Source organism: Spodoptera frugiperda, chromosome 14, assembly GCF_023101765.2.
Source record: "Spodoptera frugiperda isolate SF20-4 chromosome 14, AGI-APGP_CSIRO_Sfru_2.0, whole genome shotgun sequence".
NCBI lineage: Eukaryota > Metazoa > Arthropoda > Insecta > Lepidoptera > Noctuidae > Spodoptera > Spodoptera frugiperda.
Genome location: NC_064225.1, coordinates 6,620,239 through 6,742,134, shown reverse-complemented (window position 1 = coordinate 6,742,134; position 121,896 = coordinate 6,620,239). Strand labels below are relative to the sequence as shown.

At 35.9% G+C, this 121,896-nt stretch overlaps 4 protein-coding genes across 8 annotated transcripts; 2 read left to right on the top strand and 2 right to left on the bottom strand.

Moving 5' to 3' along the window:
- Positions 1-4,310: 4,310 nt before the first annotated feature.
- Positions 4,311-24,923, bottom strand: LOC118279188 (uncharacterized). Its single transcript, XM_035598746.2, has 13 exons — positions 24,739-24,923; positions 22,717-22,853; positions 20,270-20,413; positions 14,323-14,415; positions 13,777-13,885; positions 11,797-11,910; positions 11,165-11,341; positions 10,174-10,269; positions 9,316-9,447; positions 8,630-8,708; positions 8,119-8,306; positions 6,968-7,104; positions 4,311-6,450 (listed from the first exon to the last, which is right to left on the bottom strand). The coding sequence occupies exons 2-13, from the start codon at positions 22,851-22,853 to the stop codon at positions 6,435-6,437; spliced, it is 1,422 nt and encodes a 473-aa protein (XP_035454639.2). The 5' UTR covers positions 24,739-24,923; the 3' UTR covers positions 4,311-6,434.
- Positions 24,924-25,406: 483 nt separating this feature from the next.
- Positions 25,407-68,466, top strand: LOC118279255 (anoctamin-8-like). Its single transcript, XM_050698476.1, is given in 24 exon segments — positions 25,407-25,833; positions 27,663-27,791; positions 35,313-35,442; positions 37,733-37,838; positions 46,025-46,163; positions 47,311-47,427; positions 54,205-54,311; positions 54,739-54,842; positions 55,036-55,114; positions 55,534-55,689; positions 56,155-56,272; positions 57,748-57,803; positions 58,694-58,768; positions 59,293-59,425; positions 59,944-60,125; positions 60,547-60,744; positions 61,506-61,637; positions 62,621-62,752; positions 63,273-63,427; positions 65,873-65,978; positions 66,480-66,608; positions 67,246-67,369; positions 67,733-67,860; positions 68,247-68,466. Coding segments are annotated over 24 exon segments (2,949 nt in total). The 5' UTR covers positions 25,407-25,712; the 3' UTR covers positions 68,340-68,466.
- Positions 68,467-78,994: 10,528 nt separating this feature from the next.
- Positions 78,995-84,970, bottom strand: LOC118279217 (uncharacterized). Its single transcript, XM_050698359.1, has 2 exons — positions 84,764-84,970; positions 78,995-83,188 (listed from the first exon to the last, which is right to left on the bottom strand). The coding sequence occupies exon 2, from the start codon at positions 83,166-83,168 to the stop codon at positions 79,608-79,610; it is 3,561 nt and encodes a 1,186-aa protein (XP_050554316.1). The 5' UTR covers positions 83,169-83,188; positions 84,764-84,970; the 3' UTR covers positions 78,995-79,607.
- A 410-nt stretch (positions 84,971-85,380) lies between these two features.
- On the top strand, positions 85,381-98,271 carry LOC118279210 (regulation of nuclear pre-mRNA domain-containing protein 2). Of its 5 annotated transcripts, none has more exons than XM_050698382.1 (15): positions 85,381-86,054; positions 87,352-87,496; positions 88,309-88,438; positions 88,964-89,139; positions 90,324-90,501; positions 91,355-91,492; positions 91,986-92,105; positions 92,759-92,881; positions 94,575-94,639; positions 95,195-95,299; positions 95,866-95,941; positions 96,484-96,576; positions 96,976-97,058; positions 97,271-97,352; positions 97,676-98,271. In XM_050698382.1, the coding sequence occupies exons 1-15, from the start codon at positions 85,768-85,770 to the stop codon at positions 98,218-98,220; spliced, it is 2,346 nt and encodes a 781-aa protein (XP_050554339.1). In that variant the 5' UTR covers positions 85,381-85,767; the 3' UTR covers positions 98,221-98,271. The 5 variants fall into 5 exon arrangements, with proteins under 5 accessions (XP_050554339.1, XP_050554338.1, XP_050554341.1 ...); XM_050698381.1 differs by having other exon boundaries at positions 85,382-86,054; positions 97,673-98,271; XM_050698384.1 differs by lacking the exon at positions 91,986-92,105 and having other exon boundaries at positions 85,382-86,054.
- The last annotated feature ends 23,625 nt before the right edge of the window (positions 98,272-121,896 follow it).

Here is a 121,896-nt window from a genome sequence, read left to right as displayed (position 1 = left end):
ATTTCTTAAACGTTAGTTCTTAAGTCATTGAAGAAATCGCACTACGCTCTTTACACGAAAAGTCACAAATTCTGATTCGAATAGAACATTTTTAAGAGACGATTTAGCTTATATTTTTTAAGAAAAATTATACCCGCTGTTTTAAAAATGGCGTTATTATTTTTTTAAGCAAGTTTCATCAGAATTTCTAACTTTCCACATAGATAATTATGTTACAATGTTATTCCCTACTATATAAATTGATATTTGTTCATCATAAGATGCCAAACCGACTTCAGTTGTTTCACAGCCTTTTTGAGTCTTGGTGGTATAAAAATTGCTATTTGAACTCTGTCCTATTAAAAATACTGTAATTATTTATTATTATTTGTAAATACATTTTGCTACCATTTCGTTAGGAAGGTTATTTTTTTTATAAAGGGGATTTAAAATCCATCACAATTCACTACATATTCGTTTGCTAGTATGTATATTTTGTACTGCATACCATAAGATACTCTGCTTTCAAAATTGCAGCATTATTTTGTTCAGTACCCTTAGTATGAGTTTGCTTTACGTTTAAAGTAATCGAAACGAGAGCGCGTTCAGCGTTCTGATTGGCCGGCTCGAATAAACTAACCAATCAGAGTGCTAAACGCTTTCTCGTTTATACATAAAACAAACTCATACTAGATACAGATCGGTATCAGTAACTCGTAGAAAAATTGTTTAGTAACTTTAGAGGTATTTTTTAAAGTGTCGTGTAAGGCAAATCGTATGGATTATTCCATTATTTGTATGCATCAAACCTTCCATTATGATTCAAGATCACAAGTCACAGGACAGAGTTAAATAATAATGATATTAATAAACTAAGAGGCGGGAATGAATAAGATTCTCGTTTTGTTTTCTCAGTACCACAAGTGAAGATATTATCACAATTATAAAATAAAAACACTCGTATTGTGTTGTTTATTAGTTCTTATTATCTGTATGTAGGGACAAGAGTTACTATTTGGTAAAATATATTCGTTGTTTCACAACGCCATTTTATGTTCACACAACCGAAATGAGTCTTTTCCTTTGGTTAATTTTAATACTGAATCACTAGTCGCTGACACTGGATATTGAGTCATAGTACAATGGGATTAAAGTTTAAAATATTAAGTAGTTTTTCAACCCGTTGAGCATATAGGAGTATCCATTGGTTATTAAGTAAATAGAATAGGAGACCAAGGAAAAGACATGACGCCCGCAGCTCAATACTGAACAACCAATACAATATCTCTTGCCCATACGAACAGATATCTTAATATTATTTTGTTTTTAATATTTATAACGTTGTTATAATGATCTTAGCCTCTTCTATGCATGTCTCAGTCTCAGGGAATGTATGTTGGTAAGTCTCTTCGTTGCCTTACAAAATATATGTTCACACATTCGAACTTTTTTTTATAAATGTCATAAAAATATTTGAAGGAAATTATTTAAACACGTTTCATTTCGTTTTAAATATACATATACATATATAGTTTTATCGTGCTCTAAGTTAAAGAGTACTTAGTACTACATACTATTTGAAGCAATAATTTTATTGGCCTCTTACGTTGGCCTATGGTCTTGTCTCATTGGGATACCGTAGGAAAATGCGCTTTATTTCCTTTGATTTTAGATATCAAATCGCAAAATCAGTTTAGAGAGCTTTTGGAGTAAATCAGTACCAATATTTGCAGATATGAACAATATCCCAATCAAACAAGATTGCACCCTATGCTAACAATATATAATCTAAAATTGAAAACATTTTGGAATTTCGAATGTTATAAAGTTGTATCGTGTTATTCTATAAAGGCATATTATGTGAGTTTGTCTTTTTGTTCGTCGTTATATCACGAAGATTGTGCGTGACTATCGTATATATTCTGTCAATAGTTTTTATTAATCATGATGAGACTTAAGATGATACTTGTTTATACCTTTTCTGAAAGCCTGACTATAAAGTGAAATATTTATTAGAACTAATATATAATTTAAACTAGGTGAGAAGTAATCAGGCTAGCAGAAGGGCGTAGTACAATATAAACACTAAATTAAACGTTTTTTTTAATACGGCAGCTGTTAGTAGAATAGGATAATTTCGATTAGTTGCAATCCTTTGCGTATGGATCAAGTTGTTCAGTCTATATATTCAAAATGCATGTATTGGGGACGGACTATCGTGTTCATTCGTGGTTTCTGTAAACCTGGGCTCCTTAATCCCCAAGAAATAAAGTCTATTTTCGTTTGTTACATCTGGCAAGTCGAAAGCATTACTTATATCATCGAATGTTCATTCGTTCGTCGAATCGTTCCTCTTAATTGTAAAACAGTTTTCATCAAAGCGATTTCCGTCAAAGTTTTAAATATTTGTATTAAACTAAACTAGCTGGATTGTCCATAGTCTGCCTACATTTCCTAACAAAATACATCCTATATTCGTTTGTCTTTCTTGTTTACATTTCACAGTAGCAGTGGCACTTGTTATTTATAAAAATTCACTGTATTTGATACAGTATCGCGATCGTTCGCTTAAAGCTTTAAGTTGATATAAATGATGTATTTGTAATACTTCGTTATATTTTGTGCAATGTTCGTGAACCCGACAGTATAACTGGTACTATATTTACAATCGCTACGGGTCCCATGACTAGATAGATGTTTAAACATTTCTTATTTTTCATTCTATGTTTTTAATTCACACCAAAAGTAACGTTTGACTTGATCTATGTTACTCTACGTCGCTTGATGTTACTTTGTGCGATGTTACTCGGCGACTTTTCTTCTGGCGTGTAGCCATGATGTAATAAAACCTGCTCGTTAATAATACTTATAGTTTCATCAGTATTGTCTCTTTAACTCGTTAAATAATAACATGAGCGCGCAAAATTGCAATACGTTGCAACAATAACTAGGAATGTCAATTAAATATTATATAAAAATCTTTCTAACAATATAAATGTGAGTAAGCAGGTTTGATTACATCAAGGGGGTTGTTATAATAAAAAACTTTTTCTTCTAACATTGCAATTATTACAACTACATGATAAATTCGCGATATTGAGAGATGTTGCCAGTAAACATATCATTCGGCCTTTCTCTATGTTCCTATATAATAACAGTTCTATATACTAAGATAACAAATTAAAGCAAGTATTTATCGAATCATTTGATTAGTTATATTGTTTTGTTTTAGGCAAGGTGGGGGTGCTAGTTATCGTGTTTCATACAAGACGTTTTGCCGTAGACTAGATCTGAATTGACTCATATTATATTGAATGTAAGGTTCATATTTATTAATCTGAAAGTTATTCTTTACCGGTTTAGCTGTTTGCTGGCCCTATTATGTTTAAGTAGATTTGCGTTCAAGTTTTTGGTTAAAAAAGATTTTATTTGATTTCTATTAATTTAAGTGAATGTGAATTTGATGTTCAAAAGTGCTTCCTCGGTATATTTGAAATAAGTAATTTTTACTTTGACTTTGAAGACATATTATTTATTCAAAGATATGTTGTTTTGAACTGCAACAGCATAGCTATTGCTCTTGCTGTGGAGCCTATTGTTAAACAGTACCCTTAGTACGAGTTTGCTTTACGTTTAAAGTAATTGAAACGAAAGCGTGTTCGGCGCCCTGATTGGCCGGCTCGAATAAACCAACCAATCAGAGCGCCGAACGCGAAAGCAAAGTCATACTAAGGGAAATCTAACCAATACAAATTTTATGAGCGTGCTTCTTATTTAACGAACATGCTTTTTTGACCCAGATGCAGCTACTAATGGGAGCTACCGTTTTCTTATTCACCAGATAGTCCAAATGCAGCAAGAGGTATTTTTGTCCAATCACAGAAGCTGTCAAATATTGATCGTACAATGGTGTGACATTAGCTAATTGCTCTATTGAAAACAGAACGAGAGGTTCACACTACCGCGATCTGGTGAGCAAAAATATGGTAAGCCCAATTAGACTGCGCGAAGTGGGTTGTGACGTACCCTGTTTATAGTTATGAGCCCCTGTTGCAGTTCGAAACTAGTCGAGTAATACAATACACTTTTTTACGCCCGCAAACATACTATTATAAGGTGTAAGTTTTTAACCGACAAATAAGTAAGTTCTCAGTTTGACCTGTATGTATGTCTGTATGTTTGTGCGCGATAATCTCGCGTTTGGCTGAACCGTTTTTGATGTGGTTTTAAGGATGATACTTTTCAGATTTAAAAGTAGGTTTTAAGTATATTACCGACTTAAAAAAATTAGATTCACACATAAACTATTGAAGGCGGTACCCTTTTTTAGAAATAGTTTTATTTCTTGTCTGTCCGTCATTAGCCGTAATAAAATTAAGCACGTTGATACCGGCAAAACGTCTTGAATAAAACACTATAACAAAGGAAAGAAAAGTCTTAAAAATATGATTACGATATCTGATTAGAAATTTGGTATAAACTTTGTCTGTTCATTTTATCCTTACACGATCATAGAAATTGTTTCATTTTTTTATTTACTTAGTAATGATTAATATATTTTTATTTTAAATAATGTGAGCGTATACAACCTGTGTATATATGAATACTTCTTTATATTTTTCTCTTTTTGGGCAGTTATAGTTAAGTATTTGGGTTGAAAAAATTGTCTAGGAAAATTGAAAAGAATTAATTTATACAATACTAGTTGTACCTGAGTGTAATTATAAAGGAGATGTGTACCCTTAGTACGAGTTTTCTTTACACTAAACGAAAATGTAAAGGAGAGCACGTTTGGCGCGCTAAGTTTGAAGTAATGGATACAAAAGCGCGTTCGGCTCTCTAATTGGTTGGTTTATTCGAGACGGCCAATCAGAGCGCCGATACGTAATACAAACTCGTACTAAGGGTACCTACTGTTCTAGAATAAAATCCTGTATGTCACAAAATATGAAAATTAAAAAATAAGGTTTTATACACAGGTTGTATAAGTCCACAATTCAAAGAGAAATATTGTTTTCATTTAATACTTATTAAAGAGGAATCTACGCTTAGCGTTTATATACAGCGTGTCCTATTAACGAAACACGTCTAAATACACCCTCGTGGTTTTGAAAAATTGATTTAAATATCACCATGTATATTAAGTAGGTTTTGTTTTGATAAAAAAATTGTATCAGGAACTTTCACAGTTACATATTTTATACTGTTTTTTTTAATAATTTTTTGTTTGTATGTATGTATTTTTAAAAATATTTTAATTCTGATATCAGTACTTTTGTTTTTGTATTGGTCTTTATTAGATTATGTTTCTAGAGAGCATTTTGATGAGCTGAATAAACGTGACACAGTAAAGTACACCTTAATAAAATTCCTTTAAGGTTGAATTTGTCATTTGGAATGTTACCACTGATTTTTCTACGCCCTAGCAGATAGATAATACGAAAATGAGCTCTATAGTTGCTAATCAGAGAGCACATTTTAGCTTGAATTCAACATTTACCCAAATATTTTGAAAAGTACTGATAGCAGTGTCAATCAGATCGCTTGCATTTTGGTAACAGATATTACGCGATCAATATAATAATATTAATATTTTAATAAAACATTTAATAATTAATAACACCTACAAAATAATATCGACATTTAGTCAAACACAGATAATTATTATAATATATTTCGAATTATTTTAGGCCATCCATTTCTGATTCTCGGCTCCAAATTTGAATTAAAATTTCCACATTTATTTATTTATTTAATAATAATCATTATACTTAATAGAGCAGAAAAAACATTTTTTTTATACTTTTTATATTTTACCTAACACTACGGGTATATTATTTAAAGATATAAGAAACGATTAGATAGAGCTACAATATCATTATTTAACATGTACTCTCTATTATTTACTAAGTCTGTGGCACGATTTGAAAGGTAAAGAAAAAGAGTTATTGAGTGTTTAAATTAAGAGTATTATGTTAAATAATGTATATTGAGCTTGATTTGAAACATCGCCCATACCAATTTAATCTAAATATCATTCGCTGTTTTCAATACTAAGAACATAGTGTAGAATGTACTAGAACATATGTTATTTTGTCGTCTAGTCCTATGTAGGTAGTATTGAAAACAACCCTTTATAGAGGTTGTATATTTTCCTATCAAACATTTAAGGATTCATCTAAATTGGATTAGTTTTCGAGTCATTTAAAAATATATATATTTATAATGAGAACACATAATTAGTCACAATAGGTACGTAAGGAAATGCTCGGAATATCAGTCATAAATTAAAAACTAAAGGTTTTCCTGTTAAGGTAATCCAACTTAGACTAATCCAATACCCTCGGTTCACCGTAATTTCGACTTTACTCCGTTTATCACAAGGTGTTGTATCGAAATTTTAATACTTAGCTGCAATGAGTCTTCCGTTGTTGCTAGTGCAGTTCTTTCTTCGTTCAGTTTGTATACGTTCTGGAATATTAAAAAAAAAATATTAATCAAATGCTTTATGTATGTACGAATGTATTTATTTCACACTATGTCCGATTTTGCAATGGTTTCTAGCATAGTATTATTCAAACTTAGAGAACGTTTTAGTCTCTTAATAATAGAAGTTAAAAATAGAGGTTCATGCATTAACTTTTGAGAGTGGTTCCCCTGTTTATAAAAACAATTTATAACTTTCAAAAGTCGCACGTTCTGAATAATACATTTGTTATGCTCGACAAGTTTCAAAACACGACCGGAGCTCATGATTTCTCTCTAAATATGACCGTCGAACATTTACTTGAGTAGGGAACAGTGATCTTGTAATACATACATTGAATTATCTACGACTTACACGTCACGCGTAGGCAGAAGTGCACATGACGGCGCGTAATACCACTATACAATGTACATCCACTTTTAACCATTTGTGTTACAAGTCCCATGTAATACGACTTACACAGTTATCCTAACAAACAAATGATATTAAAAAGGTACGAACTGCACTCCGCAGGGCACGCGTGCCTCGCTGACGACGTAGTCGATGCGTTGTTGCATGGTGGCGCGGGCGCGGAGCCCCGGGTGCAGGGACGACCACGGGGTCGGGCGCCATTTGAAGTCCGTGTACTCGTTCACCTCCTGCAGATAAAATTAATTATTTTTATAATAACTAATTATTTTTAAAATCAGTGTTTATTCACGTCAATTTATGGAGAAAAGCTCTAGTAGTTTTGAGTCACAGAGGGACTGTTCATCATGAGCAGCGTCCGTAGTCGCAGGACGCGCAGCCTACTGAGACTCGAAACTAGTAAACGCTATCCCCTATAACTCCATACAAATTACCATTCCAGTATTCACGGTTTCTGTATTCGCGGCATACTTACGTGAACGCATACGTCAGAAAGAATACTTTTCTTAGTGGCAAGGTAGGTATCGAATATTCGATGTTTCAACCAATTTATATGATTAACATCACAACAGATTGAAATTTTAGGGAACAGAGAGTAAAGTTCCCTAAGAAAAAGGATCCTCCGACCAGACGAGGTGATCATGCCTGGCGGACTGTTGTTCGTTAGGATTTTCTATCCTTATTAATTCGTATGTAAACTTCACATGTGCGATGCAGGATATTTATGATGTCATCCGTTGATTTGCTCGTCGATAGTTCATGTGCGACTTCTGTCATCTGTCAACGCGCTAGAGGTTATGTATTACTTAGATACAAGCAATTCTGTGTATCGCATTATAAGTGAACTTATGTACTGTTCTTATGAGATTAAAATTCATTAAACCTTATTGGGGCCTTTTTATAATCACATCAGATTATTGCATCAACAGGTCGTGACAGACTACCGAGCCCGTCTACCTAAGTGGAAATTTATCAAAGAATGCCGCTGTCTAGGTCTCTGTCTAATGTGTAGTCTTTTAGTAACTTCCCCTCACTTCACTCGTGTAAAGAATATGTGTACAATATGTACACTACCATCACCACAAATCAAAAAGTAAAAGTAATAAATCGCGAATTACATGTCCACATGTCCAGTTTCCTTTACTTGAAAGTTCATCGTATATTTACCTTATTCGGTTCTATTGAGCAAAATCCCAATCAAAGACGTTTACATAAAAGTACCAATGAATTCAACAGAAACTAACCTGTACATACTCCGGGTCGACAGGCGGCGGTTGGTCCCCGCACAGGACTCGAATAGCGCCCTCCTCGCTCAACTGTAGCATGTTGTGGAACCGGTCCTGCTTGTGGTATATGGCCGATATCTCCAACTGCATCAACCCTTTGCGTAGGCGCACGAAACCGAGCAAGTCGTATTGCCATACCCAGTAACCTATTGAAACCAGAAAATTTAATAATATTAGAAAATAATTTCATATGGAACACTCGTGTCATTACGAATACTTTCGAGCCTAAGCGGAACTCTTAATTATAAATAAATTGCTTAGTGCTTAGCAAAAGGCACGTTTATACAAAATTGGATTCAGCATTCTTAAAAATGTATTAGGCACAATAATGTTTTCTTTTACGAAGAATTCTTCTCATTCTTTTCATTATTTCCATTTTATTCATTTATTATCAATTGACGTTAGATAGACTTATCGTATTATCACTCCAAAACTCTACAGTTTAAAAATTAATCTACCGTATAATTACCATGTATAGCGAGGCGCTGTAGATGCATGCACTGCCAACACAGGAGTACGAACGGGTTCACGTGCGCGTACGTGTCCGGCTGGGGAATATATTGATTGATATTCAGTATTGATTTCTAAGCGATTTCTAAGATAGTAAGTATCAGTAACAACTTCATTTTATAACACAATGTCACGCTTTTTAAACCTCGAACCACCATCATTTATAATATCAACCACTGTTTTAACAGTTTATGTTGCATGTAATAAGAAGTGAATGGCATCTTTTCTTGTTGCGGGATCTAAGAACATGGTACATGTCCCTGAGACGCGTAAGACTTCAATGTTTTGGTTTTTTCATTGTTGTATTTAGATCGAGTTGCAGCGGTTTTATCGAGGTTTCTTTTTTCCTCTTTATTTATTTAAAGGGGCCTTTACGCATAGCGTATGTCAAGCTTTTGCCTTACGCATAGCGTATGTCAAGCTTTTGCCTTACGCATAGCGTATGTAAAGCTTTTGCCTTGTCACCATTCGGTTGGGACAAAATGTTGTGGAACATACCTTCATCAGTTTATGGAGGTTCTGGCGGGCTTATCATAAGTCTTTGACTGCCAATAGAAAACTGTTGAAGGCAAATCCTCCGCTAACGTCGTTTACCGGAGAACACCACGGCGTTTAATGTGTTAAAAATATTTTTGGTAGATATACCTGTGCCTGTCGCATTGGCCTGACGACGCGATGGTACGGGTCTGACGAGTCGTAGGGACAGTCTGCCCAGATGACTTCCTGCAGCGTGCTCTGGTACAGGCGCGATATGTGCGACAGTAGGGGCGTGTACAGCTGGAACACATTGTATACTTTGTTTATTTACTTGTCAATAATAATCTATATATTAATACGTGATGCAAAAACTTTGGACCGCTTTTTACGAAAATTGCGCGGACGTAGGAGCATAAAATTTGGTACACTTATAGTTTATGTGTAGGAGAAGTACAGAACGCTAATATTTTTAAAAAATAATGCTTATAAAGTACATTAAATCAATAAATAAAACATTACACACACATGCATAGTATCTGATCGTATTTGACAAAACGTCAAAATCGATAGACATTGCGATGGTATTCTCACGTCTCATTTGAAAAGAGTTTTATAAAAGAGTTTGTTTGAGTTTGAGTTAAATAAAAATTATCCTTGAACGTATGTTAAGTGGTATTGTAAATTAAATCGTATATGGTTGAATTTCGACCACTAGGCGACCACTAGTATCTATTATTATACATATTATATTTTTACTCCTAGTACGTCCTAAAATTGGGACCAGCTGCCGAAGGATGGACAGCATTCTCTGAAATACATCGGTGACTTAACTGGGAATACCAAGCCGCCTGCCAAGCGTGGGGATTATAGTAACTCTCCGCCCCTTCAAGGGGAGGCCCTTGTTCAGAAGTGAACGTCTTACGGCTGATGATGAAGACTAATATTTTAGTATTTTTATGGAATAAGTCTCTATTAAGTTAAATAGTTATCGAAATATGTATGAAATGTATGTAGGAAGGTACTCACAGACTTGCAGAACATGACTTTGAGCGATATAAGGCGGAGACCCTCGACTAGGACATTCTGCATGATGTCTTCGAACCTCCTGTATGGCACGGCGATCTGAAACAATACCATATAACATACATTATTTTATCTACAACCATTTTGTCATATAAAAGTAACTGTTTCAATCATTTAAAATTTAGAAGAGTCCTGTTTCGATACGAATGGGTTGACGTGACCAAAGTGATACCTCGGCCTCGCAGGAAATCCGTGAAACTGTACTTGTTTAGTGTTTCCTCATTCGGAACGAGTGAGCTTGATTGCATACTATCAGAGGACTTATGAGTGAATACAATTCCGATCGATCTACATTGACATTGCAACTATATGATGTTCCATACTCTTGAGTCGCAACACAAGCTCCACGTTGCTTTCGTATAAGGTATAACTAAAAAACGAATATTGAATGAACTAAATGATATATCATGTTTGGCTTTATAATCTGTAATCTGTAGCCTTAGTACGAGCATACTTTACGTTTAAAGTAATCGAAACAAGAGTGTATTCGGCGCTCTGATTGGCCAGCTCGAATAAACCAACCAATACTGTAGGTTATTTTGACAGCTATGAACTTACTTATAGACTGTTTAGAGTCTAAACAGTCTATAAGTAAGCTCGTAGCTAGAGTATAGTACAGCTATATCACTTACAATATTAACGGTGACTCGCAGCGCGTACTTGTAGAAGTCGTGCATGGTCTCCCAGTCGATGCGCTGCAGCGCCGGCTTCTTGTTCGTGATGTTCAGCGTCAGGTAGCGGAAGATAGGTAACAATAGATAGTAGTAGTACTATATAACTTACAATATTAACGGTGACGCGGAGCGCGTACTTGTAGAAGTCGTGCATGGTCTCCCAGTCGATGCGCTGCAGCGCCGGCTTCTTGTTCGTGATGTTCAGCGTCAGGTAGCGGAAGATAGGTAACAATAGATAGTAGTAGTACTATATAACTTACAATATTAACGGTGACGCGGAGCGCGTACTTGTAGAAGTCGTGCATGGTCTCCCAGTCGATGCGCTGCAGCGCCGGCTTCTTGTTCGTGATGTTCAGCGTCAGGTAGCGGAAGCTCTTCAGCTGGGACAATGTGACCAGGGACGACGTGCTCAGTTGCTCGTAATCCACTATTATGTGCTGTAATAAAGTAAGTAGAGAGGTATAAATAAATTGTTTTAACTTTCCAAGACACACCATTATTTGACTTTAATCCTAAGAACGACGCTACTATCTCATCCTAAAATCTTTGGATTAAGATTATTGTCATTGCCTCGTTGGTCGTGTGGTCGCAAGTGCGACTGCCCGAGCAAGGCTGTTTCGGGTTTGATTCCCGGGTCGAGCAAAGTATTGCTGGGCTTTTTTCAGTTTTTCAAGAATTTCTCAGTAATAGCACGGAGTTAATTGCACTACTATTTTGTCGTTGCTTGTATGGAGGATTTTAGATTATGGTCCGTAATTACATGGTCTAACTTCACAAACTTTACACTTCATTCAAATTAGCACAGTTGCGTCTGACACTACTTCACGCCTCACCTGAGTTGGAAGAAGTCACTTGACGAGTTTGCCCTTAAAAAATGCTTGGTTATACTCACAGTGATAGTAGAGTACCGCATCAGATGTTGGTTGGTGCTGCTGAGGATGGTGTCTGCCATGGCGAGCACAGTGTTGAACTTCAGCGGCCGGGAGTAGTACTCCACTTGCTTGTTCTAGAAGAATAATACAATTACATTAATTCAAATATACGGGACACGTCAACTTTTGAAGGAAGGTTCTATTAGTTTCAAGTTACACCGGGACTCGTATTCATTAACGTTAAAAAACCTAATTATTGACTCCACGTTTGGTGCAACATGTAGCGGTTTCGATTCACACAGCACAGAGCAACTCTTTGTGTGATCGACAAATTGTTGCTTCGAGTCTGGATATTATGTGCATGTAAAGTTGTATATTTGTAAACGCAACCACGATACAGGAGAAAATCTTATAGTGGGACAACGTTTGCATGCTCCACACTAGAGGAACTAGCATACTTTAAAGAACTTATAATTAACTCAGAAGTTCCTTTTTAAAAATCCGTTATAGTGATAATGAAAGAGAAGATAACAAAGCAACGATGGACAGATTATGTTTGGAATAACATAATAAGAACTAGCGTATGACGTCATAACGTGTGATAGGAGAACAAAGGTATAAAAGAGATATTACACCTACCACCTACATTAGGTAACTTGATATTAAGTCAGCTAGGATAAAAGGTTATTTTCAAGACCTTTCAGTGTTCTGTAGTATGTAGAGGTTGCTATTGGAGCTATTGTTTCGTTACTCATGGTTATTTCTAGAACTAAGGGCTAATGGGGGTGTCTTTTAACGTCCGGCGAGGTGGGGTAACTGTACATATTAAATACTATGCCTCTATTGATCAGATTACAAGACATCGCTGATGTCTGAATTAATTTTCAAATATCCAATAATATTTTGCATGACTTAGGGTGCTTTTCCACCTGAAATGTGCTATCCTACGTTGCTATGGATGCGTTTGGCTTCCAGAAATAATTGTCATTGATACACATTACACATAGCTTAAAATTGGTGGAAACGAACTCAACAAAGCTATGTTTCTTATATCAATTACATCTGGTGGCAAAGCGCCCCTAAGATTTGGTAATAAGACCCCATCACTCATAGTCCAATTACCAGGACAAATGGGCGTTAAGAATTCTTTTAATAATCCTCGAAATCCTACCAGCTAATTCTTAAGTCTACTAAATGTCTAAGTGGTTACTTAGGAACACATTTAGGATGAATGCAGTGAAAGGTTAACCTTAATACCTGGTACTAACAGAACAAGTTTGTGTGGCATTGATCGCAAAGGTTCAACCTTTAAATGGCAGCCGTCTGACGCAAAAGGAAGAAAGCGCTTCCTTAACGCACCTGACCTTTGATTTTGCACCTTGTTACTAATGAGAAAGGTTGCATTTTGAACGTCATTTGTTATTGTATTGGTATACTACGAATAATGGCCTAATTTTATTAAATATCAATTAATTTTCGTCTTAAAATTAATAATCTTTCGCCGTATATTTAAATAATAGGTTAGTACTCATTTCTGTAGCAAAGCTAATTCAATTCAATAGGGTTATAAACTGCTTGCTACGTTACTGTTCGACAAGAATACTTAATAAGTTTCAAGCCACGCCAGGGCCAAAAATCTTCAGCTGAAACTAATCGAGTAACTTCCTCAAATATTTATGAGAGCAAATCGCGAATAATGGTTTATCTCTATGAATACAAAGGTACTTTAACACGTTAAACGCCATGGGGGACACCAGGTGACCGACATTAGCGGAGGATTTGCCTTCAACAGTTTTCTATTGGCAGTCAAAGACTTAAATACATGCTATATAGTCAGAAAGCTTTCTAAGCCAAACAGATAATGTTTCGCCCACCCACACCCAAAATTGTCACATCCACATGAGTTAGCACTTGGCTTTGGTCCGTACTGACTCTCGAAACCAGCCCAGAAGCCGAGCCGAGAATAAGGAAAAGAAAAATAGTAATATAATAATACATACGCAGTATCTCTCGTTTTCATTCTTCATCGCAGCCATCCCGCATCCCATGAAGCCCAGCTTCTTCAGGGTCTGAATGTTCTTGTACACCAGGCTCTCGATTGGTACCCGGCTGGTGGAATTTAAATAGAAAATAAGTTAATTTGCAACAAACAAGCAATCAGTATAATATAAGGAAATCTATTTATAAATGGCAAATGTAATAAAAAAAATATAGTCAAGAGAAGGGCGAATAGAAAGCTAAAATTTATCGTAAATTTATTTTGGCTTCCCTTTTTACTTGGTCAAAATCAAAGCACTTATTTCAATTAATCCTTAGTTAGGCACTTTGGAAATACAAAATTGAATTGTATATCAGTCTGACTGTCAGTGAATCTAGGTCGTTTCAAAGTGTACCCAAAAACCATTAACTTTTCAAAATCAGATCCGGAATCGGCCAATAAACTAGCAATTTACTCAACCGATGCCTAATATTGGGAATATTGGAATTAATAACACTAGGTACACAATCAGTAGCAAGGGCAATGAAATTAAAAATAAATCGCTTACCCCTTCAGCTTAATAAATGGCACATGGTTACTCAGTTGCATGTAGCTTGGTCCAATGAATAATATCTCCTCGAGATTCAGTGTGTCGAAAAATCTGGAACAAAATACATAAATATTTATAGTATTAACACTACAACAACTTTGGGAGGAAGGAAAAATATAAAGTAGTTTATCGACGATATATTGACAGTTTGGTCCTAAGAGTCGCGTAGTAGGTAATCAAGTCACTGTATTACTGCCTTTGGATAATCAATATTACGTTAAAATTACGTGATTAGCAAATCTATTAAACCTCTTTAGTTAGCAAAATAGTGTTTACTAATTCTTGGTCCTAAGAGTCACAGAGGTAAAATAAAATTACTATAAGGACCACTATAAGAAAAATCAAAAAATAAATAAAGAGAATTGTAACCAAGCGAGCTAGTGCCTATTGAGTATAAAATAAGTACTAACAAAACGTAGACAGCTAGTACAACAGCTAACAAAGTAACACATAACATTACATACATGTACAATTGTACATTCACTTAAAACAACAAGTTCTGAAGTAAATAATAATATTAGTTACGGTTTGTTGATTGAAAGTACTGCGCACTGAATGGTAAACGTAAACGGCATTCTTTATCTTTAATTCATAGTTTTATAACATGCTATTTGCATATTTCATAACTATACACAACATTGTATAACGTTTATAGCGAGCTGGCTGTACTCGTGGGTTTGCCTGGGTGAAATTTTCCATTAAGTGCCTTGTATCCTATCTATATGTGTGTCCAATTTTTAAACCTAATCCTCAAAAACCTAAAATATCAGCAACACATTTTTAACACGTTTTGTAACATTTTTAACAGTTGTAAGTGTCCATGGGTAGCACCGATTGCCCACCATCAGGTGATCTGTCTTCTCCATCGCCGCGTTATCCCATAAAAAACGCAAGATATCAAGAAAATTGGTAGAGTACAAATTTCTTTTCGCATCAATAATAAGGGTATAGCGAATACATTCACGTTTCAATGATAGGAGCATTTTATATGGGCACTAATATCTTATATCCTGTCTCGCAAACCGGGTTGCAATTGCATCTAAATAGGATGATGCTTAATCTGTTTCAATTACGGCTTTGAATATCGAGAAAGTGCCATCCGTTTATCTTGTTAAGTGCTCGTTCCTTATCTCGATTAGATTGACAGAACATGTAACGGACCCTAAGTATCATCGGGAAAAATTCTAGTTGGTAAAATGGTACATTTGGAACATGCAATTTACTTTACTATGTAAAGTAATGCATTGCGTCGAAGGGTTGGCCTGGTGATCTGTAATACAGTTTTCATCTACAACAGACACCAGTCTCAAGATTATTGTATCCTAATTGTTTGCTGTTCATTGCTAAATGATAATGAGATAATTAACTGAATATTATTATTTGAAAAAAATATCCAAGGTTAGATCATCAAAAGAAAATTGTACTGTATTAGAAACCTACAATTCCAGTAAAAACAGTATTACAAAACACTAATTCGCTGCGAAAAATAATAAGAAACCGCTTCCTCGGCACGCCTTTAACTTGCGTGAAGTTTGACTACTTATATTTCAATACATCCTTGCCAACCATTTTGTTCCACTTACGGCCAGTCTCCTTAACCAATCTCTTTGTAAAATTTCCTGCCAATAAATTTGTATGTCAAATTCTATCTCTACTAGCTATAACCTTCTTGGATCTTTAGATTGGTCTAAAGTTTTTAGCCGAAACTCCTAACAACTAGATGTAGAAAATCGATCATAACCTAGCTTTTGGATTGAGACCAATAAATAGGTTACCGATATTGACTCAGTTGCTCTTGGATATTTGCCGTTTAAAAGAACTTCCAAATAACAGTTTGATGCGACTTAAACATTATGTATGTATGCAGACCCAGAGCAGAGTTTTGGAAAGTTTACTTATGACGCTGTATCGTTAAGTAGGCACCGATTACGTTTGTCTCTGATACATTTTAATGTCTACTTAAAAGGGAAACGCTTGTGGAGACGACCTACATTTTCGAAGGACTTTCAATGATAAAATTTGGGTTTTTGCGTCGTTATAGTGGCGCTAGTGTAGCTTAGGATCTCTTAAGGCTAAACTTTACTTAATTATTTGTTACCGGCAGTATTATTCACAATTAAATGTCGCACTCAGAGTCATTTAATTATTACTTAAACTATTATTAGATTGAACAATTTAAAGTACAATGTTGTATCGAAAACAATTGCTAAGGACTAGGTTAAGTAACCATTAAATGACTCTGATAACGGCAGTAAGTGTATAAAGTACAAATACATTAGACGTAGCATAGTTTAGTAACAGCTGCATGATTTGAGTCTAAGTACAGCTTCACTTTCTGTCCATTAAAATTTTAACGCAATTACAATTATATTACAAAAAAGTAATGCAGAGTCTTTCCCTTCTCATTGCGTAATTAAATTATACATCCATTCCATTCCATTATTTTCAGGTTGCCTTTTTACAACAAAGATAGCTTAATACTTTTAATCCTAGTATTATTAATCTCTACTGCAACTACAACGCAGAAGGACACTAAAGTAGGTATTTTCTTGTTACGAATCGGAGCGCAAAATCCAAGAGGCGTAACCTTTGTGAACCCAACACCTTTATCCCTCATTATACGACTGTGCTACAGTAAATTAGAACAGAGCAACTCTTCAGACAGTACAAGCATTACGATAAATAATAAATTTCTCATTAACGCGAGGAGCTTCGCAAATCCCGGGCACAATATCGAACGGCGCGACGCTTAAACTCCTGGTACATTTATTTCGACCCTGGGCCGACCTTCCAAGCGAAGTATTGTTGTATTATTAAACAACAATAAAGCATGGATCCTGTGTTCAATGTGAAAGGTCTACTTATTATTCGTAAGCAAAGTTTGTTTGCGTTAAAATGTCATGGTTGATAAAAGCATAACAGTTTTTTAAACCCATTACCTAAGTATACATAGAGAAAACAAAAACATATTCTTTAGGAGTGGAACGAAGCAATCACATTTACAAATGCAAAAAGATAATGTCTATTTGCAGAATTAAAAGATTAAAACAAAACAAATACATTTTGCGATTAACTATACAAATAAGAGAAGGTACAGACTGTCACTTCATATTATCAAAGACAGAGTACACAAAGACCAAAAACCACTTTCGGAATTGGTCCTTCAGTCGACGTAATTGGTCCTACGATCCGCTTCCGTGCGACAGATCACACGAGAAAGTGAACTGAATAAATGGAACAGGTTTATTTATTTTCAATCAACATTACGAGATGGTTTCGTAAACATTATATTGTGCTATGCATTACGAGATGGTTTCGTAAACATTATATTGTGCTATGCGTACCGATGTCATTGTTACATCACTTGGACGTCGACGGCGCTACGCGACCAACCGTATTGATTAAACACGTTCTAATATAGTCTCAATCGATGCAAGTTTAGTCTGATATCGACTGTCTTCGCTGTATGCAGACGTAACTACTAATATTGCGTTGAATAGCTGTTTCTTCAAGTCAGATAATAATATACATACATGGCATTCGCATGACTGGGCAATTTCGGTCTTTAATGTTCGATAACAAATGTTTGCTTTTATAAGGTAAACGTTTTATTTTAAACAGCTTCGGCATAGAAATACTTACTATAATTAGCGTAGACATGAATAATAATACTTAGTAAACAACCTAAAATAGCTTATATCTCCAGATAAAAACAAAATTGCCAAATTGAGTACAGATATAAGTCCATTACTGCCTACGACTTCGATATTCAATTTACCAGATATTTATATCACACCAAAAATATCCACCAGATTTTATCACTCTGAATCCATCTTGAAACTTTCAAAGCCAATCGTCTAAATCAGTCAAATGTCAACTCTATAATCCAGATTGAATTTACGTGAAAAGTTATTTAATCACCGAGAGATTACGTTATCGTTTTGAATGAACCCTTACGGAGCGTAGGTGCGCTTGTACCGAGGTCTATTTATAGGCTAGACGGGACCTAAAATCGATATTGCAAGACCGGCAGGTACCTTGTATAACTGAGAGCATTTTAAGGTCACGGGCACATTGGGAGACTCGAAAGGTTATTTCGCATTGTTTAGTATTCAATCATTTCATGACATGATTGAGATTGACTATCCCATTTTTTACAATAGGCTGTCATCTATACTCATAACGAAGTAAATTATTGGTAGGACATGTCTATGGTATAAGTATATACCTATGTGAATTATAGTACTGAGATCTATAACACGTGTATGGTACAGGAAATCAATTGTAGTCTACAAAATGAATGCGCCACTCGTACATTAGCCGATCGCTCATCCATAACGTTAACTATACCGTCGCCGTAATAGGTTCAGACTGAATTATGTACTCAAAGGACTACTGATTTTCAACAAGGACCTAAGGACCAACATTTTTTAAAGTACTAAGAATTTATAGAATAAGCCTTGAATATTGTGTCAAGTTCGATTTTATTTAAATATGAAATCATCTAGGTTCGCAACCACACTTACAAGCGTATGAAATTACTTTCTAACATTTTTTTCAGATACCTAAACGAGAGTCGTTTTATCGAAACTTTATAACATTTTGAATTCGATAAATTATAAAAGGTTAATTAAAATCTTACAAATCTTAAATTAATACAGAAGGGAAACTCATTTCCACTTCAATTGAGTAATGGTGAAAATGTTATACTTAAGCCAAAGCGTAAATGTTGTAAACACACAATGTAAAAAGGGACGCGTTTGTAAAAGCCAAAGGATGGAGTGTAAGTACCTTATTAAAAATTGTTTAAATATTTAACTAATTTACATTATATTCAATATCACACCTTTTATCCCCGATAGGGTAAACAGAGGTGCACATTATTTTCGAAAAACCGAATAAAGCTCAGTTAACCTTTGCCGACCAGGGAACTCGAAACCCCTTGTCCGGCAGTTACACTTGCGACCACTCGACCAACGAGGCAGTCTAACTAATTTATAGTTTTTATTAATGCACTAAACTTAGGAATTACTACACTGTTTGGGCAAAACGTTATAACAAATGATAGATGTTTATTAGTGTAATAAAAAAAATAACTGCTAGCCAATTTCTTATTGAATTCCTTCGCATTTAGCGAAACATTGAAAGGTAAGAAGACAGCCAAAGAAAAGATAGTCATAACAAACGATTGTACACAGATAGATTTAATTTCTGCTTTATGTGAGAGAATTTACTACGTGTTCTTTTAGTTTTCTTTATCATTACTGTGACTTTTATTATGATCAAATGATCACACAGCTAGTTATGAAAAATGTTGACATTAAATTAATTGTCACGTCCCGAACCTAATATTGCGTGAGACGGCAATTAAAAAACGTGCGAAAGTCAAGTTTGTTTTCTTTATTACTTTCGACAAAACGAGCTAAATAGGTTTAAAAGAATTTAAAGATTTTCTGTGTAAATAAAACTTGTAAGGGTCGCTGTCGGTAGCGTTGGTCAGTGTGACACAGATGATCTCCAGGGTTCCCTAACTATTTTTGTCAGCTCGGTTCGTGTAATATTTACCAGCTATAAAAAGCTAACCGTTCCTCGTAACTATGTTTGTAGATTTTTTAAAAGGATAGGACCAAACCAGCATTCGGAGCAGGATTACGATACGAACCAGCATACACATATACGAACCAGCATACACATATACATTGTAAGTTATCAGGGCCGCCTTTACAACATCAGAGGAATTCTAAGTTCGTACCTCCGACAAGGAGTTTGGTCCTTTGGTACGAATAGCCTCACTCACTGGGCGAAATTACTATAGTTACTAATGTGTATTTTAAATCATAGTATTTTGCTGGAAATTATTCACATATCAAAGTATAAAAATGAATAAAGCAGTAAATATACTCACTGTGGGAACACGAGGTTCATGAATTTGTCAATCTCTGGCTCATTGCAGTCTATGTACAGGTGCAGTTTGCGTACGTTCTTCTTGAATATGCGAGTCACGAACTTGCACCTCTCTAGTTGTTTCACTTTCAGCTTCAGTAAATCCCTGTGGGGAGCAAGTTTACATTAATATTTCCAATTAGATAATTTGCTAAGCTTAAGCCAGCAACGTCAACCGTGTATGGGATCAACAGTAGCCTGTTTTTATTTTCAAATGAGCAGACGGATGTCCTGATGGTAACCAATCGCCACGTCCATAGACACTCGTAACACCAGAAAATTTATAAGACAAGTGCATTTATCAGCCTTATAGTTTAGGCCTCTTGGAAGCAGTCTATTTATTTATTCCAGACTTGTGCTAAGTTTTATTCAGATCTGTTCAGTGGCTTTTGCGTAAAAGAATACGTAACAAACTTACATTCACACGAACACACTTTGTTTTATAAATTTACGCCTTTTATCCGCATAGTGGCAGGTAGGGGTGTAAATAATGGCACACATACATTGTACATCCCCTTTTCACTAGTGATATTACGAGTCGCGTATAATGAATACTAGGGAGTGAGTCTATTGCCATAAATAAATACCTATGCATTAGCTTCACAAACTTTCACAGTTACATACCTAACATACCTATACATAATATTGGTAAGAAGTAGAGCGATTGCTTTGTATGGCCGTCACTGCGACAGGTGAGCTCAAGGTCTTCCTGCGGTACGGTTGTCGAAGTAAAAGATTTATGTGGTGCGATCGATTTTTTTATTCAAAGAAAGACTGTATGTAACTTTAGTTGTAGTTGGTTTTATTCAACTAAGTTGTAGACGGATAATGTACAATAAAGTAACACCAACAAACTTAGTACGAATTTGCTTTACGTTTAAAGTAATCGTAATGATCTGATTGGCCGGCTCAAATAAACCAATCAGAGCACTGAACGCACTCTTGTTTATATTAAGTAGCGTATCTCGTTTATATTAAGAATTCATACTAAGGGTACGGTTTACGTCATACATTTTTTTAAAACAGAGACTACCGAGTAAGGGTTTTCAGATTCAATTTTCATGTCGAACTAAGCATTATCGTGTCCCTTTTTTTAAAGTATTTGGGTGTTGTATCACAGTCTAAAATTGTGTCCAAAGTAAGCCAATAAGCTCACCTATGCGTAGGATATTGACATTGCGACTCATAACAGAAGTGGAGAAAAGTTTGTAATTTTTTTTTAAGGGGAAAAATCATCCAATGGCTTCTCTCGTCTTGAGCGAGGCGAGAGGAAGTGTCAGACTCTTACTGACTAAAATCGCCCCGTTCCTACCCCTGCTTTTCGAGCCGGAGCCCCGGTAAACCCGCTAGATAGTCCGCAGCTCCGGATAAAAAGCTCACCGTTGCATAGGATATTGACATTGCGACTCCATAACACAACTGGGCAAAAATTGGTGCTACATTATATAAATACACCTCTGCCTACCTCTTGAGGCATTAAAGAGTGTCACACTATTATGTTAACATTTGAGATTGTGTTCTACGAATTCATAAACAGTCAATTGCTCAATCACCACAGCAATTGTCTCATTAAATATGATTGGCTTGTAGATACACAAACATAAGAGCTGTACCTACTCTTATGTGCGGTGTGGTGTTACAAATGACAATGTATGGAACAATAGTTATTTGCTAATAGTGCAAATATGTAATAGGTAATGTTAAATATAGAGGTTATTGTTAGACAGTAGCTATTTGTTGCACTTGTTGTCATGTCATCATGTGCCATATTTCTTTTTATAGGACAGCAAATATAGGGGTCACCTTATGGCTGCCGTTGCCGCCCGTCTACACCCTAAATAGCACAGGAGTTACAAGTGCGTTGCCGACCTAAAGGGGTGGGTTCGCAGGTGCGAAGGGGGGAATAAGGCCTTTAATCACCTTCAATAACCACACTGAAACAGCAAAACACAATGCAAGCGTTGTGTAGTACCACTCCGGTCGAACTAGCTCATTTATACCAAATACCAAAAGATGACTCTCCAAGATTAAAAAGAAGATTAGTCCTACAAATAACGGTAACTATTTGAGTTGCACAACTCAATACAATTGCTTATAACTAGGTGTCCATGGGCGGCGCAGATCGCTTACCATCAGGTGAACCGAGTGCTCGTTTGTCACCTATTACATATAAAAATTACTGTTATTATACAAAGATAGCTACTTCATCGCGGTTTCACCCGCTCTGCTCGGTTCCTTTTAATCGTAGCGTGATGTTTTATAGCCTATAACCTTCCTTGATAAATGCGATATCCAACCCAAACCCTTATTCAAATCAGACCAGTAGTTCTGGAGATTAGCGCGTTCAAACAAAAAAACAAACAAACTCTTCAGCTTTATAATATTAGTAAGTATAGATAATCCACTTACTTGTGCCCCTCATAGACATGTATAGCGTCCCGCCAGTGTCGACAGACTGACATCGCTGCTAACGCATCCTCCGTGCTGAGGTGTTCCAGTATGCACCTCAGAGGAAGAAGCGGTATCGTGCTCCACGTATGTGACATCTGAGGACAATGGGAAACCTTGTAATAAGGGTTGTTTTTCCAAACTACAATAATGTAGGTGCAGGTGTATGAAATCCAATTAGAAAGACATTGGAAGCAGGTCGCTTTTAAGTGGCCAATATGAAACTTATTGGGGTAGGATCTTGTGAACTATATTTAATGGTTTTAAAATCAATTACAAAGTTGCCAATAGCGTGGCCACATATTTATTTGTAATGTAATAATGTATTTATATGTAAAAATCTATTGCTATTTGTTAGTCTCGCTAAAACTCAAGAACAGCCGATGAACGATGGACCGATTTAGCAAATATTGGTCCAGGAAGGTCTAAAAGGTTAGAAAAAATTATTGAGGCAGTATGAAGTTTCCGGTTAGTTGCTGCTAGTTGTAGATAAATGATTTCCATTTCAAAGCACCTTTATGTAATTTCAAAATTCCATGTAAGTTACATGCAACAAAGTAATCATTCTTTTAATGTACCATGTTTCCATGGAAATATTACGATAAGATGTTTTAACCAGATAAGCTTTTATAACGTTTGACAAACTTAGTAACTAATACATAGTTTAGTTAGTAACATATTTTAAACTATGATATGATTTGGTTTTGAGATGCAATATGGCAATAAATTAACTTAAGTAGTTCAAATATATTTAGTTTTTTTAAACAGTGCCACACACTAGTATTTTCTCCTGTGTCATGCATTTAAAAACAGAATTTCACATACACATTATACCCAGACCCGTAACAACAATTTGTGGATCACAGAGAGCTGCTCTTTGCGGGAATCGACCTAATACATGTTGCGTGCCAACCCAGACATGGCAAGAAGCATGAACTGATGATTACTTTAAAAATATTAACCAACATAATTAGAAAAGATGTCTTGCTGGCAAAATCACACTAAAAAGACAAGTGCTCATATAATAATATTGAGTGGAAATATAATTATTTTCAGTCAGCACAAATTGGTTTGCTCATAATACTCAGTAAGTCATAGCAAAGGCATTTGAATTTTTAAGTAATGGTGCAGACTGCTGACATTTTCTTTTTTTTGCCAGCTCATAAATAAATGGCATCCTGTTTGAATCAGTTTCTATAATAGGCTAGTACTTGCAATAAGTTAAAAGGCTGTATGGAAAGATGTACTGAAAAGCTACCATATGTTTATGTAGATAGCTATAGGTATTTTTTTCTTTTTCTTATTTGAATAATAAATACTTAATTTAAATAATGTTGTTAATAATATATAAAAATATTATTATTTCTTCACCAGTAAGAATGTGTGACATAACATTTTTATAATTTTATTTTTTTAAAGAAAATTTATTTAAATTCTTATGATCCAATAAGAATCAGTTACTCAACATAATAAGAAAAAGTTAAGAATAAATATTTAAATTTAATACCCAGTAATTTTTCAATAAATAGAATAATTATAATTGTATTTTAAAATAGGTACTTACTGACTACTGGCAAGATACAAGACAGGAAAATAGTGAGAAAAATTATTGATTTTTTAAATTTACCTTCAACATAATATTAATAGAATTTAATATAAATATTAATTACTTGAATATTACTGTATTTTGTACATAATATTCAAGGAGCGATGTTTGTATTTGATGACACACAAGCTCAGCTGTTAAATATTTAGGCGTGACGACTTAACAGCTGTGTTTTTTTTGTGAAAGTGGGTTAACATAAAAACAGTAAATACAACGTCAGAAACACAAGCAAACCGTTATCTGCAGTCGAGACGACTCAATACACATCAAATTTGCAATTTCACACAAGAAAGTCAATGCAGAAATATAATTTTAGAAAACTGCGACGATTACATGAGTACAAAGAAAGGTCATTTATCAATACTGGATTTACTTACCTTGTATTTTTCACAAGTTTAGTATCAAGCTTAACACTATTTTCCCTGCTCCGTTGCGCGTATGTTGTCGTTTGTAACAGTTAAATTACAATTAAGAGAAAGTCGAGACGTTATTTTTCGTTTACACGTCCATTGTAACTTGTAATATCGCGCAAATTAACGTTTACAAATGAACTGACAGAAAATCAGAAAAGTCGAATATTTAAGACGTTCGGATTACCACAACGACGTATGAACCACAAACTAAAATGTTAGTTTTCTCATTAATTTTGAAAATGTAAACGTTGAATTTAATTTAATCAAAATATTGGAATAATGATAGATGGATAAGTTAAGAAATAAATTATTTATTCGCTTAAAATAAATGTTAAGTATTATTCCGTTTGAGAAGATCTTTGTCCGAACGGTGTATCCGAACGTTTGTTTTGACGTTTATTTGACGTTTTTGCAAAATGTTGCAAGTGCTGAAAAAAACAGTGTGATTTTAGCCATTCAAGAGAAAAAAATGGTTTCAATTCTTGAATGTTACAAAAACTATATAAGTGAACAAATATTTAAAACTATTGCAATACAATTACTGTAAAATTATTGTCTGTATATTTTACGATGCAATTAAGAATGCTGTCAACTACTCTTTTAGAAGCTAAGTTCAGAAGTTGCAACACCAACTTGAAAATGGCGGCCAAAAATCAATTTTGAATTGTGACAGCCGCGGCCGCAGTACTTTTGTCACAAAATAAATTATTTATCAAGTAAATAAAGCGCGTTCCCGGTGTTAACAACGAAAAATGTTAGTCGTCTTTGTTCGTTCTACGAGGCGTAACACTTTTCCTATATAATTAGGTGCGATAGTTTCAACATATGATCGTAGTTACTATTATAGTCGATGATGTAAGAAACTGAAGGTCTCGGGTGTCTTGTGAGTGCATAGTTTTATTGTTATTGTATCGAGGACTGTTTGAAGAGTTTTCGCCATGGAGGGTGAAGATGGGAGTGTGGGGAATCCCGATAAAGAAGACTATGAGAGCAGTACTCACTCAACCCCTCAAGAACACAGATCTTTTGCGGAGTTCGCGAAAGACAAACTGGATAGCGGTGCGTATTTTGATATTTTATCGTAAACTTGTAAACAGATGTTTTATTCTAGGTTTGTAAACGTAAGGAAAGCGATAGATTACGCGTTTATTTCGTCTTTTATTGCTTTTCTATATCTATACATATAATAAAATCGTAGAAAAGTGCTGTCTGTACATTGAAAATAAAAATAAAAAAAATAGCAGGGGTTATTGTTATGTCGATGTCGAACCCAAAAATGTAATTAACTTTTTTTTTGTCTGTTTGTCTGTTTGTCTGTTTGTCTGTTTGTCTGTTTGTCTGTTTGTCTGTTCGTCTGTGCGCGCTAATCTCAGAAACGGCTGATCCGAGTTGGATGCGGTTTTCACGAATATATTGTGGGATGCTTAAATTTACATTTAGTGTTTGTTTCATGTCAATCGGTTCATAAATAAAAAAGTTATGTCAAATTAAAGATTCACGTCGATCTTTCTATGCTTATACCATTAATCTCCGCAACTATTTGACGGATTTGGTTGAAATTTGGTACAGATATAGTTTAGAACCTTAGAAAGGACATAGATATATTTTTATTTCAAAAATCAAAAAATAAAAATAAGAAATAAATTATTTATAAATAATTCTATGTCGATCGTTACACGACTTCGGTTCATGTTATTGTTTTAATTCATCGAAAAAAGTAAATAAATAGTAAAAAGGTATGAAAAAAATAATATCAATATAATTAAACTTTTAGTACAAAGAAAATGCCCGAACGGAGTATAAATAAATAATCCAAGTTGTCTTTATCCTCGATAGATGGCGTTGGGATCGAAATAGATCGCGCTATGGTTTCGTTACATTCATTTGGTTGGGTATCGGCCGAGCGCTTCGGTACTATCGTAGAAAAAGTGTATTATCAGTCGTATGATTATTTGTCTGTAGTGGTCCTGCTGTTTCGTATATTCTAAATTGGTTTCGTTGTATTTGTCAATTAATAAGTTTATTTGTTGGGTTTTCCTGGTTTTTTGGTTAAACTATTTAACGTAGGTTTAGTTTGATATCGATTATTAGTAGTTACTGTAGTTAGTTTTTTTAATAAAATTGTAAGTCTAATTTATTTTTTAATTAGATTAGATTTAAGTCGTTTCGTTTAAATTATTTAGTTTAAGCTTGGTTATTATAGCATAGAGGATAGGTTGTAATATAGTTTCTTTTTTAATTGTTATAAATTCGTAATTCGTAGCTTTCTTTAGTTTTAAGTTAGTTTAAGTCCGTTTTTAAACTATTTTTTCAATGCCCTAAGTGAGTATACATCTATTAAATTCAAACGCAGAGCTCATTATGTTGATTTTTGAAGAGTTCCCTGGAATATCTTCCACATCTCATTTTTGAAGAGATCCCGCGAGATCGGGAACTATGTGGTTAAAACCAAAAATTTGCCGGAAGTCACTATTCCACGCGAACGAAGTCGCGGGCAAAAGCTAGTATTTAATACAAACAATATTTTGTGATTCATTTTTGTTATATTAATTATTCGCATAGCTTAGTTCAATAGTAAATAAAAACTAATTTGTTTTCGTGTTTAAACAAAATAATATGATACCATTCTTTTTAAATAATTTCTAAACAGATATTATTTTATCTCACTAATGAAAAAAAAAGTGTGTTATCAATAATTCAGCATCAGTGTTTCTAGTCACAAAACACAGTTATCTACATAATAATATTTATAATTTTGAGTAGCATTTGAGAACTGACCAACTGTTATAAATTCTTATAATTTTATTATTTTATTCTCAAGATTAAATTTTTCTATAACCCTTTGCTGCAAGTTAGCTGCAAAAATTAAAAATAATAATATTATCCAGCTGGTCGCGAGCTCCGTCGCCGCCTCCCAATGGCTGGGCAACTGGGTGCTCATCTGATGCATCCTCGCCGACTTCTCCTGCATTCCACACCGACACAGCATACTGATGTTGTCTTAATATTTCCTAAAGGTAAGATAAACTATACTTTTTAACAACACCTTTCATGTATTTTATTTAAACAAGTAATACATAATACATATCTTTATGTTAAACGGTTTTAATGTGTTTGTTAATCAGGAATAAGAGTGTGTATCAAAAATCAGATTGATCTGTTATCAGGAAGCGGGAGAAATTGCAATTCAAACAAGTCAAGCTAAATAAAACCATTTAAAAACACAAACTCATTGAATTTGGTAATAAATAAATAAATATAGGGACTTAATAAGCTCTTTACATAAATTTGACACTCCATCGGACATTCAAAGGTATTGAAAAATTCTCATTTTATTCAGTTGTAGGTTTTTCATTTCAAATGTTAGAAGACAGGTGTTTTCAATGGCTCACGAACTTGATAATTGATCCAATTGACTTCAGGTTATTTCAGGTCATGATTCTAATAAGACCTAATGTAGTATTCATTTTGAGTCCATTGAATGATAAGGATTCAAATACGATTTTTAATTAACTACTTATAAGAAAAAAATTTATTGAAGCTTTTCAATGCCAACAAAAAACTGTTTAAGGGTATTACTTCACTAGCGGTCAGCGTAGTCCGACATGGCCTCTAATGTGTTAAATAATTACTTCATGCACAAAATCGTGTACATTATAAGGTGGGCCTAATGCCATGGGAAATAAAGGCACCCTTTACTAAATCTTGTGATGCACATACAAACCAATGGTAGATGCCAGAACCAAGCACAAGCACAAAAATTAGTAAGTAATTTATTTTTAACATGCATCTCTTACAGTGCATGTTACATAGTTTCAAACAAAAAAATGTAAGGCTTTAGAAAACAATATCACAGTGTCAGTATTAACTTCAATACATATTAAACTTATTGCATTATGTACTTGGGTTTGATTGGATTGGTTGCAAAGCGTAACTGCTGATTGAATGGGAAGATTTTGTATGCAGAAGCCTGATTTTAACTCCCAGATTGGTGCAATGTATTCAGTTGTTCTACATCAGTACTTGCTATTTAAGACTTTAATACTTATGTATAAAATAATATTTACTACATAGTTTATAGGTCAGAATAAAAATACTCACTGGAATAACAAAAGTGAATAACTAATTGCCTAATTAAATACAGCTAACTTGAACTATTCGAGGATTCCTCTACTGATTTCTAGTCACACTGGAACTCTTATTCATAAGCACCTTGCACCATGATTTTCTTACTAGGTTTAATACTTCTCACGCCCCACGATAGTTGTTACACAAAAGTTGTGAAGAATATTAAAAAGCATTAAAATATACTTGTTAGGTAATTAGTGGAGCCGAGAAAAAGCAGACAGTCGCGTACAAAATATCTAGCAAAATGTTCTCGCGTTTGTATAAAATAGTGAAAAATATTTCGTCTCTAACCATCAAAAGTCCATTTGTTACTGACTGTCCGACATAACGATGCATTTTGTCGCTGCTATTGCCGCCCGGTCCATTTGTGCGATGCATCGTTCAATGTTAGATATTTGGTGTTGAATGTATAGCTTCGCATGTTATGGTGAATTTATATTCAAGTTATTTGTGAACTAAAACTTTATTTGAAGTAATACACGTTGAACTCAATAAGTGTAATAGGGATGATGACGGGGTATGAAAGTTAAAAATCTATTTAGTCCGTCAGTTAGGTAATGAAAAAATATTAGACACGTATTTTTTTATTTTGTCATATTAGATAACAATAATTAGATAAAACGAATCAAAGTTTAGGAGTGGTAGCAAATACGTCATTTCTACGTATAAAATGTACCTAGAAATGATGTCACGCGATAATTCAAATCCATTTACGTATCTTCGAAAGTATTTGTTTCCGTAAGAAAATAGTTACACCTACAATACGCGTCTAATATTTTAAAATAATCTACAAGACGGACATAAAAAATATAAATCACTCATCTACCCTTATTCATAGTAGTAGTAGCAGTATGTGTATAATAACTACACATCCATAGCTACACATTATTACACACGATACATAGCCTACACAGGAGAACATAAGTCCAGATTATACGTAACGTACTTAGATTTACGACTTCCAGAAATTGAAACCCTAGCACCAGTCGTAACCGGACAGACCACTATAAAAAATACAAATAGGTACCAATATACTAGTGAGTAATAAATGTGGAATTCGCAACTTTTTCTAACCGAAAGTGGTGCAGTGCAGTGTAAAATTATATATGGGTTCGAAGTTTGCATGTAGTATGTAATGCTTGTGTCTACCTACCTACACTACCGAAGCAACCAGTATTTTTCTCACACTAGTATAGGGAAATTTCATATCTATACTAGATTGTTTTTGCTTTTACTGGGTCTAAGTATTTGGCGCCACTATCGCTTAAAGGTGGTACGTTGATGAGAAAAGTCAAGCTAGCGACGCAAAATAATGGATTATCTCTGAATTGACTTATCTTATCGTACTACTGTCCCCAGTGACTAATTTAAACGGGACAACTTCGTTGATATTAACCTTCGAAACTTAATTGGGACATTAAAATGGGTATGGGTTAAATTCAGGTACCTACATGTGATACAAAGTTAGAAACAAATAACTAATGCAAGACAGACCCAGTTATTCCTTCAGGGAATACGAAGTATTGTATTCTGATTAAATTCCCACACACAACGTCACGCCTTTTTATCCCCGAAGGGGTAGGCAGAAGTGGACGTGATGCCACTATACAATGTACACCCACTTTTCACCATGACTGCCTCGTTGGTCGAGTGGTCGCAAGTGCGACTGCCGAACAAGGGGTCTCGGGTTCGATTCCCGGGTCGGGCAAAGTATTACTGGGCTTTTTTCGGATTTTCGAAAAATTCTCGGTAGTAGCACGGAGTCTGGAATTGTGTCCAGGATATGGCAATAGGCTCACCCCCTATTACATGAGACTTTAATACAAATGGTGAAAAGTGGGTGTACATTGTATAGCGGCATTACGTGCCGTAATTGTGCACCTCTGCCTACCCCTTTCGGGGATAAAAGGCGTGAAGTTGTGCTGTATGAGTTAAGTCCTATTGCCATATACTGGGCACAATTCCAGACTCGATTAAATTCCCAGTCTTCATAAAACCATTGCGAAGCATGAAACACATAAGACTTAAAAAAAAACACAAACCTAGCGTGTTGTTTTGATTGTATTGCAAAAACAACGTTTTCCCTGTTAATAAAATTACAGTAAAAACGCTGTGTATAATATGACCATAGAGCGAACGTTTACCCGACCCAAATGTACTACTACATGACCAGCCGACCCTTACGCACACATAGTTAGTTTGTATTGTTATTATTATTGAAATATGGACAGCATTTGTATGTAGGGAATTGGTGTGTTGCCAATACACGTATTGTGTAGAATTCGTAAGCCTAATTTCTTTACGTGTTTTGTATTGCCTTAATGCATGCAATCGAGCTTATATCCCGCTGGTTGTAAGCGGGAATTTGGTCATTAGGAGGGCGCTACGATCGATAAAGGTCCCTTTGAGCAGCTCGTCAAGATTACGATCGCTTTTGAAAAGTGCGAGCACGCTATTCGGATTTGTATATTTTCGTAATCATTGTAAATTATTATTTGTTTTATATAGAACACAACGTGTGTTAAGTTAATAAGCGTATTGATCTTTTTTATGGTATAAGCCTGTAAACGAGCAGACGGATCACCTGATGATAAGCAATCGTCGCCGCGCGTGGACATGCGAAACACCAGAAAACGAATCATACATACGTAATGCGAATTTCATTACACGAAAAAAATATACCCAAAACCAAATTCAGCGGATTAAAACGTGGGTAGGCATCACAGTGATTAAATAAATGGATTCCGTCCATCCGTTGGTCCAGCAAATTCGAAATTAATCAAGCAACTCTGACATTTATTAATGAAACCTTCTTTTGTAGTGTAACGGTCCAACTTGGGAGACCGCCGTTTCTATGAAGACGTTCGCGTTGTTTTATCTCAATATTTTAGTTACGGTCACGCTTATATTTTCCCGAGGGAATACCCAATATGAAACGCGTAGGATTTATGATGCTACACCTTCATTTCGCCTATGAAGATAACGTTCATATGTTTTTGAGAAGGTTCCCAAGTTATCTCGGAATTTTTGCTGCTGTAATTTTACCACCAGAAGGGATTGGGAAGATTGCGTTGTACATACATATTACATTCATGTCTATGAGAATGTTTTATGTGAATGACTAATATTAACCTACTTTAAGTTCAAGAGAGGTCATGTAAAGGCGTGACGTGACGACTGCTTTTTGTAAGCACCCAAATTGTACCATACTTTTAACTTAAGTACAGGTTTCCCTTTTCGTCCTAAACCTATGACTAAACGAAATGAACGAAAACGTATTTGTGAGTTACGAAAATAAATAAGTAGTTTTGCTGAGCTCATTGTTCTCCTATTATGTAACTAACTATTCGTTTCAGTGAGGAAGGTTTTCAATCATGTTACGTTCGTGTTTTCTCTCCTAATTTGTAGTAGCTATACAGCTTATCCATTCTTTATGACCCGTCTTCAAAATACGCTACCCGCTAAGATTGACCTACAAATGCGAGGTTTATATCGTACTACAATCACCTATTCATAAAGGTTGCATAATTTTCACGGATTTTGTAATAAACAAAGGAGTGTTTATTACTAAAGTTCTACTACTTTTTATAACCTGATAAAATTAATTGAATATGTGCCCGTACTATTTGACCTGAAAGTCTGCGAGAATAACCTTTCCATTGTTCGCTAAACGGTCTCTGTTCAGAATGAGAGGTCAAGCGTTCTGTCGATTTCACCACGATCGTGGAATACGATCGACTCGACAAAATTGAAGGAAGAAAGTGCTTTTGGAATTGACAGCCGCTAAGTGGGTCCCGGTTCTCCCAAAAGGACCACTTCGCCCGACGCGACGCCTCTATAGAAAGCTTCTTACTTTTCACTGCACTTAACGATTTTTCTGCTTCTTGGTTAAATATAATGCGATATCGTCCTTCTTCGTCTTAAAAATGCTTCTTTCGAGATTGAAATCCCTCTTCAATGTTCGTTCACCTGAACAAAATATGAAGTTAGGTTACAATCTTTTCCATTTTTTATTATCAGCGGTGTATATTAAAGTATCGCCCATAAATCACAGCTATTTATCTGTACAGTAGCTTAGAACGAAAAAAATGTCTGACTGCTCGGAAATATCTCATTATTCATCCAAATATTCATAAGGCAGCTGTGTTCTACTTAACTAGGCCCGTCTTAAAGATGTCGCATTTCATGGTACGCGCACGAATTATAAATCTGAGTCTTTACGGTTCGCATTAGGAAACGACATTCAATTGATTCCCCGGCTTTATATCGAACAGATACGGTAATCGGTTCGGTGGCGTACCTCCATGAATTTATTAATGTAAAGTACATGTTTAGCTTGGAAACGTATTGTGAAGGCGAATGGTAAAATGTGAACCGAATGTGTTGCGGGTTTTCATTTGCAAAAGGTCTTTGTACCGGTTGTTTGTACATGAATAAGTAATTTACTGCATGTCAGAGCTACTGTAATTAATTGTGATCATTTATGCCTTTTGGTTTTGCTATCGGATTCGAGTTACAAGCCAAATACTTACTCGCCCTTAGTTACTGAAAAAATTAATTAATTTCAGAGTTTTTAAAGAGATGTATTTTTTTTAAGTCCGAGATAAGTAATTTAACAAAAACTAGCAAGACGGTCCTTTGAGGCGACCCTAATTGTTGCCCCAAGTTTAAACAGACAAAGACATTGGGGATCTATTAGGTAATTCTAACATAGCAATATTATATTCACAAAAATGTTCAAAGAAGAATTTCATAACTGTCTCCTTTAGTTTAAAAAAGTTCGTAACTGTTTCCCATGAGCATTGTTTGCTTTGAAATGTGTCCAGAAATGGCTTCATTTCATGTTTAAAACAAATGTTAGTTTAGATACCAAGTTGGCTGGGATATTTTTACTCTAGTCGGTATAAAAGTTTTGGCGTGACTCCAGACTTGGTATTCGCAAGCCTTTACATTTTGTCTGATGTATACCATTCTATGTAGAAATGTTCGTGTTAACTGCGAGCGTAACTTGGTACATACAATTTTCACGTCAGAGCTTTAAAATGTAAGGTGGAGGTTGCCTTTATTAAAGGCTTTAATGGTTTACTTAGGCGACCTGTGTTTGCTCCGTTTACGTTAAAATATTTTAATTTTACAAAGCCGAGGGAAGAATGTTATGTGCCTTGCCCTGTTTAATGTACCTTCGTTAAAATTATCTTACATAGGATTTTACAGAAGATATTTTGGCAAAGAGTGAGTACCTAAACAACGAATTCAAAATGGTGCAAAACCTAATGATGGGCTACTGCTTTTTATATTTTTAAATGTTTTATTTTTTTCTTTTTAATTTAATATTTAAAAATGTAACAAACAAGTTTAAGAAATAAATGAATGATCGAAAATATTCGAATAATGTTTGGTCAATATTTCCTCTAAAATCTTCCTGATCATCACACTATCAGAACTCGATTAACTTAATACAACACAATTACGATAATCTTTACTCGTCACAAATGCGTTGGCTCGATGCCAAATACAGTTTACTTAAAGGAACAACCGACGTAACGGATGAACGGGCTGGTCATGAACTTGTTAATGAGAGCTCAACTCGATCCCTGATGTAAAGCGGAAACTGGCGACAAGCCAACGAATCGAATCGAGAAAAATAAAGATTCGGAACGTAGACGAATAAATCGCGTACCTAATTTCCGCCAAATTGTATCCGAACTTCCGAATTTTCGTCTGCGTGTGAGTCAGATGGTTTTTGATTGTAAACAAGATGGGGATCCCCTGTCTAGCCCAAAGTGTGTAAAGTTTCTTTAAGTTTCATGGAGGATTTCAGAGAAGAACACGGACGAAAACAATTTCATATTCAGCAAAATGTACGTTCCAATATTTCTAATGCATTTAATATTCTATCGAACTATAAACCCGAGTCATAATCTACTGTCTATTTCCGTTTCGAAGGACCATTTTCGACGGGCAGATTAAATCGTTTCGCGTGTCCTACTTGCTCATCACGACATCTTGTCGGTCTATAAACTATAATGTTTTACTTATTGCGATTGCTAGAATAGATACTACCTATATAGGGCTGTACAAATGCCAATATTGACAGATAACAAATCAACACTAATTTATATGATATCCATGCTGTCGTCGGCGGTATGTCCGAACCAATACGATCTTCAAGAAAAGAACGTATTCCTTTTTAAAAGGCCGGCAACCGCACTTTTACTCCTCTGGTGTTGCGGGTGCCCATGGGCGACGCTGATCGCTTACCATCAGGAGATCCGTATGTCCGTATGGTATACGGGATACCATAAAAACATGTTGACTGAATTATAGTTAATCCTAAGAATTTTTATCTACATCTTGTCTTTGAAACCTTTTATTTTATTCACGTAATTTATTAACGTAATCTTCAACAGGTCTCCCAGACAGTATGTTGTTATGGCTACTGCAGAAGCTGCGTGGTAGTAGACCGCGTTTGCGAGTCTGCGTGCGGCAACATGCGTCCTCTCAGTGTTCTGCGTTCTACATAACTGCTGATGATGATGTGTGAGTGATATTTTCTTTTTATTTGGTGTTTACAAACAGTACAATACACAATTAACAGATTACATGTATACCTATGTCTAATGATTCCTAAATCCATCACAGTTTCACGGCATTATTACGACCATCTGTCTAGCTGTCTATTCTATCCCAAATGACCCAAAATGTGACCAAAATAAACACAGGTCTTGGTAACAAGAAAGAATTGTTTCAAGGGCCATATTTGTCCATGTTTCTTGACAAATTGCCGATTGTAATCATCCGATGTGAATAAATTCTTTCTTAGTAGAAAAAGGCCTAAGTTAACACTGTAATAAATGTCGATTCTTATTTTCTAACGTAACAGATTGAATAGTCAGATTTGCGTGTGATAAAATAAATTGGTCCTTTATCTTCGTAGTTTTTATACTAGAATCGGAATGAAATCTCGAATTAGGTACTATTACGTAATTTAAGTACCGTTTTAATAAAAAAAAGTTTTGCTGCCGAAAATTCTAGTAAGTTTTAGATGAATGGGCGTCCGAAAATAGAGCAATTTTTTACCCAAATTGGACTGTTTTAGGATCTAAAAATTTTAAACGCTGAAATTACCATTATGGAACGCAGTAAATTAAGTATATATGGTTGGCCTGGAAAGCTAAGTCTAATCCCACCCAAAACATAAATGTGAAAGGCTGCCAAGTTCGATAATATTGGAATGCTTCGCCTATAAAAGAAGTGAGATCTGAATAAGTACCAAGTTCCATACACAGACCTCAGTTAAAAATGATATAACAAGTTGGCAAGTTTTCACACACTTTGTTATAAACCTACTAAACGCAATGAGTCAAGTATATAATTTTCTATTAAAACTTGCCAAGTTATATCATTTTTAACTGAGGTCTGTGTATGGAACTTGGTACTTATTTAGATCTCACTTCTTTTATAGGCGAAGCATTCCAATATTATCGAACTTGGCAGCCTTTCACATTTATGTTTTGGGTGGGATTTCATTTATTTTTGTAAGGTTTATTTTCTTTTTTCTTATTTTACTTTACTTTGACTAAATACAAACCTTCGTAACGAATTTTAGGTCGGTACGACCATTGGAAGATATAGATAAACTTTTTGTTTTAGTTCCTTAGGGGTATGAATTTACACCTTCATTATTTTTAAAACCGACTCACACTTGGCCATTTTCAGATTTTTTCCTTTACCTTGACCTAAAGACCTACCTCCATGCCAAATTTCAAGTCAATACGACCATTGGAAGTGGTCTAGGTTTTTGATGAGTGAGTGAGTCAGTCAGTCAGTGAGTGTATAGTAAAAATAGCGATTTTCTGACGTCAATATCTCAAGACCTACAATAGGTACATTAATGAAATTTTGTATTTTAGATAAGTAAGTAGATCTCGACAGATACTAGAAATTTCATATGTGTAGATAAAATAGATTTTGAGTTATAGGTGGGTCGAACTTGGCCCGAAATGGTTCGTGTAATATAACCCACGGCCGGTGTGTCGGTTTTTTGCTCGAACTTGGCGGACACACTGCCGTGTGTCTAGATAAATAAAATATTCTGGCAACAAACTTCTAAAATAAACAGCGGGTCTCGTTAAAAAAACGGCTCTAAATGTCTCAAGGTCACAGCGGAATGGTTTTAAAAGTTTTAACGAGTGCAAAAATTTTGTTTAATTTTCTCTACTTATTTCTTTTTATGGAGCCTTTGCAAAAGAAGTAACTAATTGTTGTTGTCTGTTATCTAATTAAAAATGTGTTGCCTAGTTTCGCATTAATACGCCGCTCTATTTGAAATATCCTCTCGTCTTTTATATTTACCAGTTAGATTTACCATCCACGAATTCCCTTTTATCTTTTAAGGCTTTTAACTGGCTATGTGGTACTACCGAAAACCAAACAGCCTACGGAAGATCAGTTTTGTCTTTATCGAGTCATTATGCGATCTACAATGATAATATTAAAGCTACTCGTGTACCAGATCATTCAATAACAGTTTAAAATGAAGTCATCGCATGATTCACCTGTTTGTGTCGGTTTTAATTATGTCACGATTATATTGTCCGTTACGTTTTTGTGATGACTGAAATTTAGTTTGGAATCGAATAACCTTTTTTCTGGGACTTGATCGAAAATCGTGTTTTTCGTGAATTTATTTGCACCAAAAGAAATCTATAATTTTTTGGACGCTGACCAATCGCAATCAAGATGATTCAAGTAAATGGAACTATATGTTTTAAATGTGAACTGACGAGGTAATATGTACTTTAAATTCGTTTTGTTTTGTCCTCCTTAGCCTTCTTCAAACCGCGGAAGAAATGCATCTCCCCAAGCAGCTGAAGCCAGAATTCGGAGGCGGTTACAAGGAGTTCACAGTGCGGGATATGCATTGTTTTCAAAAGGTAAGTTATCACTAAATGAATTCAAGGTCATACTTGTGAGAGGAATATTCTTTTAATTATTATGTTATCGGCTTACTCACGTAACTGTTTAATGAGAAACTCAACTAGTTTCAAGCCATGCTAATGGCTCACATTCATGAGCAGCATTTCGGCGATTGTCGCAATCGCCGCCACCGCGGTTTCTCGTAAAACAGTTACGTGAGTTAGCCTTGTATTATACCCGTACCCTTGAAATTATAAAATTTATAAGAAAGAGATATTATTTGTAACTTCCTGGAGACTAGACGCTTTAACATGATATCTCCACGTTACCAATGAAACAAAATGACCCTTTAATGATACCTTTTCAGGTACAAACCATTTTAAACCAAAACAACTGCCATTAAAAGCTGTAAAAATCCATATTTAAAATGATATGGGTGTGGAGAATACTCGTCGGCTCTTAATGCCCACTTCTGCATCGTAATGTGTTCCCCGGCCTATTGTCACAGCGTGCGATACTCGAAGTAATGGGTCTGCGCTCCTTAGCGAGCATTCTAATGTATCCAACAACGATGTGACGATCTTTAGGTGAAGTTTTGTGTTGCAAGCATTTCTCGTAAGAGTGTGAACTTTAGGATTTTAGCACTTAATATTTAAGAAAAGGGTGTATTCCTTTTTAAAAGGCCGGTAATGTATTAATCAAAAATCACGGTTTACTAGCGTAAACTGGAGGATATGGGACATCGCCGCGTCTGCGCAAGCTAGTTCGTGATAAAGAGTCCCTCTGTAACCCGGAAACTAGTAGAGCTTTGTCTTCAAATATTTACTTACGTAAACCGTGATTCTTAGTTATTTTAGTATGTAATCACGATAATTATTATAAACTAGCTTTTGCCCGCGACTTCGTTCGCGTGGAATAGTGACTTCCGGCAAATTTTTGGTTTTAACCACATAGTTCCCGATCTCGCGGGATCTCTTCAAAAATGAGATGTGGAAGATATTCCAGGGAACTCTTCAAAAATCAACATAATGAGCTCTGCGTTTGAATTTAATAGATGTATACTCACTTAGGGCATTGAAAAAATAGTTTAAAAACGGACTTAAACTAACTTAAAACTAAAGAAAGCTACGAATTACGAATTTATAACAATTAAAAAAGAAACTATATTACAACCTATTCTCTATGCTATAATAACCAAGCTTAAACTAAATAATTTAAAAGAAACGACTTAAATCTAATCTAATTAAAAAAAAATTAGACTTACAATTTTATTAAAAAAACTAACTACAGTAACTACTAATAATCGATATCAAACTAAACCTACGTTAAATAGTTTAACCAAAAAACCAGGAAAACCCAACAAATAAACTTATTAATTGACAAATACAACGAAACCAATTTAGAATATACGAAACAGCAGGACCACTACAGACAAATAATCATACGACTGATAATACACTTTTTCTACGATAGTACCGAAGCGCTCGGCCGATACCCAACCAAATGAATGTAACGAAACCATAGCGCGATCTATTTCGATCCCAACGCCATCTATCGAGGATAAAGACAACTTGGATTATATTTATTTATACTCCGTTCGGGCATTTTCTTTGTACTAAAAGTTTAATTATATTGATATTATTTTTTTCATACCTTTTTACTATTTATTTACTTTTTTTCGATGAATTAAAACAATAACATGAACCGAAGTCGTGTAACGATCGACATAGAATTATCTATACTCCGTTAGAGCATTTTCTTTGTACTAAATGTTTTATTATATTGATATTATTTTTTTCATACCTTTTTACTATTTATTTACTTTTTTTCGATAAATTAAAACAATAACATGAACCGAAGTCGTGTAACGATCGACATAGAATTATTTATAAATAATTTATTTCTTATTTTTATTTTTTGATTTTTGAAATAAAAATATATCTATGTGCTTTCTAAGGTTCTAAACTATATCTGTACCAAATTTCAACCAAATCCGTCAAATAGTTGCGGAGATTAATGGTATAAGCATAGAATGTTCGACGTGATTCTTTAATTTGACATAACTTTTTTATTTATGAACCGATTGACATGAAACAAACACTAAATGTAAATTTAAGCATCCCACAATATATTCGTGAAAACCGCATCCAACTCGGATCAGCCGTTTCTGAGATTAGCGCGCACAGACGAACAGACAAACAGACAAACAGACAAACAGACAAACAGACAAAAAAAAAGTTAATTACATTTTTGGGTTCGACATCGACATAACAATAACCCCTGCTATTTTTTTTATTTTTATTTTCAATGTACAGACAGCACTTTTCTACGATTTTATTATATGTATAGATAAGAGTCAATAATGTACTTGTGATCTACTGGTGTTGCGAGCGTAAATGGGCTATGGCTTACCATCAAGTGATCAGTTTGCTCCTTTCTCTCCTATTTCATAGAAAAAGAATGATGAGATGTATGAAATGGGAATGAAACCAATTTCTGATGGTACTATACTCAGATAAAGTCGTTTAGGTCCTCAGCCATATTCCGTCTTAGTGTTAGAAATAAAAATATTTTCTTTAATAAAAGCCTTCTATAAATCCTCGTCTTTGCCGCAATATCATAACAAGGCAGAGAGCAACATACGAAACCTCCCCAAGTGACGAATAGCGATCATAAAAACAAACACCAGACGACGCAGCTGAAGCTGTTTTCTTATCTGTCAGAAACTAAATGGTATGTCGAAAATTCTGGTCCTTGGGGACTTGGACCAGAAGTAACGTGATAAGTTCGTGTTTTCGTAAAAGATGAGCAATTTTAATTTTTTGTTCGTTTTTTGATCTAAAACTTGCTTGAATGAGTTCGAATGATTGGAATATTTTCATGAGAATAATGAAAGTAGTTCAATTTGAGTTATAGCCAATACTGAATTTAATTGAATTTTTTGTTGGAGTTTCTTAATTATTGGCTTTAGAATAAGAAGCGTATAACAAAATACCTAGCAATAAACGTATCTGCGATACGAAGTGACACGCTTATAAGCAGCAGGCCATTAAACTGATTGATTCACATGTTTTATCGAAAATACCGTAAAACATTGCAACACCAATACCTAAGCGAAAATGTATACGGTATGTAAATGAAAATGGGACGGTAAAACACGAACGTTGATAAAATATTTGCTAACCTCATCGAGGCTTCCCATGTGTGTGATTAATAAACGAATACCTTCATGAAAATTTACTGTGATAGCTGAAAATGTTGGACTCAAACCAAGAACCTATTGGCTATGCTTCCATTTTAATATTTACAGCTAATATGATGTCAAGCTTTATCTTCCTAGTTTGGTGGTCTCTGGAGACATTTATACAAAATTATGGACCTCATACAAAAACAGTTATTGGCAAAGCAGTATGCAAACGTGTAAAGCTATTTGAAAAGTATACACAAGACTAAAAGCGCTAGTGGCGCCACTGTTTGTTAAACTTTAGTGTTTACTTTTTATACCGTCTCCAATGTTACTTTAGAGCACGAGACTTAAATAGAGTAAACACAATAGAGGCAATGTCATTGAACTTTTCAAAGTTAATAAATGGAGTAATAGTGTCATGATTTGCATGTGGCAAGTTCGCTTTAAAGGCGGAAAGTAACTGAAGTCTTCATATTAAGCGTAAAAACAGTGATGTAAACTTTTCTTTATGGGGGAAAATCATCCATCCACTTCTCCCGCCTTGAGCGAGGCGAGAGGAGTGTCGGACTCTTACTGACTAAAAACCACCCTGTTCCTACTCCTGCATTTCGAGCCGGAGCCCCGGTAAACCCGCTAGGTAGTCCGCAGCTCAGATAGTCAGCAGCTCAATGATTTGTAAACTTAAGATCGTTATACATACATTAAGTAATGAATAGCTGTCATCCTGATAATCTTAGCTGACGTATTAATTCATTATAACATAGATAATATTTCGCAGATGATTAATTAACCGGCTAGGTTCTAATAAGATGTTGTATAAAACAATTTATCTAATGAACTTTTGTATTTCAGCAAATTATTAACGTTGACAGCTAATTTTGCGTCAAATATTTTTTCCTGTTAGCTGCGTAAAAATAGATATTCATACACGGCTTCCGCATGATTTGTGACAAGGTTTTAATTATTATATTTTGGTTGATTTAACGGACACGCAAATCCTATAGTTAGTACTATGTCAGCACATAGGCTAGTGAAAATTCATTAGTTCAGTCATTGCAAGGCTTAAGCCGAAGTAACAGGATTCCACTTCGTTTTCACTCAAGATTATAAATGTACACAGAGCCCAAGTAATTTTAGACTGACGGAAAACAGCTTGTTATTCCTCTCACACCAATTAAGTGGGCTCGTCCTTAAATTAATTACGTTATTCGATGATCGAATAAATTTCAATCTCAAAAATGTTGCTTAAGATTTTATGAAATAGGTACTGCTTTTTACGTTCCCCGATTCGTTTGGTCCAATAACCATAAAGTTTTTACGTGATTGGAAGACCCACGATGCTCCATCGATTTTCTTTTTGAGTATGGTGGAAATTGAAGTGTATTCGCTTCGTGGTTTTGTGGTCGATCAAATTGTTGAACATAAAGCCTTCAGTTTGATTGACGAGTCGACGTCGCCTTTTAACTTCAGTGAAATCATGCAGAATTTATGTTTGTGCAAATAATAATAATACTACAGTTTTACAACTGACTGCTTTGACTATTCTAAAGTGCCTGTAAATGGTAACCTACAATACAAAAATAAATCATAAACAGTTCATTTGCATCTTATATTTTTTATTTCTTTGGAAACACGCTATGGCACTTAGGAACGTTACACGCGCGGGAGAAATAAATGTCTTTATCTGACTACAATACTGGCTTTGCCTGACTACAATGTATTTGACAATGGAAGAAATAAATCTGCCTTTTTGACTTTAGATGCTACACAAGTACGCACTACGTAATTCGGAATTAGCTAAGCGACTTCATTTGTTCCTTAAAATTCAGGAGCATTACGCAAAAATAAATAGAGATTTCGTTCCTAAACAAGCGAAATCTTGTATTCAGTATTCATAGGTCGGTTCAGCACTGCAGTATCTTGTACGCGGCCAATGCCCCGTCTACAATGGCTAGGATCAGAGTGAACAGCTGTTACGTCGCTACCTTCCTAACCTGACTTCGTGACCTCCTTCTCTATAGATTTTTGGCTAAGTTATGTAACACAAATTGTTAGAGCTGTTACGGAATTTCCAGATTGCTTCCAAGTTCTATTTAAAGTTGTTTTGGTGATACGTTTATCCGATTTGCAAAGAAATATAGTGTCAGGTAGTGTAAAAGTTTCATTATCTTGATGTTAGTATCGTTGAAAGCAAGATAGCTGAGCTTGAGACCATACATGAGTTGAAAAAAAAAACTGTTATACTGTACATCTTAAAATAATTATTGTATTGCAATTAGCAACTAGTGATAAATGGCCTAGAGTTATTGCTTACTAGAGTTACGTTAAACTTATGTCCAGTTTGTCTAGGGTAGAAAATTCTAAATTTGCATTCAGTGCAATGTTTCTAAAGAAGACTATGTTTTTATACTTAACTTAAACGAAAAAGAGCTGGCCACGTCTGTTTCAAATGCAACGTTGACTTCATGATAAAGTGGATCTTGGAAAAATGTGCGCTAGAAAGATAGTGTCTTCGTGACAGATTAAAAGATTTCAGAATGAGGGTCATTCTTGCATTCCAACATTTGTCAACAAACTCAAGATGGAAGCTGAGCTTGGGAAATGGAGGGTTTATATTCCGCTGAAGTTAAAAGAAACCCAAAACCTTTGCCAAAAAGCCAAAATAAACTAAGGGACCAAAAATCAATAGACCAGTATATTTTCTTTCCTCTCGAAACTCTTTTAGATAGAAATGTAGGGCCTCAAAATATCTAGAAAAAACACGGACCGTGTTCAATAAAATGTGTGTTCTTACATTTATCTGCTAAAACGATTAGATACCGCAGTACAAGATATATTTTATGACCAGGCCAGTTCCTTTTAGCTAAATAGATGTAGCAATAAGTCTGGGAACGCTGAGGTAATATTTTCTTAAACAAGATAAAAAATATTACCGATATGTGTGTAACCTTGTACAGGATGAGAGATTACTTATCGTTACGTGGTTAGCAGGTTTTAAGGTGTATTCCTAGGTGTTGAGAAATGTTTTTGTATTTTTGTCATCTGTGTGACAGATGGTAAGCAATCGCCGCCGCCCTGGGACACCTGATACACCAGAGGTGTAACAAGTGCGTTGCTAGTCTTTTGGGGGTTAGGAATTTAATGGTTCTTGGGGAATCGGGGATTGGGAAGGTGGGTAATTGGGCCATCAATAATCTCACTCACACAACGGGACGTAATGCAAGCGTTGTTTCAAAGCGGTTTTCTGTGAGGAGACAATATTGTCTGCCTATTTTCAAGTACGTACATATTTGAATTAATGCCTAGCTAGAGGTTACTGATTCGATCGCTTAGTCGGATTGATAATTTTCAGTAATAATACGGCGTTGAAAATTGATCCCATTGTTCAGTAATAGCTTCACCTATGATAATGGAACTAAACCGAAACCATTACCAACTAATATCTGTGTTATTGTTCTTTACCAACCCTAGCGAAGCGTGCACGAATACCTACACAAAACAGATACCATAATTTGCTATTCACTGCAAAACTGCCACGTCATATCGACGCCAATCAATATTAGCAATGAAATATTTATGGTATACACAGAAAAACAGTATCTGACACGCATATTATACGGCTTCCTATCGATTGCACGCATTGTTTGTGTTTATTCGTAGGCCGTAGATACTCGTATTTTATGGATATCTACTCCTGGCTTTAATGAACTGCCTAGTACTTTCGGTATGAGCTTACGTAAGAGCAGCGGATATATTGATTCAATGAAATGTTTCCTGCAGCTATGCGGATGGAGATAAAACGGTTTTAGTGTTTTTCTATGAGCAAAAAAGTTTTTGCAAGCAAGTTCTTTGTTTATTTTTTGTCCTAACTGTGATTTCAATGACAAAAAAACAGCCGATTCGTTGTCAAATGCCACTGCGAAGTAAGAGATGCGACCTCCGAGTCCCATCGCGATCAAAGGGTAATTGAGTTTTCGGTTTCAAACGGTGAAGTCTGCAATTTTTATCAATAGGCTTGTCCAATGGGACTAAAAACATAAAAAGGACATGGTAAAATCCTTATCGGGCGCATGGATACAAGCAGTAAGCTTCGCGTTAAATAGAATCGCTTAAACAAACCTAATTAAAACAGCACAGAACTCAGCAAGCAGAAGTTGGTTCACAAAGATATGAAAACACTCAAGTTTAAAACGTCATACATAAAACTTAAAGCTTAAAGTCGAAATTTACGAGTAACTATCTCCCGCTTGTTATAACTACTGGCGAAGTTCTCGCGAATTTTAATTGCTAATTGTTTATACAAATATTCCGTCTGTTTTAACTTAGCATTTGGAGATTTTGAGGGTGAATTATGGAGATATTGAGAATGGGTTTTGTAGGTGAACAAGAGCTGAAGATTAAAATTAATGGCGTTCTATTAGAGAGGCATACAACAGGGAATAGGAACTGGCTGATAAGGATGAAGTTTGAAGAATCTTTTTACAATGATCTGGGTTTATCTTCATTAATCTAAACTCTATGAATATGCGTTAACCGAAACGAAAATCTTGGTTCGGTAAAATTGTTATTGAACTGTTGTTTAGATGATAAATATGAGACGTTTTTATAAATTGGAAAATTCTCACGTACGACTGTTCGAATTAAGTATCCCAAGTAGTGATCATAATACGATTACGTAACTTCGTTATTGTCAATTCTATTAAGATAAAGTATTCAGCTTGCCTAGGACTGAGACCTATATTTAGCAGCGGATGGCCAGAAGCTTTTTTTGAGAGGGCAAAATCATTTAATAACTTCTGCAGCCTTGGAGAGAGAGTGTCCGACTCTTACTGACGAGGGGGTGTCAGACTGTAATACTAAAAATCACCCCGTTCCTCCTCCTGCTCTGAGCTGGAGCCCTGGTAACCTGCTACGTTATTCGCAGCTCCGGATGACCATAAGCTAAAATGAAAAATTACAATTATTTGCAGCATCTTACCTGATCCCTTCTCTCAAATAGGTTGATTTATTTTCCAGGGTTCTTCAGCAGCAGAATTACTAAACTCTCAGGAGCGGGGTGCTCTAGTGAAGCATGCGTTGGAGTCAGCTCGTGCGGAGCCGGGCGACGAGCATGCACTGGAACCAGCCCTCACTTTGCGACCTGGACAGAGTATTGGTAAGCTTTTTTTATATCCTTTATCCACGAAGGGTTAGGCAGCAAGGGATAGATGTACCTACATTATGGCACGTAATGCTACTGTACAATGTACATCCACTTTTCACAATTTATGTTGTAAGTCCCATGTAATAGGTGGTGAGCCTATTGCCATATATCGGGCATATTTTAGTCTCCGTGCTACTACTTAGAAATTTTCGAAATACCGAACCTCCGGAATAATCGAACCCGAGACCCCTTGCCCGGCAGTCGCACTTGCAACCACAAATTAAGTCGAAACCACAAAGTAAGTGTTCCTACTCTTTCTTTTTGCTCTTTCCAAGGGCTCGTCTGTAACATATTTCATAAGTTCATGTGACAGAAAGGATCAGCTATACAGTATATTTTCATTACTTTTTCTGTCAAAGATTTTTTTTACAGATTCTCTTTTTCAATGTAATGGAAAAGTAATAAATAACAATTGTAAACCTTTAATAACAGTAACACGCAGATCGTAAATCTTAAACAAAAAATATGGAACTTGTAAGCCCATAAATCGTAGCGAACATTCATAATAGTCTGTGTACACAATAGAGTACGATTGAACCTCTCACCTTGAACTGGTTAGCTCAAGTCTATGAGAGAGGGAAGGTCACTCTCTCTTATACTTGGAGTGTGTGAACTTTGGAAAGGACAGGCTCGATTCTAGTAGGGTATTGTTGTTGTTTTGATTTGAATTTTATACAAAAACTTTATGAGATAGCTATTATAGAAAATTATGATGCTTACTACTTACTTGAGAATGAAAACTCGTCATCAGTTGATTTGTTCTTCGATCGTCTAAGTGCGTTTTCTGTCATTTGTCACTTTCTATGTGTCTCCATAGTATCAACTCTGAATTCTTGACAAGAAGTATATTATATAATCAAAGAATTTAAGAAACACATCAGTTGTTATATTACTGTAATTCTGTCACTCTTGCTAAGTTTTGATTTACTTTCGACATTTGCAGAATAGTCGACATCGGGACTACTTGTCATTAACAAAAATAAAATAAAATAGAATAGAATAGAACTATAAACCTTCTGAATCTTGTAAACCTGTTACACTAGGATCCACATAAGGTCAAATCTCTTCAAGAAATAAAAGATGTATTGTTTGTGTACAGTGCCAGCATGTGTAAGCAGAGGAGTGGTAGCGAGTATGTTCCCGCTTCACGAGAGGAACGCTCTGGAGAACCTTAGGAAGAAATGGGTGAAGACGCTGTTCTCGCCACAACCTATTGGTAAGTTATACTGATGAATACATACATACATACATTACCTCACGCCTGTCTCCTATGGGTGTAGGCAGAGATAATTAATAAGCAGATTTACGACAGAAATATACAAGGCGGATTTGAATGGGGCCGTCGGTAGAGGGCGCCCTAGACGGACACATAGCGACCAGATTGGTGACACATTTTATTAAGGGTAACTTTTAACGATAAAATGTGTATACGATATACTAATGATTAAACACACAATTTTACTTTAAAAGTAATGAAGTGCCAATAAGAATACTTCAAGGTAAGGATTACTTCTCTTTGCGTTGCATCTAAAGATGTATAAAAGTTACTTCTGCGACCATTCGGAAAAAGCTTAGCAACCAATTGTATGTATATAGAAACAACGTAGTGTAAAATATGGTGTGATACACAGGCCGATAGCAATCCAATTTATGTAACTGCGTGCTCAAACTTATTTGGTAGGCGCATGAAATGTCGTGTTTATGAAATGTTCGAAACCTACCATCAGCAAGTACCAATCTAATTTTAACCGAGTATAGTATGTACTTGCTAAGATTTATTTTAATTTATATAATTATTTTATAGATTGAATTTGAATTTACATATTTTTATTTATTTTAGTCTTAAATTAATTTTTATTCCTTTTTAGGGTTCCGTAGCCAAATGGCAAAAAACGGAACCCTATTTTACCGTAGTTTTAAGTTGAAATAATGTGTTAGTAATCTTGGTCTAACCGATTATTTAGACAGCACTAAAGAGGATCAAGACATTGTGAGCAGGAAAGGCTTAACTGACTTTACTTACAAGTTTGAAATCGCCAGCCCGCATTGAGCAAGCGTGGTGATTAATGCTCAAACCTCTTTGTTAGAAGAGGCCTGTGAGGTGATGATGATTTTTACATAAGTTTGCCATGCCTGCATTAAAATACTGTGTGTTGTACTTGTTAAGTTTGCAATGACACAAAATTTATTTATACAATCTATACTTTTAAAAAATATGACACAAGATCTGTATGGTATTATTGACAATAGATATTATTGATTTTCAATTTCTTTAATTTTTACCTGAACCTTAGTATTTAATTTTGAATTTAGTATTTAATATTTTTTTTATTTAAGTTAAGATTATAATACAAGACACAAAGCTCTATAGATTGACTATAAGAACAAGAAAACTACACAGTATCTCCAAAAAATTTCAACATAAATATTTTTCTATAAAAAAACACATATTTATACAGGGTGCAGATTTGAAACCTAGACAGAACTCGGGAGCATGTCACGGAAGTAAAAAATGTTCAATTTAAAATAAGGTTTCTGGCCAATAGTTAAAAACACAGCTATAATAAATTATTTAAGTTTGGCCGTCTTTCAGAATAATTTGTCACCAATATTCAGAATCGCCCAACATGTCACGCACACAGCCGTAACAAGACAGCGTCGAAGGTCAGTGGGCGGGGCCACGCGAGACGCCGCGCGAGTAGGCAGTTAGAAAGCGAAAAGAAAAATAATCTCCAACATTCATTCGTTACTGATTTGATTGTTAACACATTTTCAATAATCTTAGAGTGCAGAAACAATCAATAAAAAAAGTAGTACTCGTATCTTCAAAGAAAACGTAGGTATCAGCTGATTCATAACACTACGTACCTAATGATTTACTTATTACGTTTTATTGCAATCCTGCTGGATACTAATAATTTAAAACTTAGTTATTTAAGGTCTGAATTATGAATACACATCGCTACGAATAGGTAGGTAGGGATCTAATCGAAACGCTCAGCTGTTTGCGAGCATAATCTTAGGTACCTAGTAACCATAGAGCAACGCGGACCTCGTACCGTACAATGTCCGCGTTGCTCTATGCTACTAACTAATATCAACAAACGCATTGTAGGTAGGTAAGTTCAGCCCAAAGTTTTATTCGTGTTTTAAATCGAATGATGTAAAATTTTGTTTCCTATTTGAATAAAATCGTTTATTAACCATTTAGTAAGTGACCATAGGTACGGTACTTATCAGTTGATTCATAATAGCTGATAAATTATGATTTATTAGTAAAATTTTATAAACATCCTGCTGAATACGTAAAACAAACAATTTCAAACTTAGAATCGTAAGATCTGGATAATAAACACACATAGGTAAGTACGTAGGTAGTCCAAGCGCTCAGCTGTTTGCGGGCGTGATGTTAGATAGTTTACTAACGTATTCTGTCTACCTAGATAGTTCTTCAGTTCAAAGTTTTGGTAGATGGTATTAAAACTGTTAATATGAAATTACTTTTGGTATTAAATAGTTCATAAGTATGATCTAAATCTGAAAATGGTTTCATCCGCATAACCTACGTACTACGTACCTATCACCTACTTTATTGTTAATTTGTTATTGCCTAACTAATTTCTAACGATTAGTATACTACTTAGCTACTTATTATCCCTACACGTAGGTTCCTGCGGTACTTATCAGCTGTTTCATAGTAGGTACTAGTTAAGTAATGATTTACTTATTATTGTTAGTTTGTTATTGCCTAACTAATTTCTAACGATTAGTATACTACTTAGCTACTTATTATCACTACACGTAGGTTCCTGCGGTACTTATCAGCTGTTTCATAGTAGGTACTAGTTAAGTAATGATTTACTTATTATTGTTAATTTGTTATTGCCTAACTAATTTCTAACGATTAGTATACTACTTAGCTACTTATTATCCCTACACGTAGGTTCCTGCGGTACTTATCAGCTGTTTCATAGTAGGTACTAGTTAAGTAATGATTTACTTATTATTGTTAGTTTGTTATTGCCTAACTAATTTCTAACGATTAGTATACTACTTAGCTACTTATTATCACTACACGTAGGTTCCTGCGGTACTTATCAGCTGTTTCATAGTAGGTACTAGTTAAGTAATGATTTACTTATTATTGTTAGTTTGTTATTGCCTAACTAATTTCTAACGATTAGTATACTACTTAGCTACTTATTATCCCTACACGTAGGTTCCTGCGGTACTTATCAGCTGTTTCATAGTAGGTACTAGTTAAGTAATGATTTACTTATTATTGTTAGTTTGTTATTGCCTAACTAATTTCTAACGATTAGTATACTACTTAGCTACTTATTATCCCTACACGTAGGTTCCTGCGGTACTTATCAGCTGTTTCATAGTAGGTACTAGTTAAGTAATGATTTACTTATTATTGTTAGTTTGTTATTGCCTAACTAATTTCTAACGATTAGTATACTACTTAGCTACTTATTATCCCTACACGTAGGTTCCTGCGGTACTTATCAGCTGTTTCATAGTAGGTACTAGTTAAGTAATGATTTACTTATTATTGTTAATTTGTTATTGCCTAACTAATTTCTAACGATTAGTATACTACTTAGCTACTTATTATCCCTACACGTAGGTTCCTGCGGTACTTATCAGCTGTTTCATAGTAGGTACTAGTTAAGTAATGATTTACTTATTATTGTTAGTTTGTTATTGCCTAACTAATTTCTAACGATTAGTATACTACTTAGCTACTTATTATCCCTACACGTAGGTTCCTGCGGTACTTATCAGCTGTTTCATAGTAGGTACTAGTTAAGTAATGATTTACTTATTATTGTTAGTTTGTTATTGCCTAACTAATTTCTAACGATTAGTATACTACTTAGCTACTTATTATCCCTACACGTAGGTTCCTGCGGTACTTATCAGCTGTTTCATAGTAGGTACTAGTTAAGTAATGATTTACTTATTACGTCTTATTGCAATCCTGCTGAATATCGCTCAGCTGCTTGTTTTATTTTTGTGTGTTAGAACAATTTCTTTAAATTCATCGATGTTTTTAATGCATTCTTAATCCGATCTAAAATAAACAAGTTTCTGCTAGCGGTCTAGCTATTTAATCAGAATAGCGCAGTGGCGGGCAACAACCGATAACATAATGAGTCGCGGGTTCGATTCCAGCATGGAATAACTGTGTATAATTCACAAATTGTTGTATCGGGTCTGGGTGAGATGTAGTTATGTGAATTCAGTAGTTATGTAAAAATTGATATTTAGAGAGCCAAAACTACTAATGTAATTTGAAAGTTTGATGCATTACAGACCTTAATTTTTGCCTACATGTTCTAAAATTCGAAAACGAAAAGTTATTGACAATATTGGCATGTTTGTTAGTGTAATAACATTTCGTCAATTGTAATTTAGATTGATGTATTTAAAATTGTTATGAATGAATATTATCTAAATCAAAGCAGACTGGGTGCGTCGATTTGTTTGTAGGCAGGTGTAGATTTATTCTTACAAAGTTTTTGTTAGGTAGTAAGATTCGAAAGATAGTCTTAGAGTGGATTTATGTATTGAACTACATAAGCTCATTACATCTTACCTACTCTAATTAAGTAGGTATGTGATAGTTAGACGTATCTGTTCTTTACACATTCATAACAAAGTAGGCATTTACAACAAATAAATAAATGACGTACCTAAGTTAAGTGGAGATACTGTTCGAAGTTTCCACCTTCGCAATCTATGCAAAGTTGTGCACGACGTCGCTGGTTCTCCTTCAACTTACGCAACACTAACACATTTGTTCTCACTGTATCGAAGGCACTGATCACTTTCACGCGTAATTGGTCAACATCATCGATCTCGTCCGTGTACACCAATCTTTTGATGTCTCCCCACAAGTAAAAGTCCAGAGGTGTCAAGTCCGGCGACCGCGGAGGCCACGCCACAGGTCCACCACGGCCGATCCACTGGTTGCCAAATCTTTCTTGTAGGTACTCACGTACTTGTCGACCATAGTGTGGGGGAGCACCGTCCTGCTGATAGTACAGGTTGCGATGGAGTGCTAGAGGAATGTCATCCAACATATCCTCGACTACGTGTCGCAACAGTTCTAAATAGGTGACGCTATTAAGGTGCCCATTTATAAAATAAGGTCCAAGTACGTGGTTGCCTATTATGCCAGCCCACACATTGAGACCAAATCGTACTTGAAATGCATGCGGTTTTGTGACATGCGGGTTATGGTCGCGATGTGCCCACCAGTGTTCATTGTGAACATTGTACACCCCGACTCGAGTGAACAAACACTCGTCTGTCCACAAAATGTTGGCCTCTTGATTATCGAGCAACCAGCGGCAGAATGCAACCCGTACGGCGTTGTCACTCGCGTGTAGGTCTTGCACCTTTTGAAAATGGAAGGGATGTTGTTCTTCCCGTTTCAATAGGCGCCACACCGTAGAGTGGTGTACTCCAAACCGTCGACCTGCCTCCCGCGTACTTGCCCGTGGCTCTCGCTGGAAGAACTCCAGGATATCTTCCTGCAAGGCAACAGGCAGGCCTTGGCTGCCGCGACCTTCCGCATGCCAAGGAACGTCGAACTGCCGAAAATCCCGTAGCCTCTGGGTTGCAGCTAGCATGACGGCCGGTGTCGGGGGTTGGCGGTTCGGAAACATTTCGCGGAACATTTGGATGGCACGACGCACGTTGTTTCCACTGATGGCGTAAAGACGGACCATCTCAACTAATTCAACATTCGAAAAATTGTCTGTCATAGTGAAAACACTGATTTTAGGTACTTATTAGCAACTGAATTTCAATGTCACGCGGAACTAATTCGCAACTACACCCTCTCACGGCAGTGACAAGCACATACTGAACGGAATGCGTGTGCATTATGTGCGTGTGCGTATGCGCTATAGGGATGAAGCGCTAGGGGGCGGGGCCAGTGGCGAGTTCGCGGTTTCTTATTGGTAATTTGGAAATTGGTAATAATATCGAAATACGTGTTAGCATTTGTGTGTGTAATGCCGCGTTTTAAGCTAGTTACATAACGTTCGAAATGTGATAGGCGGAGTTCTCACTTACGGATTTCCGTATTTTACAAAAAAAATAAAAAAAAAATCTTTTCATTTTTTTTATTGATTTGGACTCAGAATCGATAGCCGAGTCACCTCCTTGAATGCGTTTCGTTTTCAGAAATACACCCTGTATATCCATTTCTTAAAAACAAACATAAAAAATTTTTACGAAAAAAAATTACACCGAGTTGTCTCATAGCTCGATAGATGGCGTTGCCCGGTTTAAATTCGCGCTCTGGTTTCGTTACCGCTCGGAGTATAGATAGCCGGCGCGCTCAGTGACTCGGTGCCATCAGGAGGGTCTTAACTGACTCGACTGAACAGCGAGTGATGATCCCGGGACATGAATCTCTGTGATTCTACTCCGCTCACTCAAATGTCAACTATCGCAGACTTTTGGGTTGAATAACTGACGCTGTTTTTGGCCACATTTTATAACCTAAAAAAAAGTCGGGTTTTCCTTCCTGACGCTGTAACTCCAGAACGCACGAACCGAGTTGCGTAGTTTTGCATTCCTTAGAAAGGCCTCGGGTTTCGTGAGGTTTATAGCAAAAAAATAAAAAAGTAAAGCCCATCTGGTGGCGAAACGGAGGTTTTTTGGCCGAGGTTTGTTAGTTCGTAGATAAATATTATTAGTTAATAACAAATTGGAATTTAGTATAATTTAGTTTGTCTGAAGTTGTAATAAATTGTAGTTTTATATAATTCTATATAGAATAAGAATTTTTATTTATATACATGGTTACATTGAATAAATTTCCATGAAATAAAAACTTAAATAAGTTATAGGTAATTTTTTTTTTTATTAAATTGTAATTAAATTACGGAGTTGTCTTTAATTTTAATTTATTACACAATACTGTAAAAAATTATGACTATTTTTAATTTTTTACGACATTAATTTTCAGATGAGATTGGCGAATATTTCGGTGTTAAGATAGCGATGTACTTCGCTTGGCTCGGTCACTACACGCGGTCGTTAACGGTACCGGCGGCTGTTGGCTTTATATTTTGGGTAAGTTTCATTATTTATTTATATTTACATTGTCATAATTATGCTTAAGTAACATATTATAACAACGGGGGTTGTTGCCATGGGCGGCGCTGATCGCTAACCATTAGACCCGTCTTCTAGTTTGCCACCTATTCCATAAAAAAAACCTTAAATCCTGTAAAGCATGCATAAGCTGATTTGGGTTAGTACCCTTAGTAGTATGAGTTTGCTTTACGTTAAACGAAATCGAAACGAGAGCGCGTTCGGCGCTCTGATTGGTTGGTTTATTCGCTATCAAAGCGCTGAACGCATTCTTGGTCCGTTTTCGTTCAACGTAATGCAAACTCGTACTAAGTATACTGTTAATCTAGTTCTTGAGAAAGGTGAAATTATTTTTTTTTGTTTGCTTATTCGTTTTTATATATTAATATTGACTTTTTGTTTCCAGATTTGGCTCGGCACAGCAAACGAAAATTGGAAGGACATAGCTTATGTATTATTTTCACTGTTCAACGTACTTTGGGCGTGTGTATACTTAGAAACTTGGAAAAGGTATGTAGAACCTCTATACTTAGGTACTAATTCTTTCATATTTATCAAAACACCACGATTGTCTGCAAGGATATGATATAAGGTTGACTGTTAGAGAATGCCAAATTGGCATTAAGTCCAACATTGTTTTACTGTACATAAAGTGTAAAATAAATATGTGAAGGTAATATTGTAAATGTGTATTGGATTTCAGGTACTCAAACGTGCTCGCATACAAATGGGGAACATTGGACCAGAGAGATGAGTTGCTGGTTGAACCTTGGCATCTATAGATGTCGGTGGCGCACAGGTTGCGCATGACATCTATTCATGCCATTGGCGTTCAAAAGGAATATTGTATAGGACATTTTTACCATACAGGCGGAATGGCTTCTTTAAGAAAATAAGCTAGATTTGATACCATGAACGATATTACTATATTTTTTCTTACATCGCAACACTTTACTACTAATATTGGGGTATATAAGGTTTCGCTCGCGTTGTTTTAAGTGATTGGAGAAAGGTTTCAGTTTTCGTGTAACGCTCAAAAGTACTCGAATAACGCTCGAAAGTCACCGACGATACCCGATTCTTTTAGAGAACGATCGATCTTTTTCGAGTCACGCTCGAAAGTGATCAAGTAATATCCGAAAGAGATCGCTTACATTCGAAACAAATCGGCGTTTTTGAGGATACATCTTCTGTTTGTCACCAGGGCGAGATGAGTACGAGCAGTGTAACAGGTCGGCCGGAGCCGGTGTACGCGGCGTGGCGCCGTCGCGTGTGGAGGCACTGCGTGTCGTTCCCGCTCATGTGTGTCTGTCTGTCCGTCGCCGCCGCCGCTACGTTCGCCTTGTTGAGGGCACAGGTATGTACGATTTAAAATAATGTTTATTTTTGTTCTTGTTCTTTGAAGAGGCTGATTAAACATGTATGTTACTTTGCACGAGTTATGTTATGTGGGTGAGGTTTGTGTTATAATAAAGCTTTTTTATGAAGTCGATCGTCAAACGAGCAAATGAATCACCTGATGGTAAGCAATCTGCGTCGCCCAGTGATAAGCCTAATACTAGTAGAGTTATTAGTGCGTTGTCGACCTTTTGGGGATTTATAGATTCAGGATTGGGGATGGAGGGGAGGTTTTAGCCTCCGGTGACCTCATCCACACGGTTAAACACAACCTTTTGGTTGTTTCACGGCGGTTTTCTACAAGGTAATGTTATCACTCCAGTCGAGCCGCTCCACTCTTGCCATAATATGATCGCTCTCCCTCGAGATATATGTTAAAATGTTCGTGTTCAAGTTATTATTTCCTCAATTCCTTCTTCCACAGGATTGGTGGGAAACAAACATAGTATATTTCACGTGGATACCTCGAGCTTTGCTCGCTATAATAATCGCGATCGAAGAGGAAGTTTACGCCAGAATAGCGAGGTGGCTCAACGACAAAGGTAATGTCCCATTCTTTGTAAAATGAACCCTAATTTGTGTGGAAGAGAGTTCAGTTTTGTTCTGTTTTTGTTTCGTTTGTGTGTCTGTCTTGGGTCAGTGGTTTAATATGTTAGCCTTTGGTCCCGTTCTCTTAATGGTTGAAGTTTCCTTGCACTCTCCTAAATACCTATGTGCAGTAGAATTAGCTGTAAAAATGTACATTTTCAGCCTAGTCACTCAATAATTTTAGTCAGCAGTAATGTATTATATGGCACTATTTTCCCTAGAACTTTTATCCTGGTGAGAGGTACATTTTAAGATTACCTGAACTTCTTTTGCATAAAAAAATAGAAATGGAACTTCTTACGTGTGTTAGTCATCCCTTATGCTACGTCTTGCGTGAGCGGTCTAGACGCAAAGGCGATGCGGGGCGGTATGACGCAAAAACAACAATCTGTCTAAATATAAGTCACCAACCGCACGTGATTGCTTGATATTGTCGCGCGAACTGGACGCGGTGCTATCACGTTTTTGTTTATAATGTTGGAAACAAAAACAAAATTAAACGATTCACATACATGTAGAACGTATCCGCTTCGCACCGCGTTCGGTTCTAGATCGCTCACGCAGGATGTTGCGTTACTGTACATAGATCCTTACCGTTACGATAGATAGTTTCTTTTCCCAGAATGAAATTGGTAAATATCTGGAAGATTATTTCTCCTTGCTTATAGTATTCTCTTCAACCACTGACCTAAGAATGTTTTACATTGTGACGTCATTGTGTGTGTATATTTTGTTTGGTTTGGATACAAATTAATATATGATCGAAATGAAGTGTGATTCTAATATCTTTCCCGTAATATAGTTAGTCGGTACCAAAGATTGTTGAATTTTGCCAAGTAAATCGATTTTATGGTACGTTTTGTCTTATTGCACATACATAAGTTATAATTCTTAATAGTATAGATTCCAAATTATTTTACTTGTACGGTTATCTCACAAAATTGTTTGACAATGTTACTTGTCTAGTTTCAAGCCATACCAGGGGCTCATAAATATGAGCCTAGACTAGTCGAGTAATCTCGTCGAACAATTACGTGTGGAAGCTGTACATGCTTAATTTATTAAAGACATCCAAGAATTTATATACTTTTATATTTCTGTGCCAAATATGTGCAATAAGACATTTTGTTAAACAAAAATCTTGCATGATATTTAGTTTTGAATATATTGAGATTTTCTTCGTATAGCGATATTTAGTACATCAATTTATTTAAATAATACTCTTAAATAGTTGATTAATCGAAATTTAAATAGACACATAGATTAGTAACAAATAATCAGTAGCATAACACAGTGTGTAGAGGATATACTATAGAGCATATTATTTTTTCTCTTTACTGCTTACCAAACGGGACTGGACACATCACTAAATAAAATAAAAAACAAAAAATATGGTAACACTGAATTGTGACGTCATTTTTTGAAACAGAAAACTATCGACTCGAGACAAAGTATGAGAATCATCTGATTGTGAAAATAGCATTGGTTTGTATTTATAAAATGCTGTAAAAAAAACTAACGCCATACTCAAAAGCTAAGCTTCCATCACGCTTTGCTTCATAGTAACGGAGCAGGTTTTAACCAAAGATCAGAAGATTGGTAAATCATAATGAATCTGGAAACACAGTGATATAGTTTGCACGCTGTTTTCTTTTTGCTTGCATGCCGATCTAATTGTGTATTAACATTTATTGTACTATCAACAAAAGAAATTTTAAAATTCATATTATATGTAATGTGCGCTAACTTTGCGCAAAATTCCATTTCCATAAGATGTGTTAGCGCAATAACTTTGTTTTCTTTGCGCAACTACCAACATTTTTGTTTTGATATCTCTTTTGTTGATATTACATATTTACAATTTTATTTTCTTAAAATACATAACAATAACATAGCACTTCTGTGCATACTAAAATTCTTGCTATGTAATAATGATTTCTCTGGGCTATATGTTCAATTACTACATACTTATCTATGTGTGGGTTAATATTCTTAACTCACACTCAACTTTATGGGGGCATGTAGAATAATTTGTTTCTTATAATGTAAATAACCTCAAGAATAATATAATTAATATTTAGTTACATAAAATGTAAATAAATAAAATGTAAAATGTAGATATTTGATTTATAATTGAAGGAAACATCAATTCCTTTCCTTTCTTACTCATGTTGAAAAGCCTTAGTAAATGTATTTATGTTTTTAGCCGTGCAAACATTGTTAACATAATTTAAATTAATATTTTAGTATAATTCATAAATAAATTCATTGTTAATGAAGTACTAGTACTGTTGTAGTCGTGAATAGTTCGCTTTTGATGTTGTTAATATTTTTTTCTAAATATAAAATTAATTTGTTTTAATATTTTCTTTCAGTTTCAATTCGTCAACTCGTTCATGAGTTTGTTCTATATCGCGTTCTATCTGCAGGATATGGATAAATTAAAAGAGGTGCGTATTTTACACTATTTTAATATTATTCTCAGTGATACTACGGAATCCGGAATCGTGCTCGGGAAGCCCGAAGTAACAGGAGAAAAGTTGGTGCTAAAAATTGCGTCTCAACATTTTTTTATGGTATAAGCTGGTAAACGAGCACCTAATGGTAAGCCATCGCCGTCACCCATGGACACTCGAAACACCAGATGCGTTACAAGCCTTTTGGGGGCCAGGAATTTAAGGGTTCTTGGGGAATTGGGGATTGGGAAGAAAGGAAGTGGGGTAATTACTCACTCACACAACGAAACATAACGCAATCGTTGTTTCACGTCAGTTTTCTGTGATCTTTCGGATTTTGGAATTTTGAATGACGAAAAACTTTATTTCTCTAAAATAAAACTTTTGGTGGCCAGATGGTAAACATACAGAAAAGCCTACGTACTTTTGCGACACCAGAGATATCTATAGGCATGTATCACTTACCAAACTTATGTATACTACGGTTCAGTCTTAACCAAATATCCCTTTGATTCCAGCAACTAGCAGTATTGTTGATTACCCGACAAGTGATCGGTAACCTGAAAGAGTCGGCGTTACCGTATCTGATTGAAAACCTGAGGCTCGCCAAGATCTGTGTCGACGTGTTCGGTGCCATTAGTCCCAGTAAAAGTAAGTTCTGGTTACATTATTTTATATAGGTTTATTGGTAACTTCACTTATTTATATTAAGATTTTTTAGATGAGGTTGTAGGTGACAGATTTATTTAAATAATGTGGTATCATAAATATAATGGTTCCTTGAGTTATTTTGTGCTATTTTAGATTTTTTATGGAATAATCCGGTAAACGAGCCGACGGCTTACCTAATAAGCGGCAAGCAATTAACCGCCCGTGGACACCCGAAATACCCTTTTGGGGGTTAGAAATTTAAGGGTTATTGGGGAATCCGGGATTGGGATGGAGAGTAATTGGGCCACCGGCCCATTTGTGCCGAAGCATGGCTCTCCCACACATACCACAGATACTATTTTAATGTTACTCCATAGAAAAAAGTCTATGTATAGTAATAATCTCACACTGTATTAAATAAAACAGAATAACTAGCGTAAAGATTATAATTATTATGACATCACTGCTTATACCCTCTTGAGACATAAAAGACATGATTTTGAATTTTTTTCTTACAGTACCAACATCAGCTCAGTTAACAGAGTTATTCGAAAAGAAGACGGACTCCTCAGGCGATCCTCCGGAGAACAGCCTCGTGAACGGAGGCACAGACAAGGAGAAGGATGATAGAAGGGACTCTGAGCCCATTGTCGGACAGAAGGTCATACATCAGGCTGAGTTGGAGTCGCAGCTGTTTAGGGTACGTATGATACGAGATACGAAGCATGGACAGAGTTTTCGTGATGAAAATACTCATTGCGCAAACTAGAGATAAGTTTGCGCAAACTTACCCTTAGTTTGCGCATTGTGTGTTTATACATTATTTCTTTCTGTAACTTACTATCTCAAATTGGTTTTGTAATTTCTTTCTTTCAAATTATTAAAATGTAATTATGGCAATAACCACCACAAAAAGTCTGGCCATGTGTCGTGCCTGTAATTATAACACTTCTTTATTAATTTTAATTTGGTCAAATAAAAATTTTATAGTGAAATTAATCACCATAAAATTCAATGGATTTTTATATATTTTACTAATTTCTAACCAATTGACACAATTATCATTGTATTTTTCTACTTTTAATAACACATTAATTATTAATCTTCCAATCTCTCCACAGTACGACGGCACATTCGCGGAATATTTAGAAATGCTGACACAGCTCGGCCACGTGGTTCTGTTTTCGTCCGCGTTCCCTTTGGCGGCCGTGTGTGCGCTGCTTAACAACGCGGCGGAGATCAGAGCGGACGCGTTCAAGCTGTGCCATGTCGCTCAGCGGCCCTTTGGGGAACGAGTCAAGAGTATTGGCAGTTGGCAGGTATGTGGATATTGGTGTATTTTGTTATTACTCATGCTATTTTCAGAAATACAATTAGGTAGTCCAGAGGATGGGCGACCAGCTGTCGCGCAACGTTTAGCAGTTCGATACCCACACAGAGCAACTAAAAAAAGTCAGATGTCAAAATTAATAAACCGGGAAGGCACTTTTGAACGTCCAAGAATTCTTTGTGTGATCCACAAATCGTTGATTCGTGTCTGGGTGTCATATGTATGTGAACATGTATGTTTGTCAGCGCACAACGGTTTTTAAAAAAGAAAATAAAGAAGAAACATCTTCAATTATTGTGACTTTGCATGACACAATAGTTGAAGTGATAGAACATGCCCAAATCGAATGAGGTCTTCGGTGAAAATGTAATTATCGACCAATTTCAATGAATCTGCAGTTTGATAGGTTTTTATTATTGAAACTAGCCGTCTGATCCGGAGCTGCGGATTACCTAGCTACCTAGTTTATTGAGGCTCCGGCTCGAAAAGCAGAAGTAGGAACGGGTTGGTTTTTCAGTCAGTAAGAGTCTGATACTCCCTCTCGCCTTGACGAGAAAAGCCATTGAATGATTTTCCCCCATTAAAAAACCGTGTAATGTGATATAACGATTAAATTTTATTGTAACTTTCGTGAGACGAACCAAATTAATTGTTATTTTATCGGCTCATTCATTAGTTGTTTAACAAGGAGAGGAAAGTTCTTCTCCTTGTTCAAACAACTCTATTAAATTGCTTACTTTAATCCCTCAGCATGCTATGGAAGCGATGGTAGCAGTGGCTGTCCTAGTGAACTGCGCGCTGATAGGTCTGTCCGGCCCCGTGCACCGCATGCTGCCTGATGCTACACCCGCGCAGACCATACTCGTCATTGTGGCGCTTGAGGTAAGGGGCAATTTGCTATGGCGAAGTATAGAACAAGTAAGAACTTCTTCACTTCGCTTCTACAAATCAAGAGATTAATTTATTTTCAAGACTGAGGATTTGTGATTTAATGGGATAAATGTTTTTGGCTTATTTTATTGTTCAGCTTTATTTTATTTGTTCAAGAAGAGCGCGCAAAATGCTAATCTCAGGTCTATATTTCTTTGAACAATGCGTAAATTAAAGGTTTATTGCGTTACTTACATTTACGCTGCATATTTAGATAATCGTCATGAAATACTAACAGTATAAATAATTGGCAAGATTGATAGAACAAATGTATTATAAGATTAGTAATTATCTCGATTTGCCTTATTTTACGAACGAAAAGATAAAAAGAATCTTAATACAATGTACAATCTTTTCAACGTAAACTTATCTAATCACACCACTTAGACATTACTGAAATAATCTATCATAACAATAAATTATCGATAATATAGGATTTATAGTTAGTTAACGATTGCATTTTACAGTTCCCTTAGTACGAGTTTGCTTTACGTTTAACGAGACCAAAATGAGAACGCGTTCGGCGCTCTGATTGGCCGGCTCATATTAACTAACCAATCCAGAGTGCCGAACGCGCTCTCATTTCGATCTTGTTAAACATACAGCAAACTCGAACTAAGAGCACAGATATCCCGGGTCTGCGCACTACCTAGCGGGCTACCAGGGCTCCGGCTTAAAAAGCAGAACTAGAGTAGTTTTTAGTTAGGAAGATTCTGACACCCCTTTCACCTCGCCCAAGGCGAGAGAAGTCATTTGATGATGTTCCCCTTCCATATAAAAATGGCACAGATCTCAACGTACTCTTTTTAATAATCGTATAACCTAATTTGAGTTTGATTTATTTGACTAAAGTATTGGATTGCGTTCGCTGTATTTCAAAATACACTATCTATAAATAACCATGAATGTTCTGTATGTATGTATGTACATTTCAGCACGTAATCCTAGTGATAGTACTGGCTCTGCGCATCGCTATACCCGAGATACCGGCGTGGTTGGCCACTGAGATGGCCAAGGTCGAGTTCCAGAGGCGAGAGGCCATTAAAAACGCGCACGCTCCGCTTATGGTGAGTTTGGTTACATGATATGTTAATACAAATACTTGAGTCTTATGCTGCCAATAAAGAAGCATACTGCAATATAAGTTTTTAAACTGACATGGTCACTAACTCTAGAATTGGAACTTAAAACGGGATATTTAACTTGCAACAGTGCCGAAATATCGGAAACTCATTAAAATTGAAAAACATGGTAAATATCCCGTTTTAAGTTCCAATTCAAGCATACTGCAGTACAGCAGCAGCAGTTTTTTAGAAAATTTTATGAGAAGATTTTCTTAAGTAATTTTATTGCAACATTATCATGAAAGCATTAGCATGGCATCTGAAATTCTGCCCGATGTATGGCAAAAAGTACATCCTCTATTACATTGAACTCAACATAACAGGTGAAAAGTGCGTGTGACATTGTATACTTCTACCTATCTCTAACGTGTCCTTTGAGGAAACCAAAGGTGACGTTATATTCTGTTTTAAAATTAAAAAATAAATACAATAATATGTTTAAATAAACTTTTATCTCTTTAAGTCCGAATGTACGAGTCAAGACGACGTACGTCCGTCAGCTCGTAACACCCCTAGAACGGTGACACCCACCACACCGAAGCAACCAGCCAATGACAAGGCAGCAGCTGACAAGAAGAAACTCTTCATTGGGAAAATACCTGAAATACCGCCCTTCAGGTAAGTGAAAATATCTTTATCAAGAATTATCACAAAGCACTGCATTTACGCAGCATATATAGGTATTAGACTGTTTCCATATATAGGTAATCGTAATAGGGTAGTAATTAAGCATGCTCAATTACTTTCGAGTCATTATGGGCCTCGATGTGTTTCGAAAATAATCGGGCACCATCGATTAGTACTTACGTAAATATACGTAAATATTTTTTTAATTATATGTTAATAGCGTTTAGGAATAGATTTCTAGAAACGACGAGTGTGGCAATGAAGTATGAAGGTTTTTTTATCATATTAGTTTTTTATGAAAGCGAGGATTATTCGTACTTTACAAGAACCTTTATTAAATAGAGGCTATACAGCCTTAGAGACTAGCACTTAAAAATCAACTTTAAATACTTTTCTAAAGAGTCTGAAATCCTACAAAAGTTTTAAAGATGGGGTACTAAGACTAAGTTGACTGTTCCAATTCTCACATGTTTATGTGTATAGTTTATCAACGTTTAGTACATGTCTACTACAGCTCATTCGAATCATCAGCAGCAAGGCTTTGTACCCGCTACTCCCGAAATTTTAATTTTATTATTTTGTTTGTTTTCAGTTAATTTGGCACAAGTATTAAGATGGATGGGTGTGTAGCGATTATTTAAAAATAAGTTCTATTCCTTAACAGTTTACGCTTGTTTTTTAATGTCTAATGTTTTGTTTATTTGCAATAAATCTTTTAATTGTAATAGAAGTTTTTCTTATGATTCCTAGTTGCGGTTGACAGGTCATTTTATTGGCTTCGTCTCGGCTTGCTTAGGATAGACAGATGTTTAAATAATTTAGTATTTAATAGTTTTATTACCACTTAATTCGCCTTTAAAGTTAGTCTAAGCAATCTTGACAAACATGGGTTGTAACGTCATATATGTTATTTAATAAAACTCAACTCTATTTAAAAAAATAAGATTGAAATCGGTTTAAGATATTCGCAACTCAGCGAAAGAGTTGTATCGTTATCAATGGGGAACTTCCCTCAAGAAAAGTTCAATCAGACTATCAATTAAAAGATTAAGAGACCCCACAAACTGTTCAAAAAACATTCAACTTTAAAACCATAGCAAAACAGTTGAAATTATATTAAATCTAATCTGTCTATCCTACACTTGACACACCTGTATTATACAACCAATAAAACAAAAAAAAAAGTACCCAAATGACCTGTTGATCTTCGTCTCTCGTCTATCTTTCTGCAACCATAAGGTAATGAACCACTGTGTGCCTCTACCCTGTACTCTGTACCTTTGCTGAGCCATCACCCATCTTTCGCCATCCTACGTGCTATTTGTATGTAAAAAGGGCTACTGTATTTTATTTGCTCACTATAATAGTGCTAATGTAAGTATGAGGTCTATTCCGACTCGGATCTGAGGACTGCCTAGCGGGTTACCAGGGATCCGGCTCGAAAAGCAGGAGTAGAAACGGGGTGGTTTTTAGTCAGTGAGTCTGACATATCTCTCGCCTCACCTAAGGTGGGGGAAGTCAATGAATTCTTCTCCCCCCCCCACCCCCTCAAAAAACATGAGATCTATTACTTCAATAGAAAAACTAGCTAATCTCGTTAAATTTTTTGTAGCCGTGGAATGACGGCAGAGTAGAATTCATATCGCCACCTCCATTTTTCTTAAGGGGGAAAAATACATCCAATAACTTCTCTCACCTTGGGTGAGGCGAGAGGGAGTGTCAGACTCTTACTGACTAAAAACCACCCCGTTCCTACTCCTGCTTTTTGAGCTGGAGCCCCGGTAAACCCGCTAGGTAGTCCGCAGCTCCGGAGAAAACAAACCTTACGCTACATTAGTGCCATCTGGTGAGCAGGAAAAACGGTAGTCCTTATTGTATTAACAAACGCGCACTTGCGCTAATAATTCTTCTGTTTTTTTATTATAACCCTAACACTTGTATGTAACTTTCAGCACTTTTCACGTTTCCCTGACACGGATTGAATAGTAAATGGAGTGTGAACTTGACTTATAAAAATGTTATATTTTCACATACGATATTTGTAAAACGATTATTGTGTATGTTCTTTACATTATTCCCCGATATTTAACAAAAATGTTGATATTTTTTTATTTAATTCTCAAAAAATAAATTATTCAAACTAAGATAGCACCTGTCAAATTGCACAGTAATTTATCAGCAGTAGGACTCATGCTACTTTTATTTGAATCTTGTTTAGCGTTATAATTGATTTTATCAATATTACAATAGCATTAATAAAAAATAGCGCTTTAAAAACAATACAAACCTTCTCTTAGCCTATTACTACACGTTTAACAACTTCTTCTTAACCACACTCCATTACCTATTCATCCACTATTCCAAAGCGTACTAAAGCTTGTATATCCCCCCAAATATAACTGTGTGACGCTGATATTCTTCCAAATAAAATTTCAGGCCTAAAGCGGCGTCTATAACAACGACTTCAGAACCGCCGGTGACGGTCACCGGGTCTTTGCAAGCGTTGCCTGATGTCAGTCCTACTAAGCCTATACGACGTAAGGTAGAGTGATCTAGGCTTTAAGGTTGTAGCAAATATATGTTCATGTTAATTATTTTAGTACAGTATTGTTAAAGTAATTTCGAAGTTTTGATGTTCACTTTTATCTCTATAAGATTAGTCTCCATTTAATTAGATGTGTCGGTAGATTAAATTGTGATATTTGTGTTTACTGCCAATTTTTTTTTGTTCTTAGATTTGCGAACCATGCAAAATGTGTTAAAATTATATTTTTAATATATAAGTAAATCTGTAGATACGTTATTAAACTGGCCGAGACTATCATGATTTTATACCTACTTGCCAAATCTACCGACATTGAAGTTATTGAGGATTACCATAAGTGGACACTCCATTAGTTATATTATCCTATACACAAGTATTCTTACCTATACTTTATAAGTGACATCAAATTATTTAGATTTTCTGTATGCAGTAATAACGATGAAATATCATTTATAGTTATGAAACTAGGTATTTTAGTAACAACCATTTTATCCCCAGGAAGCGACGCCGGGCGCTCCACTCTCTCTACTGGGCGTCCGCGGGCTTAGAGACGAGCCCTTACACAGGTCGGCGCACTGTATCCCGCACCCCACGCAACATCGACCGCTTGTCAATCCTACGTTACAGGTAAACATATTAATTAAAAACGAACCTTTAATTATATTACATATTATATTTTCTGACTACCTCGTTGGTCGAGTGGTCGCAAGTGCTACTGCCGGGCAAGGGATCTCGGGTTCGATTCCCGGGTCAGGTAAAATATTAGTGGGCTTTTTTATCTCAGTAGTAGCACTGAGTCTGGAATTGTGCCCAGTGCAAAAAGCTTTAAACAAATAAGAGTGGAAGGAAGGTGGGGAGGCCTTTGCCCTGCAGTGGGACGATCATGGCAAATCTAAATCTAAATTTGGCAATAGGCTCATCCCCTATTACATTGGACTTATAACAGAAATGGTGAAAAGTGGGTGTACTTTGTATAGCGGCATTACGTGCCGCAATGTGCACCTCTGACTACTCGTTTGGGGGTAAAAGGTTCCCAGTATTGTATTTTCTTTATCAGGAAGAAATGTGCGTATCTATAAGGCCCAAACTCGACACGTCTACTAATGGTAGTAGCTAGTGCAAGGTTCCATTACCGACCTTTCAATTCCACCATCACACCTGTGTACCATAATAAAAACTATAACAACAGCCATACCAATAACAACGAACATATTTTCTTTACTTATGTTTACTATAAATAAATAATCTGATGTTTTTGCTCTAGGAGTTGTCGGGCAGTGTTAGCGCAGGGGGTTCGGAGCCAGACCTGAACGCAGTGCCTTCGTCAGCACCCTCAATCGACGCCAGCGCCACCTCCAGCGAAGATGACAAACCTAAGGATAAAGGCAGTAAGTAGTAATGCATAGTTTTTAAAATATTTTATGGATAAACCCGTCACAACTATGTCGTGTCTATTACGTTCGATTATCTCGACTACTTTAATCTTATACGTAAAGTTACAAGTGTGTTCGTTACGGACATATAGAGACCAGATTGATGATATATTTAAGAAGGCCAAAATTAAAAGCGGGTACTTTTCATTTTGCCCTTGGTGACTGTTGATGAAGCAAAAGAGGTATGTAAGAGTCGTAGCAATTGGCGGCCCATTGTCTCTGCCTACCCCCATGGGAGACAGGCGTAAAGTTATGTATGTATGTATGCGTTCGTTACCATTTCCTATACTCTCGGCTACTATAATGTGTGTCCCGCAGGTCGGTCCCGCACGAAGGCAGCGTTGGTGAAGCGCGTCCGGTCGGTGGCGGTGTTCTCGCTGGGGCTGCGGCGCGCACGCGAGGCCGCCGCGCACGCGCACGACGCGCGCTCGCCCGTCAACACGCCCGTAACTATACGCCTTTTATATACCTGCTTATGTGTTATTCCAGACCATAATCTATTCCTGTCCGAAATCTCATCTCGTCCCTTTCAGCCGTTTTGAATGATGAAATGTAAAGGAATATCAAACAAACAAAAAAACTTTCGCATTTATAATATATTAAATAAAATAAATAAAATAAAAATCATTTATTATCAGATAGGAGTCCACAGCACAGCAAATCATTAAATATACATTAAATCAAATTATTATCATTTAAATCTCAAAATATTTAAAATCATAATAAATAAATTTAAAACAGAATCACAATAATATAAATAAATTGAAATTAATTCATTAGTAGGATGACTAAACAATTTATTACATATTAATACACTATTTTCCTCACACAGAGTCTTCCGGCGCCGATGTTGGGCGGCGAACTATCCCTGATCCCGATCGAGCAGCTCATACAAGTGGAGGACGTCAAACCGCGCACCACCTAGCCTGGTAACTAGCTCCTTTTGTACATACTCCCCTGGTACAGCGGCACAACCAGTTGTTGAAATATCACCGTGTTATTATAAGGTTTTTTAAAGTCATTATATTTATTTCAACTGTATATGAACCAATGACTATAAGGCGCTTTTTAAATGTGAACCAAATATTTAAAGATTAAAGTTATAAAGTGTCTCTTGTGAAGATATTTTGTATCAGATGTGACTGTTTTGAGATTTATTTTTGTGATTTACTCGCGTATGTATTTCATTTTCGGGCGCAAAAGCAAGCCCGAAAACTGTTGAAGTATATTGGGAGCTGTACATTTAGTGCGAGTTTGCTTTACGTAAAACGAGATCGAAACGAGAGCGCGTTCTGTACGCTCCGATTGGCCGGCGTGAATGAACCAACTAATAAGAGCGCCGAACGAACGCTCGCGTTTCGTTTTCATTCAACGTATAATTAAACTCGTACTAAGGGTGACTGTTGGCTGCGCTATCTCGCATGTCAATGGCTTCATTATAACTCGAAAGTAGGCGTATACGTAACGTGAGGAAGATGCAAACATAATTTTGAAGTGATACATTAAAAAAGATTAAGAGCTACCGTAAATTCTAACATATGAAGTTTAAGACTTAACCTAAAACCAATAAAGCTCAAAATCGGTTAAAAACAGTTTGTATTCTACTATCAATTAAACAGAAACATTTGGTATTTGCAAATGATTAGTCAAAATTATCGGATATCCAATTACATACCTTGAGTAATCGAATGCAGACCGGGCTAATTGATTAGATTATAAATTCATATGAATTTGGAATTAACTTTATACATACACATAGTTTATGTGTATCAATTAATCTAATGTAATATTAAGAGTCGGTTCATATCTGACGGAACATGCATTGCGTAATATCGGTCGCGTAATGCCAGAACAGACAAATGTATAGAAAAACACTTGATCGTTCACACTCAACCGATGATACGTCAGTGCAACCGATAATACGACGTATTTTACGCCAGATACGAACCGACCCTAATAATAATTATAATTTCGTAACAGTTACAATTTCATTTAATTTTATTGTACCTTCTTTGAAACACGGATGTTTAACAACTGGATGTGCCTCAAACGAACGGAGTACAACTAGCTAGTTACCACATAGCGCCTGTTATAGACCATAGCATAGTATAGACTTAACAATGTATATTAAACGTAGAATTATTGTTTCAAGGACTTATTACACCATCTTCTTGTGAAATTAAATCACAAACTATCATTTCGTCTAAGTATCCACATTTAGATGTTGAATTTATTGTTTCTCTACATTTTTTCTTGTTTTGAAATATCGGGATAAATACTAGCCTATGTTACTCTCAGAAAAGTCTTTCTGATAGTGTAAGAATTTTCCAAATCGGTTCAGTAGTTTCGAAGCTAACTAAATATAAAGAAATTAGCAAACAAACAATCAAATTTTGTCTTTTTAATAAAGAAGGAAAGGGGAGGTGGTGTAATAAGTCCTTTAAATAAATTGTTTTGTTTTTTTATAGTAAACAACAGATTTAATGTTGAATTATTGTGTTTGAATCGTATGTTTTGACAATTATTTTGTGGAGTACAAATTTTGTAAGCGTGTTTTTGCTTGGGAGTTGAGCGTCACTTCCAGTACTGTATAGCGATACGGTTTCACTTTGAAGGAGTAAGAGATAGAGAAAGAGAGAAGAGGAGTTTAATTATGACTGGTAAGAGTTGTAAGGACAACATAAAAACAAGGGATTTAGTAGTATTTTATTGTGTTTATGAAAATAAATGTTATATTCAACCATATTGCAATACGATATAGTTGATATTACTACTAATAAATAATAAATTACATATACTAATTATTTTGATCTTTTTGTGACACATTAAAGTTTCTAATCCTTTGATTCTATCATTGTGTTTAAGAAAATATTTCTTATTTACACACACACATATTTTTGCTTGTAATAAATCATACTTTATTTCATTTCGTAGAAAGTTAGACCTTAAAATACTATACATAAGTCACATTATCGTTAACCAGTACTGGGAATAACGCTGTATTTATTAAAGGGGGTGAAGTAAAGATTTGTGATATTGTTTAAGAAAGATATCAGACACATCGCGTGTGACGGAGAAAGCTTTTTGATGTATTTTTACGTGTTTCGATGGAATTTTTCAATGTTATCAAAGCATAAGGGTGTAGTGACAACTTTTGATTCGTGATGTGAACCTTAAATTAGTTGTATTTAAGGTTTATTATAGCTTAGCCTTCGGTTCTTTCATAATATCGTCCTTAACTTTATGTTTGTTGTTTAATCTTCTTTATTCTGAGGGCCTAGTATGAGTTTTTGCCATTCGTCTAGCCAATTTGAGAATAGCACTCAATTATCGAGATTTTAAAGAATGGTCCGTATCTCAGTGACTGGTATGTTGTTTTAGCTTACACAAGAGTTCTTAGTAGTACATTACTTAAAACATACGGCTTGCTAATGTAAAACTATTCGAGAAAAGATTACTGAATTAATTAAAAAATAACGGTTTATACACGTAAATATATATATATATTGAGAAAATCTCTACTAGTTTCGAGTCACAGAGGGACTCTTCTTCATCGACTTCGCGACGCCTCATCGCGTCTGTGCAAGCTGCTCATGATGAAGAGTCCCTTTGTGCCTAGAAACTAGAAGAGCTTTTTTCGAATAGTTCGCGTTTGTAAGCAGTGACGATATTTTAATGTTAAATATATGACTCTCAGTTCATAAATATCTAAATATTTTAATTAAAAAGTTGTCAATACACCCGACGCTTAATGTTTTCGTTGTAAGGTTACATGTGCCGCGATATCGTTTCCTAAGCTTGTCTCGTAAAGCAATTGTCCGACAATAATTTCAAGTTGCTCTCTATTTCATTCCAATGTTCAATCGTTTGTTTCGCTTTAATATCCGACCGGGTGGTATCTACAAACCATATTATTTATAAGTATATGCTTTAGGTAACTAGATTGTATTTAGTTACCAATTATGTTCTTTATATGTGTAGAAATAAGGATCAAAATTGGATGCTGTGTGATGTATAAAGGTAAGCGTCCACAGGCCCGCATCGTACGCATCGCACGCATCGTCCACATTCCGTATGACGTCATCGGTACGTATCGCATGTAGGCATTGCTGATGATGCGGTCCGTACGATGCGGATCAGTGGACGCAGTTGTATGAGTTTCTATACAAGACAAACTAAAATCCGTTGCGTGCGGTGCGTGCGATGCGTACGATGCGGGCCTGTGGACGCTTACCTTAAACCATACGTTTGTAATGTGCTTTAAGGAACTAGATTCTCTTTAGTCATAGTTCTGTATTTGATTATGTTCCTAATGTGTGTAGTAATAAGAATCGAAATTGTATGCTGTGTTATATAGGTATTTAAGCACAATTTTTTCCTATTATTTGTTCAATGTCTTTACTGTTATTGTCTCGTCCATGAATCATATGATTATTTTTGTATGGTATAAGCCGGTAAACGAGCAGACGGATCACCTGATGGTAAGCAATCGCCGCCACCCATGGACATCCGAAACACCATTGGTGTTACAAGTGCGCGGCTTTTTGTGGGTTAGGAATTTAGGAGTTGTTGGGAAGGGGTAATTGCGCCCCCGGTGACCCTCACTCAAACAACGAAAATGATACAACGCAAGCGTTGTTAAAGAGAGCATATTCCTTTTTAAATGGTCGGCAACGTACCTGTGTCTCCTCTGGTGTTGCCAGTGTCCATGGGTGGCGCTGGTCGCTTACTATCAGGTGATCCATATGCTCGTTTACCTCCTATCCCATAAAAAATATAATGACGCTTTATATATTTGTTCAGTATTATTTATTTATGAATATAGGAACTTGTATATAACTATACCACATCCCGGTCGGTCTGTAAATAAATAGTATTATGTAAACCTAGTTATAAATGTGTATCACTCTTTTTAAAACGGCTAGAACTATTTCACTTCTTATCTATGTAGGATAATATGTATTTGTATAGTATGTACCTTGCATATAGTGACATGTCATAACGGATCTTTACTATACAACATTTAAACAAGACATCCCAAGGATTTCGGTTTCCTTATTAAGTCAAGCAGTAAGTCGTTTTCAACCTTATCCTTTGGTGATAAAGTTGAAAATCTATTGATGATTTTTCTGACTTAGGTCTCACTCTCCATTCCCAATTAATGACATCAACAGCAGAGCCGCGACACTAAGAGACTAGTGTGCCTATGGCGAGACAGCGATGTCAAAAAAATTAGGTGCGCTAATGAGTTGCTTGCCTAGGACGCTTTCTAGATTAAATCCCCCTCTGTACTCTTAGTACCAGTACTACGAGTTTACTGTTCGGCGCTCTGATTGGTTGGTTTTTCGCACCGGCCAATCAGAGAGCCAAACGCGCTCTCGTTTCGAGTACTTTAATCGTAAAGCAAACTCATACTAAGGGTACTGATCAACGGTTTTTATTTAAATTGTATCTTCCAAAAAATATTCAATATTGTGCCATTTTTAACCGAAATGTCTTCCATGTATTTTTTGCAAGCGTTTATGGTATGTCACTATATGTATCAAGATAAGAAAGGGCTTCAAATAAAAGGCACGTCAACGTAAATTGAGATTTTCTATGATTATGTGTTACTTACTTCAAATTGATATTAAATCGTGTGTCTTTATATCGAAAGAAATAACAAACGTCTTATTTTAAAAGCAATAAGGTCGAGTTTGGCAGGTCTTATCTAATCTCCCTTGGTATCGTAAGAAAAATATCGACTTTAATAATAAAGCCTGGTCACCAATAGGAACATTTGTCGAGCGACATGTTTTTGTCCCCGGATACATCGAGCAATTTTGGGCGACGTCGGAAGGCATGGCCGCGACATTGTTGAATCTGTTCCTTGTCGCATAGTAAACAATGTCGCGGCCTAGTCAAATGTTTCTAGTGGTAACTAGGCTTAATGCTGTAAAAGAAAATAGATTCTAGGTACTTTATAGTAAACTAGACGAAGGCAGCTCCAATAGTTTGTCGTGTTTATAAAAAGCTCTTAAGTTAAAACTGTCAATTATACTAAAACCTTTCCTTCACCTGTTCTCGCTGGTAATGTCAAAATATCAGAATACTATTCCTAGGTTGTCGTCGTGTCTAGTCCTTAGTTAATGCTATCGTTGCTAATAGGTACACGGAAAAGTGAGATAATGGAGTGTTAATGACGTTTATGAGAATTAAGTTGATGCGACCGGCAAGTAAAGCAATCTTGGATTCATAAAAGAACCTATTGGGGTTTTTGACGCCAGAAAACCTTTCGTTTAACAAACATGACAGATAGTTACAGTTATTTAATATACTTACTGACTGACTCCACGGTTGGCACGGTGACTGGGCAACTGGATGCCGTGCAACATGTAGCGGTTTCGATCCCCACTCGGAACAAGTCTTTGTGTGATCCATAAATTGTTGTTTCGGGTCTGGGTGTCATGTGCGTGTGAACTTGTATGTTTGTAAACGCATGACACAAGAGCAAATCTTAGTGCGGAGGCAGTGGCGTAGCGTGAGTGTCGGCCGCCCGGGGCGGAAGACAATTTTGCCGCCCCCTTATTTAGGTATTTTAATTTAATGTATACTACACATTACATACATTCATAATAGAAAACACGCCGACCTGTGTCTTAGTAGGGTTAAACTGGAACAAATTAAGTTCACCCCAATCTGAGATTCTCCGCAAAGAAGTCTCGATTTCAGACACAAGTCTGTTTCGGTTCTCGATGACGTTTTCCCGAGAAATGTTAGCGCGGCCAGTATAATAGGCATCACCTGTACTGTCATCCGCATAACAATGAATGCTGCTGTTTGCAACATATCATTGATATGGAGGAGGAACAAGGTAGGTGATAGCACGCAGCCTTGAGGGAGGGACACCTGCGTTTACAGACAGAGAGTCGGAGCATTCCCCGTCGACAACGACCGACGTAGACCCATTCGCACAATTTCTCGGGAAGACCATAGGAAGAAAGCTTCGAAAGAAGCGCTTTATGCCAAACCCGGTCGAAGGCTTTCGCCACGTCCAAGCTTTTTTTTTTTTTTTTTAATGGGGGAAAATCATCCAATGACTTCTCTCGCCAGGGCAAAGCGAGAGGGAGTGTCAGACTCTTACTGACTAAAAACCACCCCGTTCCTACTCCTGCTTGTCGAGCCGGAGCCCCGGTAAACCCGCTAGGTAGTCCGCAGCTCCGGATTAAGCATCAGCCCTACTGGGCCCCATCTGTGGTGGTCTGATGGCTCTTTGAGGCGCGCGCGGAACGCAACGCGCCGCACGCACGGGTCTGGTTCTGGTCGGGCGGCGAGCTACCCTTGCTCGCCGTCCGCAGACCCGCAGCCACGTCCAAGCTAACTACCAACGCTTCCCCTTAGATTCGATCGCCTGTGCCCAACGGTGTGTCAGGTAAACCAGAAGATCCCCAGCCCATCGACCTTTACGAAAACCGTATTGCTGGTCAATGAGTAGCTGGTGATCCTCTAGGTACCGCAAGAGCGGGCAGTTAATAATGGATTCCATTATTTTCGAGAAGAGGGAAGTTATGGCTATCGGTCTGTAGTTGGACGGATTTGTTCTATCGCCTTTTTAGGGTTCCGTAGCCAAATGGCAAAAAACGGAATCCTTATAGATTCGTCATGTCTGTCTGTCTGTCTGTCCGTCTGTCCGTCCGTCCGTCCGTATGTCACAGCCATTTATTTCCGAAACTGTTGGGCCTACATAGTTGAAACTTTGATGTATTTCGGTAACCGCTATTCGAATTTTGAATAAAAATTAATAAATTTAAAAATTAAAAGGGGGCACTCCATACATGGAACTGATTCAAAAAAAAAAATTTCAGCTAACATATCCATAATGGGTGTCTATGGATAGGTCTTTAAAAAAGACATTAAGGTTCTTAAAACTATTTTTCGTCAAAATTAACCGTTTGAAAGTTAGACGCTTCTAAAGTGGAAAAATGAGTGTCCCCCCCCCCCTCTAACTTTTAAAATAAAAGAAGGAAAAAACAAAAATAAATATATGCTGTAGATTTCAATAGAAACTAACAACGAAAATTGGTTTGAACCAGATATCATTATTAGTTTTTAAGAAATAAAACATTTTCAAAAACCGCAAATATAACTTTGTCGTTAATACAAACACTATGTAAAACCAAGTTATTTTACAACTTTTATATTATGTCATCTACTTGCTGTTACGGAATCCTTCATGAGTCCGACTCGCACTTGGCCGGTTTTTGTTTAGGGATCGGATGGACCAAGGCCGTCTCCCATGATTTCGGGACTACGCCTAAAGAGTAAGCTTATTTTATTCGGTCCAAATTTGTTCAGTCGACTCTATCTAAACAGAACCACTCGTTAAAGGTTCCATCCCCATTATCACTACTTTCTCCGATCTCTAGTTGCGGAAAAAATATAAAATGGTTGAAATATTTACAAAATATTTTTATTATTTATTGTTTTAAATTTGCCGCCCCCTAAAAAGTGCCGCCCGGGGCGGGCCGCCCCTGCCGCCCCCACTACGCTACGCCACTGTGTGGAGGCAATGTGTTTTTAATTAAATATTACGATTGTTAAGTCCTGTCCGCGATGTAATTAGCACTCCATCTCTTCATACTCCGTGGTCAACAATTATTATGTATAACGTATTGTATTATAAAACGATGTATTTCGAAAGAGAGTAATTATTTTTATCGTATTTTATGATAGATTAAATAGATTTAGTTGAGCTTTTTATAGTTAAAGAGTTTTCTATATGGTTAGAGTCCTATTTTATTGGGACACCATGATCGTACGACTAGTTTACGCAACTAACAAAATGAGGATGCAAATTTTGGTCCCACCTTGTGGTGTTACATCATTGGATAGGTCATTTTGAGCTGAATAAAAGTTACTACGGTGCCAAGTTCCAAATCTTAGTCCGTGTTCCATGTTTAATAAAGTTAAATAAAGAATAACTCTGAAGTTATTCTTTATTTAACATGGACATGGTTTTAACAGTAGCCAAGTAATGCTTACACACGTAGTGTGGATACTAGAAAGGTAGGGTAGATGGAAGGTGGGACCAGGGGGCCTACTCTAATTCAACGAAAAACGAAGCTTCGGACGACACTTTGCAGATTGTATACTACAAGTCTATTTATTGCGTACTTTCGTGAACAAAAATGATCGAATAACATGAAGATAAAACAAAAAGCTTTTGATATTAAATTAAAAATAAAACGTTATTTCAAGTAATCATATTAGTAAATCAATAAAACCTACAGCCGAAAATTAAACGAAACTTCGGATTCGAGAACCGGAGTAGGCCCCCAGATTTCATAGAAACTCTGGCATTCTCCTTTATCTGGTTTCAACTTGGTTGCGCAACTAGTTGTCGGCGACCAAGTTAATCTCAGTATTTGATCTAGTTTCACTTTGAAAGCAACATGATTGCGCGACTTATCGTACGCACCATAGTGTTCCAATTGAATAGGGCTTAGTTTAGCTTTTAAACGTATGTTTAGCATTGTAATTGTTATTTGTATTTTTACATGTTTGTATTATCTGCTAAAACTATTTGAGTCTTCTCGTCTTTACGTGTCTAATATTTTTTCATTACTTAACTGAAGGACTAAATAGATTTTTAATTTTCATACCCTGTCATCATCTCTATTGACGAAATAGTATCACATAGGAACAATTGAAACGACCTGCACTCGTATAATATTATATTATTAACCTATCTACTATGGAACTAGCATTTAATACAAACAAGTTAATAATACTCCATGCTAATGAAAATCAAACATTTTTTTGCTAAATGTAAGTTTCTGAGATACGCAACACTTGACGTCCACTTTTGAAGCTTTATCCATTCTTTTATAATATATGTCCTACAATTATTTGTCAAACTCCATCCAATTATTGCACTTTTCCTTACAAACTTGTAGCCTTATTACCTTTATATTGTTTACTTTTTTAAATCTACACTCGTATTACTAAAATCACTCTTAAAAATGCTCCCATTGGTATTTTTCCTTCACATTTTGTACAATAAATATTGTTCCAAATCTGGTAGTCTTAACAAATTCGGCCGCTAACGCATAAACTTTTAAATAGATTTTCACCCTTATCTTTTTGCAATAAAGTTGAAAATCTAATAATGAAATGTCTGACTTCCGATTTCTATCCTAAGCCCAGTCCCTTGTATTGTTCATTTAGTCTAAGAAGAAAAATGTTATCTATGTATTTTAAATTTAATCTTCGTATCTTCAGTATTCTTCCATTTTATGAAATTGCGGTACAAAACGAATATTTGTTAATTGTGATTGATTAATGTCCACAGAAAAAGTCTATAATACAATACTTTACTTCCAAAAGCAATGCAACCAAGCGAAAATCACTGTTTATTCACGTACATTAATAGAAAAAAGCTCTACTAGTTTCGAGTCACAGAGGGACTCTTCATCATAGTATAGCTTTTCTCTATTAACACATTGAACGCCGTGGTGGTCACCGGTGACCGACGTTAGCGGAGGATTTGCCTTCAACAGTTTTCTATTGGCAGTCAAAGACTTACGTGAGTAAACGGTGGTTTTTTAGTTAATTTAGTATGTGTCACAACTTAAAATAAAAGGTTTTTAGTGTGGATATTAATCGTGCAATGTGTTACGTGGTGTTGATGTCATGTAGGTAATGGCTTCATTCTAAATAGTAACGTGTCGTAGATATTAAATTTGTTGTTGTACTTATTTTTTATACGGAATATTGATAAACGTTGCATTTTTGTGTAGATTACAGATTAAATTCGCAGAATTAAAATTGTGTTTTTTATTTTGCTAGTACTTATCTTATCCTACCGCCATCCTTTCAACATAGGACTGTTAGAAAGTCGGCCCACTATTTGCCGACCTTTTGGGACTTATGCATTTAAGGGTTATTTGGGGAATGAAGGATTGGGAAGATTAGTAAGAGGGGTAATTGGGGAACTAATTTTATTAAACCTTTCTTCCTAATCATCGAGAAACGAACCTCGTCACACCCCAGCCGTCGCCGAAGACACTCCGGGTCACCGTAAGCGGGTCTGCTGCCGACGATCAAGGTTAACTTGTCACTTGACCACAAACAGATAACCATCAAAACACCGGGTAATGCCCGACCTATAACCGCAGATAACTTAAGGAGGAGAAGGGGTACCTACAAACAGGATGGTTTTTAGTCAATAAGAAGATGATTTTTGCCCTCATCGAAAAACGTGCATTTATGTGACAAGGAAATAGACCATACGTCACTTGTATTAAAATTTAAGTTCAGTTATTTGCTGCTGTTTGTGGACAAACTAACTTAATAAGTGGTACAGCTATAAATATAAGTATAATATAATATAAATATAATATGTCCAAAAATATGCAGTCCGGGGTCTGCCGTTCACCTTTGTATATGTTGTAATGCCTACTTATTGAAGACCAAAACCAAATTTTCAGAGTTAAAACTATGTTTTTAATTACCAGGCGACTACCCAATATCCTTTGAGGTAAATAAAGGTGGTTAGGTATAAAATATTTTCAGTCCAAGCAAATAATTAAAAACAAGTGGTATATTCCAAAATGTATAATAGAAATGAAAAATCTTAAAAATATAACATTAAATATTAAACACATGTTAACAAAATGTAATTATTTAGAACTTAAAACTAATTAGTAACATTAAATAACGCCAAATGACTTACACACATAACATAGTAAGGGCCGCTAGCTGTTCTAGTTCCTGAATTTACACGACGAATATTTTTTTTATAAGAAAATTGCTCTTGTCCTTTACAAATACGCCAAAAAATTATTTGTGCGAAATCAGTTGAGCCGTTCCCATCTGATCTGAGGACCAAGAGAAATTGGGATTGTTTATTCTAAACTTGCAAGATAGATATAATAATATATGTTCTAAAAATCATCATAAAGGTATATCACATAGCACCAAAGCAATACCGGGACGGCCCTTTAGCTAGAGACATAAAATAGTTTGTATTCATTACATCTTAAAAAACTTTTTCTTATACACAAAAGTTTGTATTCAACAAAGAACATAACATTTTATATTATTATAGCAATCATCACTTATGTAATCTATATAACAAAATACTGTCTTCTCTACCAGTTTCAAGTTACCCCGGGATTTTTATTCATTAGTTCGTAACAGAAATTGTTAAGAATTAATTTAAAATTAAATCTTTCCCGGGCCCTGCGAATTTATCGAACATGTAGAAACGTAGCTCTTTATTATTTAAATTATATAACTTATTTGTAATGTACACATAGTCGTTCCTGTCTACTTGAGGAGGTAGATCCGAGGAATAACAAGGCAGGAGATATAAAGCCAGCCAATAGGTCTCAATCATTTCAAATGTCAATAATTCTCTACATAACTTAACATAAAAGTTATCGGTATTATTGAGATTTAATATACTTGTAACATTAGTGATTTTCGTTATTAATAAATCATGTATTCGTAACAAGAAAGAATTGAAAAACAATTCTTTATCAACATACTCCTTAACCAAGTTTCCGAGTTCCCTACCAAAGTCATGCGCCGCATTTTCATAAATTATTCCTGCCGATTGAATAGCTTTTCTAGCCACAATCCCCAGCTGTAGTTCCCATATTCGTAGGTAAATTTCTTCCGTGGTAAACACATCTTGCAGTGTCTGTATCACTGCCTGCATTACTCTATTAATATTTCCGAAGCGGGATGGTGTTTGACTGTAACTTGCATCTTCAAGCTGTGATATAAACCGCATTCCAGTTTCTATTAAAATGTGTTTATTTTCTACTTTGTGAGGTTTAAAACACTTCATCAAAATTAATTTAGTTAGCTCAATTTTTTTATCAAGGTCGTCATTATTCAGGTGTACGATAAAAGTTGCTGTAAGACGCCATTTGCTGGAGATCAAAGAAATAGCCTCTGAGCTTAGTTTTCCTTTAACATCCTCTTCATCTGGCCTAAATACTGATGCTATAAATGTATCCACTATTTCGTAGACGATGTCTGGGCGAATTTTATCAATATTGTTAGTAAAACAAATTACAAGATCACGCATACGGTTGAGATTCGTCAGTTTTGGCGGAAACTGACTAACTACTTTCCATGCCATCATAATACTTTCCATCGCGAAATGTTCAGGGAGTGTACAAGACGTTATAAGGTTGAATATGGCGTCATCATCGTCGTGTTTTAGAGTTAAAATTATTGATTTTAAAGTCTCAAATAGCGCTTCTTGGCCACCCCCCGATGTGCTAATTTTATTGTAAAGTGCATCAAATATAACATCTCTGAGGGAAACATTTTTTGTTTTTTTCCATGCTCGAAGAATAACTGTATTGAAAGTTTCTGTGTTGAAACATTGAAAAGCGAGTCGTATTCCATGTTTCTGGATGGAGACAGGTTTATCCAATAAGTTCTCAACAAAATTAATACAAAGCGGTAATGGTAGGTCAGACAAGAGTGCATTAAACATTGGCAAACAAAAAGGTACGTAATCTCCTTTTAAGTACATGAATATACATTCAAGAGGAACCGGAGGTCGCGAGTATAAAACGTGCGAACATATTGCCATTTGAATGCGTAATAACTTTTCGTCGATTTCGCTATGATTAATAGTAGCTTCTTTTGGAGCAAACTTTTTCATTAAATCTACTTTAAAGTTTTCGTCTCCTAGTTGAAATAAGGCATGTACTACTGCTTGCGCTTCTCTATGCCATAACTTTTCCTCATCTAGCAATGAATTAAAAAATCTTAAACATTCCTTTGCAACATCTTGCGAAAAATAGATCTTTAACTTTTTGAGTACAGTACTGATGTTGTACGTGTAAGATTCATTCATTTTCTTTCTTACAAGTGGAAGACGCTCAATCAGGAGTTTTGAATCTGATTTTAAGTCATGCAGTAAATTAAGCGGTGGAGCATTTGTGGATATTTTGATAAATTTGTGGTATTCAAATTCTGACCAATCTAACTTCATGAAGTGATGTACAAGTTCAGGTATATGCTCTTTTGTTTTTTCGTACTGATCTAATAAATCCAATATGTTGAAAATATATTTTCTAAGGTCGCCTTTGATGTCGTCGTTATAAGGTACATTTTCAAATTCGCGAATTTTGTCCATGTACAAGTTAAATAGATATTGAAACACCTTCTCTGTTTGTTCTTTTGTCAGCTTGTCAGTGTTTTGTTTTAATGAATAAAATTGCATTCTGGAAGCAATATTGTTCCTGAGAGCGTCTGGGATTTCAATATTATGAATTATATGGTAAATTAGAGCAATGATTCTGTATTCACTCTTGCTAATGTAGTCTGTCGAACTGTAGACTTCTAAATTATGAAACATGATATTCAAAGCTTCCCAGCAACCTGTATCAAACTCGTAGACATTAAAGTAATTCATTACTTTGTCAAGGAAATTTTCTTTGACATATTTTTGTTCGTTAACATGTCTCTCGTAAAAATGTTTCAAAAGTGTCTCTAGTTCACGTTGATTTTTTGCACTTTCAATCAGAATTAGCATCATATCTGCACGTTTAGTCCTATTTGGAGTGATCAATACTAATTTTTTCATTTCTTTAAACGCTTTTTCGAAATTGATAAACTTATACCATTGATAGTCTTGACCTTTACCAAGAATCTCTTTTTCACTGGCTATTTGTTGTAAAGCCCATGTTTCCCTTTCTGCTGCAGTCATGATTTCATAGCATCTGTTCTGATAAAATCTTAAACTCATTTCAAACTCCTCTCCTGGAAACTTTGAGGTAAACATTTCCTTTATAAATTGAAACTTTCCAGTCGTAATTTTGTCAAGAAAGTATTTATGCTCATTTAGATAGTTTTTATTCCACCAAAATTCATTAATATTATCTGGGAAAAAGGCAATAGCATATATTTTTGCGTCTTCTACAGTACTGTATTTAACTATGGCATTTGCGTTCAGTATACTCACATACATTTTAGGTGCCTTTAAAACCCTATCTTTGTGTTTCTTCATAATGCTTTTGGAAATACGTAAAGTTAGAAATCGTTTTATTCCATAACTATATGTTAAATCAGTATATTTTTCTAAAAGATTCAAATATTTATCTTCTGAAAATGTGTATAAATAACTCAGAGTAGAAAGAATTTCATTTCTCGTGGTCACGTTTAAATTAGAGAGAAATACGTCTGCCAGAATAAATGAAGAGCCAATGAAATGTTTTACGTTAACACCATTCTCATTGTAGGTTGGGAGCATGGCGCTTTGTTTTAAAGGATCTTCTATGATTTTCAGCTTAAAGTTTTCATTTGTAAAATATAAAAATTTGTAGGCAATATTTGGGCACCCTATGTTCATACAATAATTATAAAACTCAGCGGCTCTTGACTCGTTTCTGACGTGCATCGAAACAGCTGTTAGCATCTTTTTCTTCATTTTTGTTGACATGAACGGTATAATGTTATTTTGAAGATTATCTGGATTGATAATATGTGCATACTTATCGTCATACATCCAAACACATTTTAGGGCTTTCGAAATGTACAAAGGATCTCCACATTTGAGGACCTCAACTATATAGTCGATATTTATATATTTTGAAGCAAGGGCTATTTTGAATAACTTGTCTACATCTGATTGTTCGGGTGTCCGTTTTAATTCATCAAAGTCGACACGCTTTTCTCTGGCTTCTTTAACCTTTGCGTTTAAATCCTTGTGTCTCTCGCCCAAGTTCTTCCCCGTCAATATAATCATCTTGACAAAATATGTTGAATCTAAAAATAAAGCAAATGCATAAAGTTAATATCTCATCAACTCGTTGTTCAACTAAGGTTGGATATTTCGTCATCATCGACAAAATCGACATCACCAGCGCTTGAGCACGGCTACTCCGACGATCGTCCAGTTCATTTCCCGACTGTCAATAGTCAGATTGTCTACTAAACACTTGTATTAATCGCGCAGATGCCATTCCAGACTCAATGAGATGAAACTTAAATTGTTGTTAACTAGCATCCCATTGATGCTTCGCTCGCATGGTAGGTATTTTATTGTATTTTCTATCTACCTGGTACAAAATAGAGCCTTCATCTGACAATAGGGTAGATGACTTTTTTTTTAATGTCTGTCTTATAGATTATTTTAAAATATTAGACACGTATTTTTTATTTTCTTACGGAAACAAATACTTTCGAAGATATATCGATTTGAAATATCGCGTGACGTCTTTTAGAGTAAGTTTTGTACTGAATAGTGACGTAGTTAGCTCCCACTCCTAAACTTTGATTCGTTTTATCTAAGTATTGTTATCTTATCAGAGGCGTCGCGCGGGGCGATAGTTGAGATAGCTAATCATTTATTTCATTATTTTCTATGAGTTATTTGTAAACACGGCAACGCTCGTCGTTTTGTCGTTGTAACCGGACAATTATGTGTGAAATTCGGTCGTTACTTTCGTCGCTAAAAACGGTTGGTCGCTATATGCGTGTCTAATATTTTTTCATTACCTAACTGATGGACTAATTAGATTTTTAATTTTCATACCCGTCATCATCCCTATTGGGACGCCGGTAAGCAGGAACAAAAAGGTACAACTAGGTAATTAATATTTCGTTCAAGTTAACTAACTACATAGATACCTATTACATAGACTAGACCTGTAGCTACAGATCTACACACAATGTCACGCCTTTTATCCGCGACGGGATAGGCAGAGGTGCACATTACGGCACGTAAAACCGCTATACAATGTAGTTACACCCACTTATCACCATTTGTGTTATAAGTCCCATGTAATAGGGGGTGAGCCTATTGCCATATACTGGGCACAATTCCAGAAACCGTGCTACTACTGAGAAATTTTTCGAAAATCTGAAATTAAAAGACCTGGGAATCGCACTTGCGACATAGCTTAGTCTCTATTGAATCTAAAACCGCAACCAAATTTAAGTATGACGCAATAATAATCCCAAGGCCTCACGATTAGTCAGCCGTGCCGTGTCCGATAACCCAAAATACTTTATTTGTACCAAATAGGATGGTTCAAATTTCAAATCAACCAATTCATGATTTTATACAAACTCGATTAAATATTTTGAGAAGTGCAATAAACAGGAAAATTCATAAAATCGTGGTAGATAAGTATCTACTTTACACAGATATTTCCTATTGATATATTTACCCTAATTATGCTCATTTTTAGCACGTAAATTTAGTTATTTAATACACAAATGCTTATCGACGCAGATAACCAAAATCAGAAGATAAATAATGGGCATGATTAATTCGTATAAGTACTTGCAAAACTAACTTTTGGCGAAATAATTATATTAAATGTTTAAAATACTTACATTCTTGTTGTGATGAATGAGTCACACAAAAAATAATTATTAGGTTGTAATTGTTTATCTCAACTCTCCAATGCCGATAGGTACCTACGGGATACCGGTACCGGTCGCTTTGTATTGCAAAACAACTTTACAATTTGACATTTGCACTCCTACTCCTCACGTAAAACGCAACGCAATGACATATCCAGTCAATGCGAAGAATGACGATGAATGTAAAAATATCTAACTTGACAGTGACATTACGAAATGTTACTAACATTCACAGATTACAATTATAAAGGTAGTAATCTATGTAGTCTATGACGAGTTTTATTACTATTTAATTAGATTTTTTTATAAGGCATATTAGCATTACACAAATATTGAAATAAAAGAAATGAACAGAAATGCAGAACAGCCAATGAGCTACTCACAAACTCACAACTCTCGTATGATTGGGTTCTATAGTTATAATGTAATGGTTTTCTACATTCTTAGTTGTATAGGGACTTTAATATTTCATTTTAAGATTTTATACGTAATTATTTTTTCTATCACGATTGACTAATTTTTAGCAATAGAGTAGAGTAGGCTGTATACATAAAACGTTTTTGCCTAACTATGAATTTTATTAAAAACAACTATTAAAGAAAATGGCGGTTGTTGTCTTTGGCACTGTACCTAGTTCCGTAATAATTTCCGATTTACCCGTATTTGTTTAGAATTTCGCGAAGTCAAACTTTAGAATGATACGATTATGTACAGATTTTCTGAGCGGTATTAATTTTTTTTTGATATTCCGCTGAAAAGTATAATAAGTACGATATCCTATTAGTGCTAAGTGCTAACAACGCGGTTTTTCTCTTAGGTTTATTTGTTCGCATTTTCGTGCTGTGTACTGAATTTATAAGTGTAAAACCTTGCAATGGTTGCTGTTTTAATAAGAAAAGTGTGTTATTGAGTGACATATAATGAGACTTTTGGAAAATATAATGTGTCAGTGATATTTCGTTAGTTTGATAACAATGGGTGAAGCTGAAGAATTCAACACTTTAGCATTTGAGAAACGACTAATGCATCTGAAGGATACTCAGGAGAGTATCCAGGGTTTGTCGGCGTGGTGTTTGAAGCAAAGGCCGCATCATAAAAAGATAGTTTCCAGTTGGTTGAACGTATTGAAAAGGGTGAAGGTAGAACAGAGACTGGTCCTGTTCTATCTGGCTAACGATGTGATCCAGTACAGTAAGCGGAAGAACTATGAGTTTGTCGAGAGTTGGGGACTTAATTTGCAGAAAGCTACGCCATTGGTCAGGTTAGTGTTGTGCTAACAATTTTATGATACCACAATAGGAACAGCCATGAATCCGCTGCTCCTCAACACTGGTATAATAATGTAGCAAAAATTATGTAGGTAATGTATGCTAAAGAGGTATGTAAGAAATCCGCCCCTAAGTCTACCCACTGACCGTCATAGCAATTGGCGGTCCGTTTTCTTTGCCTACCCTCATGGCAGACAGGCGTGAAATTATGTATGTATGGAATAATAATGTTAGTGTTTGTCGCCTACTGAATTCTGTGATTATACTGGTGAGAAGTTGTTAATTTATTATGTACAAGACAAGATCCCAAAACATACAATAATGCCTAGTAGATGGCTCACATATTCCATAAATTGTTGCTACGGAACCTTATTTCAGTACTTTATTCCAATTAGCTAACCTATAAAGTTTAGTTACCTATTGATTATCACATTTGTGTCTAAACTATGAACAATATTGTAGTAAATGATTTAAACCAACACAATTTATGATACTTAGACTTGTCTAAACGGCTACATTTACCAAGCAGGTTGGATATTACAGGTTAACCTTTTCACTGCCTTGATAAAAAATTTAAGATCTACCCTAAGTGAGAAGCTAGAATCCAAAAATAGTGTTTGAGAACTCATATACAAGTTTTTATCATGTAATGTTATTACATGCAATATGAAGAAAGAGGGTAAATATAAATAAGCTAGCTAAAGCTAGTATTTAACATGTTCAGTGCAGTTCAAAACTATACAACCCCAATTGTAGGTGTAAATAGCATTCAGACTACGGAATATAAAGCTAAACTCAATACCATTTAGTTCATTGAATATCCACACAATACAGATGCAATAGTATGTTTGTAAACGCACCCACGACACAGGAGAAAATCCTAATGTGGGGCAACGTTTTTCAAAAAAAAAAAGAAAAAAAAAGTTCTGCAACTCAAGAGTACCTACAAAATTTCACAATATCAATGTTGAATCGATCGGAATTGAGATGATGTGTAGTGAGTAGCATATTCAACTTTGCTGTTACCACAGGGCAGGTTTATATCCACGTAATATTAATAAGTATTTAAACTTTGTTATCAACAAAATCTATATTGTTGTTGCGACTTTAAGACCAAAAGATGTGTAAAATTACACTTGATGAGAAAATCGATAAACCATCTACTGAAAACATATAACGAAGCAATAAAAACACAAGAAAAGTTTTATTTTTTATATTTATTGTTTCTTGTAGTTTCATATTATGTTTGACGATATGCAAAATTACCTAATTTTGTAATTTATTTTTCAGAGACGATAAAGTGAGACCAAAAATCCTTCGCATATTTAAAATATGGGAACAAAGATCCGTTTATGATGACGAGTTTCTATCAGATTTGACTGGGCTACTCAGCGCCGGAGCTGTGAAGAAATCAGATGATGATTCAGAGTTCCAAGTGGGTAGTAAACATTTACATTTAGAATCAACTCGGCAGAGGTTCCTCTTGCTTCCTATTTTCAATAAACTATCTGTAGGTTTTAATACAGAAATTAAATTCAAAGAAGCTGATCACTTAGCATTTTTTTAAAGTAAATAATAGTAGAAATAAATAACATAGTAACATCATAAGAACTTAAAATGGGATATTTACAATGTTTTTCAGTTTTTTTGAGTTTCCGATATTTCGGCACTGTTGTAAGCGCCATGATCTGACAGATAGATGACGATGACGGATAAACTGGAGTATATGCGGGTGGATGTTTATGTGCAGACGAATCGGTCTACCCTCTTTCTAATTAGTTTTTGCTAACAACACCGGTACCACTGTCAGTTGTATCACTCACAACTCGATTTATTCGACACGCAAAACGCACTGTGTCCGCTAGTGAACTTTCTTCTTTACGGTTGAAGTTTTTTAACTTGGTTATTTCAATCGCTTCTCTTACCAGTCTTGGTATATAGTGGCGTTCTGTCGAGATAGCTTGAGGGTTATTGTAACTCAATCCAGTGTTTTGATCCAGCTTTTAAAAGATGTTGAGCTATAGCTGATTTTTCTACGTCATTGTTTTTCAAATATCAAATATCGGAAACTCGAAAAAACATGGTAAATACCCAGTTTTTAGTTTTAATGATGTTACAAGTGACCTTGTCAATTTAAAAACTAATAACATAATAGTTATACAGTTACCATGCTCCAGTTTAGCTGTAATAGTTATTGAATATAAACTGTATTTTAACTTTACTGATTTATTATGATGTGTGTTTCAGCCATCGCAACTGGTCAATAAGATAAAACAGTGTTCAGTATTAGAAGCAGACACGGATTTGAGGCTCAAAGAAATCCATGAGAGTCATCTAGAACTTTCTGATGCTGAGCTACTGAGAGCTTCACTTAAAGGTTTGTTCAAGCATGTTCTATATTTCTAGTCTTTAATTAGATATTGCAAAAACTAATACATCTTGGTAACTACAATGTGTTTAATGAAAGTACACCTATGGGCTCTTATTGCTGAGTTCACTTATGTGCACAAATTAATTAATAAATATATATTTGTACATTCCAAATTCCAAAAAAATGTGTTTACATGTTTATCATAGTAAATTTTTTTAATGAAATAAGCCGGTAAACGAGCAGACGTTAAGCCTTAAGACCTGGTGGTACGCAATCGCCGCCGCCCATTACTTAATGAATTGAAACACCATTCGTTACAAGTGCGTTGCCGGCCTTTTGGGGCGAAACGGAGTTAGAAATTTAAGGGTTGTTGGGGATTAGAAAGATTGGAGAGGAGGGTAATTAGGCCTCCGGTAACCTCATTCACACAATATTAATAATTTTATTTAGCAGAGTAAATAATAGTAGTTATGTAATTTAATTAATGTAAAATACTTTAATTAATAAGCTTGTACTATGTTGTTATTACAGAGAGAGGCAATAAGGATGATGTGGAAAAGGAGTTGAACGATGGGATCGCTTGTGTGGAACGATACACTGCTGCGTTACAAAGGGAGATTGTAGCGAGAGAAGCGTTGTTAGCACTGCTGTCCACCGCTACACAGTACTACGCAACGCAGAGAGGCGAGGTGAAGGTTGTCGCTTATGTAAGTACTTATATTTTCTCTTCTCATTTGTCATCACTCCTATTCTTTCAGCGGGTGTTGTAATAGCAGAGTTACTACATAATTATTATATAACAAAGAGTGGGCAACATGGCTATCTTATATAAATGATCCTTTTATAATGCTACAGATTTATTCGCGCTGTCTATAATGCTATTTCATGTTTGTAATATAGTTAAATTGTTTATAGATCGTGGTATTTCTTATTTGAATAAGGACCGATATTTCCAACGTCAAATAGCTTTATCACAGGAATAAATTTGAATTTTTTACTATGTTACCGTACAAAAACTGTCTAACGTCAATTTTATTCTATGAATTAAAGTTATCCATTGCATGAAAAATCGGCCGTATGTGGAAAAATTCATGAAGTTACGCAAAACAATACAAAAATTAGGAATGTGCTTATACTTTTTTCAATTTTACTGTTGGGTGCGATCAAAGATTACATACAAATGACAGACATCAATTGATGTAACAAATTAAAAAAATTAAAAAACCCGAATCCATAATAAACATAATTGAGTGCAACAGTCGGGACCCATATTGAATGATATTAGTCTAGTTTATTTAATGGGTCACATCAATTCTGTTTATTATTTAAAGTGTTTTTTATGCAGTCGGGTTTTTTATTTTTTTAATTTATTTATTTTTATTTAACACTTTTTAGTTAGTTATAATACGGCTATGAGTTTCTCAAGAATTCACCCGCGACACGAAACGACAGTTCAGAAACCGCTAGTCAATCGCGTCGCGTAGTACCTACACGAGTATTTAGTTTGGATAATAAAGAACCTAATTGCACATGGTATTTTTTTTTCTATATGTCAGTGATATACCATTTTGGAATCCTCATGATGAGTTCTTTAATTTGATACCCATATTGTAGAAAATAAAAAAAAATTTTTTTTTTTACGTTCTATCTAGGGCGCCTCACGGACGCCATGTTGGTTTTTGTTTTACGTCACATATCTAAGAACACTTGGGTAATTAAGACGAATCCAACGATGCCCTGATTGTCGAAATCCATGAAGCCGTTTCGAAGAAATGAGGTAATAAAGAATATTAGGCTCATACATACAAGATACGCGCGAAAAACATAACCCTTCCTTGGCAGTCGGGTAAAAAACACATCTTTAATTATTTAAAAAATAAAATGTTTCTAGGCATACAAAAACTTTGGGGCGCGTGTGAAAGCGTTGAAGCGGAAACTAGACGAGCTTATACCGACGTTGCCTAATGCTGCCCCATCGCCGCCCCAGCGGGACGAAGATGTTCCATCTCCAGGGCCTGATGAGGACCTCGAACTGCCCGTACCGGAAAACACTGGGGATGACGATGAAAGTAAGTGCCTCATATTGATACGCCTTTAATCACTGATGGCATAGGCAGAGGAGCACATAATGCCACATTATACAATGTACACCCACTTTTCAGCAGTTTTGTTATGAGTCCCATGTAATAGGGGGTGAGCCTATAACCACACACCAGGCATAATTCCATTTTCGACGTAACTGACAAAGAGTGAATAGGTTACTTCTAGGTAAGCGCGCTCCATCGTCGCTTCCCATCAGGTGAGATAGCGGTCAAGCGTGAACCTATAGATACTTTAGTACTTCACTCGACCCGAGTATCGCAAGCTGCAATTCGCAGCCGAGATCGTTTGATTGGAAGTCGCACTTGCGAGCACTCGACCAATGAGGCAGTCTTACGAACACATTAAGTACCCTACATACATAAGAAGAGGTTCAGGTCATACAGATATATTCTCAACCTTATTGCTTTGGCATAAAGTTGATCGATGTATGATAGGAATGATCAATAGGTATGATGACTGGGTAAAAAATAAATTATTACAACTTTTTAATACAATAAAAAATTTAAAAATAATCACTCTCATTCTTAAATTTGATGAACTACTTAATTTTCGATTTTTCTAGCTAAATTTCTAGAAATAAGTCTGCTATTTGACGTCAAAAACTTATGACGTCATAATAGAGTATTTCATACAAAGTTCATAGAAAATATCGTTTTTAACGTTTCGAAAAAAAGTATTGAATTTGACTAGCAGGAAACATGCCTATTCCGCCATTCAATAAAACGGCTAGTCATTCAGGCCTTTAGTTGATTGGCTTATTAAGCTAGTTGTGATTTATGTAAGATATATCATACATTAATATTTTTTTCTTTGTTACAGTTGCCTACAACATCGACCAAACCTTCAACTCATCGATAGCAGCTGATGGATCCCTCTATAACCTAGGACTCACGTCTTTTCTCACGTCAGAAAATCCAATGGCACTATTCAACGAATCCAGTGATATCCTGAATAGCAGTAAGTTTAGCTCTTATTACTAAGCGTATTACGGTCGAAATTCCTTTGATAATTTATCTTTTAGATTATACTGATCAGTACCCTTACTATATTACTGTCTAAAGTATACGAAACGTGAGCGCGTTCGGTGCTCTGATTGGCCAGCTCGAATAAACCAACCAATCAAAGCGTCGAACGCGCTCTTACGATTACTTTAATCGTAAAGCAAACTCGTACTATCAATTTTAGCTATATTACTGAAAGATAGAACTAGGAATTGAAGTTTTTTTTTTTTAAATAGGAAGTATATCGATAGCTATCTATCGATTGTAAAATTCTTATATGTAGGATAAAATTGACATTTGACAGTTTTTACTATATAAGAATTATTGTCGAATTTTCTAAATTATTCTTCCTATAAAATATCCTTGGAAAAATCAGATTGTAGTGAATTTAAAAGTTTAAAAAAGCAATATTCTCACTTCTATACAATTGTGGTGAATTAATATTGCAGCAAACAAAATCGAAGTGATAAACAGTAGGCCAAAACAAGGCGAGCAGGAGTTTAATATAAACGACGTCCTAAAAAATCTGATGTCTGATAATAATACCAACGCATCGGATAATAACTCAGGTTAGTTCGCTATACAGCGTTTTAGAGCACTTTTTTGCTTGATAGCAAATCGTATGCGAATTTTTGTTCCTTAGTTTGCATTTTAGTTATTATTATCACTTGTATAAGGTATTGATTTGGCTGGTGGACGTCTACAGGGCTTTTGAATATGGTTAAGGGAAATTATTCAAGAGCACACATGCTACTATTTAAGCGAATATTCCTATGATATTTCATATGACGCCTCTGGAAAACTTCGCCAGCTAATCAATTTTTACGCGTCAGTTTATTTATGCTCTATACGCTGTTACTTAAATGATATTTTGCACAACGACATATATTAGTAGGCTGTTTTGCGCATTGAAATGCGCAAATTGCGCAAACATTATAACGCACTATACAGCATGATTTTTATGTGTGACCTTATTTTTTACAACGCAAAATTATTTATAAGTTTATTTTCTTTATTGAATCACTGTGTGTATAAGCAATTATTATAGTTTTTAAGGTATCAAATTCCCTGCACAGTTTTAAGTTTTGCATGCGTACCCGTTATGCAACAATCATTTGTTTACATATCACCCCACAATAATACAAAACGTCTTAGCTTCAAATAAGACTCGTCGAAAAGCTTAGCTTGACTTTAAAATCACGTTGAAATAATTTGTTCATAGTAACTAGCGCGTCGATGTCCCAAAAGTCACAGGACACGTTGCCCGGGCTAGATTTACTAACACCAGACACGCCGGGCAACCCGCCGCCGCCTACATCCTTCTATGGCACCATGGACCTCACTGGTATGATATTTCATTACGGTTATATTACGTAGCCTTGCAATTTTAACTGTTTCAAAGTCAAATTTATTCCAATTAAACCTATAAATTCTAAGGTACTTTGGAAACGTCAACAATTAAAGAAATAAATAATAGTCTGTCGGTCTACCGTCAGTGAAGCTAACGCCCGAATAGTGAATCGCTACTCAATTTGAAGTTGTACTTAAATATTGTGTTATCTCTATCATTTTATAAAGAATAGATAGAGACAAAACTATATTTGAGAGCGTCTTAAAATTGAGTGGCGTTTGAGTATTCGGGCCTTAGTGCTCGTTTTTTGAACGAACGCTAGGATTTTCTCCTGTGTTGTGGGTGCGTTTTTAAATATAACATGCACGAAACACCCAGACCAGGAAACACAATTATTGTACGTACGTACTAATATTGGGTACGGACGTATGTATGGACTAATATTGGGTCAGAAATAAAGAAATTTTACTTTATTTATTAGTGGATGACGACAGGCAATCTTTTAAAACGATTCATTATTTGTCCTGCACAATTTGCTAAAAGCAATAACAGAAGGACTGTCTCATGTGCTGTGAATGTGTTTTCTAATGTCACATACTCATCACACTCAGAATAATAATTTGTGGATCAGACTATTCGCATTATTCCGTGCAGAAATCGTACTTGCGCAATAGAAGTCGGTTGCGCAGCCATTGCGCTAACCGTTCAGTAACTTTTTAATGACTGTACAATTATTGTTAGCTTGAACTTATTAGTTTTCTTGTGTAAGATTATATATAGCATTATAGACAAAGGTTATGCATAAGATCATACGGCGGCGATCTTAGATATATCGGCGTGTTTGGAAAAAATATATATGTACTCAGTATTTACAATATCTCAGTCATTTAATAATTAGATACTTTACTCAGTCCTTAGCAATGGGTTTCGGAACAAAATCGTTACCAAGCAATTGGTTAAGTAATCATTACAAGACGTTATAATAAATATGGGCCGTTTTTTTCGTTTGCTGTTTTCCTTGCATTTCGGGAACTCAAAGATTAATTCGACTTATCCAGAGTTATATTTTTAACGGCCAGTCTGAATAACCTACCTAATAAAAAATCTATTACTACAAATGTGAGGTTATTGAGACTTACTGCGACTGTAAATTGTAATTTTACTCCCGTTTTTTGTTACAAATATCATATTTAGATACCAATGATTCTAACTTACCTACTCCAAAATAGAAAATCATATCATGATCAATCATCAAACCCGTTGAAGTTGTGACTTCGTTACATTGATAAAAAATTTTAAAGCTGCGATCAAATTCTATTGTACATTCCTAATTTAATCATACGATTTAACGTAGCCTAGAAACTAAACTCACTTTACCACATACATATTTTTATATTCATTTCAATTAATAATTAACTAGCCTCTAACCTGCGACTTCGTCTGTGTGGAATCAAGATTTCTCTTTGTATAGAATAGGGCTTCTTGTTCATGAAAAATAATTAATTCCCGTAGTTTCTTTCGGAGTATATTCAATGCAAATGAACAATAAGTCTTTCTAATAGTAATAATTATTAATCTATCGTTAGTATGAATTCTAATTTATGTTTAAATCTAGATGCAATTTATTTAATAATGTTAACAAGATTTTTGTGTAATTTAATTCAATAGTTACCTTTCTTATTTACAGAGGAGCCAGAGCCTTACCACCAAGAAGCGGCCAGCTCTTGGAACAGTACCAACTGGAGTATGCCAGTAAGTTTCTATCTTTTCTTATATCTAAAAGTATATAGATAATGTTCATATTAAGTCTTACCATAGTCCGCTATAGTAGTGCCATCTATCAGTGGTAATAATGAAATAAACCATCTGGGGACTTCTTCATCATCATGTCACTATTGATTTTTTTATGGTATAAGCCGGTAAACAAGCAGGCGGATCACCTGATGGTAACCAATGGCCGTCGGTCATGGACACGTGAAACACCAGAGGCGTTATATGTGTGTTGCCGGTATTTTGGGGGTTAGGAATTTAAGGGTTGTTGGGGAATCAGGGATTGGGAAGATTGGGAAGGGGAGTAATTGGGCCTCCGGTAACCTCACTCACATAACGCAACTATTGTATATTTGCTTCCCTTCCTTTCTGCCTTACTATTCACTTTGACTATTCACCCTATTACTATTCCTACCACTATTACTATTCACCCTATCTATCTGTGTCCAGCATACATCCAAATGAAAGATCCGACGTTTTTCACGCGAAAAAGCCGTACCATCCTTTATTAATATAGTTTTTATCATTTGTTCTTAGCGCGTGAATCCTACATTGAACTCGAACGTGTTTACCGACACGCCGGAGTCGCCGCCGCCCGCGCCGCGCCCCATACCGCCGCCTGAGCCAGTGCGATATCCACAGGTAAGTGACGACACATACGACAGACACGACGTTGTAATATACGATAATATTATACGTACGAGTTTGCAATACACGACAAAATGGAATGTTATAAATAGGAAACGTTATCCATACGGTGCGAATGATATTATGGATCAAAATTATTACCGATCCTAATCGAAATTCTTTATCTCGATCTCGGTTTTTGACTGAAGTTACATACATTTTACATACACAAAGAATGTTGTAAATCGATCTTAATCCTAGATACGAAGATTGGTTTTTGAATTGAGATTTTTGATATCTATTGTTATAAATTAAAATGAGAAGTTCAGTTTCAAATCCTAATGTAACAAAATGTTAATATAAGAATAGCATACTTTGTGATATTTGATGGAAAAGAGTGTCAAATGTAATGATCTACTACTACTAGCATTAATAACTAAGGAAGATTTACAGCTAATAAAACAGAAGAAAAAATACATGTCAAAAATACAAGTGTTCACATAGCAATACAGAGTATTATAATGGCTGGAGCAATATTGCTTCCTTGATTTCGATTGTCCGCTAACCCAATTGCATTGCAGGAGATTCCGACAGATGTGGATCACAGGGGCATATTACCGCCCCCGCCGCCGCCGCCCGTCCTACCACTGCTTGGTCGTAAGTTGTTCATAATATTAGTTAATGGCTTTTTGAGTTTTGAAATAACAATATAAGTTTTTAAACTGACATGGTCACTAATACTAACATTAGAACTTAAGACGGCATATTAACTAGAACTCCGCAGTTCATCCGTGATCATGGCGCTTGCAACAGTGCCGAAATATCGGAAACTCATAGACATTAATAAACATCCCGTCTTAAGTTCTAATGTTTGAAATAACAAGTTTTTTGTATCAGTATCACGAGATAATATGTAATTTAATTATGGTTCATGGAAAAAGTCAAATTTTAACGAAATAACACGATTAGTTTCGGGACTCATACTTATGAGTAGCATCGTGCGACAAATGACGCAAATAATCACTGAACTTTTTTTCTTTCTGTCTTCAAGTTTATCAATTCTATTGTTTTTTTCAAATCGGTTCTTCTGAAGTCACAGACAGAGCCTATGCTACGAAAATAATCAAATATTTGTTCTTCATAATGTATTGTATACGAGTACAATATAGATAATCAAAGTATCTGATTATGCCTTACAGAGTTGGAAGACGTAGACCACAGAATGTTGCCGGCTTTGTCGCCAGTGCCGCCTGTAGTCAACCCGGCGCCCGTGCGACACCCTGTACATCAAGGTAACAATAAATAAGAGCCATTCTTAATAATATAGGTAATACTAGCTTCTTCCAGCGGTTATGCGAGTTGCTGATTTATCTCTGTCTCTTTCATTCAGTACCCTTAGTACGAGTTTGGTTTACGTTTAAAGTAATCGAAACGAGAGCGCGTTCGGTGCTTTGATTGGTTGGTTTATTCGTGCCGGCCAATCAGAGCGCTGAGCGAACTCTTGTGTGCAAACTCATACTAAGGATACAGGTCCGTTCAATAAACTTGCACATTTACAATTATTCCTTGTGTACTTAGATTATTACTAAGTGATGTGATCATTATTTGGATGCCCAAATAAAACATAGTGTGTTTTACAACAACCGAAGCTCATTGAAGAAACTACTGATTTAATTATTTTCATCTTTCAGATGTGGACCATAGGAATTTGATTTCGTTAACACATCAACCTACTCCTCCACCTCAACCAATCAACTCTGTATCGAGGGATCAAGTAAGTACATGTTCGTTATAATAATGCAGAAAAAAATCTGAAGATTGAGCTACCGAACAGTTTTAATTATCATTATATTTTTTCCTTTCTTTATACAGATTGATTCTGAATTTATTTCGGCATTTCATTCATTCACTCCAATTTGTTTCATTGGATTTTCGACTTTATATCCAATAACAATAAAATTAATAATAACATGTGTATTTAAATAGGATTACAGGGTACCGCCACTGGTGCCACCTTCGGACATCGTGGAGAGCGTCGACATGGATCTGTCTGAAGACGAGGATCAACGTAAGATATTCCGTTTATATAAAGGCATCATCGTCATCATCATCACCATTCTTTCAGCCTTGGATCATCCGCTACTTGGCGTAACTATCAAAAAGGGGGGAGAAACCCTATTAGTCGTGATTGTGGTGGGGTCTTAGACTAGTTAGAAAATGTATGCTAGAGGTAAACAATTTCAAGTAAGTTCAACAAAGCATTATCAGTCTGTTGATTGTATTCACAGGACATAACTCGCTAGTGGCGCCATCTGCTAAGTGCAGATATTCTCAATTTACTTGTTTTATATGTTAGATTTTAAACAATATTCTCATACATGTTTTCAGAAGGAATGTACGCAAACCAAAACCAGGTGGAGAGACGGCACAGCTTCAATAACAACAACAAAGTGTTGGTGGGAGGAGACAACGGCAAGGTGCACAATGAACACAACCACAAAAATCTCATACAGATCAACAGCGATAAGAAAGAGCCGCACTCCGCCCCCGTAATGCCACCGATGGTGAACCCATTCGACGCCATGCCACCCTCCCTCAAAAACTTCAACATGAACTTCCAAAAACCCCTAAATTTCCCTAAAACCTTCGATCTCACTGAGGATAACTCCAACGACAGCGCCTACGAAGAGGATCTTAGGAGCCGGGGCTTAGATAAGACTAAGCACCACGAAATCCGCAACCCATCCCCACCATTCGAGGACTTTGGCAAAGAGGAGTGGCAACAACACCAGCCGAGGTTCATGAACCCTCGGTTCCCTAGGAATTGGGGTCCGCGGACTAACTTTAGGCCTCCGGGGTTTTCTCCGCAACAGGGTTGGCCTAGGAACGGACCGCGACCTAACCGCTGGATGGGGCCTCGCCCCAGGTTCTGGTGAAGTGCAGTGTCAGTGTTGTATACTTTATAAAAGACGAAATTTAAGGAATTATCAGTGAGTTTCATTTTACGATAGAATACAGAGGAGTGAATTCATGGAGGGCTCACGCAGTATTTGAACTGTATTATGTGTAAATTTTTGAAGCGTTGTGGTCTCCATTTATTTAGTGCTCTGTCTGTTTTACCGATTGGTTTAATAGTTATAGTCCTGGTAGTGATTTATCCCTTAAAGCTAGTTGCAGACTTACTGCTGCACTCAAGAGTCATTTAATGGTTACTTAACCCAGTCCAAGGAATACTTTAAGTAATCATTAAATGTCTCGGAGTACGGCAATTATGATATTTTTCATGACGTATTTTCCCTATGAAATATGTCAAAATATGTTTCAATTATGCCAAAAAGAACTTAATCAGGTACTGTGAAACAGAGCCCTAACATTTTTGAGGTCTTTGTCGATAAAATAACTTAATTTATACCAGTATAACAATTTCCCAGTTAAGCGAATTTAGTCTTTATTTATTCTTTTCTAAGTCTGCTACTAGATTGAAAGTGGATACATAATATTTCATATCAATAAATAAGTCATTTTTAACCCTTTTACAATTCCTTACTGCAGCTAGTGTTAGGACGGTTCTCAATAGGCAATAGTTTTCAATGTAGGCACCAATCTCATATGTTAGTACAATGTAAACGAAATCAAGTCTACAATCTTTTTTTGTAAAATGAGACTTTATGTTATATGTAGTAAAGACGATTTTTAAACGTCATACGACTGTGTTCTTAGGTAGTTAGTTTCTATCATGTAAATAGAATTATATTAAGTACTTGAGTAATGAGAGGGTTATTCTGCAATATTTTCTGTATGAGCTAATTGTAAATGTATTGAAAATTCTATGGTTCGTATTCGAAATTTTACAGAATCGGTATGTTTGGTAGTTATTTTGTATGGAGCAGCTATTTTGTGATGCGGGTGCGTGGGAGTGGACGGTTTTACTATTTTTTTAATATGGTGGCAAAGGTTGGATAATTTATTCTGGCTGTATATCTTTCTATGACAATATAAACCTGATCATGAAGTTGCTGTTTTTGTTCATTAGATGGCGGTAAAGTAGCTTAGAGGTGTCTAGCTGTCAAAAATGTAATGGCAATTGCAATGGTTTGATACTAGCTCATTCTCTATTGGACGGTCAGTTCCCACGCTATATGAACGTCATTGGTGAATAAAAAGTTGGTAGCACCTCATTGGTTGGTTTCATATATTTGAAAGATACGCCAACATTTTGTCCAACATTTGTCACCAATCCCACGTGTATATGAATGGTAAATTTGGTCAAATATTTGTATGCAATGTTTGGTATGAGAGTGCGAATGTTCTAGACTGGCAAATTTTGTGAACATTCAAATCTGTTGTATTGATGGTAAATGAAAAACGCATTTTTACTACTTCGATCTTAGAAATCCGACCGAAACCGGTTTAAACCGGTATTCGATCTTTAACGCAAACAATACTCCGTTTACTACAGTATTAGATTAGACAAACATGCATTTTAAGCTCTATTTACATTATACAACCAAATTCGTTTCTTATTACAATAGAGATAAAGTCGACTTTAGCCTAACTTCACATAAAGGTTTACGCAAGTAAAATTTAGCGTTTTGTAATAGAACTGAATATTGGTTGGATGCAGTGTGAATAAAGTTTGCAAATGTCAGAAAATCCTTTAGTATTTGTTTCCCCCTATTAAGGAAGGTTTAAAGGCTATTCAAACTTATTTTTTTTACTACTAGGTACTTAGTGTGTGTCTGTGTTTAGGGGTGAGTTGACTGAGTTGAATTCTCTTTTATTGATCCAACAATAGGATTATTTTTGTGTCGTAGATAATATAATTTCTCAGACTCATACGACGGGCGGCCGTGCGGGAATCAAACCCGTGACACCGCAGCTGCCAGTCGCCAAGCTACCACTCCAACTGTACATAAAACTTAAACAGTCAAATCAGGTTATAATGACATGAAATAAAGTGTGACAATAGTCTATTATTTGACAAAAGCCTTCTGATGAAACATAAATTGATATCAAATATAAAAGAAAATAGTTTGTTTAGTCCCATACTGTATTAAATAAAGTATATAAAGTGAGTGGTAATTAGTGAACGATATTTAAACACGTGATTGTACTCATGATTACAAACAACTTTCCCAAAGAAACCTTTATTGTATACTCAATAGTTTTATCAAAATTACAAATTAAGCAAAGTTGCATACCTACCCAGTTACTAGTATACAGCGCGGGCGCGGGCGCCTCGCTGCTAACAGCTGATCATGCGTGATATTTTGTTGTTTTGTTATTGTGATAAAAATAAAACTAGCGAGCATACAAAATAGGTTTCTTTGGGAAAGTTATTTGTAATCATGAGTACAATCACGTGTTTAAATATCGTTCACTAATTACCATTCACCCTATATAAGTAGGTACCTGTTTTTTGGTACTAGAGAGTGAGTGAGTGTTTTTTTGACATTGAAAATTCTTTGTTTTTGTGATGGTCATTAGAGTTCAATATTGCTTAGACAACAATAGGTTTCCAAAAATGCTAAAGTACTTAAGTTTTGCTTTATATACCGTTTCTTAGTCCTGTGATGATTTCAATATTCAATAGTACATTTTGAACTCTAATACCTTCATCTTAATACATTGTTTTCAATAAATTGAGTGGTTTATTTAATACAAAATTTTAATTACGTTACTCAATATTTTGTTCTCAACTTCACATTGTTACTTATTTTCTATGTATCGGAGTTGCTAATAAGATTTCAAATGGGATTCCTTTTCTTTAAAAACGTTGAACACTAGGATTTCCTTCTGTATCGTGGATGCGTTTACAAACACTCAAGTTCACATACACATAATACCCAGACCCGAAACAACAATTTGTGGATCACACAATGAGTTAAGAGGAGTCTAAACTAGTATCATTTATAATCCATTATATTGTAGAGAATGTTTTATGAACTTGTTTAAAGTAAGAGTATGACTCTCATATTCTTATTGGCATACTCAAACGGTACTCAATTTAAACACGCTCTCAAATCTAGTACTGTCTCTATCAATTCTATATAAAATGACAGAGACGGCACGATATTTAAGTACAACTTAAAATTGAGCATTTGAGTATTCGGGCGTATGTCTTATTGGCAACTTGGGTACCTCAACCCATTGAATCTTGCTATTTTAGTGGAGGGCAGGGTAAAGTCAATATGTGAAAGGAAAGGAATTATTAAAGTATTGTGTTCGTTTTTATACCAGTGACATAAATAATGGAATATAAAAGTTATATGATTAAAAAGTTCTATTATGGAAACGAATAAACACCTTGGTTGTCACCTAAGAGATGGTTAGAAAACTATTCTTTAATAGTTCCTTTGCATTTACATATATACTATTCCTTCACTATCAAAGTAAGATATAACAATTACAGGTATGCACACAGTACACATATTTTATAATAATAATAAAATTTATGTTTAACAGGAGATTGTTATGTTATCAGCCTCGGTGTTATGTTATATTGGTAAACCTCGGTTTTTATAATGAAGTCAGTATATTTTTATAAACAATTGTTATTCTAAAAACCAGCGGTTTATGTGATGTACATTTATACGTTATACGTTATACGTCTTACATCCTACATTTATCTCATATTTTATTCATGTCAATAAAACGAATTATCTTTTCGAACATCCATATTATTGAATTACAAATGGATGATCAAAAGATCATTAGTTTTATGAAATGGATGATCGAAGGATTTTTGGCGGATGATTTTATGGAAGGATGACCTAAGAATAGTGTGAGCCGAATCTTTGATTAGTTCCATTCTAAAGATTTGTTTAATAAATATATTAACTTATTATAAACACCGAGTTTTACGGCCGTTCATTAAATTATTATGTGAACTATAGGATGTGGAATTTTGTTATGCATTAGTATTCGTTATCCTGATTTAAAATTTTATAAATGTATTTTTTATTTGTTGTTAAACAACTGGAAATTTTTATTTATTTATTTAAAAAACTATTTTTCATATGAAATACTCCTCAGTAGTTTAAAATATTAAGTACATAGGTATAATATGTCAACTGTGTGCATACCTCTTTACTCGATAAGTGCACTCCAAAACAAAGTCACTGCGCGTTCTCAAGTACAAGCGCAGTAACTTTGTAGCGGCGTCCGACATGCAATATTATATTGTAAATATTTGTTTATAACATTGATGTATTTCAACAAATCGACCCAGTCACATCAGTGACGTCATGTAATTGTGTGATGAACACAAATGACACACGTTTATATATAATCTTTTCCTTCTAGTCTGTAATCATCCTATTATGTGTAGTTGGGCAACTTGACTGTATCTGATAATCTCGAATTCGGTATATTTTACAAAGATGTGCTAACAGAGGGATCAAAAATTTAACTGCGTTATACCTCTGTCGTTTTAAAAAACACATTACGCTATCTCACTCTTTCATATGTGATTGTACATATATCCGTCTCACTCATGTTATAGAGTTTCGAAGCGACAGAGTTATTTAAATCAGTAATTTGGTACCGTCAACAATTTTGTTAGCATATCTCTGAGTAAAAGAAATGCAAAAAAATATTTTATTATAATGTAAAGAGCAGCCAAGTTGTTATTTAATATAAAATATAATTAAAATAGAAACTCGCTTGTCTCGTTAAATAAAAGTAGGTTGACAGTAATATAGTTAGAATTTTAAAATAAATAGATATTTTCCTTTTTGCTTATTAATAAAGCTTAACAATAAGGTTGTATGTTATTTTGTCTCTGGGCGCGGTTAGAGGAAATTATGGGTTCTGTTTGTCTATCGTATAATATAGTTTCGTTAGTATATTTCTTTAAATAAAAAAGTAATTTGTGTCAGCTTTTAAATTCGTGTAATTCTTAGTGTTCCCCTTACCGAATGACTTAAGGATTTTAGGGAATTTCAAAATTCTTTAATAATATTTTCTGAATTCTAATTGGATGATTCCCCAGTTTAAAGGAGCAAATGTATCATGCATTCATTAGTCATCAGTCTTATGAAGACGCTATTTCGAAGGCAATACGGGTGGTTTTCATTGATCACTTTTGGCTATGTGACACATAAAAGTCCATATTTATTAATTGACTGCATTTCAACTGCAAATGAGTAAACATAGAATTAATAGCCTCCCTTCATGAAGTTCAGAAGATCCTAAAACGTAACTCGTACGTACGTAAACGTACTTGCCCTCACGTACTTGACGTATTTAGAGCTTCCTTGGAGAAAGGAGTCTTATTCCAAGACAAGTTGATGCCAAAATAAATATCGGCCTTGTACGACCTCTAGTTTCGACGAAGTTAGTCCTTCTCAGGCTTATATTGCTCAATTTCTCTAATCTGTCAAATACTAAGTACTAATCTCTCCGTTAATGGAAACCATTAGTCCAGTCCCTGATCCCCAATCCTTAAATCCCTGACCCCGGCGACATACTCATAAATCCACTGGTGTTGTAGCGGGCGGTGCTGATTGTTAACCATCAGTTGAAGCGTCTGATCCATGTTGGTTTGTCGCACTATCCCATAAAAAAATTCTCTTCCTAGCTTAAGAACAGTTTTTTTTTGTGGATGAACCATGCTTCGGCTCGGATGGATGCCAAAACCTCACTTAAAAACAAAGTTCAATGACGCATGTGTTGTGTTTCCGTATGACTATAATTAATAGGTAGAGGCCCAATGTATCCTCCAAATCCCAAAGCCCCATTCAGCTGCCCATGGAAGTCACTGGATTGCTTACCAGCAGGTGATCCGTTTCCTAGTTTGCCACGCTCATCATCAACAGCCTATAAATAAGTGCCCTCTTCTCACACGATTTCAAACATATGATTAGAAATTATATCCAAATCCAGGCTTCCTTACGATGTTTTACTTCACCTTCACGATGTTTGCCACCCTATTATTGCCCACTTTTAAATATTAATCTGCTTATCAGAAAAATCCTTATTCAATTATTTTATTTAGCTTGACCTGTTTGTTTGTTTGGATCAAATTTAGTAATTGGCATTTAACCCCCTTCCTGACGTTCGATCGATCTGATATTTGGTACACACTTTTAATCTTGATGATCATACATATAACCTCATTCAAACCTTTCAACATAAACTTCTGTTTATCACTCGATCTACTCCTAAAATCTAACCTCTGCCATAAAGGGGCAGAAGGTCGAAAAATATCTTGATTGTTTTCTATTTAGGTACAATAAGTGGAATTTAGATGAACTTCTAGAGAATAAATTATTCTTTGATAAGACAAGTCACATTTCCAAGTGCCACCTTTCAATTAAAATTCAATTTCATTTCAAAAATTCAATAATTTCTCTGAATTTCTTCCAAAAATAGGTGCAAAAGGCAGTCCTTTAAAAATTTTGGTACTTCCCCTTGCTCTACAGCAGTTGAAATGCAGTTGCGCATTGCATTTAGATTCTCTAAACGAATTACATCTTATCTGCACTTTGACTTTGCAGTCGTTGGAATTGCATCGACTGTAACGTAGATACGTTTTAACAGTTAGTTTGCACTTGCAACCAAAGTGCAGTTGAAATGTAGTCCGTCTGTCTGCGTCTTACATATGTCATCATCAGTCCGATTGTATCCACCGGACATAGGTCTTTCTAAAAGCATGCTACTGAATTCGATCTTGAGCGTATCCATAGCTACCTAGTCAATAGCTTTGCCTAACCAAACTGTATCCCTCTTCAAGCTGTTTTTAGCAAACTACAGAGTGGCTGACTGTATAGTTTGACATCTACGTAGACATTGTGGACAATTACTTCTACAAAAACATGTTCATTGAACATGACCTTGGCTTTGACAAGTTACATGCGCAGACTTGTACAAACATAATAATAAAAAAGCTAGGCTGTTTGAGACTGTGTTTCTACTAACATAACGATCATTTTCAAATATCGAGATATTTGATGTTTATATTTATGCCCCACCCATTCCAGTGCAGCGTTTCAAACATAGACATATTCTTTTTTTTTAACGTCACGCCTTTATTCCCCTAAGGGCTAGGCAGAGGTGCAAATTGTGGCACGTAAAGTCACTGTACACCCACATTTCACAATTTATGTTGTAAGTTTCAAGTACGGACATATTCTCCAAAATAATAATACAAAATAACACAGTTCATGTGTTCAGATCCAGACGCTACGCAGACCCTTCTCTCGCATACCGTGCCTGGAAATCGTCTTCCCAGTTCATCTTAGGTCCGCAACATGGGTTGATCACTTTCTTGAGGACAAGGCAGTTCTCAGCCCAAGCTAGATACACCTCAACCGGATGCTCCACCGTGTCTTTCGGATAATACGCATATAGGTGACATTCAGACATTTCCTCCCTCCAAATCCGAAATAGGTACCTTTTTAAACAGTCGTTTCCGGAAAGCAATTCGAAGAAGTCGGGTGAAAGGTTAGGACTCGTCTAGCCACTCCTCAAAGACAGTTCTTACAAAAGAGTCTGTGCCGCCACCCCCCCCCCCCTTAAGGCGCACAGATCTTCTTTTCAGGCGGGGTGACAGAGTTTTCCCTAAGTCCTGTTCCTGGGAATTTCCCTAAGTCCCCCATTTAGAGGGGCTGGGACTACTTCTACCCCTCATCTCTCTCTTTCCCTTTCCAGTAAATGTTCATTGTGTAGCACCGACATTTGTTGCTATTTTGCCCGTGTCATACCATGTGAACACATAAGTGTAAGATAAGTGTAAGATAAGGACACGACGCGGCTCCTCTCATGTTCCCACTCACTCCACCTCTATATTCGTATGGCACCATGCAACAAGTACCTAAGTCTGTAAAACATGGCGTCACACAGAAAGATAAGCCCTGCCTTCTTTCGAGCCAGCTGTCTGGTACTGGTCGGATCACATCGACTGTTTCGAAGCTGTTGAAGTCTTCATTTGAAAATAAGTTATTAACTGCAATCCCCTAAGTCTACTGTAAAGTGCAGGGATTATGTTATGCCACCCCTTTACCTAAGTGTCCGTCACACCGAACGTTATCAAATTAAGGGTTAAAGGCCCTTTTTTCAATGTGTCATAAATCAGTAGACTTTTTTTTGGATAATGACAAACCCTCTCTTCGTCTTCTCGTTGCTGCTGATCACCTCTATACATGTAAAAACAAATTAAAGTATTGATTTTAGTTTGTTTTTGAAATTGACTTTACAACTCATACAGGAATTCTCCCTTTTGTCTCATGCATGTCGTATGCAAAACTACAGATCGACGTACAATCCGTGTGTACTTACTTTACTTCTATAGATTGATTGCATCTGGTCATGGTGCCAGAATCTCCAATATGTTCTCCTGGGGTGACTCTTACTTGCGTTACCAGTTACTACTTACTTGGCATTTATATATTTTTTGTGTAATCCTAGTTTATCCTACTTTTTCGTTCATCCTTTTAACGTAACATGCTCAAAACATGGTTTCATGCAACTTTTTTTTTGAGGAGTAAAATCATCCTATGACTTCTCTCGCCTTGGGTGAAGCGAGAGGGAGTGTCAGACTCTTACTGACTAAAAACCACCCCGTTCCTTCTCCTGCTTTAGCCGGAGCCCCGGTAACCTGTTACGTTGTCCCAGGTCCGGAACTTACTGCTCACTTGGCATTTAGTCTAATCGCTAGTTTATCTACTTTCGTACCTATGCAGTTCGCTATTACCTACCTATAGCTTAAGATTAACAAGCCATTAGTCAGTCAATAGCTAAGATTGGTCGAGCTAATAGGACCTCTCGCCTCACTAGCGCCATCTCATGTACGCGTCACTACAGAATGTGTCTACTACTCAGTTCTACCGATATACTAAGGTTATTGAGAATAACCGTTAGTCACATCTAATAAAATCAAATAGAGCAACAGCTAAGCTAGAGAAAGTTTTAGTTTTTAACAAAAACCCCCTTGTATTCGATATCCAAAATAGGGAAGAATACTAATTTTTATTTAAATGGATAGTCTTGTAGATTGTTTTAAAATATTAGATACGTATTTTTTATTTTCTTACGAAAACAAATATTTCGAAGATATATCGAATTGAAATATCGCGTGACGTCACTTCTAGGTACAAATTATACGTAGAAATGACGTATTCGCTCCCACTCCTAAACTTTAATTCGTTTTATCTAAGTATTGCTATCTTATATGACAAAATAAAAAAAAATACGTGTCTAATATTTTTTCATTACCTAACTGACGGACTTTACATTTTCAATCCCTTTTCTCATACATGATACGAAAACTTAAAAAACAACACTTATAGGTTTATAAATCTCTCCGATGCACTCCCAATAATACACTGTGATCAAACCAATAAAAAATAACAAAACCAACTCCGTTCCACTTTTCATTTGTTTTCCAAGCTAGAGGGCGCGCAATTCCTAACCTACAATCTCGAATAAATAAAAATCCTTGCATAGCACTCTATTTACTGTCAACTTCGACCAGCGAGTTTCTATTTTATTTCTACTGAATGAAATAGGTCATTTGAATATAGGAAATCAGTGGGTGATACTTCAGCAATAATTACTATAGGTATTGTTACGTTTTCGGCATGTTTGTTTGTTTGTACAATTTTATAGTTATCGTTATGTGAAGTTCCAAATTTTAATTGTTATTGGTTCCATTTTAGATTGGTTCTATTTCGACAATTGGAATACGTACGAGTAGGTAAAATCTCCATATTATTTTCATTTGGGTTCTAACATGTGGATAAAGAAATAATTACTAACATATATTTAATCGAAATGATAATGAAGGCTACTGTATTTTACGCGCGTGTGAACCTCTCGTTCTTCGTCCAATAGGGAATTAGCTAACGTCACACTACTAGACGCAAAATGTTTGACAGTGGTAGTGATTGGACATAAAAACCTCTTCCTACTTTGCGCCATTTCGTGAGCAAAAAATCGGTAGCTTCCATTATCTATTTCAGTTACTAATCACCTAAAAATCTATGAAGTAGGTATTTTTACAGGCAGAAATACATTATCGTGTCGCGGCGCTGTGGTGACCAATCGGCTGCGAGCATTAAAATATGGCGAATCACGCAACACGTTACGAATGCAAGTGTGTCTCTAACCGCAGTACCTAAATATATGAGACAGTACCCTTAGCATGAGTTTGCTTTAAGTTTAAAGTTATTGAAGGAAGACCGCGTTCGGCGCTCTGATTGGCCACCTCGTATAAACTAACCAATCTGTATCCTTACCACGAGTTTGCTTTACGTTAAACTAAAATAAAACGAGAGCGCGTTCGGCGTTCTGATTGGCCGCAGCGTATGCCCCAACCAAGTTTCGTTTTCGTTTAACCTATAGCAAACTTGTACTAAGGGTACAGATCACCGATCACCGCCTTTAAATTACTTAAAACGTAAAACTAACTCATACTTAGGATACTGGTATGCTTCTGGCACGCTCTGCCGCGTCACGGTAATGTATTTCTGCCTTTGTTTTTATTGACTGTTGAATTTAAAAGCAACCGCCTAACGAAGTATTATTAATATTTATAACTACTCTCTGTAGATATCTTTATACAATACTCATAATTTATTAACCTTGGAGTCTTGAGGCTTTAACAATTGGTTAAATGTACTGAGTTTTTATCTTGGTAAGCTGTGTACATAATTGTAGTTAGTATTCGTAAACTGAATCTGTGATTTTTTTCGAGAAATATATTTATTATTGTTTTTTCATACTTGTGTTGTGTGATTGTCTAAAATTCCTTGAAAACATAACCAAAATTAACAAAAAACTTACTGCAACGTTCGATGATGGGGGCTTCTATACAATGGCAGGTGCAAAACGGTATGTATTTTGTTTTCCTCTACTGTACCCTTAGTATGAGTATGCTTTACGTAATCGAAACGAGAGCGCGTTCAGTGCTCTGATTGGCCGGCTCGAATAAACCAACCAATCAGAGCGTTTCAATTACTTTAAACTTAAGGAAACTCGTTCTAAGGGTACTGAATTGAAGCTTACTATCTATTGTAGGAGGTCGAGGATGGTACTTCTGAAAATGGTGACATCATCAATGCAGTGCTATGTTGTCTACATACTTACATACACAACGTTCAAGGTTAGTTACTGATTGGGCAGGTGCCGGAGTGATACAACGGCTTCACAGAAAACCGACGTGAAACAACGCTTGCCTTGTGTAAGTGAGGTTACCGGAGGCCCAATTCCCAATATTTCCAAATACCGATCCCTCAACAATCTTTAAATTACTAACCCCAAAAGGCCAGCTACGCACTTGTAAGGCCCCGGTGTTTCGGGTGTCTATGGGCAGCGGCGATTGCTTACCATCACCTTATGGTGAACGAGCAGTCCGTCTGCTCGTTCACGCGGCTTATGCCATAAAAAAATCTTGGTTTTATTTTACAAAGTAACAATAATCAGAGTTCTGAACAGCATGACGGTTGTAATTAACAAAAAGGTCTAAAACATAGTGTGTGACAGTATTTATAATCTGGCTAGTACCTACTACTTTCCACAATATTTTTATCATTCTTATCATTTCTCGACCGTTATATCAATTCAAATTATCACGAACTCTCAACATAACCTCAATTTTCAAGATGACTTTGCACCTCACTCATGCACTACACAACAAGTTTTAACTACCACCTACACTACGATGTGAGATCAAACACCCTCCTACGCCATTGTCTTCAAAACTAGGAGTTAAACTGCAATAGAAATTAATACCTACTTGTATCGGAACTGAATCCAAGTTTGAATGCACTCTGACACCGCTAAAATTGTTTCAGCAACTTGGCCAATCTAAGTGTCGGTTAGTTTATGTTGTATTGAATTCTAACACGTTTACCTACAAGTTGGATAGAGGCCAACGGGTCTAGATGAAGCGATGAAGAGAATAGAAATTGTGAAGTTGCTATGTTTCTTGTTGTTAGTAAAAGTGCTAACTTGGTGTTAGAATTAAATGTTCTAGATTAAAGTCTTTGAATTAACTTCTATTTTGTGAAAGTTTTACCTACAGTTTCGTTTAGTGGTTGGTAATTTAGGTACCTATCTTTTGAAGAATTTGAAGAATGAAGCTTTGAACATAGGTTCAAAGCTTCATTCTCAGACTGATCTCGAACCGATCTCCGACATAGGTCTGAGATTGGTTTTTGAAATTGTCAATATACATATTACGGTGACGGAAAACATCGTGAAGAAACCTGGACTTATAGTTTCTAATTATAAGTTTGAAATTGTTTAACTGCCTTGAGCAAGTGTGGTGATTAATGTTTATAACCTTCTTTATGTGAGAAAAGGTATTTGTTCAGCAGTGGGCACTTAAAGGCTGATGATGTGATAGTACCTAAGTTGGAAATTTCATGACGATGTATGGTGTAAAACACCATTGATATTGGACATAAGTACTCCTTTTCCTGCCGCATATTTTTATGATTAGTCAAAAGTATGTAACGATGTCCTTAATAAAATCTAATCTTCTTTTTAAATCTTTTTATAAAATTGACCTTCATCTAATCTTATCCCAATTGGCCTGGACTTTGCGATACTAAAACGAAAATAGCTATCATAAACTTTATGAATACATTAACCAAAAATAATGTAATCTCCTATTCTAAACGAGGCACTTCTATTCTGGTTTTGGCCAAACAAAAGTTTGTAAATGAAAATAGGATTTATATTTATGTTTATCTAGTACCTACGTTTGTGGCGTAGACTTTATTGTTCACTTGTTGAGAGATAGACCTCTTGATTAGAAACCCACGGCTTTACTTTAGACCCACTTTAATTAATGTCAAACCGACATGTTTTGTGAACTATACTTACGGTAGTGTCTATTGTTACTTTGACCTCATTTGATTTTATTACAAATGGGAGGTGGATGGTAGAGATTTAGACGTGATTTAGCGTAGCCAAAATATATATTCTGTTAGCATTTGGTCCATAGTACTGATATTCTCAGTAGACAAAAATAAGACAGAATATTGAGGTTATCATTACCTACATCTTGAAACAGGATATTTACCATGTTTATTAATTTTTATGAGATTTCGATATGACACATGGACATACAATAGACAGTTTAAAAATTCATATTGACTTTGCTGCTGACGCCCAACCAAAACCAGTTTTCATTTCACGATTTCGGCAGACACCAAGCTCCATCGTAGTATTGGCAGACTGATATGAGTTTATATCTACATAAAAGCATAGGCCAATAAAATCCCTTCTGCCCTAACCATAAAGGCTAAACCAGAAAGGATTTTAGAGCTTACCAAAACGTATATAGCAAGAAGAACATTCATGCAAAGGTTGTTTAATGTCACCAAGCAACACAGCAAATACAAAATCCTATCCCACAACACACATTCGTAAACACAAATATTTAAACTAACGTCACATAATGTCAATACTGCAATACTGTAACCAAACCAAACTTAGATACATTCCCTCACAGATTCTGTATCATTGATACAGTAATACAAGCTGCAGTAACCGAAGCTACAACGCCAAAGCATTGAATACCGAATATTATATCCAACTAGCAAGTTCACAAGATGAATGTTAGCTTAGATCAAAGTTTAGAACCTAGAATACCTAGGAAGGGATCTAAAGCGAGGTGGTATCTCGTATCAGAGTTTCAGCTTTGTGATTTACCGGTGGCCAAAGGACTAAAAGTGTCGTGTTCGCTTTTGAAGTGGGTTGTTGTTGAAATTGGCTTGTGGTGCTAAAATTGTAGTTACGATGTTAGGATTTAAATTGTTTTAGGTACCATTTGGAGTCTTGATTAGTGTTAACCAATTTAAGTGTTTTCTAAAGTGGTTGATTGTTAATTATTTTGTTAATGGCATCGCTTTCTGTTTTGTTATTAACAAGTCAAGTAGGTTTAGTTTGTTTTGACTGAAACAGTGAAAGTTTTGGAATTCTGCGAAATCTCTTAGGACCTAGTCTTACTTGTGAATATTGGTTGTTGCTAAGCAGTGATAGTTTATTTGTTACGATTTCGTGCTAAATGTACTAAACGAACTGTTTTACTAAAATGCTTGTTTTTGATGATTTTTGCTTATGAAATAAAAATAAATCGTGGGCAAAAGTTTTTAGTTATTCTTTTTTTTTGTTTATTTTTTTTGTATTTATATATATTTATTTGTTTATTAAAGTTTTATGCACAATCATACATTAGGTGCACTAAATACCATTTGCATTATCGTTCTGACCTTTGGGTGGTGCAGATAGGAGGTTAGGAGGAGGTTGTTGTATCGTTTTAGCACCTTAATTTGAACTCAGTGACTCAAAATATCTTACCTAATTACCCTTCGATATGAGTCCTTAATTACTACTAGCCATTTAACAAAAGTGACTGTCTATTGATTAACAGCCTATAGAGTGATAGGCTGTCAATCTATAGGCTGTCAATCTATAGGCTGTCAATCTATAGGCTGTCAATCTATAGGCTGTCAATCTATAGGCCGTCAATCTATAGGCCGTCAATCTATAGGCCGTCAATCTATAGGCTGTCAATCTATAGGCTGTCAATCTATAGGCTGTCAATCTATAGGCTGTCACTCTATAGTCTGTCACTCTATAGGCTGTCACTCTATAGGCTGTCAATCTATAGGCTGTCAATCTATAGTCTGTCAATCTATAGGCTGTCACTCTATAGGCTGTCAATCTATAGGCTGTCAATCTATAGGCTGTTACTCTATAAGCTGTCAATCTATAGGCTGTTACTCTATAAGCTGTCAATCTATACGCTGTCAATCTATAGGCTGTTACTCTATAGGCTGTCACTCTATAGGCTATTACTCTATAGCCTGTCACTCTATAGGCTGTCACTCTATAGTCTGTCAATCTATAGGCTGTCACTCTATAGGCTGTCAATCTATAGGCTGTCAATCTATAGGCTGTCACTCTATAGGCTGTCACTCTATAGGCTGTCAATCTATAGGCTGTCAATCTATAGGCTGTCAATCTATAGGCTGTCACTCTATAGGCTGTCAATCTATAGGCTGTCAATATATAGGCCATCAATCTATAGGCTGTCAATCTATAGGCTGTCAATCTATAGGCTGTCACTCTATAGGCTGTCAATCTATAGGCTGTCACTCTATAGTCTGTCACTCTATAGGCTGTCAATCTATAGGCTGTCAATCTATAGGCTGTCAATCTATAGGCTGTCAATCTATAGGCTGTCACTCTATAGGCTGTCACTCTATAGGCTGTCACTCTATAGGCTGTTACTCTATAGCCTGTCAATCTATAGGCTGTCAATCTATAGGCTGTCAGTCTATGGGCTGTCAATCTATAGGCTGTCACTCTATAGTCTGTCAATCTATAGGCTGTCAATCTATAGGCTGTCAATCTATAGGCTGTCAATCTATAGGCTGTCACTCTATAGGCTGTCAATCTATAGGCTGTCAATCTATAGGCTGTCAATCTATAGGCTGTTACTCTATAGGCTGTCAATCTATAGGCTGTCACACTATAGGCTGTCAATCTATAGACTGTCACTCTATAGGCTTTTACTCTATAAGCTGACAATCTATAGGCTGTCTATCTATAGGCTGTCAATCTATAGGCTGTTACTCTATAGGCAGTCAATCTATAGGCTGTCACTCTATAGGCTATCAATATATAGCCTGTCAATCTACAGGCTGTCAATCAGGCTTTCAATCTATAGGCTGACTCTATAGGCTGTCACTCTACAGGCTGTCAATATATAGGCTGTCACTCTATAGGCTGTCACTCTATAGTCTGTCAATATATAACTTGTCAATCTACAGGCAGTCAATCTATAGGCTGTCACTCTATAGGCTGTCACTCTATAGGCTGTCACTCTATAGGCTGTCACTCTATAGGCTGTCAATTTACAGACTGTCAATCTATAGGCTGTCACTCTATAGCCTGTCAATCTATAGGCTGTCACTTTATAGGCTGTCAATCTATAGGCTGTCAATCTATAGGCTGTCAATCTATAGGCTGTTACTCTATAGGCTGTCAATCTATAGGCTGTCACACTATAGGCTGTCAATCTATAGACTGTCACTCTATAGGCTGTCATTCTACATGCTGTTAATATATAGGCTTTCAATCTATAGGCTGTCACACTATAGGCTGTCACTCTATAGGCTGTTACTCTATAGCCTGTCAATCTATAGGCTGTCATCTATTGGCTGTCAATCTATAGGCTGTCAATCTATAGGCTGTCAATCTATAAGCTGTCAATCTATAGGCTGTCAATCTATAGGCTGTCAATCTATAGGCTGTCACTTTACAGGCTATCAATCTATAGGCTGTCACTCTATAGTCTATCAATCTATAGGCTGACACTCTATAGGCTGTTACTCTATAGCCTGTCAATCTATGGGCTGTCACTTTACAGGCTGTCACTCTATAGGCTGTCAATCTATAGGCTGTCACTCTATAGTCTGTCAATCTATAGTCTGTCAATCTATAGGCTGTCACTCTATAGGCTGTTACTCTATAGGCTGTCAATCTATAGGCTGTCACTCTATAGGCTGTCAATATATAGGCTGTCAATCTATAGGCTGTCAATCTATAGGCTGTCACTCTATAGGCTGTCACTCTATAGGCTGTCAATCTATAGGCTGTCACTCTATAGGCTGTCACTCTATAGGCTGTCAATCTATAGGCTGTCAATCTATAGGCTGTCAATCTATAGACTGTCAATCTATAGGCTGTCAATCTATAGACTGTCAATCTATAGACTGTCAATCTATAGGCTGTCAATCTATAGGCTGTCAATCTATAGGCTGTTAATCTATAGGCTGTCAATCTATAGGCTGTCAATCTATAAGCTGTCAATCTATAGGCTGTTACTCTATAAGCTGTTACTCTATAAGCTGTCACTCTATAGGCTGTCACTCTATAGGCTGTCAATTTATAGGCTGTCACTCTATAGGCTGTCAATCTATAGGCTGTCACTCTATAGGCTGTCACTCTATAGGCTGTCAATCTATAGGCTGTCACTCTATAGGCTGTCACTCTATAGGCTGTCAATCTATAGGCTGTCACTCTATAGGCTGTCAATCTATAGGCTGTCACTCTATAGGCTGTCACTCTATAGGCTGTTACTCTTTAGCCTGTCAATCTATGGGCTGTCACTTTACAGACTGTCAATCTATAGGCTGTCACTCTATAGGCTGTCAATCTATAGGCTGTCACTCTATAGGCTGTCAATCTATAGGCTGTCACACTAAAGGCTGTCAATCTATAGGCTGTCAATCTATAGGCTGTCAATCTATAGGCTGTCACTCTATAGGCTGTCAAAATATAGGCTGTCACACTATAGGCTGTCACTCTATAGGCTGTCACTCTATAGGCTGTCAATCTATAGGCTGTCAATCTATAGGCTGTCAATCTATAGGCTGTCAATCTATAGGCTGTCAATCTATAGGCTGTCACTCTATAGGCTGTCACTCTATAGGCTGTCAATATATAGGCTGTCACTTTACAGGCTATCAATCTATAGGCTGTCACTCTATAGTCTATCAATCTATAGGCTGACACTCTATAGGCTGTTACTCTATAGCCTGTTGCTCTATAGGCTGTCAATCTATAGGCTGTTGCTCTATAAGCTGTCAATCTATAGGCTGTCACTCTATAGCCTGTCACTCTATAGCCTGTCACTCTATAGCCTGTCAATCTATAGGCTGTCACTCTGTAGACTGTCAATCTATAGGCTGTCAATCTATAGGCTGTCACTCTATAGGCTGTCAATCTATAGGCTGTCAATCTATAGGCTGTCAATCTATAGGCTGTCAATCTATAGGCTGTCACTCTATAGGCTGTCAATCTATAGGCTGTCAATCTATAGGTTGTCAATCTATAGGCCGTCAATCTATAGGCTGTCAATCTATAGGCTGTCAATCTATAGGCTGTCAATCTATAGGCTGTCACTCTATAGTCTATCACTCTATAGTCTGTCAATCTATAGGCTGTCAATCTATAGGCTGTCAATCTATAGGCTGTCAATCTATAGGCTGTTACTCTATAAGCTGTTACTCTATAAGCTGTCACTCTATAGGCTGTCACACTTTAGGCTGTTACTCTATAGCCTGTCAATATATAGGCTGTCAATCTATAAGCTGTAAATCTATAGGCTGTCAATCTATATAGGCTGTCACTCTATAGGCTGTCACTCTATAGGCTGTTACTCTGTAGCCTATCAATCTATAGGCTGTCACTCTATAGGCTGTCACTCTATAGGCTGTCAATCTATAGGCTGTCACTCTATAGGCTGTCAATCTATAGGCTGTCACTCTATAGGCTGTCAATCTATAGGCTGTCAATATATAGGCTGTCAATCTATAGGCTGTCACTCTATAGGCTGTCACTCTATAGGCTGTCAATCTATAGGCTGTCACTCTATAGGCTGTCACTCTATAGGCTGTCAATCTATAGGCTGTCAATCTATAGGCTGTCAATCTATAGGCTGTCAATCTATAGGCTGTCAATCTATAGGCTGTCAATCTATAGGCTGTCAATCTATAGGCTGTCAATCTATAGGCTGTCACACTATAGGCTGTCACTCTATAGGCTGTTACTCTATAGCCTGTCAATCTATGGGCTGTCACTTTACAGACTGTCAATCTATAGGCTGTCAATCTATAGGCTGTCAATCTATAGGCTGTCACACTATAAGCTGTCAATCTATATATCGTAGATACGTCAGATTGAAAAGTTTGAACTGTTTAACATCATTATATTTTTGATGTAAATATTTTTTGTATAAAAATTATGTATGAATGTATGTATGTGTTCGTATGTAAGTATAATGCTATCTTATATACATTATTTATTTATTTTAAGTAGGTAAAATATCAGTAGGTACCTACACCGTGGTCTTCCCTTACGTGTTACCGTGGTTAACCCTTCTCCGCGTTTTCCCTTGCTGGTTATTCAGCCAAAGGTTGTCTGTAAAAGATCACTTTTTAGTGATAAGACCGCCCATTGTACCATCAATTTCTGATAGTTTGTCCTATGTGTTTTTATGTATGGTATTTTATTTTTATTTTATTTGGGAAACAAACAGATATTATATAACAACTAATTACAATCACACAGCCAACAGTTTATCCAAAACAGTTTCCACACTTAAACTATACATTCACGCCAAGAACAATTTTTTAACATGTATAAAAAATAAACAATATTTAGACTGCACGATTGGTGCGGTGGCTGGGCAACTGGCTGCCGCGCAACGGGTAGCGGTCCACAAATTGTTGTTCCGGGTCTGGGTGTCATGTGCATGTGAACTTGTATGTTTGTAAACGCACCCATGACACAGGAGAAAATCCTAATGTGGGGCAACGTATTTAAAAAAAAAGAGAAGAAAAGATTTTATATGCTTCTATTTTGTCCAAAATAGCATCAAGTACTTCCCTAAACATTTCAAGACCATTTCCAAGTCTCATCTCATATTAAGTAGGTAAGTTAAATAAGCAAAGGTGCTATTCAAGTCCTCACGAGAAGCAAGCGTCCCATAATCTCGAGATTTACACTGCGCACGTATTATGTAACTTGATGTGAGCTAAAGAAAACAATGGAGTATATAACACGGCACTGCCGCGTTGTTAGTTAAGAACGTAGTACCAACAAGTTAAATACTAGGTATTAGGTATGAGCACTTGTTGTTCCTGGGGCCTGAGAGACAGCGTTGTAGTTTTAAAAGGTATGCACTTGGTGAGGATAAAATTATATTTTTTTATGTATTTTATTTATTTTATATAATTATTGTTATAAAATTTGAATTATTTAAGTATTCCATTCTATAATTATTCATAATTATATATTTATTACTATCTAATTATTAATTATATAATTATTCTAAATCATTAATTTTATTTGTGAGAAAGTGTTAAGATTGTCATCTCTATATTCAAAAATTTATTGCTGTTTGTTAGTCTCGCTAAAACTCGAGGACGGCTGAACCGATTTGGCTAGTTTAGGTCTAGAAAGATTTGTTGAAGTCCAGGGAAGATTGAAAAGGTAAGAAAAATTAATTTGTCAGGCCAGCTAGTTATTGTATAATAACAGAAAGTCCCAGTTTAATTTTGGGCTTTGGACTAGATTTCGGCTTGTGAAAAGATTATTATCTATCGACTCACAGGATTTATTTTGAAGTAATTCAAGTTGTTTGGGTACTGGCGCGTGGCGTCCCCACAAACTATTTTGGCAACATTTTTTGGTGACTGGAGCCCCATGGACTCGTTATTCTTGTGCTAACAGTTATCAAAATAGGCTCAGCAATTTAATAAGAAGGCGTCACAAAAACAAATTCAAACGAACTAGAAAATTATGTTTTACCTAGATTTATTAAAATTAGTTTTATGTTTCAAAATGTACCTAGATACCTATTTAAATCAAAACCCTACCACCAAAATATAATATCCTTTCCAGCCGACTATAATATAAATTTTATTTTAAAACCCAAGCTCACACGAACTTAATTAAGATATCGTTACCACCGCGTATCCTGTTGCCTCGAAATAATTACTGCGAGCATGTCATACGTAGTTCCTTTGTGAAAATATTCCAATTTCAGCCAAGACGAGTTTCGCTCCCAAGGCTAATTCACTTCTCTACAGTTTACTAAGACGGAGTTATGTTGTTAGGAGTGCAACTGTCTAAAGGCACTTGTTACCTAAGGCTACAGTTTCTACTTGCAGTTTGACAATTGTTTCTGCCTGTCTTCAATTGTTCCCCTTTTAGGAGCTCCGAACTAGACGTTTTTGACCCGTTTTCTTTTGTTCCCCACATAGTTTGGGGCTGTTTGACTGTTTCTTCATGGTCCGTTGTTAGGCACTAGCGTTTGTTCTAGCTTGGATAGTTTCTGTCTATTACTTCGTCTTTCTTTGTACGTGGTAGAGTTCTGGAGAGGTTAAAGTAGTAGGTATATTATTGTAAGTCAGCGGACTTCAAACTTAATGCTATGCTTCCCTTTGTACCACATACAACCTTGTTTACCGTTGCAAACGTTGTTTGACGTGAAACAACGTTTGCATTGTGTTTCGCTGTTTGATTGAGCTACCTTAGGCCTAATTAGGCCTCTCCCAATCTTCCCCAATCCCCGATTCTCCAACAACCCTTAAATTCCTAATCCCCAAAAGGCCAGCAACGTACTTGTAACGCCTCTAGTGTTTCGGGTGTATATAGGCGGCGGCAATTGCTTACCATCAGGTGATCCGTTTGCTCATTTACCGGCTTAAACCATAAAAAATAAATCAAAGTAAAAAGGATAAACACAGATTCAAAAAATCAACCCTTTACTTTAGCAGGCGATTTAAACAACCTAATCAGGCACCATCGTTAGAGCCGAATAAGTAATTAGTAAGGGGAGGGGAGGGGTTGAAAAACACTTAAATTTTCCGGTTAATGTGTTTTTGCGACATCGCCTAATGACCTGTAGGTGAAAAGGGTGAGAATGTTAGCGAATAAACATCTTTTGCGGGCTCGTTTAGCACCGGCCGGAGCTCCATTCGACAAGCAGCAAGCTTTGTTATTTTCTTCCAAGTTTCTCTCTGTGAAAAGGTATTTTTCATTTTTATTGTATGCTTGGAAGTAGGGTTGCATTTTCTCTTGCTTAGATTCTGTAAAAAATAGTTTTTTTAACATCATTTGCATACTCATTTATCTATTCTTAAGGACTTAAGGACATAAGTTCGTCGAGGCTGATCGACTACTTTCGAGCCACACTAAGGACCCAAAATTGTGTCTTGCGTACAAATCTGAGATCGTGCGTTTTGAGATCGACCTTATAATCGTCTACTTGACACAATACTTTTTAAATTTCATTAAACTTAAATCCTAATAAATGTGGTTACCCTATAGTTGAGAAATGAGATATGATTTTTAATATGCAAAGCGACCAACCTTTGTTTTCTGAAAGTAGTTTTACATAAAGATGGAAAGCCACACAGTTTCACAGTTTCACACTACGCTTTGGTATTCCAATTTTAATGAGTTCGGTTTGACATTATTGTAAAATATTCCATTTTGTGAGAACAATCCATTTTTGAGTACGTTTGCTTTCAATCTTGCGTCTAGACGAGGTTTTATGTGAGTTTTAGTGCATTTTCAATAGTCTGAATATTAACCCCTGGTCTGCTGAAATGCAGTTCAAAGCAAGACACGATGTATTTATTATTGTATCTCATGTAGCAGTTCACGAGAGGTTGAATATAAAACGACTTACTAAATAAAAATCAAATCAATAGCTATAAAGTTTTTTTTTTTTAAATTCGTTGCATTGGGATTTTCTCCTGTGTCTTGAAAGAGGTACAATTTCACTTATACATGACACCCCGATACGGAACAATAATCTGTGGATTATACAAAGAGTTGGTCTGTTGGGGAATCGGACCCGCGACACGGGTGCCCAGCCACCGCAAAAATCGTGCAGTTTATACTATGTTGTATTCCCGAGGAATGCCTGTAATCATCTACAAAAAAAAAATAAAATTAAGTCTGATTTTATTTTACTCATTCAAACAAGCTCTCCGACTATAATACCTTAGTAAAGAACAGATATGAACATAGAGGTTACCAGGTTACTGTTTGAGGTCATTAGTGAATAACGAGTTGAATTATTATTCGCGTTATCATATCTCACAAAGGATTTTTTACTTTATTTCCATGTCGTTAGGTCATAATGTACCTTATTCATTATATCTGAACTAAGTGTACCCCTAATTCATTATGCCAAAACTAAATGTACTTATTTATGGTATTTGGAGCTGCGGACTACCTAGCGGGTTTGTCGGGGTTCCGGCTCGAAAGCAGGAGTAGGAACGGGGTGGTTTTTAGTCAGTAAGATTCTGACACTCATTCGAGAAGTCATTGGATGATTTTCTCCTCTTAAAAACCCCTATGAATGGTATTCTAACTTTGTCGTGATATTTTCAGTATTATATTTATAAAATGTCATTATTTCTGCCCGTAACTGGACCACTGTTTAGGAAAGTAGAGCCGATAAGCCTACTCTTCCACGGAAACCTAGGTTTCCTCTCTATGTTTTCCTTTACCGTATGTCAGTAATGTCTAAATAATCTTATTTTAACTTAGAAAACATCAAATTCGTTTCCAAGTCCAACAACATATTCCCTATCTATGTAGCTCACATTCGACAATTCCATTTGCAACATCAACGCCAAAATAATCACAAAATAAAACTCGCAATTAAAACAAACCAATTTTTCAAACAAATCCTCACCTATTCAAACCTCACTTTATAAAATTAATTTCGTATTGCGTTCAACGTTATCCTTAAGAAAACAACTACAAACGGCGTGATTGCTTTGATATTTATAGCCATTTATAGGGGGGCTTCGTCATGGCCGTCCATGGGGTAGAAATCCCTTCGAGCGAGCTGAGTACTTCATTAGCCATTAATTGAAGCTTGACGTTTACCAAAATTTCCTTAATGTTTTCAAAACAGTGCAGATAGCTGATGATTGCTTTTGTTTTCAACGGATTTGTTTATTTTTTAAATTTTGCGGTTTATGCCTAGAGGGAGCTACTTGTGCAGGCTTTTTATGGCTTGTTTTTTCTGTTCTAGCGAGTTGTGTATTTTGTGAAATATTGTA

Bases quoted from the DNA above. Each gene is read 5' to 3' on its own strand.
- LOC118279188 (XM_035598746.2), bottom strand. From the start codon at position 22,853: ATGTCACATACGTGGAGCACGATACCGCTTCTTCCTCTGAGGTGCATA. The intron at 9,448-10,173 runs GTGAGTACCTTC...AATGTGTTCCAG, and splicing joins AAGTCATGTTCTGCAAGTCT to CTGTACACGCCCCTACTGTC. The intron at 8,307-8,629 runs GTAATTATACGG...TGGTTTCAATAG, and splicing joins ACAGCGCCTCGCTATACATG to GTTACTGGGTATGGCAATAC.
- LOC118279217 (XM_050698359.1), bottom strand. From the start codon at position 83,168: ATGATTATATTGACGGGGAAGAACTTGGGCGAGAGACACAAGGATTTA.
- LOC118279210 (XM_050698381.1), top strand. From the start codon at position 85,768: ATGGGTGAAGCTGAAGAATTCAACACTTTAGCATTTGAGAAACGACTA. The intron at 86,055-87,351 runs GTTAGTGTTGTG...TTTATTTTTCAG, and splicing joins AAAGCTACGCCATTGGTCAG to AGACGATAAAGTGAGACCAA. The intron at 96,577-96,975 runs GTAACAATAAAT...TTCATCTTTCAG, and splicing joins GCGACACCCTGTACATCAAG to ATGTGGACCATAGGAATTTG.